This window comes from Procambarus clarkii, chromosome 29 (genome assembly GCF_040958095.1).
Source record: "Procambarus clarkii isolate CNS0578487 chromosome 29, FALCON_Pclarkii_2.0, whole genome shotgun sequence".
Lineage (NCBI taxonomy): Eukaryota > Metazoa > Arthropoda > Malacostraca > Decapoda > Cambaridae > Procambarus > Procambarus clarkii.
In genome coordinates, this window is record NC_091178.1 from 44,259,820 (window position 1) to 44,403,998 (window position 144,179).

Consider the following 144,179-nt stretch of genomic DNA (forward strand, 5'->3'; position numbering starts at 1 on the left):
GCCAAATCACATATCGTGATACTACATGAAAGAGTATCGAAATATTGGTATAAATGAATATATTAACGTAATATCAAACTACATGAAAAACGTGAAAAAAGTCACTATTATACCAATTTGAGGATTTTAACGATTTTAACGTTTTAACGATTTTAACGATTTACGATTTTAAATCATAAAGCGAGGTTTCGTATTATTTAGATCCAAGAAAAGACATATGACAATGTTGTTTCCAATACAAATGATAAAAATCAATGTGTTTTCATTAGAATTAACTAAAATGTTCCTGATTTTCCGTTATATTACCGATGGAAGATGTATACGTAAAAGCGCTCTATTCCGGCTGAAACGTCGATATATGCAATAAAACCGAACTTCTCCCCTTTTCAATATCTTACTCAGTATTTAACGAGAAGCAAATAGTTGATTGAAAATGAGGTATTTATCGTTAATTTCTAATCAATTACGTGTTTGCATCATTTTATCGTATATTTAATTAATTAACAACAATAACTGAAAATTCACAAAAAACGTTGAAAAACGGCAAAATATTGCATAATTCGATGATATTTTGTTTAAATCACATAAAGGAAAAGGGGATGATAAACGTCAAAATATTGCTAAATTCGATGATGTTTAGTACGAAACAAAATGCAAGAAAACTTGCTTAAAATGCAATATTATGCAAAATCTGAGATATGGAGGCCAAATCACATATCGTGATACTACATGAAATAGTATCGAAATATCGAAATAAAAGGGTATAAATGAATATATTTACGTAATATCAAACTACATGAAAAACGTGAAAAAAGTCACTATTATACCAATTTGAGGATTTTAACTTCGAATCATAAAGCGACGTGTCGTATTATTTAGATCCAAGAAAAGACATATGACAATGTTGTTTCCAATACAAATGATAAAAATCAATGTGTTTTCATTAGAATTAACTAAAATGTTCCTGATTTTCCGTTTATATTACCGATGGAAGATGTACACGTAAAAGCTGCTCTATTCCGGCTGAAACGTCGATATATGCAATAAAAACCGAACTTCTCCCCTTTTCAATATCTTACTCAGTATTTTAACGAGAAGCAAATAGTTGATTGAAAATGAGGTATTTATCGTTAATTTCTAATCAATTACGTGTTTGCATCATTTTTATCGTATATTTAATTAATTAACAACAATAAACTGAAAATTCACAAAAACGTTGAAAAACGGCAAAATATTGCATAATTCGATGATATTTGTTTAAATCACATAAAGGAAAAGGGGATGATAAACGTCAAAATATTGCTAAATTCGATGATGTTTAGTACGAAACAAAATGCAAGAAAACTTGCTTAAAATGCAATATTATGCGAAAATCTGAGATATGGAGGCCAAATCACATATCGTGATACTACATGAAATAGTATCGAAATATTGGTATAAATGAATATATTAACGTAATATCAAACTACATGAAAAACGTGAAAAAATCACTATTATACCAAATTTGAGGATTTTAACTTCGAATCATAAAGCGAGGTTTCGTATTATTTAGATCCAAGAAAAGACATATGACAATGTTGTTTCCAATACAAAAGATAAAAATCAATGTGTTTCATTAGAATTACCTAAAATGTTCCTGATTTTCCGTTTATAGTACCGATGGAAGATGTATACCGTAAACCAGCTCTATTCCGATTGAAACGTCGATATATGCAATATAAACCGAACTTCTCCCCTTTTCAATATCTTACTCAGTATTTCAACGAGAAACAAATAGTTGATTGAAAATTAAGTATTTAAGGTTATTATCTAATCAATTACGTGTTTGTATAATTTTTATCGTATATTTAATGAATTAATACAAATAAACTGAAAATTCACAAAAACGTTAAAAACGGCAAAATATTGCATAATTCGATGATATTTTGTTTAAATCACTTACAGGAAAAGGGGATGATAAACGTCAAAATATTGCTAAATTCGATGATGTTTAGTACGAAACACAATGCAAGAAAACTTGCTTAAAATGCAATATTATGCGAAAATCTGAGATTATGAAGGCCAATCACATATCGTGATACTACATGAAAGAGTATCGAAATATTGGTAAAAATGAATATATTAACGTAATATCAAACTACATGAAAAACGTGAAAAAAGTCACTATTATACCAAATTTGAGGATTTTAACTTCGAATCATAAAGCGAGGTTTCGTATTATTTAGATCCAAGAAAAAGACATATGACAATGTTGTTTCCAATACAAAATGATAAAAATCAATGTGTTTTCATTAGAATTAACTAAAATGTTCCTGATTTTCCGTTATATTACCGATGGAAGATGTATACGTAAAAGCGCTCTATTCCGGCTGAAACGTCGATATATGCAATAAAACCGAACTTCTCCCCTTTTCAATATCTTACTCAGTATTTTAACGAGAAGCAAATAGTTGATTGAAAATGAGGTATTTATCGTTAATTTCTAATCAATTACGTGTTTGCATCATTTTTATCGTATATTTAATTAATTAACAACAATAAACTGAAAATTCACAAAAACGTTGAAAAACGGCAAAATATTGCATAATTCGATGATATTTTGTTTAAATCACATAAAGGAAAAGGGGATGATAAACGTCAAAATATTGCTAAATTCGATGATGTTTAGTACGAAACAAAATGCAAGAAAACTTGCTTAAAATGCAATATTATGCGAAAATCTGAGATATGGAGGCCAAATCACATATCGTGATACTACAAGAAATAGTATCGAAATATTGGTATAAATGAATATATTTACGTAATATCAAACTACATGAAAAACGTGAAAAAAAGTCACTATTATACCAAATTTGAGGATTTTAACTTCGAATCATAAAGCGACGTGTCGTATTATTTAGATCCAAGAAAAGACATATGACAATGTTGTTTCCAATACAAATGATAAAAATCAATGTGTTTTCATTAGAATTAACTAAAATGTTCCTGATTTTCCGTTTATATTACCGATGGAAGATGTATACGTAAAACTGCTCTATTCCGGCTGAAACGTCGATATATGCAATAAAAACCGAACTTCTCCCCGTTTCAATATCTTACTCAGTATTTTAACGAGAAACAAATAGTTGATTGAAAATGAGGTATTTATGGTTAATTTCTAATCAATTACGGTTTGCATCATTTTTATCGTATATTTAATTAATTAACAACAATAAACTGAAAATTCACAAAAACGTTGAAAAACGGCAAAATATTGCATAATTCGATGATATTTTGTTTAAATCACTTACAGGAAAAGGGGATGATAAACGTCAAAATATTGCTAAATTCGATGATGTTTAGTACGAAACAAAATGCAAGAAAACTTGCTTAAAATGCAATATTATGCGAAAATCTGAGATATTGAGGCCAAATCACATATCGTGATACTACATGAAATAGTATCGAAATATTGGTATAAATATATATATTTACGTAATATCAAACTACATGAAAAACGTGAAAAAAAGTCACTATTATACCAAATTTGAGGATTTTAACTTCAAATCATAAAGCGACGTTTCGTATTATTTAGATGCAAGAAAAGACATATGACAATGTTGTTTCCAATACAAAAAATAAAAATCAATGTGTTTTCATTAGAATTATCTAAAATGTTCCTGATTTTCCGTTTATATTACCGATGGAAGATGTATACGTTAAACCACTCTATTCCGGTTGAAACGTCGATATATGCAATAAAAACCGAACTTCTCCCCTTTTCAATATCTTACTCAGTATTTCAACGAGAACAAATAGATGATTGAAAATGAAGGTATTTAAGGTTATAATCAATCAATTACGTGTGTGTATCATATTTTATCGTATATTTAATGAATTAATACAAATAACTGGAAATTCACAAAAACATTTAAAAACGGCAAAATATTGCCTAATTCGATGATATTTTGTATAAATCACTTACAGGAAAAGGGGATGATAAACGTCGAAATATTGCTAAATTCGATGATGTTTAGTACGAAACACAATGCAAGAAAACTTGCTTAAAATGCAATATTATGCGAAAATCTGAGATATGAAGGCCAAATCACATATCGTGATACTACATGAAAGAGTATCGAAATATTGGTAAAATGAATATATTAACGTAATATCAAACTACATGAAAAACCTGAAAAAAGTCACTATTATACAAATTTGAGGATTTTAACTTCGAATCATAAAGCGAGGTTTCGTATTATTTAGATCCAAGAAAAGACATATGACAATGTTGTTTCCAATACAAATGATAAAAATCAATGTGTTTTCATTAGAATTAACTAAAATGTTCCTGATTTTCCGATTATATTACCGATGGAAGATGTATACGTAAAAGCGCTCTATTCCGGCTTGAAACGTCGATATATGCAATAAAAACCGAACTTCTCCCCTTTTCAATATCTTACTCAGTATTTTAACGAGAAGCAATAGTTGATTGAAAATGAGGTATTTATCGTTAATTTCTAATCAATTACGTGTTTGCATCATTTTTATCGTATATTTAATTAATTAACAACAATAAACTGAAAATTCACAAAAACGTTGAAAAACGGCAAATATTGCATAATTCGATGATATTTTGTTTAAATCACATAAAGGAAATGGGATGATAACGTCAAAATATTGCTAAATTCGATGATGTTTAGTACGAAACAAAATGCAAGAAAACTTTCTTAAAATGCAATATTATGCGAAAATCTGAGATATGGAGGCCAAATCACATATCGTGATACTACATGAAATAGTATCGAAATATTGGTATAAATGAATATATTAACGTAATATCAAACTACATGAAAAACGTGAAAAAAATCACTATTATACCAAATTTGAGGATTTTATCTTCCAATCATAAAGCGAGGTTTCGTATTATTAGATCCTAGAAAAGACATATGACAATGTTGTTTCCAATACAAAAGATAAAAATCAATGTGTTTACATTAGAATTAACTAAAATGTTCCTGATTTTCCGTTTATATTACCGATGGAAGATGTACACGTAAACCGCTCTATTCCGATTGAAACGTCGATATATGCAATATAAACCGAAACTTCTCCCCTTTTCAATATCTTACTCAGTATTTCAACGAGAAACAAATAGTTGATTGAAAATTAAGTATTTAAGGTTATTATCTAATCAATTACGTGTTTGTATAATTTTTATCGTATATTTAATGAATTAATACAAATAAACTGAAAATTCACAAAAACGTTGAAAAACGGCAAAATATTGCATAATTCGATGATATTTTGTTTAAATCACTTACAGGAAAAGGGGATGATAAACGTCAAAATATTGCTAAATTCGATGATGTTTAGTACGAAACAAAATGCAAGAAAACTTGCTTAAAATGCAATATTATGCGAAAATCTGAGATATTGAGGCCAAATCACATATCGTGATACTACATGAAATAGTATCGAAATATTGGTAAAAATATATATATTTACGTAATATCAAACTACATGAAAAACGTGAAAAAAGTCACTATTATACCAAATTTGAGGATTTTAACTTCAAATCATAAAGCGACGTTTTCGTATTATTTAGATGCAAGAAAAGACATATGACAATGTTGTTTCCAATACAAAAAATAAAATCAATGTGTTTTCATTAGAATTATCTAAAATGTTCCTGATTTTCCGTTTATATTACCGATGGAAGATGTATACGTTAAACCACTCTATTCCGGTTGAAACGTCGATATATGCAATAAAAACCGAACTTCTCCCCTTTTCAATATCTTACTCAGTATTTCAACGAGAAAGAAATAGATGATTGAAAATGAAGTATTTAAGGTTATAATCAAATCAATTACGTGTGTGTATCATATTTATCGTATATTTAATGAATTAATACAAATAAACTGGAAATTCACAAAAACATTTAAAAACGGCAAAATATTGCCTAATTCGATGATATTTTGTTAAATCACTTACAGGAAAAGGGGATGATAAACGTCGAAATATTGCTAAATTCGATGATGTTTAGTACGAAACACAATGCAAGAAAACTTGCTTAAAATGCAATATTATGCGAAAATCTGAGATATGAAGGCCAAATCACATATCGTGATACTACATGAAAGAGTATCGAAATATTGGTAAAATGAATATATTAACGTAATATCAAACTACATGAAAAACCTGAAAAAAGTCACTATTATACAAAATTTGAGGATTTTAACTTCGAATCATAAAGCGAGGTTTCGTATTATTTAGATCCAAGAAAAGACATATGACAATGTTGTTTCCAATACAAATGATAAAAATCAATGTGTTTTCATTAGAATTAACTAAAATGTTCCTGATTTTCCGATTATATTACCGATGGAAGATGTATACGTAAAAGCGCTCTATTCCGGCTGAAACGTCGATATATGCAATAAAACCGAACTTCTCCCCTTTTCAATATCTTACTCAGTATTTTAACGAGAAGCAAATAGTTGATTGAAAATGAGGTATTTATCGTTAATTTCTAATCAATTACGTGTTTGCATCATTTTTATCGTATATTTAATTAATTAACAACAATAAACTGAAAATTCACAAAAACGTTGAAAAACGGCAAAATATTGCATAATTCGATGATATTTTGTTTAAATCACATAAAGGAAATGGGGATGATAAACGTCAAAATATTGCTAAATTCGATGATGTTTAGTACGAAACAAATGCAAGAAAACTTTCTTAAAATGCAATATTATGCGAAAATCTGAGATATGGAGGCCAAATCACATATCGTGATACTACATGAAATAGTATCGAAATATTGGTATAAATGAATATATTAACGTAATATCAAACTACATGAAAAACGTGAAAAAAATCACTATTATACCAAATTTGAGGATTTAATCTTCCAATCATAAAGCGAGGTTTCGTATTATTAAGATCCTAGAAAAGACATATGACAATGTTGTTTCCAATACAAAAGATAAAAATCAATGTGTTTACATTAGAATTAACTAAAATGTTCCTGATTTTCCGTTATATTACCGATGGAAGATGTACACGTAAAACCGCTCTATTCCGATTGAAACGTCGATATATGCAATATAAACCGAACTTCTCCCCTTTTCAATATCTTACTCAGTATTTCAACGAGAAACAAATAGTTGATTGAAAATTAAGTATTTAAGGTTATTATCTAATCAATTACGTGTTTGTATAATTTTTATCGTATATTTAATGAATTAATACAAATAAACTGAAAATTCACAAAAACGTTGAAAAACGGCAAAATATTGCATAATTCGATGATATTTTGTTTAAATCACTTACAGGAAAAGGGGATGATAAACGTCAAAATATTGCTAAATTCGATGATGTTTAGTACGAAACACAATGCAAGAAAAACTTGCTTAAAATGCAATATTATTCGAAAATCTGAGATATGAAGGCCAAATCACATATCGTGATACTACATGAAAGAGTATCGAAATATTGGTAAAAATGAATATATTAACGTAATATCAAACTACATGAAAAACGTGAAAAAAGTCACTATTATACCAAATTTGAGGATTTTAACGATTTTAACGATTTTAACGATTTTAACGACTTTAACGATTTTAAATCATAAAGCGAGGTTTCGTATTATTTAGATCCAAGAAAAGACATATGACAATGTTGTTTCATACAAATGATAAAAATCAATGTGTTTTCATTAGAATTAACTAAAATGTTCCTGATTTTCCGTTTATATTACCGATGGAAGATGTATACGTAAAGCGCTCTATTCCGGCTGAAACGTCGATATATGCAATAAAAACCGAACTTCTCCCCTTTTCAATATCTTACTCAGTATTTTAACGAGAAGCAAATAGTTGATTGAAAATGAGGTATTTATCGTTAATTTCTAATCAATTACGTGTTTGCATCATTTTTATCGTATATTTAATTAATTAACAACAATAAACTGAAAATTCACAAAACGTTGAAAAACGGCAAAATATTGCATAATTCGATGATATTTTGATTAAATCACATAAAGGAAAAGGGGATGATAAACGTCAAAATATTGCTAAATTCGATGATGTTTAGTACGAAACAAAATGCAAGAAAACTTGCTTAAAATGCAATATTATGCAAAAATCTGAGATATGGAGGCCAAATCACATATCGTGATACTACATGAAATAGTATCGAAATATCGAAATAAAAGGGGATGATAAATGAATATATTTACGTAATATCAAACTACATGAAAAACGTGAAAAAAATCACTATTATACCAAATTTGAGGATTTTAACTTCGAATCATAAAGCGACGTGTCGTATTATTTAGATCCAAGAAAAGACATATGACAATGTTGTTTCCAATACAAATATTAAAAATGAATGTGTTTTCATTAGAATTAACTAAAATGTTCCTGATTTTCCGTTTATATTACCGATGGAAGATGTACACGTAAAACTGCTCTATTCCGGCTGAAACGTCGATATATGCAATAAAAACCGAACTTCTCCCCTTTTCAATATCTTACTCAGTATTTTAACGAGAAGCAAATAGTTGATTGAAAATGAGGTATTTATCGTTAATTTCTAATCAATTACGTGTTTGCATCATTTTTATCGTATATTTAATTAATTAACAACAATAAACTGAAAATTCACAAAAACGTTGAAAAACGGCAAAATATTGCATAATTCGATGATATTTTGTTTAAATCACATAAAGGAAAAGGGATGATAAACGTCAAAATATTGCTAAATTCGATGATGTTTAGTACGAAACAAAATGCAAGAAAACTTGCTTAAAATGCAATATTATGCGAAAATCTGAGATATGGAGGCCAAATCACATATCGTGATACTACATGAAATAGTATCGAAATATTGGTATAAATGAATATATTAACGTAATATCAAACTACATGAAAAACGTGAAAAAAATCACTTTTATACCAAATTTGAGGATTTATCTTCCAATCATAAAGCGAGGTTTCGTATTATTTAGATCCTAGAAAAGACATATGACAATGTTGTTTCCAATACAAAAGATAAAAATCAATGTGTTTACATTAGAATTAACTAAAATGTTCCTGATTTTCCGTTTATATTACCGATGGAAGATGTACACGTAAAACCGCTCTATTCCGATTGAAACGTCCATATATGCAATATAAATCGAACTTCTCCCCTTTTCAATATCTTACTCAGTATTTCAACGAGAAACAAATAGTTGATTGAAAATTAAGTATTTAAGGTTATTATCTAATCAATTACGTGTTTGTATAATTTTTATCGTATATTTAATGAATTAATACAAATAAACTGAAAATTCACAAAAACGTTGAAAAACGGCAAAATATTGCATAATTCGATGATATTTTGTTTAAATCACTTACAGGAAAAGGGGATGATAAACGTCAAAATATTGCTCAATTCGATGATGTTTAGTACGAAACACAATGCAAGAAAACTTGCTTAAAATGCAATATTATGCGAAAATCTGAGATATGAAGGCCAAATCACATATCGTGATACTACATGAAAGAGTATCGAAATATTGGTAAAAATGAATATATTAACGTAATATTAAACTACATGAAAAACGTGAAAAAAGTCACTATTATACCAAATTTGAGGATTTTAACGATTTTAACGATTTTAACCATTTTAACGATGTTAACGATTTACGATTTAAATCATAGAGCGAGGTTTCGTATTATTTAGATCCAAGAAAAGACATATGACAATGTTGTTTCCAATGCAAATGATAAAAATCAATGTGTTTTCATTAGAATTAACTAAAATGTTCCTGATTTTCCGTTTATATTACCGATGGAAGATGTATACGTAAAAGCGCTCTATTCCGGCTGAAACGTCGATATATGCAATAAAAACCGAACTTCTCCCCTTTTCAATATCTTACTCAGTATTTTAACGAGAAGCAAATAGTTGATTGAAAATGAGGTATTTATCGTTAATTTCTAATCAATTACGTGTTTGCATCATTTTTATCGTATATTTAATTAATTAACAACAATAAACTGAAAATTCACAAAAACGTTGAAAAACGGCAAAATATTGCATAATTCGATGATATTTTGTTTAAATCACATAAAGGAAAAGGGGATGATAAACGTCAAAATATTGCTAAATTCGATGATGTTTAGTACGAAACAAAATGCAAGAAAACTTGCTTAAAATGCAATATTATGCGAAAATCTGAGATATGGAGGCCAAATCACATATCGTGATACTACAAGAAATAGTATCGAAATATTGGTATAAATGAATATATTTACGTAATATCAAACTACATGAAAAACGTGAAAAAAGTCACTATTATACCAAATTTGAGGATTTTAACTTCGAATCATAAAGCGACGTGTCGTATTATTTAGATCCAAGAAAAGACATATGACAATGTTGTTTCCAATACAAATGATAAAAATCAATGTGTTTTCATTAGAATTAACTAAAATGTTCCTGATTTTCCGTTTATATTACCGATGGAAGATGTATACGTAAAACTGCTCTATTCCGGCTGAAACGTCGATATATGCAATAAAAACCGAACTTCTCCCCTTTTCAATATCTTACTAAGTATTTTAACGAGAAACAAATAGTTGATTGAAAATGAGGTATTTATGGTTAATTTCTAATCAATTACGTGTTTGCATCATTTTTATCGTATATTTAATTAATTAACAACAAAAAACTGAAAATTCACAAAAACGTTGAAAAACGGCAAAATATTGCATAATTCGATGATATTTTGTTTAAATCACATAAAGGAAAAGGGGATGATAAACGTCAAAATATTGCTAAATTCGATGATGTTTAGTACGAAACAAAATGCAAGAAAACTTGCTTAAAATGCAATATTATGCGAAAATCTGAGATATGGAGGCCAAATCACATATCGTGATACTACATGAAATAGTATCGAAATATTGGTATAAATGAATATATTTACGTAATATCAAACTACATGAAAAACGTGAAAAAAAGTCACTATTATACCAAATTTGAGGATTTTAACTTCGAATCATAAAGCGATGTGTCGTATTATTTAGATCCAAGAAAAGACATATGACAATGTTGTTTCCAATACAAATATTAAAAATGAATGTGTTTTCATTAGAATTAACTAAAATGTTCCTGATTTTCCGTTTATATTACCGATGGAAGATGTACACGTAAAACTGCTCTATTCCGGCTGAAACGTCGATATATGCAATAAAAACCGAACTTCTCCCCTTTTCAATATCTTACTAAGTATTTTAACGAGAAACAAATAGTTGATTGAAAATGAGGTATTTATGGTTAATTTCTAATCAATTACGTGTTTGCATCATTTTTATCGTATATTTAATTAATTAACAACAATAAACTGAAAATTCACAAAAGCGTTGAAAACGGCAAAATATTGCATAATTCGATGATATTTTGTTTAAATCACATAAAGGAAAAGGGGATGATAAACGTCAAAATATTGCTAAATTCGATGATGTTTAGTACGAAACAAAATGCAAGAAAACTTGCTTAAAATGCAATATTATGCGAAAATCTGAGATATGAAGGCCAAATCACATATCGTGATACTACATGAAAGAGTATCGAAATATTGGTAAAAATGAATATATTACGTAATATCAAACTACATGAAAAACGTGAAAAAAGTCACTATTATACCAAATTTGACGATTTTAACTTCGAATCATAAAGCGAGGTTTCGTATTATTTAAATCCTAGAAAAGACATATGACAATGTTGTTTCCAATACAAAAGATTAAAATCAATGTGTTTACATTAGAATTAACTAAGATGTTCCTGATTTTCCGTTTATATTACCGATGGAAGATGTACACGTAAAACCGCTCTATTCCGGTTGAAACGTCGATATATGCAATATAAACCAAACTTCTCCCCTTTTCAATATCTTACTCAGTATTTCAACGAGAAACAAATAGTTGATTGAAAATTAAGTATTTAAGGTTATTATCTAATCAATTACGTGTTCGTATAATTTTTATCGTATATTTAATAAATTAATACAAATAAACTGAAAATTCACAAAAACGTTGAAAAACGGCAAAATATTGCCTAATTCGATGATATTTTGTTTAAATCACTTACAGGAAAAGGGGATTATAAACGTCGAAATATTGCTAAATTCGATGATGTTTAGTACGAAACACAATGGAAGAAAACTTGCTTAAAATGCAATATTATGCGAAAATCTGAGATGTGAAGGCCAAATCACATATCGTGATACTACATGAAAGAGTATCGAAATATTGGTAAAATGAATATATTAACGTAATATCAAACTACATGAAAAACGTGAAAAAAGTCACTATTATACCAAATTTGAGGATTTTAACTTCGAATCATAAAGCGAGGTTTCGTATTATTTAGATCAAAGAAAAGACATATGACAATGTTGTTTCCAATACAAATGATAAAAATCAATGTGTTTTCATTAGAATTAACTAAAATGTTCCTGATTTTCCGTTTATATTACCGATGGAAGATGTATACGTAAAACTGCTCTATTCCGGCTGAAACGTCGATATATGCAATAAAAACCGAACTTCTCCCCTTTTCAACATCTTACTCAGTATTTTAACGAGAAGCAAATAGTTGATTGAAAATGAGGTATTTATGGTTAATTTCTAATCAATTACGTGTTTGCATCATTTTTATCGTATATTTAATTAATTAACAACAATAAACTGAAAATTCACAAAAACGTTGAAAAACGGCAAAATATTGCATAATTCGATGATATTTTGTTTAAATCACATAAAGGAAAAGGGGATGATAAACGTCAAAATATTGCTAAATTCGATGATGTTTAGTACGAAACAAAATGCAAGAAAACTTGCTTAAAATGCAATATTATGCGAAAATCTGAGATATTGAGGCCAAATCACATATCGTGATACTACATGAAATAGTATCGAAATATTGGTAAAAATGAATATATTTACGTAATATCAAACTACATGAAAAACGTGAAAAAAGTCACTATTATACCATATTTGAGGATTTTAACTTCAAATCATAAAGCGACGTTTCGTATTATTTAGATGCAAGAAAAGACATATGACAATGTTGTTTCCAATACAAAAAATAAAAATCAATGTGTTTTCATTAGAATTATCTAAAATGTTCCTGATTTTCCGTTTATATTACCTATGGAAGATGTACACGTAAAACCGCTCTATTCCGATTGAAACGTCGATATATGCAATATAAACCGAACTTCTCCCCTTTTCAATATCTTACTCAGTATTTCAACGAGAAACAAATAGTTGATTGAAAATTAAGTATTTAAGGTTATTATCTAATCAATTACGTGTTTGTATAATTTTTATCGTATATTTAATGAATTAATACAAATAAACTGAAAATTCACAAAAACGTTGAAAAACGGCAAAATATTGCATAATTCGATGATATTTTGTTTAAATCACTTACAGGAAAAGGGGATGATAAACGTCAAAATATTGCTAAATTCGATGATGTTTAGTACGAAACACAATGCAAGAAAACTTGCTTAAAATGCAATATTATGCGAAAATCTGAGATATGGAGGCCAAATCACATATCGTGATACTACATGAAATAGTATCGAAATATTGGTATAAATGAATATATTTACGTAATATCAAACTACATGAAAAACGTGAAAAAAGTCACTATTATACCAAATTTGAGGATTTTAACTTCGAATCATAAAGCGACGTTTCGTATTATTTAGATGCAAGAAAAGACATATGACAATGTTGTTTCCAATACAAAAAATAAAAATCAATGTGTTTTCATTAGAATTATCTAAAATGTTCCTGATTTTCCGTTTATATTACCGATGGAAGATGTATACGTTAAACCACTCTATTCCGGTTGAAACGTCGGTATATGCAATGAAAACCGAACTTCTCCCCTTTTCAATATCTTACTCAGTATTTCAACGAGAAACAAATAGATGATTGAAAATGAAGTATTTAAGGTTATTATCAAATCAATTACGTGTGTGTATCATTTTTATCGTATATTTAATGAATTAATACAAATTAACTGGAAATTCACAAAAACATTTAAAAACGGCAAAATATTGCCTAATTCGATGATATTTTGTTTAAATCACTTACAGGAAAAGGGGATTATAAACGTCAAAATATTGCTAAATTCGATGATGTTTAGTACGAAACACAATGCAAGAAAACTTGCTTAAAATGCAATATTATGCGAAAATCTGAGATATGAAGGCCAAATCACATATCGTGATACTACATGAAATAGTATCGAAATATTGGTAAAAATGAATATATTAACGTAATATCAAACTACATGAAAAACGTGAAAAAAGTCACTATTATACCAAATTTGAGGATTTTAACTTCGAATCACAAAGCGACGTGTCGTATTATTTAGATCCAAGAAAAGACATATGACAATGTTGTTTCCAATACAAATGATAAAAATCAATGTGTTTTGATTAGAATTAACTAAAATGTTCCTGATTTTCCGTTTATATTACCGATGGAAGATGTACACGTAAAACTGCTCTATTCCGGATGAAACGTCGATATATGCAATAAAAACCGAACTTCTCCCCTTTTCAATATCTTACTCAGTATTTAAACGAGAAAAAAATAGTTGATTGAAAATGAGGTATTTATAATTAATTTCTAATCAATTACGTGTTTGCATCATTTTTATCGTATATTTAATTAATTAACAACAATAAACTGAAAATTCACAAAAACGTTCAAAAACGGCAAAATATTGCAAAATTCGATGATATTTTGTTTAAATCACATAAAGGAAAAGGGGATGATAAACGTCAAAATATTGCTAAATTCGATGATGTTTAGTACGAAACAAAATGCAAGAAAACTTGCTTAAAATGCAATATTATGCGAAAATCTGAGATATGAAGGCCAAATCACATATCGTGATACTACATGAAATAGTATCGAAATATTGGTAAAAATGAATATATTAACGTAATATCAAACTACATGAAAAACGTGAAAAAAGTCACTATTATACCAAATTTGAGGATTTTAACTTCGAATCATAAAGCGAGGTTTCGTATTATTTAGATCCAAGAAAAGACATATGACAATGTTGTTTCCAATACAAATGATAAAAGTCAATGTGTTATCATTAGAATTAACTAAAATGTTCCTGATTTTCCGTTTATATTACCGATGGAAGATGTATACGTAAAAGTGCTCTATTCCGGCTGAAACGTCGATATATGCAATAAAAACCGAACTTCTCCCCTTTTCAATATCTTACTCAGTATTTTAACGAGAAGCAAATAGTTGATTGAAAATGAGGTATTTATCGTTAATTTCTAATCAATTACGTGTTTGCATCATTTTTATCGTATATTTAATTAATTAACAACAATAAACTGAAAATTCACAAAAACGTTGAAAAACGGCAAAATATTGCATAATTCGATGATATTTTGTTTAAATCATATAAAGGAAAAGGGGATGATAAACGTCAAAATATTGCTAAATTCGATGATGTTTAGTACGAAACAAAATGCAAGAAAACTTGCTTAAAATGCAATATTATGCGAAAATATGAGATATGGAGGCCAAATCACATATCGTGATACTACATGAAATAGTATCGAAATATTGGTATAAATGAATATATTTACGTAATATCAAACTACATGAAAAACGTGAAAAAAGTCACTATTATACCAAATTTGAGGATTTTAACTTCGAATCATAAAGCGACGTTTCGTATTATTTAGATGCAAGAAAAGACATATGACAATGTTGTTTCCAATACAAAAAATAAAAATCAATGTGTTTTCATTAGAATTAACTAAAATGTTCCTGATTTTCCGTTTATATTACCGATGGAAGATGTACACGTAAAACTGCTCTATTCCGGCTGAAACGTCGATATATGCAATAAAAACCGAACTTCTCCCCTTTTTAATATCTTACTCAGTATTTAAACGAGAAACAAATAGTTGATTGAAAGTGAGGTATTTATAATTAATTTCTAATCAATTACGTGTTTGCATCATTTTTATCGTATATTTAATTAATTAACAACAATAAACTGAAAATTCACAAAAACGTTCAGAAACGGAAAAATATTGCATAATTCGATGATATTTTGTTTAAATCACATAAAGGAAAAGGGGATGATAAACGTCAAAATATTGCTAAATTCGATGATGTTTAGTACGAAACAAAATGCAAGAAAACTTGCTTAAAATGCAATATTATGCGAAAATCTGAGATATGAAGGCCAAATCACATATCGTGATACTACATGAAAGAGTATCGAAATATTGGTAAAAATGAATATATTAACGTAATATCAAACTACATGAAAAACGTGAAAAAAGTCACTATTATACCAAATTTGAGGATTTTAACTTCGAATCATAAAGCGAGGTTTCGTATTATTTAGATCCTAGAAAAGACATATGACAATGTTGTTTCCAATACAAATGATAAAAATCAATGTGTTTTCATTAGAATTAACTAAAATGTTCCTGATTTTCCGTTTATATTACCGATGGAAGATGTATACGTAAAAGCGCTCTATTCCGGCTGAAACGTCGATATATGCAATAAAAACCGAACTTCTCCCCTTTTCAATATCTTACTCAGTATTTTAACGAGAAGCAAATAGTTGATTGAAAATGAGGTATTTATCGTTAATTTCTAATCAATTACGTGTTTGCATCATTTTTATCGTATATTTAATTAATTAACAACAATAAACTGAAAATTCACAAAAACGTTGAAAAACGGCAAAATATTGCATAATTCGATGATATTTTGTTTAAATCACGTAAAGGAAAAGGGGATGATAAACGTCAAAATATTGCTAAATTCGATGATGTTTAGTACGAAACAAAATGCAAGAAAACTTGCTTAAAATGCAATATTATGCGAAAATATGAGATATGGAGGCCAAATCACATATCGTGATACTACATGAAATAGTATCGAAATATTGGTATAAATGAATATATTTACGTAATATCAAACTACATGAAAAACGTGAAAAAAGTCACTATTATACCAAATTTGAGGATTTTAACTTCGAATCATAAAGCGACGTGTCGTATTATTTAGATCCAAGAAAAGACATATGACAATGTTGTTTCCAATACAAATGATAAAAATCAATGTGTTTTCATTAGAATTAACTAAAATGTTCCTGATTTTCCGTTTATATTACCGATGGAAGATGTATACGTAAAACTGCTCTATTCCGGCTGAAACGTCGATATATGCAATAAAAACCGAACTTCTCCCCTTTTCAATATCTTACTCAGTATTTTAACGAGAAACAAATAGTTGATTGAAAATGAGGTATATATGGTTAATTTCTAATCAATTACGTGTTTGCATCATTTTTATCGTATATTTAATTAATTAACAACAATAAACTGAAAATTCACAAAAACGTTGAAAACGGCAAAATATTGCATAATTCGATGATATTTTGTTTAAATCACATAAAGGAAAAGGGGATGATAAACGTCAAAATATTGCTAAATTCGATGATGTTTAGTACGAAACAAAATGCAAGAAAACTTGCTTAAAATGCAATATTATGCGAAAATCTGAGATATGAAGGCCAAATCACATATCGTGATACTACATGAAAGAGTATCGAAATATTGGTAAAAATGAATATATTAACGTAATATCAAACTACATGAAAAACGTGAAAAAAATCACTATTATACCAAATTTGAGGATTTTATCTTCGAATCATAAAGCGAGGTTTCGTATTATTTAGATCCTAGAAAAGACATATGACAATGTTGTTTCCAATACAAAAGATAAAAATCAATGTGTTTACATTAGAATTAACTAAAATGTTCCTGATTTTCCGTTTATATTACCGATGGAAGATGTACACGTAAAACCGCTCTATTCCGGTTGAAACGTCGATATATGCAATATAAACCGAACTTCTCCCCTTTTCAATATCTTACTCAGTATTTCAACGAGAAACAAATAGATTGAAAATGAAGTATTTAAGGTTATTATCAAATCAATTACGTGTGTGTATCATTTTTATCGTATATTTAATGAATTAATACAAATAAACTGAAAATTCACAAAAACGTTGAAAAACGGCAAAATATTGCATAATTCGATGATATTTTGTTTAAATCACTTACAGGAAAAGGGGATGATAAACGTCAAAATATTGCTAAATTCGATGATGTTTAGTACGAAACAAAATGCAAGAAAACTTGCTTAAAATGCAATATTATGCGAAAATCTGAGATATGAAGGCCAAATCACATATCGTGATACTACATGAAAGAGTATCGAAATATTGGTAAAAATGAATATATTAACGTAATATCAAACTACATGAAAAACGTGAAAAAAGTCACTATTATACCAAATTTGAGGATTTTAACTTTGAATCATAAAGCGAGGTTTCGTATTATTTAGATCCAAGAAAAGACATATGACAATGTTGTTTCCAATACAAATGATAAAAATCAATGTGTTTTGATTAGAATTAACTAAAATGTTCCTGATTTTCCGTTTATATTACCGATGGAAGATGTATACGTTAAACCACTCTATTCCGGTTGAAACGTCGATATATGCAATGAAAACCGAACTTCTCCCCTTTTCAATATCTTACTCAGTATTTCAACGAGAAACAAATAGATGATTGAAAATGAAGTATTTAAGGTTATTATCAAATCAATTACGTGTGTGTATCATTTTTATCGTATATTTAATGAATTAATACAAATTAACTGGAAATTCACAAAAACATTTAAAAACGGCAAAATATTGCCTAATTCGATGATATTTTGTTTAAATCACTTACAGGAAAAGGGGATTATAAACGTCAAAATATTGCTAAATTCGATGATGTTTAGTACGAAACACAATGCAAGAAAACTTGCTTAAAATGCAATATTATGCGAAAATCTGAGATATGAAGGCCAAATCACATATCGTGATACTACATGAAATAGTATCGAAATATTGGTAAAAATGAATATATTAACGTAATATCAAACTACATGAAAAACGTGAAAAAAGTCACTATTATACCAAATTTGAGGATTTTAACTTCGAATCACAAAGCGACGTGTCGTATTATTTAGATCCAAGAAAAGACATATGACAATGTTGTTTCCAATACAAATGATAAAAATCAATGTGTTTTGATTAGAATTAACTAAAATGTTCCTGATTTTCCGTTTATATTACCGATGGAAGATGTACACGTAAAACTGCTCTATTCCGGATGAAACGTCGATATATGCAATAAAAACCGAACTTCTCCCCTTTTCAATATCTTACTGAGTATTTAAACGAGAAAAAAATAGTTGATTGAAAATGAGGTATTTATAATTAATTTCTAATCAATTACGTGTTTGCATCATTTTTATCGTATATTTAATTAATTAACAACAATAAACTGAAAATTCACAAAAACGTTCAAAAACGGCAAAATATTGCAAAATTCGATGATATTTTGTTTAAATCACATAAAGGAAAAGGGGATGATAAACGTCAAAATATTGCTAAATTCGATGATGTTTAGTACGAAACAAAATGCAAGAAAACTTGCTTAAAATGCAATATTATGCGAAAATCTGAGATATGAAGGCCAAATCACATATCGTGATACTACATGAAATAGTATCGAAATATTGGTAAAAATGAATATATTAACGTAATATCAAACTACATGAAAAACGTGAAAAAAGTCACTATTATACCAAATTTGAGGATTTTAACTTCGAATCATAAAGCGAGGTTTCGTATTATTTAGATCCAAGAAAAGACATATGACAATGTTGTTTCCAATACAAATGATAAAAGTCAATGTGTTATCATTAGAATTAACTAAAATGTTCCTGATTTTCCGTTTATATTACCGATGGAAGATGTATACGTAAAAGTGCTCTATTCCGGCTGAAACGTCGATATATGCAATAAAAACCGAACTTCTCCCCTTTTCAATATCTTACTCAGTATTTTAACGAGAAGCAAATAGTTGATTGAAAATGAGGTATTTATCGTTAATTTCTAATCAATTACGTGTTTGCATCATTTTTATCGTATATTTAATTAATTAACAACAATAAACTGAAAATTCACAAAAACGTTGAAAAACGGCAAAATATTGCATAATTCGATGATATTTTGTTTAAATCATATAAAGGAAAAGGGGATGATAAACGTCAAAATATTGCTAAATTCGATGATGTTTAGTACGAAACAAAATGCAAGAAAACTTGCTTAAAATGCAATATTATGCGAAAATATGAGATATGGAGGCCAAATCACATATCGTGATACTACATGAAATAGTATCGAAATATTGGTATAAATGAATATATTTACGTAATATCAAACTACATGAAAAACGTGAAAAAAGTCACTATTATACCAAATTTGAGGATTTTAACTTCGAATCATAAAGCGACGTTTCGTATTATTTAGATGCAAGAAAAGACATATGACAATGTTGTTTCCAATACAAAAAATAAAAATCAATGTGTTTTCATTAGAATTAACTAAAATGTTCCTGATTTTCCGTTTATATTACCGATGGAAGATGTACACGTAAAACTGCTCTATTCCGGCTGAAACGTCGATATATGCAATAAAAACCGAACTTCTCCCCTTTTCAATATCTTACTCAGTATTTAAACGAGAAACAAATAGTTGATTGAAAGTGAGGTATTTATAATTAATTTCTAATCAATTACGTGTTTGCATCATTTTTATCGTATATTTAATTAATTAACAACAATAAACTGAAAATTCACAAAAACGTTCAGAAACGGCAAAATATTGCATAATTCGATGATATTTTGTTTAAATCACATAAAGGAAAAGGGGATGATAAACGTCAAAATATTGCTAAATTCGATGATGTTTAGTACGAAACAAAATGCAAGAAAACTTGCTTAAAATGCAATATTATGCGAAAATCTGAGATATGAAGGCCAAATCACATATCGTGATACTACATGAAAGAGTATCGAAATATTGGTAAAAATGAATATATTAACGTAATATCAAACTACATGAAAAACGTGAAAAAAGTCACTATTATACCAAATTTGAGGATTTTAACTTCGAATCATAAAGCGAGGTTTCGTATTATTTAGATCCTAGAAAAGACATATGACAATGTTGTTTCCAATACAAATGATAAAAATCAATGTGTTTTCATTAGAATTAACTAAAATGTTCCTGATTTTCCGTTTATATTACCGATGGAAGATGTATACGTAAAAGCGCTCTATTCCGGCTGAAACGTCGATATATGCAATAAAAACCGAACTTCTCCCCTTTTCAATATCTTACTCAGTATTTTAACGAGAAGCAAATAGTTGATTGAAAATGAGGTATTTATCGTTAATTTCTAATCAATTACGTGTTTGCATCATTTTTATCGTATATTTAATTAATTAACAACAATAAACTGAAAATTCACAAAAACGTTGAAAAACGGCAAAATATTGCATAATTCGATGATATTTTGTTTAAATCACGTAAAGGAAAAGGGGATGATAAACGTCAAAATATTGCTAAATTCGATGATGTTTAGTACGAAACAAAATGCAAGAAAACTTGCTTAAAATGCAATATTATGCGAAAATATGAGATATGGAGGCCAAATCACATATCGTGATACTACATGAAATAGTATCGAAATATTGGTATAAATGAATATATTTACGTAATATCAAACTACATGAAAAACGTGAAAAAAGTCACTATTATACCAAATTTGAGGATTTTAACTTCGAATCATAAAGCGACGTGTCGTATTATTTAGATCCAAGAAAAGACATATGACAATGTTGTTTCCAATACAAATGATAAAAATCAATGTGTTTTCATTAGAATTAACTAAAATGTTCCTGATTTTCCGTTTATATTACCGATGGAAGATATATACGTAAAACTGCTCTATTCCGGCTGAAACGTCGATATATGCAATAAAAACCGAACTTCTCCCCTTTTCAATATCTTACTCAGTATTTTAACGAGAAACAAATAGTTGATTGAAAATGAGGTATATATGGTTAATTTCTAATCAATTACGTGTTTGCATCATTTTTATCGTATATTTAATTAATTAACAACAATAAACTGAAAATTCACAAAAACGTTGAAAACGGCAAAATATTGCATAATTCGATGATATTTTGTTTAAATCACATAAAGGAAAAGGGGATGATAAACGTCAAAATATTGCTAAATTCGATGATGTTTAGTACGAAACAAAATGCAAGAAAACTTGCTTAAAATGCAATATTATGCGAAAATCTGAGATATGAAGGCCAAATCACATATCGTGATACTACATGAAAGAGTATCGAAATATTGGTAAAAATGAATATATTAACGTAATATCAAACTACATGAAAAACGTGAAAAAAATCACTATTATACCAAATTTGAGGATTTTATCTTCGAATCATAAAGCGAGGTTTCGTATTATTTAGATCCTAGAAAAGACATATGACAATGTTGTTTCCAATACAAAAGATAAAAATCAATGTGTTTACATTAGAATTAACTAAAATGTTCCTGATTTTCCGTTTATATTACCGATGGAAGATGTACACGTAAAACCGCTCTATTCCGGTTGAAACGTCGATATATGCAATATAAACCGAACTTCTCCCCTTTTCAATATCTTACTCAGTATTTCAACGAGAAACAAATAGATTGAAAATGAAGTATTTAAGGTTATTATCAAATCAATTACGTGTGTGTATCATTTTTATCGTATATTTAATGAATTAATACAAATAAACTGAAAATTCACAAAAACGTTGAAAAACGGCAAAATATTGCATAATTCGATGATATTTTGTTTAAATCACTTACAGGAAAAGGGGATGATAAACGTCAAAATATTGCTAAATTCGATGATGTTTAGTACGAAACAAAATGCAAGAAAACTTGCTTAAAATGCAATATTATGCGAAAATCTGAGATATGAAGGCCAAATCACATATCGTGATACTACATGAAAGAGTATCGAAATATTGGTAAAAATGAATATATTAACGTAATATCAAACTACATGAAAAACGTGAAAAAAGTCACTATTATACCAAATTTGAGGATTTTAACTTTGAATCATAAAGCGAGGTTTCGTATTATTTAGATCCAAGAAAAGACATATGACAATGTTGTTTCCAATACAAATGATAAAAATCAATGTGTTTTGATTAGAATTAACTAAAATGTTCCTGATTTTCCGTTTATATTACCGATGGAAGATGTATACGTTAAACCACTCTATTCCGGTTGAAACGTCGATATATGCAATGAAAACCGAACTTCTCCCCTTTTCAATATCTTACTCAGTATTTCAACGAGAAACAAATAGATGATTGAAAATGAAGTATTTAAGGTTATTATCAAATCAATTACGTGTGTGTATCATTTTTATCGTATATTTAATGAATTAATACAAATTAACTGGAAATTCACAAAAACATTTAAAAACGGCAAAATATTGCCTAATTCGATGATATTTTGTTTAAATCACTTACAGGAAAAGGGGATTATAAACGTCAAAATATTGCTAAATTCGATGATGTTTAGTACGAAACACAATGCAAGAAAACTTGCTTAAAATGCAATATTATGCGAAAATCTGAGATATGAAGGCCAAATCACATATCGTGATACTACATGAAATAGTATCGAAATATTGGTAAAAATGAATATATTAACGTAATATCAAACTACATGAAAAACGTGAAAAAAGTCACTATTATACCAAATTTGAGGATTTTAACTTCGAATCACAAAGCGACGTGTCGTATTATTTAGATCCAAGAAAAGACATATGACAATGTTGTTTCCAATACAAATGATAAAAATCAATGTGTTTTGATTAGAATTAACTAAAATGTTCCTGATTTTCCGTTTATATTACCGATGGAAGATGTACACGTAAAACTGCTCTATTCCGGATGAAACGTCGATATATGCAATAAAAACCGAACTTCTCCCCTTTTCAATATCTTACTCAGTATTTAAACGAGAAAAAAATAGTTGATTGAAAATGAGGTATTTATAATTAATTTCTAATCAATTACGTGTTTGCATCATTTTTATCGTATATTTAATTAATTAACAACAATAAACTGAAAATTCACAAAAACGTTCAAAAACGGCAAAATATTGCAAAATTCGATGATATTTTGTTTAAATCACATAAAGGAAAAGGGGATGATAAACGTCAAAATATTGCTAAATTCGATGATGTTTAGTACGAAACAAAATGCAAGAAAACTTGCTTAAAATGCAATATTATGCGAAAATCTGAGATATGAAGGCCAAATCACATATCGTGATACTACATGAAATAGTATCGAAATATTGGTAAAAATGAATATATTAACGTAATATCAAACTACATGAAAAACGTGAAAAAAGTCACTATTATACCAAATTTGAGGATTTTAACTTCGAATCATAAAGCGAGGTTTCGTATTATTTAGATCCAAGAAAAGACATATGACAATGTTGTTTCCAATACAAATGATAAAAGTCAATGTGTTATCATTAGAATTAACTAAAATGTTCCTGATTTTCCGTTTATATTACCGATGGAAGATGTATACGTAATAGCGCTCTATTCCGGTTGGAACGTCGATATATGCAATAAAAACCGAACTTCTCCCCTTTTCAATATCTTACTCAGTATTTTACCGAGAAGCAAATAGTTGATTGAAAATGAGGTATTTATCGTTAATTTCTAATCAATTACGTTTTTGCATCATTTTTATCGTATATTTAATTAATTAACAACAATAAACTGAAAATTCACAAAAACGTTGAAAAACGGCAAAATATTGCATAATTCGATGATATTTTGTTTAAATCACATAAAGGAAAAGGGGATGATAAACGTCAAAATATTGCTAAATTCGATGATGTTTAGTACGAAACAAAATGCAAGAAAACTTGCTTAAAATGCAATATTATGCGAAAATCTGAGATATGGAGGCCAAATCACATATCGTGATACTACATGAAATAGTATCGAAATATTGGTATAAATGAATATATTTACGTAATATCAAACTACATGAAAAACGTGAAAAAAGTCACTATTATACCAAATTTGAGGATTTTAACTTCGAATCATAAAGCGACGTGTCGTATTATTTAGATCCAAGAAAAGACATATGACAATGTTGTTTCCAATACAAATATTAAAAATGAATGTGTTTTCATTAGAATTAACTAAAATGTTCCTGATTTTCCGTTTATATTACCGATGGAAGATGTACACGTAAAACTGCTCTATTCCGGCTGAAACGTCGATATATGCAATAAAAACCGAACTTCTCCCCTTTTCAATATCTTACTCAGTATTTAAACGAGAAACAAATAGTTGATTGAAAGTGAGGTATTTATAATTAATTTCTAATCAATTACGTGTTTGCATCATTTTTATCGTATATTTAATTAATTAACAACAATAAACTGAAAATTCACAAAAACGTTCAGAAACGGAAAAATATTGCATAATTCGATGATATTTTGTTTAAATCACATAAAGGAAAAGGGGATGATAAACGTCAAAATATTGCTAAATTCGATGATGTTTAGTACGAAACAAAATGCAAGAAAACTTGCTTAAAATGCAATATTATGCGAAAATCTGAGATATGAAGGCCAAATCACATATCGTGATACTACATGAAAGAGTATCGAAATATTGGTAAAAATGAATATATTAACGTAATATCAAACTACATGAAAAACGTGAAAAAAGTCACTATTATACCAAATTTGAGGATTTTAACTTCGAATCATAAAGCGAGGTTTCGTATTATTTAGATCCTAGAAAAGACATATGACAATGTTGTTTCCAATACAAATGATAAAAATCAATGTGTTTTCATTAGAATTAACTAAAATGTTCCTGATTTTCCGTTTATATTACCGATGGAAGATGTATACGTAAAAGCGCTCTATTCCGGCTGAAACGTCGATATATGCAATAAAAACCGAACTTCTCCCCTTTTCAATATCTTACTCAGTATTTTAACGAGAAGCAAATAGTTGATTGAAAATGAGGTATTTATCGTTAATTTCTAATCAATTACGTGTTTGCATCATTTTTATCGTATATTTAATTAATTAACAACAATAAACTGAAAATTCACAAAAACGTTGAAAAACGGCAAAATATTGCATAATTCGATGATATTTTGTTTAAATCACGTAAAGGAAAAGGGGATGATAAACGTCAAAATATTGCTAAATTCGATGATGTTTAGTACGAAACAAAATGCAAGAAAACTTGCTTAAAATGCAATATTATGCGAAAATATGAGATATGGAGGCCAAATCACATATCGTGATACTACATGAAATAGTATCGAAATATTGGTATAAATGAATATATTTACGTAATATCAAACTACATGAAAAACGTGAAAAAAGTCACTATTATACCAAATTTGAGGATTTTAACTTCGAATCATAAAGCGACGTGTCGTATTATTTAGATCCAAGAAAAGACATATGACAATGTTGTTTCCAATACAAATGATAAAAATCAATGTGTTTTCATTAGAATTAACTAAAATGTTCCTGATTTTCCGTTTATATTACCGATGGAAGATGTATACGTAAAACTGCTCTATTCCGGCTGAAACGTCGATATATGCAATAAAAACCGAACTTCTCCCCTTTTCAATATCTTACTCAGTATTTTAACGAGAAACAAATAGTTGATTGAAAATGAGGTATATATGGTTAATTTCTAATCAATTACGTGTTTGCATCATTTTTATCGTATATTTAATTAATTAACAACAATAAACTGAAAATTCACAAAAACGTTGAAAACGGCAAAATATTGCATAATTCGATGATATTTTGTTTAAATCACATAAAGGAAAAGGGGATGATAAACGTCAAAATATTGCTAAATTCGATGATGTTTAGTACGAAACAAAATGCAAGAAAACTTGCTTAAAATGCAATATTATGCGAAAATCTGAGATATGAAGGCCAAATCACATATCGTGATACTACATGAAAGAGTATCGAAATATTGGTAAAAATGAATATATTAACGTAATATCAAACTACATGAAAAACGTGAAAAAAATCACTATTATACCAAATTTGAGGATTTTATCTTCGAATCATAAAGCGAGGTTTCGTATTATTTAGATCCTAGAAAAGACATATGACAATGTTGTTTCCAATACAAAAGATAAAAATCAATGTGTTTACATTAGAATTAACTAAAATGTTCCTGATTTTCCGTTTATATTACCGATGGAAGATGTACACGTAAAACCGCTCTATTCCGGTTGAAACGTCGATATATGCAATATAAACCGAACTTCTCCCCTTTTCATTATCTTACTCAGTATTTCAACGAGAAACAAATAGATTGAAAATGAAGTATTTAAGGTTATTATCAAATCAATTACGTGTGTGTATCATTTTTATCGTATATTTAATGAATTAATACAAATAAACTGAAAATTCACAAAAACGTTGAAAAACGGCAAAATATTGCATAATTCGATGATATTTTGTTTAAATCACTTACAGGAAAAGGGGATTATAAACGTCAAAATATTGCTAAATTCGATGATGTTTAGTACGAAACGCAATGCAAGAAAACTTGCTTAAAATGCAATATTATGCGAAAATCTGAGATATGAAGGCCAAATCACATATCGTGATACTACATGAAAGAGTATCGAAATATTGGTAAAAATGAATATTTTAACGTAATATCAAACTACATGAAAAACGTGAAAAAAGTCACTATTACACCAAATTTGAGGATTTTAACTTCGAATCATAAAGCGAGGTTTCGTATTATTTAGATCCGAGAAAAGACATATGACAATGTTGTTTCCAATACAAATGATAAAAATCAATGTGTTTTCATTAGAATTAACTAAAATGTTCCTGATTTTCCGTTTATATTACCGATGGAAGATGTATACGTAATAGCGCTCTATTCCGGTTGGAACGTCGATATATGCAATAAAAACCGAACTTCTCCCCTTTTCAATATCTTACTCAGTATTTTACCGAGAAGCAAATAGTTGATTGAAAATGAGGTATTTATCGTTAATTTCTAATCAATTACGTTTTTGCATCATTTTTATCGTATATTTAATTAATTAACAACAATAAACTGAAAATTCACAAAAACGTTGAAAAACGGCAAAATATTGCATAATTCGATGATATTTTGTTTAAATCACATAAAGGAAAAGGGGATGATAAACGTCAAAATATTGCTAAATTCGATGATGTTTAGTACGAAACAAAATGCAAGAAAACTTGCTTAAAATGCAATATTATGCGAAAATCTGAGATATGGAGGCCAAATCACATATCGTGATACTACATGAAATAGTATCGAAATATTGGTATAAATGAATATATTTACGTAATATCAAACTACATGAAAAACGTGAAAAAAGTCACTATTATACCAAATTTGAGGATTTTAACTTCGAATCATAAAGCGACGTGTCGTATTATTTAGATCCAAGAAAAGACATATGACAATGTTGTTTCCAATACAAATATTAAAAATGAATGTGTTTTCATTAGAATTAACTAAAATGTTCCTGATTTTCCGTTTATATTACCGATGGAAGATGTACACGTAAAACTGCTCTATTCCGGCTGAAACGTCGATATATGCAATAAAAACCGAACTTCTCCCCTTTTCAATATCTTACTCAGTATTTAAACGAGAAACAAATAGTTGATTGAAAGTGAGGTATTTATAATTAATTTCTAATCAATTACGTGTTTGCATCATTTTTATCGTATATTTAATTAATTAACAACAATAAACTGAAAATTCACAAAAACGTTCAGAAACGGAAAAATATTGCATAATTCGATGATATTTTGTTTAAATCACATAAAGGAAAAGGGGATGATAAACGTCAAAATATTGCTAAATTCGATGATGTTTAGTACGAAACAAAATGCAAGAAAACTTGCTTAAAATGCAATATTATGCGAAAATCTGAGATATGAAGGCCAAATCACATATCGTGATACTACATGAAAGAGTATCGAAATATTGGTAAAAATGAATATATTAACGTAATATCAAACTACATGAAAAACGTGAAAAAAGTCACTATTATACCAAATTTGAGGATTTTAACTTCGAATCATAAAGCGAGGTTTCGTATTATTTAGATCCTAGAAAAGACATATGACAATGTTGTTTCCAATACAAATGATAAAAATCAATGTGTTTTCATTAGAATTAACTAAAATGTTCCTGATTTTCCGTTTATATTACCGATGGAAGATGTATACGTAAAAGCGCTCTATTCCGGCTGAAACGTCGATATATGCAATAAAAACCGAACTTCTCCCCTTTTCAATATCTTACTCAGTATTTTAACGAGAAGCAAATAGTTGATTGAAAATGAGGTATTTATCGTTAATTTCTAATCAATTACGTGTTTGCATCATTTTTATCGTATATTTAATTAATTAACAACAATAAACTGAAAATTCACAAAAACGTTGAAAAACGGCAAAATATTGCATAATTCGATGATATTTTGTTTAAATCACGTAAAGGAAAAGGGGATGATAAACGTCAAAATATTGCTAAATTCGATGATGTTTAGTACGAAACAAAATGCAAGAAAACTTGCTTAAAATGCAATATTATGCGAAAATATGAGATATGGAGGCCAAATCACATATCGTGATACTACATGAAATAGTATCGAAATATTGGTATAAATGAATATATTTACGTAATATCAAACTACATGAAAAACGTGAAAAAAGTCACTATTATACCAAATTTGAGGATTTTAACTTCGAATCATAAAGCGACGTGTCGTATTATTTAGATCCAAGAAAAGACATATGACAATGTTGTTTCCAATACAAATATTAAAAATGAATGTGTTTTCATTAGAATTAACTAAAATGTTCCTGATTTTCCGTTTATATTACCGATGGAAGATGTACACGTAAAACTGCTCTATTCCGGCTGAAACGTCGATATATGCAATAAAAACCGAACTTCTCCCCTTTTCAATATCTTACTCAGTATTTAAACGAGAAACAAATAGTTGATTGAAAGTGAGGTATTTATAATTAATTTCTAATCAATTACGTGTTTGCATCATTTTTATCGTATATTTAATTAATTAACAACAATAAACTGAAAATTCACAAAAACGTTCAGAAACGGAAAAATATTGCATAATTCGATGATATTTTGTTTAAATCACATAAAGGAAAAGGGGATGATAAACGTCAAAATATTGCTAAATTCGATGATGTTTAGTACGAAACAAAATGCAAGAAAACTTGCTTAAAATGCAATATTATGCGAAAATCTGAGATATGAAGGCCAAATCACATATCGTGATACTACATGAAAGAGTATCGAAATATTGGTAAAAATGAATATATTAACGTAATATCAAACTACATGAAAAACGTGAAAAAAGTCACTATTATACCAAATTTGAGGATTTTAACTTCGAATCATAAAGCGAGGTTTCGTATTATTTAGATCCTAGAAAAGACATATGACAATGTTGTTTCCAATACAAATGATAAAAATCAATGTGTTTTCATTAGAATTAACTAAAATGTTCCTGATTTTCCGTTTATATTACCGATGGAAGATGTATACGTAAAAGCGCTCTATTCCGGCTGAAACGTCGATATATGCAATAAAAACCGAACTTCTCCCCTTTTCAATATCTTACTCAGTATTTTAACGAGAAGCAAATAGTTGATTGAAAATGAGGTATTTATCGTTAATTTCTAATCAATTACGTGTTTGCATCATTTTTATCGTATATTTAATTAATTAACAACAATAAACTGAAAATTCACAAAAACGTTGAAAAACGGCAAAATATTGCATAATTCGATGATATTTTGTTTAAATCACGTAAAGGAAAAGGGGATGATAAACGTCAAAATATTGCTAAATTCGATGATGTTTAGTACGAAACAAAATGCAAGAAAACTTGCTTAAAATGCAATATTATGCGAAAATATGAGATATGGAGGCCAAATCACATATCGTGATACTACATGAAATAGTATCGAAATATTGGTATAAATGAATATATTTACGTAATATCAAACTACATGAAAAACGTGAAAAAAGTCACTATTATACCAAATTTGAGGATTTTAACTTCGAATCATAAAGCGACGTGTCGTATTATTTAGATCCAAGAAAAGACATATGACAATGTTGTTTCCAATACAAATGATAAAAATCAATGTGTTTTCATTAGAATTAACTAAAATGTTCCTGATTTTCCGTTTATATTACCGATGGAAGATGTATACGTAAAACTGCTCTATTCCGGCTGAAACGTCGATATATGCAATAAAAACCGAACTTCTCCCCTTTTCAATATCTTACTCAGTATTTTAACGAGAAACAAATAGTTGATTGAAAATGAGGTATATATGGTTAATTTCTAATCAATTACGTGTTTGCATCATTTTTATCGTATATTTAATTAATTAACAACAATAAACTGAAAATTCACAAAAACGTTGAAAACGGCAAAATATTGCATAATTCGATGATATTTTGTTTAAATCACATAAAGGAAAAGGGGATGATAAACGTCAAAATATTGCTAAATTCGATGATGTTTAGTACGAAACAAAATGCAAGAAAACTTGCTTAAAATGCAATATTATGCGAAAATCTGAGATATGAAGGCCAAATCACATATCGTGATACTACATGAAAGAGTATCGAAATATTGGTAAAAATGAATATATTAACGTAATATCAAACTACATGAAAAACGTGAAAAAAATCACTATTATACCAAATTTGAGGATTTTATCTTCGAATCATAAAGCGAGGTTTCGTATTATTTAGATCCTAGAAAAGACATATGACAATGTTGTTTCCAATACAAAAGATAAAAATCAATGTGTTTACATTAGAATTAACTAAAATGTTCCTGATTTTCCGTTTATATTACCGATGGAAGATGTACACGTAAAACCGCTCTATTCCGGTTGAAACGTCGATATATGCAATATAAACCGAACTTCTCCCCTTTTCAATATCTTACTCAGTATTTCAACGAGAAACAAATAGATTGAAAATGAAGTATTTAAGGTTATTATCAAATCAATTACGTGTGTGTATCATTTTTATCGTATATTTAATGAATTAATACAAATAAACTGAAAATTCACAAAAACGTTGAAAAACGGCAAAATATTGCATAATTCGATGATATTTTGTTTAAATCACTTACAGGAAAAGGGGATGATAAACGTCAAAATATTGCTAAATTCGATGATGTTTAGTACGAAACAAAATGCAAGAAAACTTGCTTAAAATGCAATATTATGCGAAAATCTGAGATATGAAGGCCAAATCACATATCGTGATACTACATGAAAGAGTATCGAAATATTGGTAAAAATGAATATATTAACGTAATATCAAACTACATGAAAAACGTGAAAAAAGTCACTATTATACCAAATTTGAGGATTTTAACTTTGAATCATAAAGCGAGGTTTCGTATTATTTAGATCCAAGAAAAGACATATGACAATGTTGTTTCCAATACAAATATTAAAAATCAATGTGTTTTCATTAGAATTAAATAAAATGTTCCTGATTTTCCGTTTATATTACCGATGGAAGATGTATACGTAAAAGCGCTCTATTCCAGCTGAAACGTCGATATATGCAATAAAAACCGAACTTCTCCCCTTTTCAATATCTTACTCAGTATTTTAACGAGAAACAAATAGTTGATTGAAAATGAGGTATTTATGGATAGTTTCTAATCAATTACGTGTTTGCATCATTTTTATCGTATATTTAATTAAATAACAACAATAAACTGAAAATTCACAAAAACGTTGAAAAACGGCAAAATATTGCATAATTCCATGATATTTTGTTTAAACCACATAAAGGAAAAGGGGATGACAAACGTCAAAATATTGCTAAATTCGATGATGTTTAGTACGAAACAAAATGCAAGAAAACTTGCTTAAAATGCAATATTATGCGAAAATCTGAGATATGAAGGCCAAATCACATATCGTGATACTACATGAAAGAGTATCGAAATATTGGTAAAAATGAATATATTAACGTAATATCAAACTACATGAAAAACGTGAAAAAAGTCACTATTATACCAAATTTGAGGATTTTAACTTCGAATCATAAAGCGAGGTTTCGTATTATTTAGATCCTAGAAATGACATATGACAATGTTGTTTCCAATACAAAAGATAAAAATCAATGTGTTTACATTAGAATTAACTAAAATGTTCCTGATTTTCCGTTTATATTACCGATGGAAGATGTACACGTAAAACCGCTCTATTCCGGTTGAAACGTCGATATATGCAATATAAACCGAACTTCTCCCCTTTTCAATATCTTACTCAGTATTTCAACGAGAAACAAATAGTTGATTGAAAATTAAGTATTTAAGGTTATTATCTAATCAATTACGTGTTTGTATAATTTTTATCGTATATTTAATGAATTAATACAAATAAACTGAAAATTCAAAAAAACGTTGAAAAACGGCAAAATATTGCATAATTCGATGATATTTTGTTTAAATTACATAAAGGAAAAGGGGATGATAAACGTCAAAATATTGCTAAATTCGATGATGTTTAGTATGAAACAAAATGCAAGAAAACTTGCTTAAAATGCAATATTATGCGAAAATCTGAGATATGGAGGCCAAATCACATATCGTGATACTACATGAAATAGTATCGAAATATTGGTATAAATGAATATATTTACGTAATATCAAACTACATGAAAAACGTGAAAAAAGTCACTATTATACCAAATTTGAGGATTTTAACTTCGAATCATAAAGCGAGGTTTCGTATTATTTAGATCCTAGAAAAGACATATGACAATGTTGTTTCCAATACAAATGATAAAAATCAATGTGTTTTCATTAGAATTAACTAAAATGTTCCTGATTTTCCGTTTATATTACCGATGGAAGATGTATACGTAAAAGCGCTCTATTCCGGCTGAAACGTCGATATATGCAATTAAAACCGAACTTCTCCCCTTTTCAATATCTTACTCAGTATTTTAACGAGAAACAAATAGTTGATTGAAAATGAGGTATTTATGGATAGTTTCTAATCAATTACGTGTTTGCATCATTTTTATCGTATATTTAATTAAAAAACAACAATAAACTGAAAATTCACAAAAACGTTGAAAAACGGCAAAATATTGCATAATTCGATGATATTTTGTTTAAACCACATAAAGGAAAAGGGGATGATAAACGTCAAAATATTGCTAAATTCGATGATGTTTAGTACGAAACAAAATGCAAGAAAACTTGCTTAAAATGCAATATTATGCGAAAATCTGAGATATGGAGGCCAAATCACATATCGTGATACTACATGAAATAGTATCGAAATATTGGTATAAATGAATATATTTACGTAATATCGGACTACATGAAAAACGTGAAAAAAAGTCACTATGATACCAAATTTGAGGATTTTAAATTCGAATCATAAAGCGATGTGTCGTATTATTTAGATCCAAGAAAAGACATATGACAATGTTGTTTCCAATACAAATATTAAAAATGAATGTGTTTTCATTAGAATTAACTAAAATGTTCCTGATTTTCCGTTTATATTACCGATGGAAGATGTACACGTAAAACTGCTCTATTCCGGCTGAAACGTCGATATATGCAATAAAAACCGAACTTCTCCCCTTCTCAATATCTTACTCAGTATTTTAACGAGAAACAAATAGTTGATTGAAAATGAGGTATATATGGTTAATTTCTAATCAATTACGTGTTTGCATCATTTTTATCGTATATTTAATTAATTAACAACAATAAACTGAAAATTCACAAAAGCGTTGAAAACGGCAAAATATTGCATAATTCGATGATATTTTGTTTAAATCACATAAAGGAAAAGGGGATGATAAACGTCAAAATATTGCTAAATTCGATGATGTTTAGTACGAAACAAAATGCAAGAAAACTTGCTTAAAATGCAATATTATGCGAAAATCTGAGATATGAAGGCCAAATCACATATCGTAATAAACTACATGAAAGAGTATCGAAATATTGGTAAAAATGAATATATTAACGTAATATCAAACTACATGAAAAACGTGAAAAAAGTCACTATTATACCAAATTTGAGGATTTTAACTTCGAATCATAAAGCGAGGTTTCGTATTATTTAGATCCTAGAAAAGACATATGACAATGTTGTTTCCAATACAAAAGATAAAAATCAATGTGTTTACATTAGAATTAACTAAAATGTTCCTGATTTTCCGTTTATATTACCGATGGAAGATGTACACGTATAACCGCGCTGTTCCGGTTGAAACGTTGATATATGCAATATAAACCGAACTTCTCCCCTTTTCAATATCTTACTCAGTATTTCAACGAGAAACAAATAGTTGATTGAAAATGAAGTATTTAAGGTTATTATCTAATCAATTACGTGTTTGTATCATTTATATCGTATATTTAATGAATTAATACCAATAAACTGAAAATTCACAAAAACGTTTAAAAACGGCAAAATATTGCCTAATTCGATGATATTTTGTTTAAATCACTTACAGGAAAAGGGGATGATAAACGTCAAAATATTGCTAAAATCGATGATGTTTAGTACGAAACAAAATGCAAGAAAACTTGCTTAAAATGCAATATTATGCGAATATCTGAGATATGAAGGCAAATCACATATCGTGATACAACATGAAATAGTATCGAAATATTGGTAAAAATGAATATATTTACGTAATATCAAACTACATTAAAAACGTGAAAAAAGTCACTATTATACCAAATTTGAGGATTTTAACTTCAAATTATAAAGCGTGGTTTCGTATTATTTAGATCCAAGAAAAGACATATGACAATGTTGTTTCCAATACAAATGATAGAAATCAATGTGTTTTCATTAGAATTAACTAAAATGTTCCTGATTTTCCGTTTATATTACCGATGGAAGATGTACACGTAAAACTGCTCTATTCCGGCTGAAACGTCAATATATGCAATAAAAACCGAACTTCTCCCCTTTTACTTAGATCTTTATTAAGATTTAGATCTTACTCAGTATTTTAACGAGAAACAAGTAGTTGGTTGAAAATGAGGTATTTATGGTTAATTTCTAATCAATTACGTGTTTGCATCATTTTTATCGTATATTTAATAAATTAACAACAATAAACTGAAATCTCACAAAAACGTTAAAAAACGGCAAAATATTGCCTAATTCGATGACATTTTGTTTAAATCACATAAAGGAAAAGGGGATGATAAACGTCAAAATATTGCTAAATTCGATGATGTTTAGTACGAAACAAAATGCAAGAAAACTTGCTTAAAATGCAATATTATGCGAGAATCTGAGATATGGAGGCCAAATCACATATCGTGATACTACATGAAATAGTATCGAAATATTGGTAAAAATGAATATATCAACCTACAACTCACGTAATATCAAACTACAGGAAAAACGTGAAGAAAGACACTATTATACCAAATTTGAGGATTTTAACTTCGAATCATAAAGCGACGTGTCGTATTATTTAGATTCAAGAAAAGACATATGACAATGTTGTTTCCAATACAAAAGATAAAAATCAATGTGTTTACATTAGAATTAACTAAAATGTTCCTGATTTTCCGTTTATATTACCGATGGAAGATGTACACGTAAAACCGCGCTGTTCCGGTTGAAACGTTGATATATGCAATGTAAACCGAACTTATCCCCTTTTCAATATCTTACTCAGTATTTCAACGAGAAACAAATAGTTGATTGAAAATGAAGTATTTAAGGTTATTATCTAATCAATTACGTGTTTGTATCATTTATATCGTATATTTAATGAATTAATACCAATAAACTGAAAATTCACAAAAACGTTTAAAAACGGCAAAATATTGCCTAATTCGATGATATTTTGTTTAAATCACTTACAGGAAAAGGGGATGATAAACGTCAAAATATTGCTAAAATCGATGATGTTTAGTACGAAACAAAATGCAAGAAAACTTGCTTAAAATGCAATATTATGCGAAAATCTGAGATATGAAGGCCAAATCACATATCGTGATACTACATGAAAGAGTATCGAAATATTGGTAAAAATGAATATATTAACGTAATATCAAACTACATGAAAAACGTGAAAAAAGTCACTATTATACCAAATTTGAGGATTTTAACTTCGAATCATAAAGCGAGGTTTCGTATTATTTTGATCCAAGAAAAGACATATGACAATGTTGTTTCCAATACAAATGATAAAAATCAATGTGTTTTCATTAGAATTAACTAAAATGTTCCTGATTTTCCGATTATATTACCGATGGAAGATGTATACGTAAAAGCGCTCTATTCCGGCTGAAACGTCGATATATGCAATAAAAACCGAACTTCTCCCCTTTCCAATATCTTACTCAGTATTTTAACGAGAAGCAAATAGTTGATTGAAAATGAGGTATTTATCGTTAATTTCTAATCAATTACGTGTTTGCATCATTTTTATCGTATATTTAATTAATTAACAACAATAAACTGAAAATTCACAAAAACGTTGAAAAACGGCAAAATATTGCATAATTCGATGATATTTTGTTTAAATCACATAAAGGAAAAGGGGATGATAAACGTCAAAATATTGCTAAATTCGATGATGTTTAGTACGAAACAAAATGCAAGAAAACTTGCTTAAAATGCAATATTATGCGAAAATCTGAGATATTGAGGCCAAATCACATATCGTGACACTACATGAAATAGTATCGAAATATTGGTAAAAATGAATATATTTACGTAATATCAAACTACATGAAAAACGTGAAAAAAGTCACTATTATACCAAATTTGAGGATTTTAACTTCAAATCATAAAGCGACGTTTCGTATTATTTAGATGCAAGAAAAGACATATGACAATGTTGTTTCCAATACAAAAAATAAAAATCAATTTGTTTTCATTAGAATTATCTAAAATGTTCCTGATTTTCCGTTTATATTACCGATGGAAGATGTATACGTTAAACCACTCTATTCCGGTTGAAACGTCGATATATGCAATAAAAACCGAACTTCTCCCCTTTTCAATATCTTACTCAGTATTTCAACGAGAAACAAATAGATGATTGAAAAAAAAGTATTTAAGGTTATTATCAAATCAATTACGTGTGTGTATCATTTTTATCGTATATTTAATGAATTAATACAAATAAACTGGAAATTCACAAAAACGTTGAAAAACGGCAAAATATTGCATAATTCGATGATATTTTGTTTAAACCACATAAAGGAAAAGGGGATGATAAACGTCAAAATATTGCTAAATTCGATGATGTTTAGTACGAAACAAAATGCAAGAAAACTTGCTTAAAATGCAATATTATGCGAAAATCTGAGATATGAAGGCCAAATCACATATCGTGATACTACATGAAAGAGTATCGAAATATTGGTAAAAATGAATATATTAACGTAATATCAAACTACATGAAAAACGTGAAAAAAGTCACTATTATACCAAATTTGAGGATTTTAACTTCGAATCATAAAGCGAGGTTTCGTATTATTTAGATCCTAGAAAAGACATATGACAATGTTGTTTCCAATACAAATGATAAAAATCAATGCGTTTTCATTAGAATTAACTAAAATGTTCCTGATTTTCCGTTTATATTACCGATGGAAGATGTATACGTAAAAGCGCTCTAATCCGGCTGAAACGTCGATATATGCAATAAAAACCGAACTTCTCCCCTTTTCAATATCTTACTCAGTATTTTAACGAGAAGCAAATCGTTGATTGAAAATGAGGTATTTATCGTTAATTTCTAATCAATTACGTGTTTGCATCATTTTTATCGTATATATAATTAATTAACAACAATAAACTGAAAATTCACAAAAACGTTGAAAAAGGGCAAAATATTGCATAATTCGATGATATTTTGTTTAAACCACATAAAGGAAAAGGGGATGATAAACGTCAAAATATTGCTAAATTCGATGATGTTTAGTACGAAACAAAATGCAAGAAAACTTGCTTAAAATGCAATATTATGCGAAAATCTGAGATATGAAGGCCAAATCACATATCGTGATACTACATGAAAGAGTATCGAAATATTGGTAAAAATGAATATATTAACGTAATATCAAACTACATGAAAAACGTGAAAAAAGTTACTATTATACCAAATTTGAGGATTTTAACTTCGAATCATAAAGCGAGGTTTCGTATTATTTAGATCCTAGAAATGACATATGACAATGTTGTTTCCAATACAAAAGATAAAAATCAATGTGTTTACATTGATATTAACTAAAATGTTCCTGATTTTCCGTTTATATTACCGATGGAAGATGTACACGTAAAACTGCTCTATTCCGGCTGAAACGTCAATATATGCAATAAAAACCGAACTTCTCCCCTTTTACTTAGATCTTTATTAAGATTTAGATCTTACTCAGTATTTTAACGAGAAACAAGTAGTTGGTTGAAAATGAGGCATTTATGGTTAATTTCTAATCAATTACGTGTTTGCATCATTTTTATCGTATATTTAATAAATTAACAACAATAAACTGAAATCTCACAAAAACGTTTAAAAACGGCAAAATATTGCCTAATTCGATGACATTTTGTTTAAATCACATAAAGGAAAAGGGGATGATAAACGTCAAAATATTGCTAAATTCGATGATGTTTAGTACGAAACAAAATGCAAGAAAACTTGCTTAAAATGCAATATTATGCGAGAATCTGAGATATGGAGGCCAAATCACATATCGTGATACTCTATGAAATAGTATCGAAATATTGGTAAAAATGAATATATCAACCTACAACTCACGTAATATCAAACTACAGGAAAAACGTGAAGAAAGACACTATTATACCAAATTTGAGGATTTTAACTTCGAATCATAAAGCGACGTGTCGTATTATTTAGATTCAAGAAAAGACATATGACAATGTTGTTTCCAATACAAAAGATAAAAATCAATGTGTTTACATTAGAATTAACTAAAATGTTCCTGATTTTCCGTTTATATTACCGATGGAAGATGTACACGTAAAACCGCGCTGTTCCGGTTGAAACGTTGATATATGCAATATAAACCGAACTTATCCCCTTTTCAATATCTTACTCAGTATTTCAACGAGAAACAAATAGTTGATTGAAAATGAAGTATTTAAGGTTATTATCTAATCAATTACGTGTTTGTATCATTTATATCGTATATTTAATGAATTAATACAAATAAACTGGAAATTCACAAAAACGTTGAAAAACGGCAAAATATTGCATAATTCGATGATATTTTGTTTAAACCACATAAAGGAAAAGGGGATGATAAACGTCAAAATATTGCTAAATTCGATGATGTTTAGTACGAAACAAAATGCAAGAAAACTTGCTTAAAATGCAATATTATGCGAAAATCTGAGATATGAAGGCCAAATCACATATCGTGATACTACATGAAAGAGTATCGAAATATTGGTAAAAATGAATATATTAACGTAATATCAAACTACATGAAAAACGTGAAAAAAGTCACTATTATACCAAATTTGAGGATTTTAACTTCGAATCATAAAGCGAGGTTTCGTATTATTTAGATCCTAGAAAAGACATATGACAATGTTGTTTCCAATACAAATGATAAAAATCAATGCGTTTTCATTAGAATTAACTAAAATGTTCCAGATTTTCCGTTTATATTACCGATGGAAGATGTATACGTAAAAGCGCTCTATTCCGGCTGAAACGTCGATATATGCAATAAAAACCGAACTTCTCCCCTTTTCAATATCTTACTCAGTATTTTAACGAGAAGCAAATAGTTGATTGAAAATGAGGTATTTATCGTTAATTTCTAATCAATTACGTGTTTGCATCATTTTTATCGTATATATAATTAATTAACAACAATAAACTGAAAATTCACAAAAACGTTGAAAAACGGCAAAATATTGCATAATTCGATGATATTTTGTTTAAACCACATAAAGGAAAAGGGGATGATAAACGTCAAAATATTGCTAAATTCGATGATGTTTAGTACGAAACAAAATGCAAGAAAACTTGCTTAAAATGCAATATTATGCGAAAATCTGAGATATGAAGGCCAAATCACATATCGTGATACTACATGAAAGAGTATCGAAATATTGGTAAAAATGAATATATTAACGTAATATCAAACTACATGAAAAACGTGAAAAAAGTTACTATTATACCAAATTTGAGGATTTTAACTTCGAATCATAAAGCGAGGTTTCGTATTATTTAGATCCTAGAAATGACATATGACAATGTTGTTTCCAATACAAAAGATAAAAATCAATGTGTTTACATTAGAATTAACTAAAATGTTCCTGATTTTCCGTTTATATTACCGATGAAAGATGTACACGTAAAACGGCTCTATTCCGGTTGAAACGTCGATATATGCAATATAAACCGAACTTCTCCCCTTTTCAATATCTTACTCAGTATTTCAACGAGAAACAAATAGATTGAAAATAAAGTATTTAAGGTTATTATCTAATCAATTACGTGTTTGTATAATTTTTATTAATTTTTATTAATATAATTTTTTTTAAGGTTATTATCTAATCAATTACGTGTTTGTATAATTTTTATCGTATATTTAATGAATTAATACAAATAAACTGAAAATTCACAAAAACGTTGAAAAACGGCAAAATATTGCATAATTCGATGATATTTTGTTTAAATCACTTACAGGAAAAGGGGATGATAAACGTCAAAATATTGCTAAATTCGATGATGTTTAGTACGAAACAAAATGCAAGAAAACTTGCTTAAAATGCAATATTATGCGAAAATCTGAGATATGAAGGCCAAATCACATATCGTGATACTACATGAAAGAGTATCGAAATATTGGTAAAAATGAATATATTAACGTAATATCAAACTACATGAAAAACGTGAAAAAAGTCACTATTATACCAAATTTGAGGATTTTAACTTTGAATCATAAAGCGAGGTTTCGTATTATTTAGATCCAAGAAAAGACATATGACAATGTTGTTTCCAATACAAATGATAAAAATCAATGTGTTTTGATTAGAATTAACTAAAATGTTCCTGATTTTCCGTTTATATTACCGATGGAAGATGTATACGTAAAAGCGCTCTATTCCAGCTGAAACGTCGATATATGCAATAAAAACCGAACTTCTCCCCTTTTCAATATCTTACTCAGTATTTTAACGAGAAACAAATAGTTGATTGAAAATGAGGTATTTATGGATAGTTTCTAATCAATTACGTGTTTGCATCATTTTTATCGTATATTTAATTAAATAACAACAATAAACTGAAAATTCACAAAAACGTTGAAAAACGGCAAAATATTGCATAATTCGATGATATTTTGTTTAAACCACATAAAGGAAAAGGGGATGATAAACGTCAAAATATTGCTAAATTCGATGATGTTTAGTACGAAACAAAATGCAAGAAAACTTGCTTAAAATGCAATATTATGCGAAAATCTGAGATATGAAGGCCAAATCACATATCGTGATACTACATGAAAGAGTATCGAAATATTGGTAAAAATGAATATATTAACGTAATATCAAACTACATGAAAAACGTGAAAAAAGTTACTATTATACCAAATTTGAGGATTTTAACTTCGAATCATAAAGCGAGGTTTCGTATTATTTAGATCCTAGAAATGACATATGACAATGTTGTTTCCAATACAAAAGATAAAAATCAATGTGTTTACATTAGAATTAACTAAAATGTTCCTGATTTTCCGTTTATATTACCGATGGAAGATGTACACGTAAAACGGCTCTATTCCGGTTGAAACGTCGATATATGCAATATAAACCGAACTTCTCCCCTTTTCAATATCTTACTCAGTATTTCAACGAGAAACAAATTGTTGATTGAAAATTAAGTATTTAAGGTTATTATCTAATCAATTACGTGTTTGTATAATTTTTATCGTATATTTAATGAATTAATACAAATAAACTGAAAATTCAAAAAAACGTTGAAAAACGGCAAAATATTGCATAATTCGATGATATTTTGTTTAAATTACATAAAGGAAAAGGGGATGATAAACGTCAAAATATTGCTAAATTCGATGATGTTTAGTATGAAACAAAATGCAAGAAAACTTCCTTAAAATGCAATATTATGCGAAAATCTGAGATATGGAGGCCAAATCACATATCGTGATACTACATGAAATAGTATCGAAATATTGGTATAAATGAATATATTTACGTAATATCAAACTACATGAAAAACGTGAAAAAAGTCACTATTATACCAAATTTGAGGATTTTAACTTCGAATCATAAAGCGAGGTTTCGTATTATTTAGATCCTAGAAAAGACATATGACAATGTTGTTTCCAATACAAATGATAAAAATCAATGTGTTTTCATTAGAATTAACTAAAATGTTCCTGATTTTCCGTTTATATTACCGATGGAAGATATATACGTAAAAGCGCTCTATTCCGGCTGAAACGTCGATATATGCAATTAAAACCGAACTTCTCCCCTTTTCAATATCTTACTCAGTATTTTAACGAGAAACAAATAGTTGATTGAAAATGAGGTATTTATGGATAGTTTCTAATCAATTACGTGTTTGCATCATTTTTATCGTATATTTAATTAAATAACAACAATAAACTGAAAATTCACAAAAACGTTGAAAAACGGCAAAATATTGCATAATTCGATGATATTTTGTTTAAACCACATAAAGGAAAAGGGGATGATAAACGTCAAAATATTGCTAAATTCGATGATGTTTAGTACGAAACAAAATGCAAGAAAACTTGCTTAAAATGCAATATTATGCGAAAATCTGAGATATGGAGGCCAAATCACATATCGTGATACTACATGAAATAGTATCGAAATATTGGTATAAATGAATATATTTACGTAATATCAAACTACATGAAAAACGTGAAAAAAAGTCACTATGATACCAAATTTGAGGATTTTAAATTCGAATCATAAAGCGATGTGTCGTATTATTTAGATCCAAGAAAAGACATATGACAATGTTGTTTCCAATACAAATATTAAAAATGAATGTGTTTTCATTAGAATTAACTAAAATGTTCCTGATTTTCCGTTTATATTACCGATGGAAGATGTACACGTAAAACTGCTCTATTCCGGCTGAAACGTCGATATATGCAATAAAAACCGAACTTCTCCCCTTCTCAATATCTTACTCAGTATTTTAACGAGAAACAAATAGTTGATTGAAAATGAGGTATATATGGTTAATTTCTAATCAATTACGTGTTTGCATCATTTTTATCGTATATTTAATTAATTAACAACAATAAACTGAAAATTCACAAAAGCGTTGAAAACGGCAAAATATTGCATAATTCGATGATATTTTGTTTAAATCACATAAAGGAAAAGGGGATGATAAACGTCAAAATATTGCTAAATTCGATGATGTTTAGTACGAAACAAAATGCAAGAAAACTTGCTTAAAATGCAATATTATGCGAAAATCTGAGATATGAAGGCCAAATCACATATCGTGATACTACATGAAAGAGTATCGAAATATTGGTAAAAATGAATATATTAACGTAATATCAAACTACATGAAAAACGTGAAAAAAGTCACTATTATACCAAATTTGAGGATTTTAACTTCGAATCATAAAGCGAGGTTTCGTATTATTTAGATCCTAGAAAAGACATATGACAATGTTGTTTCCAATACAAAAGATAAAAATCAATGTGTTTACATTAGAATTAACTAAAATGTTCCTGATTTTCCGTTTATATTACCGATGGAAGATGTACACGTAAAACCGCGCTGTTCCGGTTGAAACGTTGATATATGCAATATAAACCGAACTTCTCCCCTTTTCAATATCTTACTCAGTATTTCAACGAGAAACAAATAGTTGATTGAAAATGAAGTATTTAAGGTTATTATCTAATCAATTACGTGTTTGTATCATTTATATCGTATATTTAATGAATTAATACCAATAAACTGAAAATTCACAAAAACGTTTAAAAACGGCAAAATATTGCCTAATTCGATGATATTTTGTTTAAATCACTTACAGGAAAAGGGGATGATAAACGTCAAAATATTGCTAAAATCGATGATGTTTAGTACGAAACAAAATGCAAGAAAACTTGCTTAAAATGCAATATTATGCGAATATCTGAGATATGAAGGCAAATCACATATCGTGATACAACATGAAATAGTATCGAAATATTGGTAAAAATGAATATATTTACGTAATATCAAACTACATTAAAAACGTGAAAAAAGTCACTATTATACCAAATTTGAGGATTTTAACTTCAAATTATAAAGCGTGGTTTCGTATTATTTAGATCCAAGAAAAGACATATGACAATGTTGTTTCCAATACAAATGATAAAAATCAATGTGTTTTCATTAGAATTAACTAAAATGTTCCTGATTTTCCGTTTATATTACCGATGGAAGATGTACACGTAAAACTGCTCTTTTCCGGCTGAAACGTCAATATATGCAATAAAAACCGAACTTCTCCCCTTTTACTTAGATCTTTATTAAGATTTAGATCTTACTCAGTATTTTAACGAGAAACAAGTAGTTGGTTGAAAATGAGGTATTTATGGTTAATTTCTAATCAATTACGTGTTTGCATCATTTTTATCGTATATTTAATAAATTAACAACAATAAACTGAAATCTCACAAAAACGTTTAAAAACGGCAAAATATTGCCTAATTCGATGACATGTTGTTTAAATCACATAAAGGAAAAGGGGATGATAAACGTCAAAATATTGCTAAATTCGATGATGTTTAGTACGAAACAAAATGCAAGAAAACTTGCTTAAAATGCAATATTATGCGAGAATCTGAGATATGGAGGCCAAATCACATATCGTGATACTACATGAAATAGTATCGAAATATTGGTAAAAATGAATATATCAACCTACAACTCACGTAATATCAAACTACAGGAAAAACGTGAAGAAAGTCACTATTATACCAAATTTGAGGATTTTAACTTCGAATCATAAAGCGACGTGTCGTATTATTTAGATTCAAGAAAAGACATATGACAATGTTGTTTCCAATACAAAAGATAAAAATCAATGTGTTTACATTAGAATTAACTAAAATGTTCCTGATTTTCCGTTTGTATTACCGATGGAAGATGTACACGTAAAACCGCGCTGTTCCGGTTGAAACGTTGATATATGCAATATAAACCGAACTTATCCCCTTCTCAATATCTTACTCAGTATTTCAACGAGAAACAAATAGTTGATTGAAAATGAAGTATTTAAGGTTATTATCTAATCAATTACGTGTTTGTATCATTTATATCGTATATTTAATGAATTAATACCAATAAACTGAAAATTCACAAAAACGTTTAAAAACGGCAAAATATTGCCTAATTCGATGATATTTTGTTTAAATCACTTACAGGAAAAGGGGATGATAAACGTCAAAATATTGCTAAAATCGATGATGTTTAGTACGAAACAAAATGCAAGAAAACTTGCTTAAAATGCAATATTATGCGAAAATCTGAGATATGAAGGCCAAATCACATATCGTGATACTACATGAAAGAGTATCGAAATATTGGTAAAAATGAATATATTAACGTAATATCAAACTACATGAAAAACGTGAGAAAAGTCACTATTATAACAAATTTGAGGATTTTAACTTCGAATCATAAAGCGAGGTTTCGTATTATTTAGATCCAAGAAAAGACATATGACAATGTTGTTTCCAATACAAATGATAAAAATCAATGTGTTTTCATTAGAATTAACTAAAATGTTCCTGATTTTCCGATTATATTACCGATGGAAGATGTATACGTAAAAGCGCTCTATTCCGGCTGAAACGTCGATATATGCAATAAAAACCGAACTTCTCCCCTTTTCAATATCTTACTCAGTATTTTAACGAGAAGCAAATAGTTGATTGAAAATGAGGTATTTATCGTTAATTTCTAATCAATTACGTGTTTGCATCATTTTTATCGTATATTTAATTAATTAACAACAATAAACTGAAAATTCACAAAAACGTTGAAAAACGGCAAAATATTGCATAATTCGATGATATTTTGTTTAAATCACTTACAGGAAAAGGGGATTATAAACGTCGAAATATTGCTAAATTCGATGATGTTTAGTACGAAACACAATGCAAGAAAACTTCCTTAAAATGCAATATTATGCGAAAATTTGAGATGTGAAGGCCAAATCACATATCGTGATACTACATGAAAGAGTATCGAAATATTGGTAAAAATGAATATATTAACGTAATATCAAACTACATGAAAAACGTGAAAAAAGTCACTATTATACCAAATTTGAGGATTTTAACTTCGAATCATAAAGCGAGGTTTCGTATTATTTAGATCCAAGAAAAGACATATGACAATGTTGTTTCCAATACAAATGATAAAAATCAATGTGTTTTCATTAGAATTAACTAAAATGTTCCTGATTTTCCGTTTATATTACCGATGGAAGATGTATACGTAAAACTGCTCTATTCCGGCTGAAACGTCGATATATGCAATAAAAACCGAACTTCTCCCCTTTTCAATATCTTACTCAGTATTTTAACGAGAAACAAATAGTTGATTGAAAATGAGGTATTTATGGTTAATTTCTAATCAATTACGTGTTTGCATCATTTTTATCGTATATTTAATTAATTAACAACAATAAACTGAAAATTCACAAAAACGTTGAAAAACGGGAAAATATTGCATAATTCGATGATATTTTGTTTAAACCACATAAAGGAAAAGGGGATGATAAACGTCAAAATATTGCTAAATTCGATGATGTTTAGTACGAAACAAAATGCAAGAAAACTTGCTTAAAATGCAATATTATGCGAAAATCTGAGATATGGAGGCCAAATCACATATCGTGATACTACATGAAATAGTATCGAAATATTGGTATAAATGAATATATTTACGTAATATCAAACTACATGAAAAACGTGAAAAAAGTCACTATTATACCAAATTTGAGGATTTTAACTTCGAATCATAAAGCGACGTGTCGTATTATTTAGATCCAAGAAAAGACATATGACAAAGTTGTTTCCAATACAAATGATAAAAATTAATGTGTTTTCATTAGAATTAACTAAAATGTTCCTGATTTTCCGTTTATATTACCGATGGAAGATGTATACGTAAAACTGCTCTATTCCGGCTGAAACGTCGATATATGCAATAAAAACCGAACTTCTCCCCTTTTCAATATCTTACTCAGTATTTTAACGAGAAACAAATAGTTGATTGAAAATGAGGTATATATGGTTAATTTCTAATCAATTACGTGTTTGCATCATTTTTATCGTATATTTAATTAATTAACAACAATAAACTGAAAATTCACAAAAACGTTGAAAACGGCAAAATATTGCATAATTCGATGATATTTTGTTTAAATCACATAAAGGAAAAGGGGATGATAAACGTCAAAATGTTGCTAAATTCGATGATGTTTAGTACGAAACAAAATGCAAGAAAACTTGCTTAAAATGCAATATTATGCGAAAATCTGAGATATGAAGGCCAAATCACATATCGTGATACTACATGAAAGAGTATCGAAATATTGGTAAAAATGAATATATTAACGTAATATCAAACTACATGAAAAACGTGAAAAAAATCACTATTATACCAAATTTGAGGATTTTATCTTCGAATCATAAAGCGAGGTTTCGTATTATTTAGATCCTAGAAAAGACATATGACAATGTTGTTTCCAATACAAAAGATAAAAATCAATGTGTTTACATTAGAATTAACTAAAATGTTCCTGATTTTCCGTTTATATTACCGATGGAAGATGTACACGTAAAACCGCTCTATTCCGGTTGAAACGTCGATATATGCAATATAAACCGAACTTCTCCCCTTTTCAATATCTTACTCAGTATTTCAACGAGAAACAAATAGATTGAAAATAAAGTATTTAAGGTTATTATCTAATCAATTACGTGTTTGTATAATTTTTATCGTATATTTAATGAATTAATACAAATAAACTGAAAATTCACAAAAACGTTGAAAAACGGCAAAATATTGCATAATTCGATGATATTTTGTTTAAATCACTTACAGGAAAAGGGGATGATAAACGTCAAAATATTGCTAAATTCGATGATGTTTAGTACGAAACAAAATGCAAGAAAACTTGCTTAAAATGCAATATTATGCGAAAATCTGAGATATGAAGGCCAAATCACATATCGTGATACTACATGAAAGAGTATCGAAATATTGGTAAAAATGAATATATTAACGTAATATCAAACTACATGAAAAACGTGAAAAAAGTCACTATTATACCAAATTTGAGGATTTTAACTTTGAATCATAAAGCGAGGTTTCGTATTATTTAGATCCAAGAAAAGACATATGACAATGTTGTTTCCAATACAAATGATAAAAATCAATGTGTTTTGATTAGAATTAACTAAAATGTTCCTGATTTTCCGTTTATATTACCGATGGAAGATGTATACGTAAAAGCGCTCTATTCCAGCTGAAACGTCGATATATGCAATAAAAACCGAACTTCTCCCCTTTTCAATATCTTACTCAGTATTTTAACGAAAAACAAATAGTTGATTGAAAATGAGGTATTTATGGATAGTTTCTAATCAATTACGTGTTTGCATCATTTTTATCGTATATTTAATTAAATAACAACAATAAACTGAAAATTCACAAAAACGTTGAAAAACGGCAAAATATTGCATAATTCGATGATATTTTGTTTAAACCACATAAAGGAAAAGGGGATGATAAACGTCAAAATATTGCTAAATTCGATGATGTTTAGTACGAAACAAAATGCAAGAAAACTTGCTTAAAATGCAATATTATGCGAAAATCTGAGATATGGAGGCCAAATCACATATCGTGATACTACATGAAATAGTATCGAAATATTGGTATAAATGAATATATTTACGTAATATCAAACTACATGAAAAACGTTAAAAAAAGTCACTATGATACCAAATTTGAGGATTTTAAATTCGAATCATAAAGCGATGTGTCGTATTATTTAGATCCAAGAAAAGACATATGACAATGTTGTTTCCAATACAAATATTAAAAATGAATGTGTTTTCATTAGAATTAACTAAAATGTTCCTGATTTTCCGTTTATATTACCGATGGAAGATGTACACGTAAAACTGCTCTATTCCGGCTGAAACGTCGATATATGCAATAAAAACCGAACTTCTCCCCTTCTCAATATCTTACTCAGTATTTTAACGAGAAACAAATAGTTGATTGAAAATGAGGTATATATGGTTAATTTCTAATCAATTACGTGTTTGCATCATTTTTATCGTATATTTAATTAATTAACAACAATAAACTGAAAATTCACAAAAGCGTTGAAAACGGCAAAATATTGCATAATTCGATGATATTTTGTTTAAATCACATAAAGGAAAAGGGGATGATAAACGTCAAAATATTGCTAAATTCGATGATGTTTAGTACGAAACAAAATGCAAGAAAACTTGCTTAAAATGCAATATTATGCGAAAATCTGAGATATGAAGGCCAAATCACATATCGTGATACTACATGAAAGAGTATCGAAATATTGGTAAAAATGAATATATTAACGTAATATCAAACTACATGAAAAACGTGAAAAAAGTCACTATTATACCAAATTTGAGGATTTTAACTTCGAATCATAAAGCGAGGTTTCGTATTATTTAGATCCTAGAAAAGACATATGACAATGTTGTTTCCAATACAAAAGATAAAAATCAATGTGTTTACATTAGAATTAACTAAAATGTTCCTGATTTTCCGTTTATATTACCGATGGAAGATGTACACGTAAAACCGCGCTGTTCCGGTTGAAACGTTGATATATGCAATATAAACCGAACTTCTCCCCTTTTCAATATCTTACTCAGTATTTCAACGAGAAACAAATAGTTGATTGAAAAAGAAGTATTTAAGGTTATTATCTAATCAATTACGTGTTTGTATCATTTATATCGTATATTTAATGAATTAATACCAATAAACTGAAAATTCACAAAAACGTTTAAAAACGGCAAAATATTGCCTAATTCGATGATATTTTGTTTAAATCACTTACAGGAAAAGGGGATGATAAACGTCAAAATATTGCTAAAATCGATGATGTTTAGTACGAAACAAAATGCAAGAAAACTTGCTTAAAATGCAATATTATGCGAATATCTGAGATATGAAGGCAAATCACATATCGTGATACAACATGAAATAGTATCGAAATATTGGTAAAAATGAATATATTTACGTAATATCAAACTACATTAAAAACGTGAAAAAAGTCACTATTATACCAAATTTGAGGATTTTAACTTCAAATTATAAAGCGTGGTTTCGTATTATTTAGATCCAAGAAAAGACATATGACAATGTTGTTTCCAATACAAATGATAAAAATCAATGTGTTTTCATTAGAATTAACTAAAATGTTCCTGATTTTCCGTTTATATTACCGATGGAAGATGTACACGTAAAACTGCTCTATTCCGGCTGAAACGTCAATATATGCAATTTAAACCGAACTTCTCCCCTTTTACTTAGATCTTTATTAAGATTTAGATCTTACTCAGTATTTTAACGAGAAACAAGTAGTTGGTTGAAAATGAGGTATTTATGGTTATTTTTCAAATCAATTACGTGTTTGCATCATTTTTATCGTATATTTAATAAATTAACAACAATAAACTGAAATCTCACAAAAACGTTTAAAAACGGCAAAATATTGCCTAATTCGATGACATTTTGTTTAAATCACATAAAGGAAAAGGGGATGATAAACGTCAAAATATTGCTAAATTCGATGATGTTTAGTACGAAACAAAATGCAAGAAAACTTGCTTAAAATGCAATATTATGCGAGAATCTGAGATATGGAGGCCAAATCACATATCGTGATACTACATGAAATAGTATCGAAATATTGGTAAAAATGAATATATCAACCTACAACTCACGTAATATCAAACTACAGGAAAAACGTGAAGAAAGTCACTATTATACCAAATTTGAGGATTTTAACTTCGAATCATAAAGCGACGTGTCGTATTATTTAGATTCAAGAAAAGACATATGACAATGTTGTTTCCAATACAAAAGATAAAAATCAATGTGTTTACATTAGAATTAACTAAAATGTTCCTGATTTTCCGTTTATATTACCGATGGAAGATGTACACGTAAAACCGCGCTGTTCCGGTTGAAACGTTGATATATGCAATATAAACCGAACTTATCCCCTTTTCAATATCTTACTCAGTATTTCAACGAGAAACAAATAGTTGATTGAAAATGAAGTATTTAAGGTTATTATCTAATCAATTACGTGTTTGTATCATTTATATCGTATATTTAATGAATTAATACCAATAAACTGAAAATTCACAAAAACGTTTAAAAACGGCAAAATATTGCCTAATTCGATGATATTTTGTTTAAATCACTTACAGGAAAAGGGGATGATGAACGTCAAAATATTGCTAAAATCGATGATGTTTAGTACGAAACAAAATGCAAGAAAACTTGCTTAAAATGCAATATTATGCGAAAATCTGAGATATGAAGGCCAAATCACATATCGTGATACTACATGAAAGAGTATCGAAATATTGGTAAAAATGAATATATTAACGTAATATCAAACTACATGAAAAACGTGAAAAAAATCACTATTATACCAAATTTGAGGATTTTAACTTCGAATCATTAAGCGACGTGTCGTATTATTTAGATCCAAGAAAAGACATGACAATGTTGTTTCCAATATAAATGATAAAAATCAATGTGTTTTCATTAGAATTAACTAAAATGTTCCTGATTTTCCGTTTATATTACCGATGGAAGATGTATACGTAAAACTGCTCTATTCCGGCTGAAACGTCGATATATGCAATAAAAACCGAACTTCTCCCCTTTTCAATATCTTACTCAGTATTTTAACGAGAAACAAATAGTTGATTGAAAATGAGGTATTTATGGTTAATTTCTAATCAATTACGTGTTTGCATCATTTTTATCGTATATTTAATTAATTAACAACAATAAACTGAAAATTCACAAAAACGTTGAATAACGGCAAAATATTGCATAATTCAATGATATTTTGTTTAAACCACATAAAGGAAAAGGGGATGATAAACGTCAAAATATTGCTAAATTCGATGATGTTTAGTACGAAACAAAATGCAAGAAAACTTGCTTAAAATGCAATATTATGCGAAAATCTGAGATATGGAGGCCAAATCACATATCGTGATACTACATGAAATAGTATCGAAATATTGGTATAAATGAATATATTTACGTAATATCAAAGTACATGAAAAACGTGAAAAAAAGTCACTATTATACCAAATTTGAGGATTTTAACTTCGAATCATAAAGCGATGTGTCGTATTATTTAGATCCAAGAAAAGACATATGACAATGTTGTTTCCAATACAAATATAAAAATCAATGTGTTTTCATTAGAATTAAATAAAATGTTCCTGATTTTTCGTATATATTACCGATGGAAGATGTACACGTAAAACTGCTCTATTCCGGCTGAAACGTCGATATATGCAATAAAAACCGAACTTCTCCCCTTTTCAATATCTTACTCAGTATTTTAACGAGAAGCAAATAGTTGATTGAAAATGAGGTATTTATCGTTAATTTCTAATCAATTACGTGTTTGCATCATTTTTATCGTATATTTAATTAATTAACAACAATAAACTGAAAATTCACAAAAACGTTGAAAAACGGCAAAATATTGCATAATTCGATGATATTTTGTTTAAATCACATAAAGGAAAAGGGGATGATAAACGTCGAAATATTGCTAAATTCGATGATGTTTAGTACGAAACACAATGCAAGAAAACTTGCTTAAAATGCAATATTATGCGAAAATCTGAGATATGAAGGCCAAATCACATATCGTGATACTACATGAAAGAGTATCGAAATATTGGTAAAAATGAATATATTAACGTAATATCAAACTACATGAAAAACCTGAAAAAAGTCACTATTATACCAAATTTGAGGATTTTAACTTCGAATCATTAAGCGACGTGTCGTATTATTTAGATCCAAGAAAAGACATATGACAATGTTGTTTCCAATACAAATGATAAAAATCAATGTGTTTTCATTAGAATTAACTAAAATGTTCCTGATTTTCCGTTTATATTACCGATGGAAGATGTATACGTAAAACTGCTCTATTCCGGCTGAAACGTCGATATATGCAATAAAAACCGAACTTCTCCCCTTTTCAATATCTTACTCAGTATTTTAACGAGAAACAAATAGTTGATTGAAAATGAGGTATTTATGGTTAATTTCTAATCAATTACGTGTTTGCATCATTTTTATCGTATATTTATTTAATTAACAACAATAAACTGAAAATTCACAAAAACGTTGAAAAACGGCAAAATATTGCATAATTCGATGATATTTTGTTTAAATCACATAAAGGAAAAGGGGATGATAAACGTCAAAATATTGCTAAATTCGATGATGTTTAGTACGAAACAAAATGCAAGAAAACTTGCTTAAAATGCAATATTATGCGAAAATCTGAGATATTGAGGCCAAATCACATATCGTGATACTACATGAAATAGTATCGAAATATTGGTAAAAATGAATATATTTACGTAATATCAAACTACATGAAAAACGTGAAAAAAGTCACTATTATACCAAATTTGAGGATTTTAACTTCGAATCATAAAGCGAGGTTTCGTATTATTTAGATCCTAGAAAAGACATATGACAATGTTGTTTCCAATACAAAAGATAAAAATCAATGTGTTTACATTAGAATTAACTAAAATGTTCCTGATTTTCCGTTTATATTACCGATGGAAGATGTACACGTAAAACCGCGCTGTTCCGGTTGAAACGTTGATATATGCAATATAAACCGAACTTCTCCCCTTTTCAATATCTTACTCAGTATTTCAACGAGAAACAAATAGTTGATTGAAAATGAAGTATTTAAGGTTATTATCTAATCAATTACGTGTTTGTATCATTTATATCGTATATTTAATGAATTAATACCAATAAACTGAAAATTCACAAAAACGTTTAAAAACGGCAAAATATTGCCTAATTCGATGATATTTTGTTTAAATCACTTACAGGAAAAGGGGATGATAAACGTCAAAATATTGCTAAAATCGATGATGTTTAGTACGAAACAAAATGCAAGAAAACTTGCTTAAAATGCAATATTATGCGAATATCTGAGATATGAAGGCAAATCACATATCGTGATACAACATGAAATAGTATCGAAATATTGGTAAAATGAATATATTTACGTAATATCAAACTACATTAAAAACGTGAAAAAAATCACTATTATACCAAATTTGAGGATTTTAACTTCAAATTATAAAGGGTGGTTTCGTATTATTTAGATCCAAGAAAAGACATATGACAATGTTGTTTCCAATACAAATGATAAAAATCAATGTGTTTTCATTAGAATTAACTAAAATGTTCCTGATTTTCCGTTGATATTACCGATGGAAGATGTACACGTAAAACTGCTCTATTCCGGCTGAAACGTCAATATATACAATAAAAACCGAACTTCTCCCCTTTTACTTAGATCTTTATTAAGATTTAGATCTTACTCAGTATTTTAACGAGAAACAAGTAGTTGGTTGAAAATGAGGTATTTATGGTTAATTTCTAATCAATTACGTGTTTGCATCATTTTTATCGTATATTTAATAAATTAACAACAATAAACTGAAAACTCACAAAAACGTTTAAAAACGGCAAAATATTGCCTAATTCGATGACATTTTGTTTAAATCACATAAAGGAAAAGGGGATGATAAACGTCAAAATATTGCTAAATTCGATGATGTTTAGTACGAAACAAAATGCAAGAAAACTTGCTTAAAATGCAATATTATGCGAGAATCTGAGATATGGAGGCCAAATCACATATCGTGATACTACATGAAATAGTATCGAAATATTGGTAAAAGTGAATATATCAAACTACAACTCACGTAATATCAAACTAAAGGAAAAACGTGAAGAAAGTCACTATTATACCAAATTTGAGGATTTATCTTCGAATCATAAAGCGACGTGACGTATTATTTAGATTCAAGAAAAGACATATGACAATGTTGTTTCCAATACAAAAGATAAAAATCAATGTGTTTACATTAGAATTAACTAAAATGTTCCTGATTTTCCGTTTATATTACCGATGGAAGATGTACACGTAAAACAGCGCTGTTCCGGTTGAAACGTTGATATATGCAATATAAACCGAACTTATTCCCTTTTCAATATCTTACTCAGTATTTCAACGAGAAACAAATAGTTGATTGAAAATGAAGTATTTAAGGTTATTATCTAATCAATTACGTGTTTGTATCATTTATATCGTATATTTAATGAATTAATACCAATAAACTGAAAATTCACAAAAACGTTTAAAAACGGCAAAATATTGCCTAATTCGATGATATTTTGTTTAAATCACTTACAGGAAAAGGGGATGATAAACGTCAAAATATTGCTAAATTCGATGATGTTTAGTACGAAACAAAATGCAAGAAAACTTGCTTAAAATGCAATATTATGCGAAAATCTGAGATATGGAGGCCAAATCACATATCGTGATACTACATGAAATAGTATCGAAATATTGGTATAAATGAATATATTTACGTAATATCAAACTACATGAAAAACGTGAAAAAAAGTCACTATTATACCAAATTTGAGGAATTTAACTTCGAATCATAAAGCGATGTGTCGTATTATTTAGATCCAAGAAAAGACATATGACAATGTTGTTTCCAATACAAATATTAAAAATCAATGTGTTTTCATTAGAATTAAATAAAATGTTCCTGATTTTTCGTATATATTACCGATGGAAGATGTACACGTAAAACTGCTCTATTCCGGCTGAAACGTCGATATATGCAATAAAAACCGAACTTCTCCCCTTTTCAATATCTTACTCAGTATTTTAACGAGAAGCAAATAGTTGATTGAAAATGAGGTATTTATCGTTAATTTCTAATCAATTACGTGTTTGCATCATTTTTATCGTATATTTAATTAATTAACAACAATAAACTGAAAATTCACAAAAACGTTGAAAAACGGCAAAATATTGCATAATTCGATGATATTTTGTTTAAATCACATAAAGGAAAAGGGGATGATAAACGTCGAAATATTGCTAAATTCGATGATGTTTAGTACGAAACACAATGCAAGAAAACTTGCTTAAAATGCAATATTATGCGAAAATCTGAGATATGAAGGCCAAATCACATATCGTGATACTACATGAAAGAGTATCGAAATATTGGTAAAAATGAATATATTAACGTAATATCAAACTACATGAAAAACCTGAAAAAAGTCACTATTATACCAAATTTGAGGATTTTAACTTCGAATCATTAAGCGACGTGTCGTATTATTTAGATCCAAGAAAAGACATATGACAATGTTGTTTCCAATACAAATGATAAAAATCAATGTGTTTTCATTAGAATTAACTAAAATGTTCCTGATTTTCCGTTTATATTACCGATGGAAGATGTATACGTAAAACTGCTCTATTCCGGCTGAAACGTCGATATATGCAATAAAAACCGAACTTCTCCCCTTTTCAATATCTTACTCAGTATTTTAACGAGAAACAAATAGTTGATTGAAAATGAGGTATTTATGGTTAATTTCTAATCAATTACGTGTTTGCATCATTTTTATCGTATATTTATTTAATTAACAACAATAAACTGAAAATTCACAAAAACGTTGAAAAACGGCAAAATATTGCATAATTCGATGATATTTTGTTTAAATCACATAAAGGAAAAGGGGATGATAAACGTCAAAATATTGCTAAATTCGATGATGTTTAGTACGAAACAAAATGCAAGAAAACTTGCTTAAAATGCAATATTATGCGAAAATCTGAGATATTGAGGCCAAATCACATATCGTGATACTACATGAAATAGTATCGAAATATTGGTAAAAATGAATATATTTACGTAATATCAAACTACATGAAAAACGTGAAAAAAGTCACTATTATACCAAATTTGAGGATTTTAACTTCGAATCATAAAGCGAGGTTTCGTATTATTTAGATCCTAGAAAAGACATATGACAATGTTGTTTCCAATACAAAAGATAAAAATCAATGTGTTTACATTAGAATTAACTAAAATGTTCCTGATTTTCCGTTTATATTACCGATGGAAGATGTACACGTAAAACCGCGCTGTTCCGGTTGAAACGTTGATATATGCAATATAAACCGAACTTCTCCCCTTTTCAATATCTTACTCAGTATTTCAACGAGAAACAAATAGTTGATTGAAAATGAAGTATTTAAGGTTATTATCTAATCAATTACGTGTTTGTATCATTTATATCGTATATTTAATGAATTAATACCAATAAACTGAAAATTCACAAAAACGTTTAAAAACGGCAAAATATTGCCTAATTCGATGATATTTTGTTTAAATCACTTACAGGAAAAGGGGATGATAAACGTCAAAATATTGCTAAAATCGATGATGTTTAGTACGAAACAAAATGCAAGAAAACTTGCTTAAAATGCAATATTATGCGAATATCTGAGATATGAAGGCAAATCACATATCGTGATACAACATGAAATAGTATCGAAATATTGGTAAAAATGAATATATTTACGTAATATCAAACTACATTAAAAACGTGAAAAAAATCACTATTATACCAAATTTGAGGATTTTAACTTCAAATTATAAAGGGTGGTTTCGTATTATTTAGATCCAAGAAAAGACATATGACAATGTTGTTTCCAATACAAATGATAAAAATCAATGTGTTTTCATTAGAATTAACTAAAATGTTCCTGATTTTCCGTTGATATTACCGATGGAAGATGTACACGTAAAACTGCTCTATTCCGGCTGAAACGTCAATATATACAATAAAAACCGAACTTCTCCCCTTTTACTTAGATCTTTATTAAGATTTAGATCTTACTCAGTATTTTAACGAGAAACAAGTAGTTGGTTGAAAATGAGGTATTTATGGTTAATTTCTAATCAATTACGTGTTTGCATCATTTTTATCGTATATTTAATAAATTAACAACAATAAACTGAAAACTCACAAAAACGTTTAAAAACGGCAAAATATTGCCTAATTCGATGACATTTTGTTTAAATCACATAAAGGAAAAGGGGATGATAAACGTCAAAATATTGCTAAATTCGATGATGTTTAGTACGAAACAAAATGCAAGAAAACTTGCTTAAAATGCAATATTATGCGAGAATCTGAGATATGGAGGCCAAATCACATATCGTGATACTACATGAAATAGTATCGAAATATTGGTAAAAGTGAATATATCAAACTACAACTCACGTAATATCAAACTAAAGGAAAAACGTGAAGAAAGTCACTATTATACCAAATTTGAGGATTTATCTTCGAATCATAAAGCGACGTGACGTATTATTTAGATTCAAGAAAAGACATATGACAATGTTGTTTCCAATACAAAAGATAAAAATCAATGTGTTTACATTAGAATTAACTAAAATGTTCCTGATTTTCCGTTTATATTACCGATGGAAGATGTACACGTAAAACAGCGCTGTTCCGGTTGAAACGTTGATATATGCAATATAAACCGAACTTATTCCCTTTTCAATATCTTACTCAGTATTTCAACGAGAAACAAATAGTTGATTGAAAATGAAGTATTTAAGGTTATTATCTAATCAATTACGTGTTTGTATCATTTATATCGTATATTTAATGAATTAATACCAATAAACTGAAAATTCACAAAAACGTTTAAAAACGGCAAAATATTGCCTAATTCGATGATATTTTGTTTAAATCACTTACAGGAAAAGGGGATGATAAACGTCAAAATATTGCTAAATTCGATGATGTTTAGTACGAAACAAAATGCAAGAAAACTTGCTTAAAATGCAATATTATGCGAAAATCTGAGATATGGAGGCCAAATCACATATCGTGATACTACATGAAATAGTATCGAAATATTGGTATAAATGAATATATTTACGTAATATCAAACTACATGAAAAACGTGAAAAAAAGTCACTATTATACCAAATTTGAGGAATTTAACTTCGAATCATAAAGCGATGTGTCGTATTATTTAGATCCAAGAAAAGACATATGACAATGTTGTTTCCAATACAAATATTAAAAATCAATGTGTTTTCATTAGAATTAAATAAAATGTTCCTGATTTTTCGTATATATTACCGATGGAAGATGTACACGTAAAACTGCTCTATTCCGGCTGAAACGTCGATATATGCAATAAAAACCGAACTTCTCCCCTTTTCAATATCTTACTCAGTATTTTAACGAGAAGCAAATAGTTGATTGAAAATGAGGTATTTATCGTTAATTTCTAATCAATTACGTGTTTGCATCATTTTTATCGTATATTTAATTAATTAACAACAATAAACTGAAAATTCACAAAAACGTTGAAAAACGGCAAAATATTGCATAATTCGATGATATTTTGTTTAAATCATATAAAGGAAAAGGGGATGATAAACGTCAAAATATTGCTAAATTCGATGATGTTTAGTACGAAACAAAATGCAAGAAAACTTGCTTAAAATGCAATATTATGCGAAAATCTGAGATATGGAGGCCAAATCACATATCGTGATACTACATGAAATAGTATCGAAATATTGTATAAATGAATATATTTACGTAATATCAAACTACATGAAAAACGTGAAAAAAGTCACTATTATACCAAATTTGAGGATTTTAACTTCGAATCATAAAGCGACGTGTCGTATTATTTATATCCAAGAAAAGACATATGACAATGTTGTTTCCAATACAAATGATAAAAATCAATGTGTTTTCATTAGAATTAACTAAAATGTTCCTGATTTTCCGTTTATATTACCGATGGAAGATGTATACGTAAAACTGCTCTATTCCGGCTGAAACGTCGATATATGCAATAAAAACCGAACTTCTCCCCTTTTCAATATCTTACTCAGTATTTTAACGAGAAACAAATAGTTGATTGAAAATGAGGTATTTATGGTTAATTTCTAATCAATTACGTGTTTGCATCATTTTTATCGTATATTTAATTAATTAACAACAATAAACTGAAAATTCACAAAAACGTTGAAAAACGGCAAAATATTGCATAATTCGATGATATTTTGTTTAAATCACATAAAGGAAAAGGGGATGATAAACGTCAAAATATTGCTAAATTCGATGATGTTTAGTACGAAACAAAATGCAAGAAAACTTGCTTAAAATGCAATATTATTCGAAAATCTGAGATATTGAGGCCAAATCACATATCGTGATACTACATGAAATAGTATCGAAATATTGGTAAAAATGAATATATTTACGTAATATCAAACTACATGAAAAACGTGAAAAAAGTCACTATTATACCAAATTTGAGGATTTTAACTTCAAATCATAAAGCGACGTTTCGTATTATTTAGATGTAAGAAAAGACATATGACAATGTTGTTTCCAATACAAAAAATAAAAATCAATGTGTTTTCATTAGAATTATCTAAAATGTTCCTGATTTTCCGTTTATATTACCGATGGAAGATGTATACGTTAAACCACTCTATTCCGGTTGAAACGTCGATATATGCAATAAAAACCGAACTTCTCCCCTTTTCAATATCTTACTCAGTATTTCAACGAGAAACAAATAGATGATTGAAAATGAAGTATTTAAGGTTATTATCAAATCAATTACGTGTTTGTATCATTTATATCGTATATTTAATGAATTAATACCAATAAACTGAAAATTCACAAAAACGTTTAAAAACGGCAAAATATTGCCTAATTCGATGATATTTTGTTTAAATCACTTACAGGAAAAGGGGATGATAAACGTCAAAATATTACTAAATTCGATGATGTTTAGTACGAAACAAAATGCAAGAAAACTTGCTTAAAATGCAATATTATGCGAAAATCTGAGATATGGAGGCCAAATCACATATCGTGATACTACATGAAATAGTATCGAAATATTGGTATAAATGAATATATTTACGTAATATCAAACTACATGAAAAACGTGAAAAAAAGTCACTATTATACCAAATTTGAGGATTTTAACTTCGAATCATAAAGCGATGTGTCGTATTATTTAGATCCAAGAAAAGACATATGACAATGTTGTTTCCAATACAAATATTAAAAATCAATGTGTTTTCATTAGAATTAAATAAAATGTTCCTGATTTTTCGTATATATTACCGATGGAAGATGTACACGTAAAACTGCTCTATTCCGGCTGAAACGTCGATATATGCAATTAAAACCGAACTTCTCCCCTTTTCAATATCTTACTCAGTATTTTAACGAGAAGCAAATAGTTGATTGAAAATGAGGTATTTATCGTTAATTTCTAATCAATTACGTGTTTGCATCATTTTTATCGTATATTTAATTAATTAACAACAATAAACTAAAAATTCACAAAAACGTTGAAAAACGGCAAAATATTGCATAATTCGATGATATTTTGTTTAAATCACATAAAGGAAAAGGGGATGATAAACGTCAAAATATTGCTAAATTCGATGATGTTTAGTACGAAACAAAATGCAAGAAAACTTGCTTAAAATGCAATATTATGCGAAAATCTGAGATATGGAGGCCAAATCACATATCGTGATACTACATGAAATAGTATCGAAATATTGTATAAATGAATATATTTACGTAATATCAAACTACATGAAAAACGTGAAAAAAGTCACTATTATACCAAATTTGAGGATTTTAACTTCGAATCATAAAGCGACGTGTCGTATTATTTATATCCAAGAAAAGACATATGCCAATGTTGTTTCCAATACAAATGATAAAAATCAATGTGTTTTCATTAGAATTAACTAAAATGTTCCTGATTTTCCGTTTATATTACCGATGGAAGATGTATACGTAAAACTGCTCTATTCCGGCTGAAACGTCGATATATGCAATAAAAACCGAACTTCTCCCCTTTTCAATATCTTACTCAGTATTTTAACGAGAAACAAATAGTTGATTGAAAATGAGGTATTTATGGTTAATTTCTAATCAATTACGTGTTTGCATCATTTTTATCGTATATTTAATTAATTAACAACAATAAACTGAAAATTCACAAAAACGTTGAAAAACGGCAAAATATTGCATAATTCGATGATATTTTGTTTAAATCACATAAAGGAAAAGGGGATGATAAACGTCAAAATATTGCTAAATTCGATGATGTTTAGTACGAAACAAAATGCAAGAAAACTTGTTTAAAATGCAATATTATTCGAAAATCTGAGATATTGAGGCCAAATCACATATCGTGATACTACATGAAATAGTATCGAAATATTGGTAAAAATGAATATATTTACGTAATATCAAACTACATGAAAAACGTGAAAAAAGTCACTATTATACCAAATTTGAGGATTTTAACTTCAAATCATAAAGCGACGTTTCGTATTATTTATATGTAAGAAAAGACATATGACAATGTTGTTTCCAATACAAAAAATAAAAATCAATGTGTTTTCATTAGAATTATCTAAAATGTTCCTGATTTTCCGTTTATATTACCGATGGAAGATGTATACGTTAAACCACTCTATTCCGGTTGAAACGTCGATATATGCAATAAAAACCGAACTTCTCCCCTTTTCAATATCTTACTCAGTATTTCAACGAGAAACAAATAGATGATTGAAAATGAAGTATTTAAGGTTATTATCAAATCAATTACGTGTGTGTATCATTTTTATCGTATATTTAATGAATTAATACAAATAAACTGGAAATTCACAAAAACATTTAAAAACGGCAAAATATTGCCTAATTCGATGATATTTTGTTTAAATCACTTACAGGAAAAGGGGATTATAAACGTCAAAATATTGCTAAATTCGATGATGTTTAGTACGAAACAAAATGCAAGAAAACTTGCTTAAAATGCTTAAAATGCAATATTATGCGAAAATCTGAGATATTGAGGCCAAATCACATATCGTGATACTACATGAAATAGTATCGAAATATTGGTAAAAATGAATATATTTACGTAATATCAAACTACATGAAAAACGTGAAAAAAGTCACTATTATACCAAATTTGAGGATTTTAACTTCGAATCATAAAGCGAGGTTTCGTATTATTTAGATCCTAGAAAAGACATATGACAATGTTGTTTCCAATACAAAAGATAAAAATCAATGTGTTTACATTAGAATTAACTAAAATGTTCCTGATTTTCCGTTTATATTACCGATGGAAGATGTACACGTAAAACCGCGCTGTTCCGGTTGAAACGTTGATATATGCAATATAAACCGAACTTCTCCCCTTTTCAATATCTTACTCAGTATTTCAACGAGAAACAAATAGTTGATTGAAAATGAAGTATTTAAGGTTATTATCTAATCAATTACGTGTTTGTATCATTTATATCGTATATTTAATGAATTAATACCAATAAACTGAAAATTCACAAAAACGTTTAAAAACGGCAAAATATTGCCTAATTCGATGATATTTTGTTTAAATCACTTACAGGAAAAGGGGATGATAAACGTCAAAATATTGCTAAAATCGATGATGTTTAGTACGAAACAAAATGCAAGAAAACTTGCTTAAAATGCAATATTATGCGAATATCTGAGATATGAAGGCAAATCACATATCGTGATACAACATGAAATAGTATCGAAATATTGGTAAAAATGAATATATTTACGTAATATCAAACTACATTAAAAACGTGAAAAAAGTCACTATTATACCAAATTTGAGGATTTTAACTTCAAATTATAAAGGGTGGTTTCGTATTATTTAGATCCAAGAAAAGACATATGACAATGTTGTTTCCAATACAAATGATAAAAATCAATGTGTTTTCATTAGAATTAACTAAAATGTTCCTGATTTTCCGTTTATATTACCGATGGAAGATGTACACGTAAAACTGCTCTATTCCGGCTGAAACGTCGATATATGCAATAAAAACCGAACTTCTCCCCTTTTCAATATCTTACTCAGTATTTTAACGAGAAGCAAATAGTTGATTGAAAATGAGGTATTTATCGTTAATTTCTAATCAATTACGTGTTTGCATCATTTTTATCGTATATTTAATTAATTAACAACAATAAACTGAAAATTCACAAAAACGTTGAAAAACGGCAAAATATTGCATAATTCGATGATATTTTGTTTAAATCACATAAAGGAAAAGGGGATGATAAACGTCGAAATATTGCTAAATTCGATGATGTTTAGTACGAAACACAATGCAAGAAAACTTGCTTAAAATGCAATATTATGCGAAAATCTGAGATATGAAGGCCAAATCACATATGGTGATACTACATGAAAGAGTATCGAAATATTGGTAAAAATGAATATATTAACGTAATATCAAACTACATGAAAAACCTGAAAAAAGTCACTATTATACCAAATTTGAGGATTTTAACTTCGAATCATTAAGCGACGTGTCGTATTATTTAGATCCTAGAAAAGACATATGACAATGTTGTTTCCAATACAAAAGATAAAAATCAATGTGTTTACATTAGAATTAACTAAAATGTTCCTGATTTTCCGTTTATATTACCGATGGAAGATGTACACGTAAAACCGCGCTGTTCCGGTTGAAACGTTGATATATGCAATATAAACCGAACTTCTCCCCTTTTCAATATCTTACTCAGTATTTCAACGAGAAACAAATAGTTGATTGAAAATGAAGTGTTTAAGGTTATTATCTAATCAATTACGTATTTGTATCATTTATATCGTATATTTAATGAATTAATACCAATAAACTGAAAATTCACAAAAACGTTTAAAAACGGCAAAATATTGCCTAATTCGATGATATTTTGTTTAAATCACTTACAGGAAAAGGGGATGATAAACGTCAAAATATTGCTAAAATCGATGATGTTTAGTACGAAACAAAATGCAAGAAAACTTGCTTAAAATGCAATATTATGCGAATATCTGAGATATGAAGGCAAATCACATATCGTGATACAACATGAAATAGTATCGAAATATTGGTAAAAATGAATATATTTACGTAATATCAAACTACATTAAAAACGTGAAAAAAATCACTATTATACCAAATTTGAGGATTTTAACTTCAAATTATAAAGGGTGGTTTCGTATTATTTAGATCCAAGAAAAGACATATGACAATGTTGTTTCCAATACAAATGATAAAAATCAATGTGTTTTCATTAGAATTAACTAAAATGTTCCTGATTTTCCGTTGATATTACCGATGGAAGATGTACACGTAAAACTGCTCTATTCCGGCTGAAACGTCAATATATACAATAAAAACCGAACTTCTCCCCTTTTACTTAGATCTTTATTAAGATTTAGATCTTACTCAGTATTTTAACGAGAAACAAGTAGTTGGTTGAAAATGAGGTATTTATGGTTAATTTCTAATCAATTACGTGTTTGCATCATTTTTATCGTATATTTAATAAATTAACAACAATAAACTGAAAACTCACAAAAACGTTTAAAAACGGCAAAATATTGCCTAATTCGATGACATTTTGTTTAAATCACATAAAGGAAAAGGGGATGATAAACGTCAAAATATTGCTAAATTCGATGATGTTTAGTACGAAACAAAATGCAAGAAAACTTGCTTAAAATGCAATATTATGCGAGAATCTGAGATATGGAGGCCAAATCACATATCGTGATACTACATGAAATAGTATCGAAATATTGGTAAAAGTGAATATATCAAACTACAACTCACGTAATATCAAACTACAGGAAAAACGTGAAGAAAGTCACTATTATACCAAATTTGAGGATTTATCTTCGAATCATAAAGCGACGTGACGTATTATTTAGATTCAAGAAAAGACATATGACAATGTTGTTTCCAATACAAAAGATAAAAATCAATGTGTTTACATTAGAATTAACTAAAATGTTCCTGATTTTCCGTTTATATTACCGATGGAAGATGTACACGTAAAACAGCGCTGTTCCGGTTGAAACGTTGATATATGCAATATAAACAGAACTTATTCCCTTTTCAATATCTTACTCAGTATTTCAACGAGAAACAAATAGTTGATTGAAAATGAAGTATTTAAGGTTATTATCTAATCAATTACGTGTTTGTATCATTTATATCGTATATTTAATGAATTAATACCAATAAACTGAAAATTCACAAAAACGTTTAAAAACGGCAAAATATTGCCTAATTCGATAATATTTTGTTTAAATCACTTACAGGAAAAGGGGATGATAAACGTCAAAATATTGCTAAATTCGATGATGTTTAGTACGAAACAAAATGCAAGAAAACTTGCTTAAAATGCAATATTATGCGAAAATCTGAGATATGGAGGCCAAATCACATATCGTGATACTACATGAAATAGTATCGAAATATTGGTATAAATGAATATATTTACGTAATATCAAACTACATGAAAAACGTGAAAAAAAGTCACTATTATACCAAATTTGAGGAATTTAACTTCGAATCATAAAGCGATGTGTCGTATTATTTAGATCCAAGAAAAGACATATGACAATGTTGTTTCCAATACAAATATTAAAAATCAATGTGTTTTCATTAGAATTAAATAAAATGTTCCTGATTTTTCGTATATATTACCGATGGAAGATGTACACGTAAAACTGCTCTATTCCGGCTGAAACGTCGATATATGCAATAAAAACCGAACTTCTCCCCTTTTCAATATCTTACTCAGTATTTTAACGAGAAACAAATAGTTGATTGAAAATGAGGTATTTATGGTTAATTTCTAATCAATTACGTGTTTGCATCATTTTTATCGTATATTTAATTAATTAACAACAATAAACTGAAAATTCACAAAAACGTTGAAAAACGGCAAAATATTGCATAATTCGATGATATTTTGTTTAAATCACATAAAGGAAAAGGGGATGATAAACGTCAAAATATTGCTAAATTCGATGATGTTTAGTACGAAACAAAATGCAAGAAAACTTGCTTAAAATGCAATATTATTCGAAAATCTGAGATATTGAGGCCAAATCACATATCGTGATACTACATGAAATAGTATCGAAATATTGGTAAAAATGAATATATTTACGTAATATCAAACTACATGAAAAACGTGAAAAAAGTCACTATTATACCAAATTTGAGGATTTTAACTTCAAATCATAAAGCGACGTTTCGTATTATTTAGATGTAAGAAAAGACATATGACAATGTTGTTTCCAATACAAAAAATAAAAATCAATGTGTTTTCATTAGAATTATCTAAAATGTTCCTGATTTTCCGTTTATATTACCGATGGAAGATGTATACGTTAAACCACTCTATTCCGGTTGAAACGTCGATATATGCAATAAAAACCGAACTTCTCCCCTTTTCAATATCTTACTCAGTATTTCAACGAGAAACAAATAGATGATTGAAAATGAAGTATTTAAGGTTATTATCAAATCAATTACGTGTTTGTATCATTTATATCGTATATTTAATGAATTAATACCAATAAACTGAAAATTCACAAAAACGTTTAAAAACGGCAAAATATTGCCTAATTCGATGATATTTTGTTTAAATCACTTACAGGAAAAGGGGATGATAAACGTCAAAATATTGCTAAATTCGATGATGTTTAGTACGAAACAAAATGCAAGAAAACTTGCTTAAAATGCAATATTATGCGAAAATCTGAGATATGGAGGCCAAATCACATATCGTGATACTACATGAAATAGTATCGAAATATTGGTATAAATGAATATATTTACGTAATATCAAACTACATGAAAAACGTGAAAAAAAGTCACTATTATACCAAATTTGAGGATTTTAACTTCGAATCATAAAGCGATGTGTCGTATTATTTAGATCCAAGAAAAGACATATGACAATGTTGTTTCCAATACAAATATTAAAAATCAATGTGTTTTCATTAGAATTAAATAAAATGTTCCTGATTTTTCGTATATATTACCGATGGAAGATGTACACGTAAAACTGCTCTATTCCGGCTGAAACGTCGATATATGCAATAAAAACCGAACTTCTCCCCTTTTCAATATCTTACTCAGTATTTTAACGAGAAGCAAATAGTTGATTGAAAATGAGGTATTTATCGTTAATTTCTAATCAATTACGTGTTTGCATCATTTTTATCGTATATTTAATTAATTAACAACAATAAACTAAAAATTCACAAAAACGTTGAAAAACGGCAAAATATTGCATAATTCGATGATATTTTGTTTAAATCACATAAAGGAAAAGGGGATGATAAACGTCAAAATATTGCTAAATTCGATGATGTTTAGTACGAAACAAAATGCAAGAAAACTTGCTTAAAATGCAATATTATGCGAAAATCTGAGATATGGAGGCCAAATCACATATCGTGATACTACATGAAATAGTATCGAAATATTGTATAAATGAATATATTTACGTAATATCAAACTACATGAAAAACGTGAAAAAAGTCACTATTATACCAAATTTGAGGATTTTAACTTCGAATCATAAAGCGACGTGTCGTATTATTTATATCCAAGAAAAGACATATGACAATGTTGTTTCCAATACAAATGATAAAAATCAATGTGTTTTCATTAGAATTAACTAAAATGTTCCTGATTTTCCGTTTATATTACCGATGGAAGATGTATACGTAAAACTGCTCTATTCCGGCTGAAACGTCGATATATGCAATAAAAACCGAACTTCTCCCCTTTTCAATATCTTACTCAGTATTTTAACGAGAAACAAATAGTTAATTGAAAATGAGGTATTTATGGTTAATTTCTAATCAATTACGTGTTTGCATCATTTTTATCGTATATTTAATTAATTAACAACAATAAACTGAAAATTCACAAAAACGTTGAAAAACGGCAAAATATTGCATAATTCGATGATATTTTGTTTAAATCACATAAAGGAAAAGGGGATGATAAACGTCAAAATATTGCTAAATTCGATGATGTTTAGTACGAAACAAAATGCAAGAAAACTTGCTTAAAATGCAATATTATTCGAAAATCTGAGATATTGAGGCCAAATCACATATCGTGATACTACATGAAATAGTATCGAAATATTGGTAAAAATGAATATATTTACGTAATATCAAACTACATGAAAAACGTGAAAAAAGTCACTATTATACCAAATTTGAGGATTTTAACTTCAAATCATAAAGCGACGTTTCGTATAATTTAGATGTAAGAAAAGACATATGACAATGTTGTTTCCAATACAAAAAATAAAAATCAATGTGTTTTCATTAGAATTATCTAAAATGTTCCTGATTTTCCGTTTATATTACCGATGGAAGATGTATACGTTAAACCACTCTATTCCGGTTGAAACGTCGATATATGCAATAAAAACCGAACTTCTCCCCTTTTCAATATCTTACTCAGTATTTCAACGAGAAACAAATAGATGATTGAAAATGAAGTATTTAAGGTTATTATCAAATCAATTACGTGTGTGTATCATTTTTATCGTATATTTAATGAATTAATACAAATAAACTGGAAATTCACAAAAACATTTAAAAACGGCAAAATATTGCCTAATTCGATGATATTTTGTTTAAATCACTTACAGGAAAAGGGGATTATAAACGTCAAAATATTGCTAAATTCGATGATGTTTAGTACGAAACAAAATGCAAGAAAACTTGCTTAAAATGCTTAAAATGCAATATTATGCGAAAATCTGAGATATTGAGGCCAAATCACATATCGTGATACTACATGAAATAGTATCGAAATATTGGTAAAAATGAATATATTTACGTAATATCAAACTACATGAAAAACGTGAAAAAAGTCACTATTATACCAAATTTGAGGATTTTAACTTCGAATCATAAAGCGAGGTTTCGTATTATTTAGATCCTAGAAAAGACATATGACAATGTTGTTTCCAATACAAAAGATAAAAATCAATGTGTTTACATTAGAATTAACTAAAATGTTCCTGATTTTCCGTTTATATTACCGATGGAAGATGTACACGTAAAACCGCGCTGTTCCGGTTGAAACGTTGATATATGCAATATAAACCGAACTTCTCCCCTTTTCAATATCTTACTCAGTATTTCAACGAGAAACAAATAGTTGATTGAAAATGAAGTATTTAAGGTTATTATCTAATCAATTACGTGTTTGTATCATTTATATCGTATATTTAATGAATTAATACCAATAAACTGAAAATTCACAAAAACGTTTAAAAACGGCAAAATATTGCCTAATTCGATGATATTTTGTTTAAATCACTTACAGGAAAAGGGGATGATAAACGTCAAAATATTGCTAAAATCGATGATGTTTAGTACGAAACAAAATGCAAGAAAACTTGCTTAAAATGCAATATTATGCGAATATCTGAGATATGAAGGCAAATCACATATCGTGATACAACATGAAATAGTATCGAAATATTGGTAAAAATGAATATATTTACGTAATATCAAACTACATTAAAAACGTGAAAAAAGTCACTATTATACCAAATTTGAGGATTTTAACTTCAAATTATAAAGGGTGGTTTCGTATTATTTAGATCCAAGAAAAGACATATGACAATGTTGTTTCCAATACAAATGATAAAAATCAATGTGTTTTCATTAGAATTAACTAAAATGTTCCTGATTTTCCGTTTATATTACCGATGGAAGATGTACACGTAAAACTGCTCTATTCCGGCTGAAACGTCAATATATACAATAAAAACCGAACTTCTCCCCTTTTACTTAGATCTTTATTAAGATTTAGATCTTACTCAGTATTTTAACGAGAAACAAGTAGTTGGTTGAAAATGAGGTATTTATGGTTAATTTCTAATCAATTACGTGTTTGCATCATTTTTATCGTATATTTAATAAATTAACAACAATAAACTGAAAACTCACAAAAACGTTTAAAAACGGCAAAATATTGCTTATTTCGATGACATTTTGTTTAAATCACATAAAGGAAAAGGGGATGATAAACGTCAAAATATTGCTAAATTCGATGATGTTTAGTACGAAACAAAATGCAAGAAAACTTGCTTAAAATGCAATATTATGCGAGAATCTGAGATATGGAGGCCAAATCACATATCGTGATACTACATGAAATAGTATCGAAATATTGGTAAAAATGAATATATCAAACTACAACTCACGTAATATCAAACTACAGGAAAAACGTGAAGAAAGTCACTATTATACCAAATTTGAGGATTTTAACTTCGAATCATAAAGCGACGTGACGTATTATTTAGATTCAAGAAAAGACATATGACAATGTTGTTTCCAATACAAAAGATAAAAATCAATGTGTTTACATTAGAATTAACTAAAATGTTCCTGATTTTCCGTTTATATTACCGATGGAAGATGTACACTTAAAACCGCGCTGTCCCGTTTGAAACGTTGATATATGCAATATAAACCGAACTTATTCCCTTTTCAATATCTTACTCAGTATTTCAACGAGAAACAAATAGTTGATTGAAAATGAAGTATTTAAGGTTATTATCTAATCAATTACGTGTTTGTATCATTTATATCGTATATTTAATGAATTAATACCAATAAACTGAAAATTCACAAAAACGTTTAAAAACGGCAAAATATTGCCTAATTCGATGATATTTTGTTTAAATCACTTACAGGAAAAGGGGATGATAAACGTCAAAATATTGCTAAATTCGATGATGTTTAGTACGAAACAAAATGCAAGAAAACTTGTTTAAAATGCAATATTATGCGAAAATCTGAGATATGGAGGCCAAATCACATATCGTGATACTACATGAAATAGTATCGAAATATTGGTATAAATGAATATATTTACGTAATATCAAACTACATGAAAAACGTGAAAAAAAGTCACTATTATACCAAATTTGAGGATTTTAACTTCGAATCATAAAGCGATGTGTCGTATTATTTAGATCCAAGAAAAGACATATGACAATGTTGTTTCCAATACAAATATTAAAAATCAATGTGTTTTCATTAGAATTAAATAAAATGTTCCTGATTTTTCGTATTTATTACCGATGGAAGATGTACACGTAAAACTGCTCTATTCCGGCTGAAACGTCGATATATGCAATAAAAACCGAACTTCTCCCCTTTTCAATATCTTACTCAGTATTTTAACGAGAAGCAAATAGTTGATTGAAAATGAGGTATTTATCGTTAATTTCTAATCAATTACGTGTTTGCATCATTTTTATCGTATATTTAATTAATTAACAACAATAAACTGAAAATTCACAAAAACGTTGAAAAACGGCAAAATATTGCATAATTCGATGATATTTTGTATAAATCACATAAAGGGAAAGGGGATGATAAACGTCGAAATATTGCTAAATTCGATGATGTTTAGTACGAAACACAATGCAAGAAAACTTGCTTAAAATGCAATATTATGCGAAAATCTGAGATATGAAGGCCAAATCACATATCGTGATACTACATGAAAGAGTATCGAAATATTGGTAAAAATGAATATATTAACGTAATATCAAACTACATGAAAAACGTTAAAAAAATCACTATTATACCAAATTTGAGGATTTTAACTTCGAATCATAAAGCGAGGTTTCGTATTATTTAGATCCAAGAAAAGACATATGACAATGTTGTTTCCAATACAAATGATAAATATCAATGTGTTTTCATTAGAATTAACTAAAATGTTCCTGATTTTCCGATTATATTACCGATGGAAGATGTATACGTAAAAGCGCTCTATTCCGGCTGAAACGTCGATATATGCAATAAAATCCGAACTTCTCCCCTTTTCAATAGCTTACTCAGTATTTTAACGAGAAGCAAATAGTTGATTGAAAATGAGGTATTTATCGTTAATTTCTAATCAATTACGTGTTTGCATCATTTTTATCGTATATTTAATTAATTAACAACAATAAACTGAAAATTCACAAAAACGTTGAAAAACGGCAAAATATTGCATAATTCGATGATATTTTGTTTAAATCACATAAAGGAAAAGGGGATGATAAACGTCAAAATATTGCTAAATTCGATGATGTTTAGTACGAAACAAAATGCAAGAAAACTTGCTTAAAATGCAATATTATGCGAAAATCTGAGATATGGAGGCCAAATCACATATCGTGATACTACATGAAATAGTATCGAAATATTGTATAAATGAATATATTTACGTAATATCAAACTACATGAAAAACGTGAAAAAAGTCACTATTATACCAAATTTGAGGATTTTAACTTCAAATCATAAAGCGACGTTTCGTATTATTTAGATGTAAGAAAAGACATATGACAATGTTGTTTCCAATACAAAAAATAAAAATCAATGTGTTTTCATTAGAATTATCTAAAATGTTCCTGATTTTCCGTTTATATTACCGATGGAAGATGTATACGTTAAACCACTCTATTCCGGTTGAAACGTCGATATATGCAATAAAAACCGAACTTCTCCCCTTTTCAATATCTTACTCAGTATTTTAACGAGAAACAAATAGATGATTGAAAATGAAGTATTTAAGGTTATTATCAAATCAATTACGTGTGTGTATCATTTTTATCGTATATTTAATGAATTAATACAAATAAACTGGAAATTCACAAAAACATTTAAAAACGGCAAAATATTGCCTAATTCGATGATATTTTGTTTAAATCACTTACAGGAAAAGGGGATTATAAACGTCAAAATATTGCTAAATTCGATGATGTTTAGTACGAAACACAATGCAAGAAAACTTGCTTAAAATGCAATATTATGCGAAAATTTGAGATGTGAAGGCCAAATCACATATCGTGATACTACATGAAAGAGTATCGAAATATTGGTAAAAATGAATATATTAACGTAATATCAAACTACATGAAAAACGTGAAAAAAGTCACTATTATACCAAATTTGAGGATTTTAACTTCGAATCATAAAGCGAGGTTTCGTATTATTTAGATCCAAGAAAAGACATATGACAATGTTGTTTCCAATACAAATGATAAAAATCAATGTGTTTTCATTAGAATTAACTAAAATGTTCCTGATTTTCCTATTATATTACCGATGGAAGATGTATACGTAAAAGCGCTCTATTCCGGCTGAAACGTCGATATATGCAATAAAAACCGAACTTCTCCCCTTTTCAATATCTTACTCAGTATTTTAACGAGAAGCAAATAGTTGAAAATGAGGTATTTATCGTTAATTTCTAATCAATTACGTGTTTGCATCATTTTTATCGTATATTTAATTAATTAACAACAATAAACTGAAAATTCACAAAAACGTTGAAAAACGGCAAAATATTGCATAATTCGATGATATTTTGTTTAAACCACATAAAGGAAAAGGGGATGATAAACGTCAAAATATTGCTAAATTCGATGATGTTTAGTACGAAACAAAATGCAAGAAAACTTGCTTAAAATGCAATATTATGCGAAAATCTGAGATATGGAGGCCAAATCACATATCGTGATACTACATGAAATAGTATCGAAATATTGGTATAAATGAATATATTTACGTAATATCAAACTACATGAAAAACGTGAAAAAAGTCACTATTATACCAAATTTGAGGATTTTAACTTCGAATCATAAAGCGACGTGTCGTATTATTTAGATCCAAGAAAAGACATATGACAATGTTGTTTCCAATACAAATGATAAAAATCAATGTGTTTTCATTAGAATTAACTAAAATGTTCCTGATTTTCCGTTTATATTACCGATGGAAGATGTATACGTAAAACTGCTCTATTCCGGCTGAAACGTCGATATATGCAATAAAAACCGAACTTCTCCCCTTTTCAATATCTTACTCAGTATTTTAACGAGAAACAAATAGTTGATTGAAAATGAGGTATATATGGTTAATTTCTAATCAATTACGTGTTTGCATCATTTTTATCGTATATTTAATTAATTAACAACAATAAACTGAAAATTCACAAAAACGTTGAAAACGGCAAAATATTGCATAATTCGATGATATTTTGTTTAAATCACATAAAGGAAAAGGGGATGATAAACGTCAAAATATTGCTAAATTCGATGATGTTTAGTACGAAACAAAATGCAAGAAAACTTGCTTAAAATGCAATATTATGCGAAAATCTGAGATATGAAGGCCAAATCACATATCGTGATACTACATGAAAGAGTATCGAAATATTGGTAAAAATGAATATATTAACGTAATATCAAACTACATGAAAAACGTGAAAAAAATCACTATTATACCAAATTTGAGGATTTTATCTTCGAATCATAAAGCGAGGTTTCGTATTATTTAGATCCTAGAAAAGACATATGACAATGTTGTTTCCAATACAAAAGATAAAAATCAATGTGTTTACATTAGAATTAACTAAAATGTTCCTGATTTTCCGTTTATATTACCGATGGAAGATGTACACGTAAAACCGCTCTATTCCGGTTGAAACGTCGATATATGCAATATAAACCGAACTTCTCCCCTTTTCAATATCTTACTCAGTATTTCAACGAGAAACAAATAGATTGAAAATAAAGTATTTAAGGTTATTATCTAATCAATTACGTGTTTGTATAATTTTTATCGTATATTTAATGAATTAATACAAATAAACTGAAAATTCACAAAAACGTTGAAAAACGGCAAAATATTGCATAATTCGATGATATTTTGTTTAAATCACTTACAGGAAAAGGGGATGATAAACGTCAAAATATTGCTAAATTCGATGATGTTTAGTACGAAACAAAATGCAAGAAAACTTGCTTAAAATGCAATATTATGCGAAAATCTGAGATATGAAGGCCAAATCACATATCGTGATACTACATGAAAGAGTATCGAAATATTGGTAAAAATGAATATATTAACGTAATATCAAACTACATGAAAAACGTGAAAAAAGTCACTATTATACCAAATTTGAGGATTTTAACTTTGAATCATAAAGCGAGGTTTCGTATTATTTAGATCCAAGAAAAGACATATGACAATGTTGTTTCCAATACAAATGATAAAAATCAATGTGTTTTGATTAGAATTAACTAAAATGTTCCTGATTTTCCGTTTATATTACCGATGGAAGATGTATACGTAAAAGCGCTCTATTCCAGCTGAAACGTCGATATATGCAATAAAAACCGAACTTCTCCCCTTTTCAATATCTTACTCAGTATTTTAACGAAAAACAAATAGTTGATTGAAAATGAGGTATTTATGGATAGTTTCTAATCAATTACGTGTTTGCATCATTTTTATCGTATATTTAATTAAATAACAACAATAAACTGAAAATTCACAAAAACGTTGAAAAACGGCAAAATATTGCATAATTCGATGATATTTTGTTTAAACCACATAAAGGAAAAGGGGATGATAAACGTCAAAATATTGCTAAATTCGATGATGTTTAGTACGAAACAAAATGCAAGAAAACTTGCTTAAAATGCAATATTATGCGAAAATCTGAGATATGGAGGCCAAATCACATATCGTGATACTACATGAAATAGTATCGAAATATTGGTATAAATGAATATATTTACGTAATATCAAACTACATGAAAAACGTGAAAAAAAGTCACTATGATACCAAATTTGAGGATTTTAAATTCGAATCATAAAGTGATGTGTCGTATTATTTAGATCCAAGAAAAGACATATGACAATGTTGTTTCCAATACAAATATTAAAAATGAATGTGTTTTCATTAGAATTAACTAAAATGTTCCTGATTTTCCGTTTATATTACCGATGGAAAATGTACACGTAAAACTGCTCTATACCGGCTGAAACGTCGATATATGCAATAAAAACCGAACTTCTCCCCTTTTCAATATCTTACTCAGTATTTTAACGAGAAGCAAATAGTTGATTGAAAATGAGGTATTTATCGTTAATTTCTAATCAATTACGTGTTTGCATCATTTTTATCGTATATTTAATTAATTAACAACAATAAACTGAAAATTCACAAAAACGTTGAAAAACGGCAAAATATTGCATAATTCGATGATATTTTGTTTAAATCACATAAAGGGAAAGGGGATGATAAACGTCGAAATATTGCTAAATTCGATGATGTTTAGTACGAAACACAATGCAAGAAAACTTGCTTAAAATGCAATATTATGCGAAAATCTGAGATATGAAGGCCAAATCACATATCGTGATACTACATGAAAGAGTATCGAAATATTGGTAAAAATGAATATATTAACGTAATATCAAACTACATGAAAAACGTTAAAAAAATCACTATTATACCAAATTTGAGGATTTTAACTTCGAATCATAAAGCGAGGTTTCGTATTATTTAGATCCAAGAAAAGACATATGACAATGTTGTTTCCAATACAAATGATAAATATCAATGTGTTTTCATTAGAATTAACTAAAATGTTCCTGATTTTCCGATTATATTACCGATGGAAGATGTATACGTAAAAGCGCTCTATTCCGGCTGAAACGTCGATATATGCAATAAAAACCGAACTTCTCCCCTTTTCAATATCTTACTCAGTATTTTAACGAAAAGCAAATAGTTGAAAATGAGGTATTTATCGTTAATTTCTAATCAATTACGTGTTTGCATCATTTTTATCGTATATTTAATTAATTAACAACAATAAACTGAAAATTCACAAAAACGTTGAAAAACGGCAAAATATTGCATAATTCGATGATATTTTGTTTAAACCACATAAAGGAAAAGGGGATGATAAACGTCAAAATATTGCTAAATTCGATGATATTTAGTACGAAACAAAATGCAAGAAAACTTGCTTAAAATGCAATATTATGCGAAAATCTGAGATATGGAGGCAAAATCACATATCGTGATACTACATGAAATAGTATCGAAATATTGGTATAAATGAATATATTTACGTAATATCAAACTACATGAAAAACGTGAAAAAAGTCACTATTATACCAAATTTGAGGATTTTAACTTCGAATCATAAAGCGACGTGTCGTATTATTTAGATCCAAGAAAAGACATATGACAATGTTGTTTCCAATACAAATGATAAAAATCAATGTGTTTTCATTAGAATTAACTAAAATGTTCCTGATTTTCCGTTTATATTACCGATGGAAGATGTACACGTAAAACTGCTCTATTCCGGTTGAAACGTCGATATATGCAATATAAACCGAACTTCTCCCCTTTTCAATATCTTACTCAGTATTTCAACGAGAAACAAATAGATTGAAAATAAAGTATTTAAGGTTATTATCTAATCAATTACGTGTTTGTATAATTTTTATCGTATATTTAATGAATTAATACAAATAAACTGAAAATTCACAAAAACGTTGAAAAACGGCAAAATATTGCATAATTCGATGATATTTTGTTTAAATCACTTACAGGAAAAGGGGATGATAAACGTCAAAATATTGCTAAATTCGATGATGTTTAGTACGAAACAAAATGCAAGAAAACTTGCTTAAAATGCAATATTATGCGAAAATCTGAGATATGAAGGCCAAATCACATATCGTGATACTACATGAAAGAGTATCGAAATATTGGTAAAAATGAATATATTAACGTAATATCAAACTACATGAAAAACGTGAAAAAAGTCACTATTATACCAAATTTGAGGATTTTAACTTTGAATCATAAAGCGAGGTTTCGTATTATTTAGATCCAAGAAAAGACATATGACAATGTTGTTTCCAATACAAATGATAAAAATCAATGTGTTTTGATTAGAATTAACTAAAATGTTCCTGATTTTCCGTTTATATTACCGATGGAAGATGTATACGTAAAAGCGCTCTATTCCAGCTGAAACGTCGATATATGCAATAAAAACCGAACTTCTCCCCTTTTCAATATCTTACTCAGTATTTTAACGAAAAACAAATAGTTGATTGAAAATGAGGTATTTATGGATAGTTTCTAATCAATTACGTGTTTGCATCATTTTTATCGTATATTTAATTAAATAACAACAATAAACTGAAAATTCACAAAAACGTTGAAAAACGGCAAAATATTGCATAATTCGATGATATTTTGTTTAAACCACATAAAGGAAAAGGGGATGATAAACGTCAAAATATTGCTAAATTCGATGATGTTTAGTACGAAACAAAATGCAAGAAAACTTGCTTAAAATGCAATATTATGCGAAAATCTGAGATATGGAGGCCAAATCACATATCGTGATACTACATGAAATAGTATCGAAATATTGGTATAAATGAATATATTTACGTAATATCAAACTACATGAAAAACGTGAAAAAAAGTCACTATGATACCAAATTTGAGGATTTTAAATTCGAATCATAAAGCGATGTGTCGTATTATTTAGATCCAAGAAAAGACATATGACAATGTTGTTTCCAATACAAATATTAAAAATGAATGTGTTTTCATTAGAATTAACTAAAATGTTCCTGATTTTCCGTTTATATTACCGATGGAAGATGTACACGTAAAACTGCTCTATTCCGGCTGAAACGTCGATATATGCAATAAAAACCGAACTTCTCCCCTTCTCAATATCTTACTCAGTATTTTAACGAGAAACAAATAGTTGATTGAAAATGAGGTATATATGGTTAATTTCTAATCAATTACGTGTTTGCATCATTTTTATCGTATATTTAATTAATTAACAACAATAAACTGAAAATTCACAAAAGCGTTGAAAACGGCAAAATATTGCATAATTCGATGATATTTTGTTTAAATCACATAAAGGAAAAGGGGATGATAAACGTCAAAATATTGCTAAATTCGATGATGTTTAGTACGAAACAAAATGCAAGAAAACTTGCTTAAAATGCAATATTATGCGAAAATCTGAGATATGAAGGCCAAATCACATATCGTGATACTACATGAAAGAGTATCGAAATATTGGTAAAAATGAATATATTAACGTAATATCAAACTACATGAAAAACGTGAAAAAAGTCACTATTATACCAAATTTGAGGATTTTAACTTCGAATCATAAAGCGAGGTTTCGTATTATTTAGATCCTAGAAAAGACATATGACAATGTTGTTTCCAATACAAAAGATAAAAATCAATGTGTTTACATTAGAATTAACTAAAATGTTCCTGACTTTCCGTTTATATTACCGATGGAAGATGTACACGTAAAACCGCGCTGTTCCGGTTGAAACGTTGATATATGCAATATAAACCGAACTTCTCCCCTTTTCAATATCTTACTCAGTATTTCAACGAGAAACAAATAGTTGATTGAAAATGAAGTATTTAAGGTTATTATCTAATCAATTACGTGTTTGTATCATTTATATCGTATATTTAATGAATTAATACCAATAAACTGAAAATTCACAAAAACGTTTAAAAACTGCAAAATATTGCCTAATTCGATGATATTTTGTTTAAATCACTTACAGGAAAAGGGGATGATAAACGTCAAAATATTGCTAAAATCGATGATGTTTAGTACGAAACAAAATGCAAGAAAACTTGCTTAAAATGCAATATTATGCGAATATCTGAGATATGAAGGCAAATCACATATCGTGATACAACATGAAATAGTATCGAAATATTGGTAAAAATGAATATATTTACGTAATATCAAACTACATTAAAAACGTGAAAAAAGTCACTATTATACCAAATTTGAGGATTTTAACTTCAAATTATAAAGCGTGGTTTCGTATTATTTAGATCCAAGAAAAGACATATGACAATGTTGTTTCCAATACAAATGATAAAAATCAATGTGTTTTCATTAGAATTAACTAAAATGTTCCTGATTTTCCGTTTATATTACCGATGGAAGATGTACACGTAAAACTGCTCTATTCCGGCTGAAACGTCAATATATGCAATAAAAACCGAACTTCTCCCCTTTTACTTAGATCTTTATTAAGATTTAGATCTTACTCAGTATTTTAACGAGAAACAAGTAGTTGGTTGAAAATGAGGTATTTATGGTTAATTTCTAATCAATTACGTGTTTGCATCATTTTTATCGTATATTTAATAAATTAACAACAATAAACTGAAATCTCACAAAAACGTTTAAAAACGGCAAAATATTGCCTAATTCGATGACATTTTGTTTAAATCACATAAAGGAAAAGGGGATGATAAACGTCAAAATATTGCTAAATTCGATGATGTTTAGTACGAAACAAAATGCAAGAAAACTTGCTTAAAATGCAATATTATGCGAGAATCTGAGATATGGAGGCCAAATCACATATCGTGATACTACATGAAATAGTATCGAAATATTGGTAAAAATGAATATATCAACCTACAACTCACGTAATATCAAACTACAGGAAAAACGTGAAGAAAGTCACTATTATACCAAATTTGAGGATTTTAACTTCAAATCATAAAGCGACGTTTCGTATTATTTAGATGTAAGAAAAGACATATGACAATGTTGTTTCCAATACAAAAAATAAAAATCAATGTGTTTTCATTAGAATTATCTAAAATGTTCCTGATTTTCCGTTTATATTACCGATGGAAGATGTATACGTTAAACCACTCTATTCCGGTTGAAACGTCGATATGTGCAATAAAAACCGAACTTCTCCCCTTTTCAATATCTTACTCAGTATTTCAACGAGAAACAAATAGATGATTGAAAATGAAGTATTTAAGGTTATTATCAAATCAATTACGTGTGTGTATCATTTTTATCGTATATTTAATGAATTAATACAAATAAACTGGAAATTCACAAAAACATTTAAAAACGGCAAAATATTGCCTAATTCGATGATATTTTGTTTAAATCACTTACAGGAAAAGGGGATTATAAACGTCAAAATATTGCTAAATTCGATGATGTTTAGTACGAAACAAAATGCAAGAAAACTTGCTTAAAATGCTTAAAATGCAATATTATGCGAAAATCTGAGATATTGAGGCCAAATCACATATCGTGATACTACATGAAATAGTATCGAAATTTTGGTAAAAATGAATATATTTACGTAATATCAAACTACATGAAAAACGTGAAAAAAGTCACTATTATACCAAATTTGAGGATTTTAACTTCGAATCATAAAGCGAGGTTTCGTATTATTTAGATCCTAGAAAAGACATATGACAATGTTGTTTCCAATACAAAAGATAAAAATCAATGTGTTTACATTAGAATTAACTAAAATGTTCCTGATTTTCCGTTTATATTACCGCTGGAAGATGTACACGTAAAACCGCGCTGTTCCGGTTGAAACGTTGATATATGCAATATAAACCGAACTTCTCCCCTTTTCAATATCTTACTCAGTATTTCAACGAGAAACAAATAGTTGATTGAAAATTAAGTATTTAAGGTTATTATCTAATCAATTACGTGTTTGTATCATTTATATCGTATATTTAATGAATTAATACCAATAAACTGAAAATTCACAAAAACTTTTAAAACGGCAAAATATTGCCTAATTCGATGATATTTTGTTTAAATCACTTACAGGAAAAGGGGATGATAAACGTCAAAATATTGCTAAAATCGATGATGTTTAGTACGAAACAAAATGCAAGAAAACTTGCTTAAAATGCAATATTATGCGAATATCTGAGATATGAAGGCAAATCACATATCGTGATACAACATGAAATAGTATCGAAATATTGGTAAAAATGAATATATTTACGTAATATCAAACTACATTAAAAACGTGAAAAAAGTCACTATTATACCAAATTTGAGGATTTTAACTTCAAATTATAAAGGGTGGTTTCGTATTATTTAGATCTAAGAAAAGACATATGACAATGTTGTTTCCAATACAAATGATAAAAATCAATGTGTTTTCATTAGAATTAACTAAAATGTTCCTGATTTTCCGTTTATATTACCGATGGAAGATGTATACGTAAAACTGCTCTATTCCGGCTGAAACGTCAATATATACAATAAAAACCGAACTTCTCCCCTTTTACTTAGATCTTTATTAAGATTTAGATCTTACTCAGTATTTTAACGAGAAACAAGTAGTTGGTTGAAAATGAGGTATTTATGGTTAATTTCTAATCAATTACGTGTTTGCATCATTTTTATCGTATATTTAATAAATTAACAACAATAAACTGAAAACTCACAAAAACGTTTAAAAACGGCAAAATATTGCTTAATTCGACAACATTTTGTTTAAATCACATAAAGGAAAAGGGGATGATAAACGTCAAAATATTGCTAAATTCGATGATGTTTAGTACGAAACAAAATGCAAGAAAACTTGCTTAAAATGCAATATTATGCGAGAATCTGAGATATGGAGGCCAAATCACATATCGTGATACTACATGAAATAGTATCGGAATATTGGTAAAAATGAATATATCAAACTACAACTCACGTAATATCAAACTACAGGAAAAACGTGAAGAAAGTCACTATTATACCAAATTTGAGGATTTTAACTTCGAATCATAAAGCGACGTGACGTATTATTTAGATTCAAGAAAAGACATATGACAATGTTGTTTCCAATACAAAAGATAAAAATCAATGTGTTTACATTAGAATTAACTAAAATGTTCCTGATTTTCCGTTTATATTACCGATGGAAGATGTACACGTAAAACAGCGCTGTTCCGGTTGAAACGTTGATATATGCAATATAAACCTAACTTATTCCCTTTTCAATATCTTACTCAGTATTTCAACGAGAAACAAATAGTTGATTGAAAATGAAGTATTTAAGGTTATTATCTAATCAATTACGTGTTTGTATCATTTATATCGTATATTTAATGAATTAATACCAATAAACTGAAAATTCACAAAAACGTTTAAAAACGGCAAAATATTGCCTAATTCGATGATATTTTGTTTAAATCACTTACAGGAAAAGGGGATGATAAACGTCAAAATATTGCTAAATTCGATGATGTTTAGTACGAAACAAAATGCAAGAAAACTTGCTTAAAATGCAATATTATGCGAAAATCTGAGATATGGAGGCCAAATCACATATCGTGATACTACATGAAATAGTATCGAAATATTGGTATAAATGAATATATTTACGTAATATCAAACTACATGAAAAACGTGAAAAAAAGTCACTATTATACCAAATTTGAGGATTTTAACTTCGAATCATAAAGCGATGTGTCGTATTATTTAGATCCAAGAAAAGACATATGACAATGTTGTTTCCAATACAAATATTAAAAATCAATGTGTTTTCATTAGAATTAAATAAAATGTTCCTGATTTTTCGTATATATTACCGATGGAAGATGTACACGTAAAACTGCTCTATTCCGGCTGAAACGTCGATATATGCAATAAAAACCGAACTTCTCCCCTTTTCAATATCTTACTCAGTATTTTAACGAGAAGCAAATAGTTGATTGAAAATGAGGTATTTATCGTTAATTTCTAATCAATTACGTGTTTGCATCATTTTTATCGTATATTTAATTAATTAACAACAATAAACTGAAAATTCACAAAAACGTTGAAAAACGGCAAAATATTGCATAATTCGATGATATTTTGTTTAAATCACATAAAGGAAAAGGGGATGATAAACGTCAAAATATTGCTAAATTCGATGATGTTTAGTACGAAACAAAATGCAAGAAAACTTGCTTAAAATGCAATATTATGCGAAAATCTGAGATATGGAGGCCAAATCACATATCGTGATACTACATGAAATAGTATCGAAATATTGTATAAATGAATATATTTACGTAATATCAAACTACATGAAAAACGTGAAAAAAGTCACTATTATACCAAATTTGAGGATTTTAACTTCGAATCATAAAGCGACGTGTCGTATTATTTATATCCAAGAAAAGACATATGACAATGTTGTTTCCAATACAAATGATAAAAATCAATGTGTTTTCATTAGAATTAACTAAAATGTTCCTGATTTTCCGTTTATATTACCGATGGAAGATGTATACGTAAAACTGCTCTATTCCGGCTGAAACGTCGATATATGCAATAAAAACCGAACTTCTCCCCTTTTCAATATCTTACTCAGTATTTTAACGAGAAACAAATAGTTGATTGAAAATGAGGTATTTATGGTTAATTTCTAATCAATTACGTGTTTGCATCATTTTTATCGTATATTTAATTAATTAACAACAATAAACTGAAAATTCACAAAAACGTTGAAAAACGGCAAAATATTGCATAATTCGATGATATTTTGTTTAAATCACATAAAGGAAAAGGGGATGATAAACGTCAAAATATTGCTAAATTCGATGATGTTTAGTACGAAACAAAATGCAAGAAAACTTGCTTAAAATGCAATATTATTCGAAAATCTGAGATATTGAGGCCAAATCACATATCGTGATACTACATGAAATAGTATCGAAATATTGGTAAAAATGAATATATTTACGTAATATCAAACTACATGAAAAACGTGAAAAAAGTCACTATTATACCAAATTTGAGAATTTTAACTTCAAATCATAAAGCGACGTTTCGTATTATTTAGATGTAAGAAAAGACATATGACAATGTTGTTTCCAATACAAAAAATAAAAATCAATGTGTTTTCATTAGAATTATCTAAAATGTTCCTGATTTTCCGTTTATATTACCGATGGAAGATGTATACGTTAAACCACTCTATTCCGGTTGAAACGTCGATATATGCAATAAAAACCGAACTTCTCCCCTTTTCAATATCTTACTCAGTATTTCAACGAGAAACAAATAGATGATTGAAAATGAAGTATTTAAGGTTATTATCAAATCAATTACGTGTTTGTGTCATTTATATCGTACATTTAATGAATTAATACCAATAAACTGAAAATTCACAAAAACGTTTAAAAACGGCAAAATATTGCCTAATTCGATGATATTTTGTTTAAATCACTTACAGGAAAAGGGGATGATAAACGTCAAAATATTGCTAAATTCGATGATGTTTAGTACGAAACAAAATGCAAGAAAACTTGCTTAAAATGCAATATTATGCGAAAATCTGAGATATGGAGGCCAAATCACATATCGTGATACTACATGAAATAGTATCGAAATATTGGTATAAATGAATATATTTACATAATATCAAACTACATGAAAAACGTGAAAAAAAGTCACTATTATACCAAATTTGAGGATTTTAACTTCGAATCATAAAGCGATGTGTCGTATTATTTAGATCCAAGAAAAGACATATGACAATGTTGTTTCCAATACAAATATTAAAAATCAATGTGTTTTCATTAGAATTAAATAAAATGTTCCTGATTTTTCGTATATATTACCGATGGAAGATGTACACGTAAAACTGCTCTATTCCGGCTGAAACGTCGATATATGCAATAAAAACCGAACTTCTCCCCTTTTCAATATCTTACTCAGTATTTTAACGAGAAGCAAATAGTTGATTGAAAATGAGGTATTTATCGTTAATTTCTAATCAATTACGTGTTTGCATCATTTTTATCGTATATTTAATTAATTAACAACAATAAACTGAAAATTCACAAAAACGTTGAAAAACGGCAAAATATTGCATAATTCGATGATATTTTGTTTAAATCACATAAAGGAAAAGGGGATGATAAACGTCAAAATATTGCTAAATTCGATGATGTTTAGTACGAAACAAAATGCAAGAAAACTTGCTTAAAATGCAATATTATGCGAAAATCTGAGATATGGAGGCCAAATCACATATCGTGATACTACATGAAATAGTATCGAAATATTGTATAAATGAATATATTTACGTAATATCAAACTACATGAAAAACGTGAAAAAAGTCACTATTATACCAAATTTGAGGATTTTAACTTCGAATCATAAAGCGACGTGTCGTATTATTTATATCCAAGAAAAGACATATGACAATGTTGTTTCCAATACAAATGATAAAAATCAATGTGTTTTCATTAGAATTAACTAAAATGTTCCTGATTTTCCGTTTATATTACCGATGGAAGATGTATACGTAAAACTGCTCTATTCCGGCTGAAACGTCGATATATGCAATAAAAACCGAACTTCTCCCCTTTTCAATATCTTACTCAGTATTTTAACGAGAAACAAATAGTTGATTGAAAATGAGGTATTTATGGTTAATTTCTAATCAATTACGTGTTTGCATCATTTTTATCGTATATTTAATTAATTAACAACAATAAACTGAAAATTCACAAAAACGTTGAAAAACGGCAAAATATTGCATAATTCGATGATATTTTGTTTAAATCACATAAAGGAAAAGGGGATGATAAACGTCAAAATATTGCTAAATTCGATGATGTTTAGTACGAAACAAAATGCAAGAAAACTTGCTTAAAATGCAATATTATTCGAAAATCTGAGATATTGAGGCCAAATCACATATCGTGATACTACATGAAATAGTATCGAAATATTGGTAAAAATGAATATATTTACGTAATATCAAACTACATGAAAAACGTGAAAAAAGTCACTATTATACCAAATTTGAGAATTTTAACTTCAAATCATAAAGCGACGTTTCGTATTATTTAGATGTAAGAAAAGACATATGACAATGTTGTTTCCAATACAAAAAATAAAAATCAATGTGTTTTCATTAGAATTATCTAAAATGTTCCTGATTTTCCGTTTATATTACCGATGGAAGATGTATACGTTAAACCACTCTATTCCGGTTGAAACGTCGATATATGCAATAAAAACCGAACTTCTCCCCTTTTCAATATCTTACTCAGTATTTCAACGAGAAACAAATAGATGATTGAAAATGAAGTATTTAAGGTTATTATCAAATCAATTACGTGTTTGTGTCATTTATATCGTACATTTAATGAATTAATACCAATAAACTGAAAATTCACAAAAACGTTTAAAAACGGCAAAATATTGCCTAATTCGATGATATTTTGTTTAAATCACTTACAGGAAAAGGGGATGATAAACGTCAAAATATTGCTAAATTCGATGATGTTTAGTACGAAACAAAATGCAAGAAAACTTGCTTAAAATGCAATATTATGCGAAAATCTGAGATATGGAGGCCAAATCACATATCGTGATACTACATGAAATAGTATCGAAATATTGGTATAAATGAATATATTTACATAATATCAAACTACATGAAAAACGTGAAAAAAAGTCACTATTATACCAAATTTGAGGATTTTAACTTCGAATCATAAAGCGATGTGTCGTATTATTTAGATCCAAGAAAAGACATATGACAATGTTGTTTCCAATACAAATATTAAAAATCAATGTGTTTTCATTAGAATTAAATAAAATGTTCCTGATTTTTCGTATATATATTACCGATGGAAGATGTACACGTAAAACTGCTCTATTCCGGCTGAAACGTCGATATATGCAATAAAAACCGAACTTCTCCCCTTTTCAATATCTTACTCAGTATTTTAACGAGAAGCAAATAGTTGATTGAAAATGAGGTATTTATCGTTAATTTCTAATCAATTACATGTTTTCATCATTTTTATCGTATATTTAATTAATTAACAACAATAAACTGAAAATTCACAAAAACGTTGAAAAACGGCAAAATATTGCATAATTCGATGATATTTTGTTTAAATCACATAAAGGAAAAGGGGATGATAAACGTCAAAATATTGCTAAATTCGATGATGTTTAGTACGAAACAAAATGCAAGAAAACTTGCTTAAAATGCAATATTATGCGAAAATCTGAGATATGGAGGCCAAATCACATATCGTGATACTACATGAAATAGTATCGAAATATTGTATAAATGAATATATTTACGTAATATCAAACTACATGAAAAACGTGAAAAAAGTCACTATTATACCAAATTTGAGGATTTTAACTTCGAATCATAAAGCGACGTGTCGTATTATTTATATCCAAGAAAAGACATATGACAATGTTGTTTCCAATACAAATGATAAAAATCAATGTGTTTTCATTAGAATTAACTAAAATGTTCCTGATTTTCCGTTTATATTACCGATGGAAGATGTATACGTAAAACTGCTCTATTCCGGCTGAAACGTCGATATATGCAATAAAAACCGAACTTCTCCCCTTTTCAATATCTTACTCAGTATTTTAACGAGAAACAAATAGTTGATTGAAAATGAGGTATTTATGGTTAATTTCTAATCAATTACGTGTTTGCATCATTTTTATCGTATATTTAATTAATTAACAACAATAAACTGAAAATTCACAAAAACGTTGAAAAACGGCAAAATATTGCATAATTCGATGATATTTTGTTTAAATCACATAAAGGAAAAGGGGATGATAAACGTCAAAATATTGCTAAATTCGATGATGTTTAGTACGAAACAAAATGCAAGAAAACTTGCTTAAAATGCAATATTATTCGAAAATCTGAGATATTGAGGCCAAATCACATATCGTGATACTACATGAAATAGTATCGAAATATTGGTAAAAATGAATATATTTACGTAATATCAAACTACATGAAAAACGTGAAAAAAGTCACTATTATACCAAATTTGAGGATTTTAACTTCAAATCATAAAGCGACGTTTCGTATTATTTAGATGTAAGAAAAGACATATGACAATGTTGTTTCCAATACAAAAAATAAAAATCAATGTGTTTTCATTAGAATTATCTAAAATGTTCCTGATTTTCCGTTTATATTACCGATGGAAGATGTATACGTTAAACCACTCTATTCCGGTTGAAACGTCGATATATGCAATAAAAACCGAACTTCTCCCCTTTTCAATATCTTACTCAGTATTTCAACGAGAAACAAATAGATGATTGAAAATGAAGTATTTAAGGTTATTATCAAATCAATTACGTGTGTGTATCATTTTTATCGTATATTTAATGAATTAATACAAATAAACTGGAAATTCACAAAAACATTTAAAAACGGCAAAATATTGCCTAATTCGATGATATTTTGTTTAAATCACTTACAGGAAAAGGGGATTATAAACGTCAAAATATTGCTAAATTCGATGATGTTTAGTACGAAACACAATGCAAGAAAACTTGCTTAAAATGCAATATTATGCGAAAATCTGAGATATGAAGGCCAAATCACATATCGTGATACTACATGAAAGAGTATCGAAATATTGGTAAAAATGAATATATTAACGTAATATCAAACTACATGAAAAACGTGAAAAAAGTCACTATTATACCAAATTTGAGGATTTTAACTTCGAATCATAAAGCGAGGTTTCGTATTATTTAGATCCAAGAAAAGACATATGACAATGTTGTTTCCAATACAAATGATAAAAATCAATGTGTTTTCATTAGAATTAATTAAAATGTTCCTGATTTTCCGATTATATTACCGATGGAAGATGTATACGTAAAAGCGCTCTATTCCGGCTGAAACGTCGATATATGCAATAAAAACCGAACTTCTCCCCTTTTCAATATCTTACTCAGTATTTTAACGAGAAACAAATAGTTGATTGAAAATGAGGTATTTATGGTTAATTTCTAATCAATTATGTGTTTGCATCATTTTTATCGTATATATAATCAATTAACAACAATAAACTGAAAATTCACAAAAACGTTGAAAAACGGCAAAATATTGCATAATTCTATGATATTTTGTTTAAATCACATAAAGGAAAAGGGGATAATAAACGTCAAAATATTGCTAAATTCGATGATGTTTAGTACGAAACAAAATGCAAGAAAACTTGCTTAAAATACAATATTATGCGAAAATCTGAGATATTGAGGCCAAATCACATATCGTGATACTACATGAAATAGTATCGAAATATTGGTAAAAATGAATATATTTACGTAATATCAAACTACATGAAAAACGTGAAAAAAGTCACTATTATACCAAATTTGAGGATTTTAACTTCAAATCATAAAGCGACATTTCGTATTATTTAGATGCAAGAAAAGACATATGACAATGTTGTTTCCAATACAAAAAATAAAAATCAATGTGTTTTCATTAGAATTATCTAAAATGTTCCTGATTTTCCGTTTATATTACCGATGGAAGATGTATACGTTAAACCACTCTATTCCGGTTGAAACGTCGATATATGCAATAAAAACCGAACTTCTCCCCTTTTCAATATCTTACTCAGTATTTCAACGAGAAACAAATAGATGATTGAAAATGAAGTATTTAAGGTTATTATCAAATCAATTACGTGTGTGTATCATTTTTATCGTATATTTAATGAATTAATACAAATAAACTGGAAATTCACAAAAACATTTAAAAACGGCAAAATATTGCCTAATTCGATGATATTTTGTTTAAATCACTAACAGGAAAAGGGGATTATAAACGTCAAAATATTGCTAAATTCGATGATGTTTAGTACGAAACACAATGCAAAAAAACTTGCTTAAAATGCAATATTATGCGAAAATCTGAGATATGAAGGCCAAATCACATATCGTGATACTACATGAAAGAGTATCGAAATATTGGTAAAAATGAATATATTAACGTAATATCAAACTACATGAAAAACGTGAAAAAAGTCACTATTATACCAAATTTGAGGATTTTAACTTCGAATCATAAAGCGAGGTTTCGTATTATTTAGATCCAAGAAAATACATATGACAATGTTGTTTCCAATACAAATGATAAAAATCAATGTGTTTTCATTAGAATTAACTAAAATGTTCCTGATTTTCCGATTATATTTCCGATGGAAGATGTATACGTAAAAGCGCTCTATTCCGGCTGAAACGTCGATATATGCAATAAAAACCGAATTTCTCCCCTTTTCAATATCTTACTCAGTATTTTAACGAGAAGCAAATAGTTGATTGAAAATGAGGTATTTATGGTTAATTTCTAATCAATTACGTGTTTGCATCATTTTTATCGTATATTTAATTAATTAACAACAATAAACTGAAAATTCACAAAAACGTTGAAAAACGGCAAAATATTGCATAATTCGATGATATTTTGTTTAAATCACATAAAGGAAAAGGGGATGATAAACGTCAAAATATTGCTAAATTCGATGATGTTTAGTACGAAACAAAATGCAAGAAAACTTGCTTAAAATGCAATATTATTCGAAAATCTGAGATATTGAGGCCAAATCACATATCGTGATACTACATGAAATAGTATCGAAATATTGGTAAAAATGAATATATTTACGTAATATCAAACTACATGAAAAACGTGAAAAAAGTCACTATTATACCAAATTTGAGGATTTTAACTTCAAATCATAAAGCGACGTTTCGTATTATTTAGATGTAAGAAAAGACATATGACAATGTTGTTTCCAATACAAAAAATAAAAATCAATGTGTTTTCATTAGAATTATCTAAAATGTTCCTGATTTTCCGTTTATATTACCGATGGAAGATGTATACGTTAAACCACTCTATTCCGGTTGAAACGTCGATATATGCAATAAAAACCGAACTTCTCCCCTTTTCAATATCTTACTCAGTATTTCAACGAGAAACAAATAGATGATTGAAAATGAAGTATTTAAGGTTATTATCAAATCAATTACGTGTGTGTATCATTTTTATCGTATATTTAATGAATTAATACAAATAAACTGGAAATTCACAAAAACATTTAAAAACGGCAAAATATTGCCTAATTCGATGATATTTTGTTTAAATCACTTACAGGAAAAGGGGATGATAAACGTCAAAATATTGCTAAATTCGATGATGTTTAGTACGAAACACAATGCAAGAAAACTTGCTTAAAATGCAATATTATGCGAAAATCTGAGATATGAAGGCCAAATCACATATCGTGATACTACATGAAAGAGTATCGAAATATTGGTAAAAATGAATATATTAACGTAATATCAAACTACATGAAAAACGTGAAAAAAGTCACTATTATACCAAATTTGAGGATTTTAACTTCGAATCATAAAGCGAGGTTTCGTATTATTTAGATCCAAGAAAAGACATATGACAATGTTGTTTCCAATACAAATGATAAAAATCAATGTGTTTTCATTAGAATTAACTAAAATGTTCCTGATTTTCCGATTATATTACCGATGGAAGATGTATACGTAAAAGCGCTCTATTCCGGCTGAAACGTCGATATATGCAATAAAAACCGAACTTCTCCCCTTTTCAATATCTTACTCAGTATTTTAACGAGAAACAAATAGTTGATTGAAAATGAGGTATTTATGGTTAATTTCTAATCAATTACGTGTTTGCATCATTTTTATCGTATATATAATCAATTAACAACAATAAACTGAAAATTCACAAAAACGTTGAAAAACGGCAAAATATTGCATAATTCGATGATATTTTGTTTAAATCACATAAAGGAAAAGGGGATAATAAACGTCAAAATATTGCTAAATTCGATGATGTTTAGTACGAAACAAAATGCAAGAAAACTTGCTTAAAATACAATATTATGCGAAAATCTGAGATATTGAGGCCAAATCACATATGGTGATACTACATGAAATAGTATCGAAATATTGGTAAAAATGAATATATTTACGTAATATCAAACTACATGAAAAACGTGAAAAAAGTCACTATTATACCAAATTTGAGGATTTTAACTTCAAATCATAAAGCGACGTTTCGTATTATTTAGATGCAAGAAAAGACATATGACAATGTTGTTTCCAATACAAAAAATAAAAATCAATGTGTTTTCATTAGAATTATCTAAAATGTTCCTGATTTTCCGTTTATATTACCGATGGAAGATGTATACGTTAAACCACTCTATTCCGGTTGAAACGTCGATATATGCAATAAAAACCGAACTTCTCCCCTTTTCAATATCTTACTCAGTATTTCAACGAGAAACAAATAGATGATTGAAAATGAAGTATTTAAGGTTATTATCAAATCAATTACGTGTGTGTATCATTTTTATCGTATATTTAATGAATTAATACAAATAAACTGGAAATTCACAAAAACATTTAAAAACGGCAAAATATTGCCTAATTCGATGATATTTTGTTTAAATCACTTACAGGAAAAGGGGATTATAAACGTCAAAATATTGCTAAATTCGATGATGTTTAGTACGAAACACAATGCAAGAAAACTTGCTTAAAATGCAATATTATGCGAAAATCTGAGATATGAAGGCCAAATCACATATCGTGATACTACATGAAAGAGTATCGAAATATTGGTAAAAATGAATATATTAACGTAATATCAAACTACATGAAAAACGTGAAAAAAGTCACTATTATACCAAATTTGAGGATTTTAACTTCGAATCATAAAGCGAGGTTTCGTATTATTTAGATCCAAGAAAATACATATGACAATGTTGTTTCCAATACAAATGATAAAAATCAATGTGTTTTCATTAGAATTAACTAAAATGTTCCTGATTTTCCGATTATATTACCGATGGAAGATGTATACGTAAAAGCGCTCTATTCCGGCTGAAACGTCGATATATGCAATAAAAACCGAATTTCTCCCCTTTTCAATATCTTACTCAGTATTTTAACGAGAAGCAAATAGTTGATTGAAAATGAGGTATTTATCGTTAATTTCTAATCAATTACGTGTTTGCATCATTTTTATCGTATATTTAATTAATTAACAACAATAAACTGAAAATTCACAAAAACGTTGAAAAACGGCAAAATATTGCATAATTCGATGATATTTTGTTTAAATCACATAAAGGAAAAGGGGATGATAAACGTCAAAATATTGCTAAATTCGATGATGTTTAGTACGAAACAAAATGCAAGAAAACTTGCTTAAAATGCAATATTATGCGAAAATCTGAGATATGGAGGCCAAATCACATATCGTGATACTACATGAAATAGTATCGAAATATTGGTAAAAATGAATATATTTACGTAATATCAAGCTACATGAAAAACGTGAAAAAAGTCACTATTATACCAAATTTGAGGATTTTAACTTCAAATCATAAAGCGACATTTCGTATTATTTAGATGCAAGAAAAGACATATGACAATGTTGTTTCCAATACAAAAAATAAAAATCAATGTGTTTTCATTAGAATTATCTAAAATGTTCCTGATTTTCCGTTTATATTACCGATTGAAGATGTATACGTTAAACCACTCTATTCCGGTTGAAACGTCGATATATGCAATAAAAACCGAACTTCTCCCCTTTTCAATATCTTACTCAGTATTTCAACGAGAAACAAATAGATGATTGAAAATGAAGTATTTAAGGTTATTATCAAATCAATTACGTGTGTGTATCATTTTTATCGTATATTTAATGAATTAATACAAATAAACTGGAAATTCACAAAAACATTTAAAAACGGCAAAATATTGCCTAATTCGATGATATTTTGTTTAAATCACTTACAGGAAAAGGGGATTATAAACGTCAAAATATTGCTAAATTCGATGATGTTTAGTACGAAACACAATGCAAGAAAACTTGCTTAAAATGCAATATTATGCGAAAATCTGAGATATGAAGGCCAAATCACATATCGTGATACTACATGAAAGAGTATCGAAATATTGGTAAAAATGAATATATTAACGTAATATCAAACTACATGAAAAACGTGAAAAAAGTCACTATTATACCAAATTTGAGGATTTTAACTTCGAATCATAAAGCGAGGTTTCGTATTATTTAGATCCAAGAAAATACATATGACAATGTTGTTTCCAATACAAATGATAAAAATCAATGTGTTTTCATTAGAATTAACTAAAATGTTCCTGATTTTCCGATTATATTACCGATGGAAGATGTATACGTAAAAGCGCTCTATTCCGGCTGAAACGTCGATATATGCAATAAAAACCGAATTTTTCCCCTTTTCAATATCTTACTCAGTATTTTAACGAGAAGCAAATAGTTGATTGAAAATGAGGTATTTATCGTTAATTTCTAATCAATTACGTGTTTGCATCATTTTTATCGTATATATAATCAATTAACAACAATAAACTGAAAATTCACAAAAACGTTGAAAAACGGCAAAATATTGCATAATTCGATGATATTTTGTTTAAATCACATAAAGGAAAAGGGGATAATAAACGTCAAAATATTGCTAAATTCGATGATGTTTAGTACGAAACAAAATGCAAGAAAACTTGCTTAAAATACAATATTATGCGAAAATCTGAGATATTGAGGCCAAATCACATATGGTGATACTACATGAAATAGTATCGAAATATTGGTAAAAATGAATATATTTACGTAATATCAAACTACATGAAAAACGTGAAAAAAGTCACTATTATACCAAATTTGAGGATTTTAACTTCAAATCATAAAGCGACGTTTCGTATTATTTAGATGCAAGAAAAGACATATGACAATGTTGTTTCCAATACAAAAAATAAAAATCAATGTGTTTTCGTTAGAATTATCTAAAATGTTCCTGATTTTCCGTTTATATTACCGATGGAAGATGTATACGTTAAACCACTCTATTCCGGTTGAAACGTCGATATATGCAATAAAAACCGAACTTCTCCCCTTTTCAATATCTTACTCAGTATTTCAACGAGAAACAAATAGATGATTGAAAATGAAGTATTTAAGGTTATTATCAAATCAATTACGTGTGTGTATCATTTTTATCGTATATTTAATGAATTAATACAAATAAACTGGAAATTCACAAAAACATTTAAAAACGGCAAAATATTGCCTAATTCGATGATATTTTGTTTAAATCACTTACAGGAAAAGGGGATTATAAACGTCAAAATATTGCTAAATTCGATGATGTTTAGTACGAAACACAATGCAAGAAAACTTGCTTAAAATGCAATATTATGCGAAAATCTGAGATATGAAGGCCAAATCACATATCGTGATACTACATGAAAGAGTATCGAAATATTGGTAAAAATGAATATATTAACGTAATATCAAACTACATGAAAAACGTGAAAAAAGTCACTATTATACCAAATTTGAGGATTTTAACTTCGAATCATAAAGCGAGGTTTCGTATTATTTAGATCCAAGAAAATACATATGACAATGTTGTTTCCAATACAAATGATAAAAATCAATGTGTTTTCATTAGAATTAACTAAAATGTTCCTGATTTTCCGATTATATTACCGATGGAAGATGTATACGTAAAAGCGCTCTATTCCGGCTGAAACGTCGATATATGCAATAAAAACCGAATTTCTCCCCTTTTCAATATCTTACTCAGTATTTTAACGAGAAGCAAATAGTTGATTGAAAATGAGGTATTTATCGTTAATTTCTAATCAATTACGTGTTTGCATCATTTTTATCGTATATTTAATTAATTAACAACAATAAACTGAAAATTCACAAAAACGTTGAAAAACGGCAAAATATTGCATAATTCGATGATATTTTGTTTAAATCACATAAAGGAAAAGGGGATGATAAACGTCAAAATATTGCTAAATTCGATGATGTTTAGTACGAAACAAAATGCAAGAAAACTTGCTTAAAATGCAATATTATGCGAAAATCTGAGATATGGAGGCCAAATCACATATCGTGATACTACATGAAATAGTATCGAAATATTGGTAAAAATGAATATATTTACGTAATATCAAGCTACATGAAAAACGTGAAAAAAGTCACTATTATACCAAATTTGAGGATTTTAACTTCAAATCATAAAGCGACATTTCGTATTATTTAGATGCAAGAAAAGACATATGACAATGTTGTTTCCAATACAAAAAATAAAAATCAATGTGTTTTCATTAGAATTATCTAAAATGTTCCTGATTTTCCGTTTATATTACCGATTGAAGATGTATACGTTAAACCACTCTATTCCGGTTGAAACGTCGATATATGCAATAAAAACCGAACTTCTCCCCTTTTCAATATCTTACTCAGTATTTCAACGAGAAACAAATAGACGATTGAAAATGAAGTATTTAAGGTTATTATCAAATCAATTACGTGTGTGTATCATTTTTATCGTATATTTAATGAATTAATACAAATAAACTGGAAATTCACAAAAACATTTAAAAACGGCAAAATATTGCCTAATTCGATGATATTTTGTTTAAATCACTTACAGGAAAAGGGGATTATAAACGTCAAAATATTGCTAAATTCGATGATGTTTAGTACGAAACACAATGCAAGAAAACTTGCTTAAAATGCAATATTATGCGAAAATCTGAGATATGAAGGCCAAATCACATATCGTGATACTACATGAAAGAGTATCGAAATATTGGTAAAAATGAATATATTAACGTAATATCAAACTACATGAAAAACGTGAAAAAAGTCACTATTATACCAAATTTGAGGATTTTAACTTCGAATCATAAAGCGAGGTTTCGTATTATTTAGATCCAAGAAAATACATATGACAATGTTGTTTCCAATACAAATGATAAAAATCAATGTGTTTTCATTAGAATTAACTAAAATGTTCCTGATTTTCCGATTATATTACCGATGGAAGATGTATACGTAAAAGCGCTCTATTCCGGCTGAAACGTCGATATATGCAATAAAAACCGAATTTCTCCCCTTTTCAATATCTTACTCAGTATTTTAACGAGAAGCAAATAGTTGATTGAAAATGAGGTATTTATCGTTAATTTCTAATCAATTACGTGTTTGCATCATTTTTATCGTATATTTAATTAATTAACAACAATAAACTGAAAATTCACAAAAACGTTGAAAAACGGCAAAATATTGCATAATTCGATGATATTTTGTTTAAATCACATAAAGGAAAAGGGGATGATAAACGTCAAAATATTGCTAAATTCGATGATGTTTAGTACGAAACAAAATGCAAGAAAACTTGCTTAAAATGCAATATTATGCGAAAATCTGAGATATGGAGGCCAAATCACATATCGTGATACTACATGAAATAGTATCGAAATATTGGTAAAAATGAATATATTTACGTAATATCAAACTACATGAAAAACGTGAAAAAAGTCACTATTATACCAAATTTGAGGATTTTAACTTCAAATCATAAAGCGACGTTTCGTATTATTTAGATGCAAGAAAAGACATATGACAATGTTGTTTCCAATACAAAAAATAAAAATCAATGTGTTTTCATTAGAATTATCTAAAATGTTCCTGATTTTCCGTTTATATTACCGATGGAAGATGTATACGTTAAACCACTCTATTCCGGTTGAAACGTCGATATATGCAATAAAAACCGAACTTCTCCCCTTTTCAATATCTTACTCAGTATTTCAACGAGAAACAAATAGATGATTGAAAATGAAGTATTTAAGGTTATTATCAAATCAATTACGTGTGTGTATCATTTTTATCGTATATTTAATGAATTAATACAAATAAACTGGAAATTCACAAAAACATTTAAAAACGGCAAAATATTAAGAGTATCGAAATATTGGTAAAAATGAATATATTAACGTAATATCAAACTACATGAAAAACGTGAAAAAAGTCACTATTATACCAAATTTGAGGATTTTAACTTCGAATCATAAAGCGAGGTTTCGTATTATTTAGATCCAAGAAAATACATATGACAATGTTGTTTCCAATACAAATGATAAAAATCAATGTGTTTTCATTAGAATTAACTAAAATGTTCCTGATTTTCCGATTATATTACCGATGGAAGATGTATACGTAAAAGCGCTCTATTCCGGCTGAAACGTCGATATATGCAATAAAAACCGAATTTCTCCCCTTTTCAATATCTTACTCAGTATTTTAACGAGAAGCAAATAGTTGATTGAAAATGAGGTATTTATCGTTAATTTCTAATCAATTACGTGTTTGCATCATTTTTATCGTATATTTAATTAATTAACAACAATAAACTGAAAATTCACAAAAACGTCGAAAAACGGCAAAATATTGCATAATTCGATGATATTTTGTTTAAATCACATAAAGGAAAAGGGGATGATAAACGTCAAAATATTGCTAAATTCGATGATGTTTAGTACGAAACAAAATGCAAGAAAACTTGCTTAAAATGCAATATTATGCGAAAATCTGAGATATGGAGGCCAAATCACATATCGTGATACTACATGAAATAGTATCGAAATATTGGTAAAAATGAATATATTTACGTAATATCAAACTACATGAAAAACGTGAAAAAAGTCACTATTATACCAAATTTGAGGATTTTAACTTCAAATCATAAAGCGACGTGTCGTATTATTTAGATGCAAGAAAAGACATATGACAATGTTGTTTCCAATACAAAAAATAAAAATCAATGTGTTTTCATTAGAATTATCTAAAATGTTCCTGATTTTCCGTTTATATTACCGATGGAAGATGTATACGTTAAACCACTCTATTCCGGTTGAAACGTCGATATATGCAATAAAAACCGAACTTCTCCCCTTTTCAATATCTTACTCAGTATTTCAACGAGAAACAAATAGATGATTGAAAATGAAGTATTTAAGGTTATTATCAAATCAATTACGTGTGTGTATCATTTTTATCGTATATATAATGAATTAATACAAATAAACTGGAAATTCACAAAAACATTTAAAAACGGCAAAATATTGCCTAATTCGATGATATTTTGTTTAAATCACTTACAGGAAAAGGGGATTATAAACGTCAAAATATTGCTAAATTCGATGATGTTTAGTACGAAACACAATGCAAGAAAACTTGCTTAAAATGCAATATTATGCGAAAATCTGAGATATGAAGGCCAAATCACATATCGTGATACTACATGAAAGAGTATCGAAATATTGGTAAAAATGAATATATTAACGTAATATCAAACTACATGAAAAACGTGAAAAAAGTCACTATTATACCAAATTTGAGGATTTTAACTTCGAATCATAAAGCGAGGTTTCGTATTATTTAGATCCAAGAAAATACATATGACAATGTTGTTTCCAATACAAATGATAAAAATCAATGTGTTTTCATTAGAATTAACTAAAATGTTCCTGATTTTCCGATTATATTACCGATGGAAGATGTATACGTAAAAGCGCTCTATTCCGGCTGAAACGTCGATATATGCAATAAAAACCGAATTTCTCCCCTTTTCAATATCTTACTCAGTATTTTAACGAGAAGCAAATAGTTGATTGAAAATGAGGTATTTATCGTTAATTTCTAATCAATTACGTGTTTGCATCATTTTTATCGTATATTTAATTAATTAACAACAATAAACTGAAAATTCACAAAAACGTTGAAAAACGGCAAAATATTGCATAATTCGATGATATTTTGTTTAAATCACATAAAGGAAAAGGGGATGATAAACGTCAAAATATTGCTAAATTCGATGATGTTTAGTACGAAACAAAATGCAATATTATGCGAAAATCTGAGATATGGAGGCCAAATCACATATCGTGATACTACATGAAATAGTATCGAAATATTGGTAAAAATGAATATATTTACGTAATATCAAGCTACATGAAAAACGTGAAAAAAGTCACTATTATACCAAATTTGAGGATTTTAACTTCAAATCATAAAGCGACATTTCGTATTATTTAGATGCAAGAAAAGACATATGACAATGTTGTTTCCAATACAAAAAATAAAAATCAATGTGTTTTCATTAGAATTATCTAAAATGTTCCTGATTTTCCGTTTATATTACCGATTGAAGATGTATACGTTAAACCACTCTATTCCGGTTGAAACGTCGATATATGCAATAAAAACCGAACTTCTCCCCTTTTCAATATCTTACTCAGTATTTCAACGAGAAACAAATAGATGATTGAAAATGAAGTATTTAAGGTTATTATCAAATCAATTACGTGTGTGTATCATTTTTATCGTATATTTAATGAATTAATACAAATAAACTGGAAATTCACAAAAACATTTAAAAACGGCAAAATATTGCCTAATTCGATGATATTTTGTTTAAATCACTTACAGGAAAAGGGGATTATAAACGTCAAAATATTGCTAAATTCGATGATGTTTAGTACGAAACACAATGCAAGAAAACTTGCTTAAAATGCAATATTATGCGAAAATCTGAGATATGAAGGCCAAATCACATATCGTGATACTACATGAAAGAGTATCGAAATATTGGTAAAAATGAATATATTAACGTAATATCAAACTACATGAAAAACGTGAAAAAAGTCACTATTATACCAAATTTGAGGATTTTAACTTCGAATCATAAAGCGAGGTTTCGTATTATTTAGATCCAAGAAAATACATATGACAATGTTGTTTCCAATACAAATGATAAAAATCAATGTGTTTTCATTAGAATTAACTAAAATGTTCCTGATTTTCCGATTATATTACCGATGGAAGATGTATACGTAAAAGCGCTCTATTCCGGCTGAAACGTCGATATATGCAATAAAAACCGAATTTCTCCCCTTTTCAATATCTTACTCAGTATTTTAACGAGAAGCAAATAGTTGATTGAAAATGAGGTATTTATCGTTAATTTCTAATCAATTACGTGTTTGCATCATTTTTATCGTATATTTAATTAATTAACAACAATAAACTGAAAATTCACAAAAACGTTGAAAAACGGCAAAATATTGCATAATTCGATGATATTTTGTTTAAATCACATAAAGGAAAAGGGGATGATAAACGTCAAAATATTGCTAAATTCGATGATGTTTAGTACGAAACAAAATGCAAGAAAACTTGCTTAAAAATGCAATATTATGCGAAAATCTGAGATATGGAGGCCAAATCACATATCGTGATACTACATGAAATAGTATCGAAATATTGGTAAAAATGAATATATTTACGTAATATCAAACTACATGAAAAACGTGAAAAAAGTCACTATTATACCAAATTTGAGGATTTTAACTTCAAATCATAAAGCGACGTTTCGTATTATTTAGATGCAAGAAAAGACATATGACAATGTTGTTTCCAATACAAAAAATAAAAATCAATGTGTTTTCATTAGAATTATCTAAAATGTTCCTGATTTTCCGTTTATATTACCGATGGAAGATGTATACGTTAAACCACTCTATTCCGGTTGAAACGTCGATATATGCAATAAAAACCGAACTTCTCCCCTTTTCAATATCTTACTCAGTATTTCAACGAGAAACAAATAGATGATTGAAAATGAAGTATTTAAGGTTATTATCAAATCAATTACGTGTGTGTATCATTTTTATCGTATATTTAATGAATTAATACAAATAAACTGGAAATTCACAAAAACATTTAAAAACGGCAAAATATTGCCTAATTCGATGATATTTTGTTTAAATCACTTACAGGAAAAGGGGATTATAAACGTCAAAATATTGCTAAATTCGATGATGTTTAGTACGAAACACAATGCAAGAAAACTTGCTTAAAATGCAATATTATGCGAAAATCTGAGATATGAAGGCCAAATCACATATCGTGATACTACATGAAAGAGTATCGAAATATTGGTAAAAATGAATATATTAACGTAATATCAAACTACATGAAAAACGTGAAAAAAGTCACTATTATACCAAATTTGAGGATTTTAACTTCGAATCATAAAGCGAGGTTTCGTATTATTTAGATCCAAGAAAATACATATGACAATGTTGTTTCCAATACAAATGATAAAAATCAATGTGTTTTCATTAGAATTAACTAAAATGTTCCTGATTTTCCGATTATATTACCGATGGAAGATGTATACGTAAAAGCGCTCTATTCCGGCTGAATCGTCGATATATGCAATAAAAACCGAATTTCTCCCCTTTTCAATATCTTACTCAGTATTTTAACGAGAAGCAAATAGTTGATTGAAAATGAGGTATTTATCGTTAATTTCTAATCAATTACGTGTTTGCATCATTTTTATCGTATATTTAATAAATTAACAACAATAAACTGAAAATTCACAAAAACGTTGAAAAACGGCAAAATATTGCATAATTCGATGATATTTTGTTTAAATCACATAAAGGAAAAGGGGATGATAAACGTCAAAATATTGCTAAATTCGATGATGTTTAGTACGAAACAAAATGCAAGAAAACTTGCTTAAAATGCAATATTATGCGAAAATCTGAGATATGGAGGCCAAATCACATATCGTGATACTACATGAAATAGTATCGAAATATTGGTAAAAATGAATATATTTACGTAATATCAAACTACATGAAAAACGTGAAAAAAGTCACTATTATACCAAATTTGAGGATTTTAACTTCAAATCATAAAGCGACGTTTCGTATTATTTAGATGCAAGAAAAGACATATGACAATGTTGTTTCCAATACAAAAAATAAAAATCAATGTGTTTTCATTAGAATTATCTAAAATGTTCCTGATTTTCCGTTTATATTACCGATGGAAGATGTATACGTTAAACCACTCTATTCCGGTTGAAACGTCGATATATGCAATAAAAACCGAACTTCTCCCCTTTTCAATATCTTACTCAGTATTTCAACGAGAAACAAATAGATGATTGAAAATGAAGTATTTAAGGTTATTATCAAATCAATTACGTGTGTGTATCATTTTTATCGTATATTTAATGAATTAATACAAATAAACTGGAAATTCACAAAAACATTTAAAAACGGCAAAATATTGCCTAATTCGATGATATTTTGTTTAAATCACTTACAGGAAAAGGGGATTATAAACGTCAAAATATTGCTAAATTCGATGATGTTTAGTACGAAACACAATGCAAGAAAACTTGCTTAAAATGCAATATTATGCGAAAATCTGAGATATGAAGGCCAAATCACATATCGTGATACTACATGAAAGAGTATCGAAATATTGGTAAAAATGAATATATTAACGTAATATCAAACTACATGAAAAACGTGAAAAAAGTCACTATTATACCAAATTTGAGGATTTTAACTTCGAATCATAAAGCGAGGTTTCGTATTATTTAGATCCAAGAAAATACATATGACAATGTTGTTTCCAATACAAATGATAAAAATCAATGTGTTTTCATTAGAATTAACTAAAATGTTCCTGATTTTCCGATTATATTACCGATGGAAGATGTATACGTAAAAGCGCTCTATTCCGGCTGAAACGTCGATATATGCAATAAAAACCGAATTTCTCCCCTTTTCAATATCTTACTCAGTATTTTAACGAGAAGCAAATAGTTGATTGAAAATGAGGTATTTATCGTTAATTTCTAATCAATTACGTGTTTGCATCATTTTTATCGTATATTTAATTAATTAACAACAATAAACTGAAAATTCACAAAAACGTTGAAAAACGGCAAAATATTGCATAATTCGATGATATTTTGTTTAAATCACATAAAGGAAAAGGGGATGATAAACGTCAAAATATTGCTAAATTCGATGATGTTTAGTACGAAACAAAATGCAAGAAAACTTGCTTAAAATGCAATATTATGCGAAAATCTGAGATATGGAGGCCAAATCACATATCGTGATACTACATGAAATAGTATCGAAATATTGGTAAAAATGAATATATTTACGTAATATCAAGCTACATGAAAAACGTGAAAAAAGTCACTATTATACCAAATTTGAGGATTTTAACTTCAAATCATAAAGCGACATTTCGTATTATTTAGATGCAAGAAAAGACATATGACAATGTTGTTTCCAATACAAAAAATAAAAATCAATGTGTTTTCATTAGAATTATCTAAAATGTTCCTGATTTTCCGTTTATATTACCGATTGAAGATGTATACGTTAAACCACTCTATTCCGGTTGAAACGTCGATATATGCAATAAAAACCGAACTTCTCCCCTTTTCAATATCTTACTCAGTATTTCAACGAGAAACAAATAGATGATTGAAAATGAAGTATTTAAGGTTATTATCAAATCAATTACGTGTGTGTATCATTTTTATCGTATATTTAATGAATTAATACAAATAAACTGGAAATTCACAAAAACATTTAAAAACGGCAAAATATTGCCTAATTCGATGATATTTTGTTTAAATCACTTACAGGAAAAGGGGATTATAAACGTCAAAATATTGCTAAATTCGATGATGTTTAGTACGAAACACAATGCAAGAAAACTTGCTTAAAATGCAATATTATGCGAAAATCTGAGATATGAAGGCCAAATCACATATCGTGATACTACATGAAAGAGTATCGAAATATTGGTAAAAATGAATATATTAACGTAATATCAAACTACATGAAAAACGTGAAAAAAGTCACTATTATACCAAATTTGAGGATTTTAACTTCGAATCATAAAGCGAGGTTTCGTATTATTTAGATCCAAGAAAATACATATGACAATGTTGTTTCCAATACAAATGATAAAAATCAATGTGTTTTCATTAGAATTAACTAAAATGTTCCTGATTTTCCGATTATATTACCGATGGAAGATGTATACGTAAAAGCGCTCTATTCCGGCTGAAACGTCGATATATGCAATAAAAACCGAATTTCTCCCCTTTTCAATATCTTACTCAGTATTTTAACGAGAAGCAAATAGTTGATTGAAAATGAGGTATTTATCGTTAATTTCTAATCAATTACGTGTTTGCATCATTTTTATCGTATATTTAATTAATTAACAACAATAAACTGAAAATTCACAAAAACGTTGAAAAACGGCAAAATATTGCATAATTCGATGATATTTTGTTTAAATCACATAAAGGAAAAGGGGATGATAAACGTCAAAATATTGCTAAATTCGATGATGTTTAGTACGAAACAAAATGCAAGAAAACTTGCTTAAAATGCAATATTATGCGAAAATCTGAGATATGGAGGCCAAATCACATATCGTGATACTACATGAAATAGTATCGAAATATTGGTAAAAATGAATATATTTACGTAATATCAAACTACATGAAAAACGTGAAAAAAAGTCACTATTATACCAAATTTGAGGATTTTAACTTCAAATCATAAAGCGACGTTTCGTATTATTTAGATGCAAGAAAAGACATATGACAATGTTGTTTCCAATACAAAAAATAAAAATCAATGTGTTTTCATTAGAATTATCTAAAATGTTCCTGATTTTCCGTTTATATTACCGATGGAAGATGTATACGTTAAACCACTCTATTCCGGTTGAAACGTCGATATATGCAATAAAAACCGAACTTCTCCCCTTTTCAATATCTTACTCAGTATTTCAACGAGAAACAAATAGATGATTGAAAATGAAGTATTTAAGGTTATTATCAAATCAATTACGTGTGTGTATCATTTTTATCGTATATTTAATGAATTAATACAAATAAACTGGAAATTCACAAAAACATTTAAAAACGGCAAAATATTAAGAGTATCGAAATATTGGTAAAAATGAATATATTAACGTAATATCAAACTACATGAAAAACGTGAAAAAAGTCACTATTATACCAAATTTGAGGATTTTAACTTCGAATCATAAAGCGAGGTTTCGTATTATTTAGATCCAAGAAAATACATATGACAATGTTGTTTCCAATACAAATGATAAAAATCAATGTGTTTTCATTAGAATTAACTAAAATGTTCCTGATTTTCCGATTATATTACCGATGGAAGATGTATACGTAAAAGCGCTCTATTCCGGCTGAAACGTCGATATATGCAATAAAAACCGAATTTCTCCCCTTTTCAATATCTTACTCAGTATTTTAACGAGAAGCAAATAGTTGATTGAAAATGAGGTATTTATCGTTAATTTCTAATCAATTACGTGTTTGCATCATTTTTATCGTATATTTAATTAATTAACAACAATAAACTGAAAATTCACAAAAACGTCGAAAAACGGCAAAATATTGCATAATTCGATGATATTTTGTTTAAATCACATAAAGGAAAAGGGGATGATAAACGTCAAAATATTGCTAAATTCGATGATGTTTAGTACGAAACAAAATGCAAGAAAACTTGCTTAAAATGCAATATTATGCGAAAATCTGAGATATGGAGGCCAAATCACATATCGTGATACTACATGAAATAGTATCGAAATATTGGTAAAAATGAATATATTTACGTAATATCAAACTACATGAAAAACGTGAAAAAAGTCACTATTATACCAAATTTGAGGATTTTAACTTCAAATCATAAAGCGACGTGTCGTATTATTTAGATGCAAGAAAAGACATATGACAATGTTGTTTCCAATACAAAAAATAAAAATCAATGTGTTTTCATTAGAATTATCTAAAATGTTCCTGATTTTCCGTTTATATTACCGATGGAAGATGTATACGTTAAACCACTCTATTCCGGTTGAAACGTCGATATATGCAATAAAAACCGAACTTCTCCCCTTTTCAATATCTTACTCAGTATTTCAACGAGAAACAAATAGATGATTGAAAATGAAGTATTTAAGGTTATTATCAAATCAATTACGTGTGTGTATCATTTTTATCGTATATTTAATGAATTAATACAAATAAACTGGAAATTCACAAAAACATTTAAAAACGGCAAAATATTGCCTAATTCGATGATATTTTGTTTAAATCACTTACAGGAAAAGGGGATTATAAACGTCAAAATATTGCTAAATTCGATGATGTTTAGTACGAAACACAATGCAAGAAAACTTGCTTAAAATGCAATATTATGCGAAAATCTGAGATATGAAGGCCAAATCACATATCGTGATACTACATGAAAGAGTATCGAAATATTGGTAAAAATGAATATATTAACGTAATATCAAACTACATGAAAAACGTGAAAAAAGTCACTATTATACCAAATTTGAGGATTTTAACTTCGAATCATAAAGCGAGGTTTCGTATTATTTAGATCCAAGAAAATACATATGACAATGTTGTTTCCAATACAAATGATAAAAATCAATGTGTTTTCATTAGAATTAACTAAAATGTTCCTGATTTTCCGATTATATTACCGATGGAAGATGTATACGTAAAAGCGCTCTATTCCGGCTGAAACGTCGATATATGCAATAAAAACCGAATTTCTCCCCTTTTCAATATCTTACTCAGTATTTTAACGAGAAGCAAATAGTTGATTGAAAATGAGGTATTTATCGTTAATTTGTAATCAATTACGTGTTTGCATCATTTTTATCGTATATTTAATTAATTAACAACAATAAACTGAAAATTCACAAAAACGTTGAAAAACGGCAAAATATTGCATAATTCGATGATATTTTGTTTAAATCACATAAAGGAAAAGGGGATGATAAACGTCAAAATATTGCTAAATTCGATGATGTTTAGTACGAAACAAAATGCAAGAAAACTTGCTTAAAATGCAATATTATGCGAAAATCTGAGATATGGAGGCCAAATCACATATCGTGATACTACATGAAATAGTATCGAAATATTGGTAAAAATGAATATATTTACGTAATATCAAGCTACATGAAAAACGTGAAAAAAGTCACTATTATACCAAATTTGAGGATTTTAACTTCAAATCATAAAGCGACATTTCGTATTATTTAGATGCAAGAAAAGACATATGACAATGTTGTTTCCAATACAAAAAATAAAAATCAATGTGTTTTCATTAGAATTATCTAAAATGTTCCTGATTTTCCGTTTATATTACCGATTGAAGATGTATACGTTAAACCACTCTATTCCGGTTGAAACGTCGATATATGCAATAAAAACCGAACTTCTCCCCTTTTCAATATCTTACTCAGTATTTCAACGAGAAACAAATAGATGATTGAAAATGAAGTATTTAAGGTTATTATCAAATCAATTACGTGTGTGTATCATTTTTATCGTATATTTAATGAATTAATACAAATAAACTGGAAATTCACAAAAACATTTAAAAACGGCAAAATATTGCCTAATTCGATGATATTTTGTTTAAATCACTTACAGGAAAAGGGGATTATAAACGTCAAAATATTGCTAAATTCGATGATGTTTAGTACGAAACACAATGCAAGAAAACTTGCTTAAAATGCAATATTATGCGAAAATCTGAGATATGAAGGCCAAATCACATATCGTGATACTACATGAAAGAGTATCGAAATATTGGTAAAAATGAATATATTAACGTAATATCAAACTACATGAAAAACGTGAAAAAAGTCACTATTATACCAAATTTGAGGATTTTAACTTCGAATCATAAAGCGAGGTTTCGTATTATTTAGATCCAAGAAAAGACATATGACAATGTTGTTTCCAATACAAATGATAAAAATCAATGTGTTTTCATTAGAATTAACTAAAATGTTCCTGATTTTCCGATTATATTACCGATGGAAGATGTATACGTAAAAGCGCTCTATTCCGGCTGAAACGTCGATATATGCAATAAAAACCGTACTTCTCCCCTTTTCAATATCTTACTCAGTATTTTAACGAGAAACAAATAGTTGATTGAAAATGAGGTATTTATGGTTAATTTCTAATCAATTACGTGTTTGCATCATTTTTATCGTATATATAATCAATTAACAACAATAAACTGAAAATTCACAAAAACGTTGAAAAACGGCAAAATATTGCATAATTCGATGATATTTTGTTTAAATCACATAAAGGAAAAGGGGATAATAAACGTCAAAATATTGCTAAATTCGATGATGTTTAGTACGAAACAAAATGCAAGAAAACTTGCTTAAAATACAATATTATGCGAAAATCTGAGATATTGAGGCCAAATCACATATCGTGATAGTACATGAAATAGTATCGAAATATTGGTAAAAATGAATATATTTACGTAATATCAAACTACATGAAAAACGTGAAAAAAGTCACTATTATACCAAATTTGAGGATTTTAACTTCAAATCATAAAGCGACGTTTCGTATTATTTAGATGCAAGAAAAGACATATGACAATGTTGTTTCCAATACAAAAAATAAAAATCAATGTGTTTTCATTAGAATTATCTAAAATGTTCCTGATTTTCCGTTTATATTACCGATGGAAGATGTATACGTTAAACCACTCTATTCCGGTTGAAACGTCGATATATGCAATAAAAACCGAACTTCTCCCCTTTTCAATATCTTACTCAGTATTTCAACGAGAAACAAATAGATGATTGAAAATGAAGTATTTAAGGTTATTATCAAATCAATTACGTGTGTGTATCATTTTTATCGTATATTTAATGAATTAATACAAATAAACTGGAAATTCACAAAAACATTTAAAAACGGCAAAATATTGCCTAATTCGATGATATTTTGTTTAAATCACTTACAGGAAAAGGGGATTATAAACGTCAAAATATTGCTAAATTCGATGATGTTTAGTACGAAACACAATGCAAGAAAACTTGCTTAAAATGCAATATTATGCGAAAATCTGAGATATGAAGGCCAAATCACATATCGTGATACTACATGAAAGAGTATCGAAATATTGGTAAAAATGAATATATTAACGTAATATCAAACTACATGAAAAACGTGAAAAAAGTCACTATTATACCAAATTTGAGGATTTTAACTTCGAATCATAAAGCGAGGTTTCGTATTATTTAGATCCAAGAAAATACATATGACAATGTTGTTTCCAATACAAATGATAAAAATCAATGTGTTTTCATTAGAATTAACTAAAATGTTCCTGATTTTCCGATTATATTACCGATGGAAGATGTATACGTAAAAGCGCTCTATTCCGGCTGAATCGTCGATATATGCAATAAAAACCGAATTTCTCCCCTTTTCAATATCTTACTCAGTATTTTAACGAGAAGCAAACAGTTGATTGAAAATGAGGTATTTATCGTTAATTTCTAATCAATTACGTGTTTGCATCATTTTTATCGTATATTTAATAAATTAACAACAATAAACTGAAAATTCACAAAAACGTTGAAAAACGGCAAAATATTGCATAATTCGATGATATTTTGTTTAAATCACATAAAGGAAAAGGGGATGATAAACGTCAAAATATTGCTAAATTCGATGATGTTTAGTACGAAACAAAATGCAAGAAAACTTGCTTAAAATGCAATATTATGCGAAAATCTGAGATATGGAGGCCAAATCACATATCGTGATACTACATGAAATAGTATCGAAATATTGGTAAAAATGAATATATTTACGTAATATCAAACTACATGAAAAACGTGAAAAAAGTCACTATTATACCAAATTTGAGGATTTTAACTTCAAATCATAAAGCGACGTTTCGTATTATTTAGATGCAAGAAAAGACATATGACAATGTTGTTTCCAATACAAAAAATAAAAATCAATGTGTTTTCATTAGAATTATCTAAAATGTTCCTGATTTTCCGTTTATATTACCGATGGAAGATGTATACGTTAAACCACTCTATTCCGGTTGAAACGTCGATATATGCAATAAAAACCGAACTTCTCCCCTTTTCAATATCTTACTCAGTATTTCAACGAGAAACAAATAGATGATTGAAAATGAAGTATTTAAGGTTATTATCAAATCAATTACGTGTGTGTATCATTTTTATCGTATATTTAATGAATTAATACAAATAAACTGGAAATTCACAAAAACATTTAAAAACGGCAAAATATTGCCTAATTCGATGATATTTTGTTTAAATCACTTACAGGAAAAGGGGATTATAAACGTCAAAATATTGCTAAATTCGATGATGTTTAGTACGAAACACAATGCAAGAAAACTTGCTTAAAATGCAATATTATGCGAAAATCTGAGATATGAAGGCCAAATCACATATCGTGATACTACATGAAAGAGTATCGAAATATTGGTAAAAATGAATATATTAACGTAATATCAAACTACATGAAAAACGTTAAAAAAATCACTATTATACCAAATTTGAGGATTTTAACTTCGAATCATAAAGCGAGGTTTCGTATTATTTAGATCCAAGAAAAGACATATGACAATGTTGTTTCCAATACAAATGATAAATATCAATGTGTTTTCATTAGAATTAACTAAAATGTTCCTGATTTTCCGATTATATTACCGATGGAAGATGTATACGTAAAAGCGCTCTATTCCGGCTGAAACGTCGATATATGCAATAAAAACCGAACTTCTCCCCTTTTCAATATCTTTCTCAGTATTTTAACGAGAAGCAAATAGTTGATTGAAAATGAGGTATTTATCGTTAATTTCTAATCAATTACGTGTTTGCATCATTTTTATCGTATATTTAATTAATTAACAACAATAAACTGAAAATTCACAAAAACGTTGAAAAACGGCAAAATATTGCATAATTCGATGATATTTTGTTTAAATCACATAAAGGAAAAGGGGATGATAAACGTCAAAATATTGCTAAATTCGATGATGTTTAGTACGAAACAAAATGCAAGAAAACTTGCTTAAAATGCAATATTATGCGAAAATCTGAGATATGGAGGCCAAATCACATATCGTGATACTTCATGAAATAGTATCGAAATATTGTATAAATGAATATATTTACGTAATATCAAACTACATGAAAAACGTGAAAAAAATCACTATTATACCAAATTTGAGGATTTTAACTTCGAATCATAAAGCGACGTGTCGTATTATTTATATCCAAGAAAAGACATATGACAATGTTGTTTCCAATACAAATGATAAAAATCAATGTGTTTTCATTAGAATTAACTAAAATGTTCCTGATTTTCCGTTTATATTACCGATGGACGATGTATACGTAAAACTGCTCTATTCCGGCTGAAACGTCGATATATGCAATAAAAACCGAACTTCTCCCCTTTTCAATATCTTACTCAGTATTTTAACGAGAAACAAATAGTTGATTGAAAATGAGGTATTTATGGTTAATTTCTAATCAATTACGTGTTTGCATCATTTTTATCGTATATTTAATTAATTAACAACAATAAACTGAAAATTCACAAAAACGTTGAAAAACGGCAAAATATTGCATAATTCGATGATATTTTGTTTAAATCACATAAAGGAAAAGGGGATGATAAACGTCAAAATATTGCTAAATTCGATGATGTTTAGTACGAAACAAAATGCAAGAAAACTTGCTTAAAATGCAATATTATTCGAAAATCTGAGATATTGAGGCCAAATCACATATCGTGATACTACATGAAATAGTATCGAAATATTGGTAAAAATGAATTTATTTACGTAATATCAAACTACATGAAAAACGTGAAAAAAGTCACTATTATACCAAATTTGAGGATTTTAACTTCAAATCATAAAGCGACGTTTCGTATTATTTAGATGTAAGAAAAGACATATGACAATGTTGTTTCCAATACAAAAAATAAAAATCAATGTGTTTTCATTAGAATTATCTAAAATGTTCCTGATTTTCCGTTTATATTACCGATGGAAGATGTATACGTTAAACCACTCTATTCCGGTTGAAACGTCGATATATGCAATAAAAACCGAACTTCTCCCCTTTTCAATATCTTACTCAGTATTTCAACGAGAAACAAATAGATGATTGAAAATGAAGTATTTAAGGTTATTATCAAATCAATTACGTGTGTGTATCATTTTTATCGTATATTTAATGAATTAATACAAATAAACTGGAAATTCACAAAAACATTTAAAAACGGCAAAATATTGCCTAATTCGATGATATTTTGTTTAAATCACTTACAGGAAAAGGGGATTATAAACGTCAAAATATTGCTAAATTCGATGATGTTTAGTACGAAACACAATGCAAGAAAACTTGCTTAAAATGCAATATTATGCGAAAATCTGAGATATGAAGGCCAAATCATATATCGTGATACTACATGAAAGAGTATCGAAATATTGGTAAAAATGAATATATTAACGTAATATCAAACTACATGAAAAACGTGAAAAAAGTCACTATTATACCAAATTTGAGGATTTTAACTTCGAATCATAAAGCGAGGTTTCGTATTATTTAGATCCAAGAAAAGACATATGACAATGTTGTTTCCAATACAAATGATAAAAATCAATGTGTTTTCATTAGAATTAACTAAAATGTTCCTGATTTTCCGATTATATTACCGATGGAAGATGTATACGTAAAAGCGCTCTATTCCGGCTGAAACGTCGATATATGCAATAAAAACCGTACTTCTCCCCTTTTCAATATCTTACTCAGTATTTTAACGAGAAACAAATAGTTGATTGAAAATGAGGTATTTATGGTTAATTTCTAATCAATTACGTGTTTGCATCATTTTTATCGTATATATAATCAATTAACAACAATAAACTGAAAATTCACAAAAACGTTGAAAAACGGCAAAATATTGCATAATTCGATGATATTTTGTTTAAATCACATAAAGGGAAAGGGGATAATAAACGTCAAAATATTGCTAAATTCGATGATGTTTAGTACGAAACAAAATGCAAGAAAACTTGCTTAAAATACAATATTATGCGAAAATCTGAGATATTGAGGCCAAATCACATATCGTGATAGTACATGAAATAGTATCGAAATATTGGTAAAAATGAATATATTTACGTAATATCAAACTACATGAAAAACGTGAAAAAAGTCACTATTATACCAAATTTGAGGATTTTAACTTCAAATCATAAAGCGACGTTTCGTATTATTTAGATGCAAGAAAAGACATATGACAATGTTGTTTCCAATACAAAAAATAAAAATCAATGTGTTTTCATTAGAATTATCTAAAATGTTCCTGATTTTCCGTTTATATTACCGATGGAAGATGTATACGTTAAACCACTCTATTCCGGTTGAAACGTCGATATATGCAATAAAAACCGAACTTCTCCCCTTTTCAATATCTTACTCAGTATTTCAACGAGAAACAAATAGATGATTGAAAATGAAGTATTTAAGGTTATTATCAAATCAATTACGTGTGTGTATCATTTTTATCGTATATTTAATGAATTAATACAAATAAACTGGAAATTCACAAAAACATTTAAAAACGGCAAAATATTGCCTAATTCGATGATATTTTGTTTAAATCACTTACAGGAAAAGGGGATTATAAACGTCAAAATATTGCTAAATTCGATGATGTTTAGTACGAAACACAATGCAAGAAAACTTGCTTAAAATGCAATATTATGCGAAAATCTGAGATATGAAGGCCAAATCACATATCGTGATACTACATGAAAGAGTATCGAAATATTGGTAAAAATGAATATATTAACGTAATATCAAACTACATGAAAAACGTGAAAAAAGTCACTATTATACCAAATTTGAGGATTTTAACTTCGAATCATAAAGCGAGGTTTCGTATTATTTAGATCCAAGAAAATACATATGACAATGTTGTTTCCAATACAAATGATAAAAATCAATGTGTTTTCATTAGAATTAACTAAAATGTTCCTGATTTTCCGATTATATTACCGATGGAAGATGTATACGTAAAAGCGCTCTATTCCGGCTGAATCGTCGATATATGCAATAAAAACCGAATTTCTCCCCTTTTCAATATCTTACTCAGTATTTTAACGAGAAGCAAATAGTTGATTGAAAATGAGGTATTTATCGTTAATTTCTAATCAATTACGTGTTTGCATCATTTTTATCGTATATTTAATAAATTAACAACAATAAACTGAAAATTCACAAAAACGTTGAAAAACGGCAAAATATTGCATAATTCGATGATATTTTGTTTAAATCACATAAAGGAAAAGGGGATGATAAACGTCAAAATATTGCTAAATTCGATGATGTTTAGTACGAAACAAAATGCAAGAAAACTTGCTTAAAATGCAATATTATGCGAAAATCTGAGATATGGAGGCCAAATCACATATCGTGATACTACATGAAATAGTATCGAAATATTGTATAAATGAATATATTTACGTAATATCAAACTACATGAAAAACGTGAAAAAAGTCACTATTATACCAAATTTGAGGATTTTAACTTCGAATCATAAAGCGACGTGTCGTATTATTTATATCCAAGAAAAGACATATGACAATGTTGTTTCCAATACAAATGATAAAAATCAATGTGTTTTCATTAGAATTAACTAAAATGTTCCTGATTTTCCGTTTATATTACCGATGGACGATGTATACGTAAAACTGCTCTATTCCGGCTGAAACGTCGATATATGCAATAAAAACCGAACTTCTCCCCTTTTCAATATCTTACTCAGTATTTTAACGAGAAACAAATAGTTGATTGAAAATGAGGTATTTATGGTTAATTTCTAATCAATTACGTGTTTGCATCATTTTTATCGTATATTTAATTAATTAACAACAATAAACTGAAAATTCACAAAAACGTTGAAAAACGGCAAAATATTGCATAATTCGATGATATTTTGTTTAAATCACATAAAGGAAAAGGGGATGATAAACGTCAAAATATTGCTAAATTCGATGATGTTTAGTACGAAACAAAATGCAAGAAAACTTGCTTAAAATGCAATATTATTCGAAAATCTGAGATATTGAGGCCAAATCACATATCGTGATACTACATGAAATAGTATCGAAATATTGGTAAAAATGAATTTATTTACGTAATATCAAACTACATGAAAAACGTGAAAAAAGTCACTATTATACCAAATTTGAGGATTTTAACTTCAAATCATAAAGCGACGTTTCGTATTATTTAGATGTAAGAAAAGACATATGACAATGTTGTTTCCAATACAAAAAATAAAAATCAATGTGTTTTCATTAGAATTATCTAAAATGTTCCTGATTTTCCGTTTATATTACCGATGGAAGATGTATACGTTAAACCACTCTATTCCGGTTGAAACGTCGATATATGCAATAAAAACCGAACTTCTCCCCTTTTCAATATCTTACTCAGTATTTCAACGAGAAACAAATAGATGATTGAAAATGAAGTATTTAAGGTTATTATCAAATCAATTACGTGTGTGTATCATTTTTATCGTATATTTAATGAATTAATACAAATAAACTGGAAATTCACAAAAACATTTAAAAACGGCAAAATATTGCCTAATTCGATGATATTTTGTTTAAATCACTTACAGGAAAAGGGGATTATAAACGTCAAAATATTGCTAAATTCGATGATGTTTAGTACGAAACACAATGCAAGAAAACTTGCTTAAAATGCAATATTATGCGAAAATCTGAGATATGAAGGCCAAATCACATATCGTGATACTACATGAAAGAGTATCGAAATATTGGTAAAAATGAATATATTAACGTAATATCAAACTACATGAAAAACGTTAAAAAAATCACTATTATACCAAATTTGAGGATTTTAACTTCGAATCATAAAGCGAGGTTTCGTATTATTTAGATCCAAGAAAAGACATATGACAATGTTGTTTCCAATACAAATGATAAATATCAATGTGTTTTCATTAGAATTAACTAAAATGTTCCTGATTTTCCGATTATATTACCGATGGAAGATGTATACGTAAAAGCGCTCTATTCCGGCTGAAACGTCGATATATGCAATAAAAACCGAACTTCTCCCCTTTTCAATATCTTACTCAGTATTTTAACGAGAAGCAAATAGTTGATTGAAAATGAGGTATTTATCGTTAATTTCTAATCAATTACGTGTTTGCATCATTTTTATCGTATATTTAATTAATTAACAACAATAAACTGAAAATTCACAAAAACGTTGAAAAACGGCAAAATATTGCATAATTCGATGATATTTTGTTTAAATCACATAAAGGAAAAGGGGATGATAAACGTCAAAATATTGCTAAATTCGATGATGTTTAGTACGAAACAAAATGCAAGAAAACTTGCTTAAAATGCAATATTATGCGAAAATCTGAGATATGGAGGCCAAATCACATATCGTGATACTTCATGAAATAGTATCGAAATATTGTATAAATGAATATATTTACGTAATATCAAACTACATGAAAAACGTGAAAAAAGTCACTATTATACCAAATTTGAGGATTTTAACTTCGAATCATAAAGCGACGTGTCGTATTATTTATATCCAAGAAAAGACATATGACAATGTTGTTTCCAATACAAATGATAAAAATCAATGTGTTTTCATTAGAATTAACTAAAATGTTCCTGATTTTCCGTTTATATTACCGATGGACGATGTATACGTAAAACTGCTCTATTCCGGCTGAAACGTCGATATATGCAATAAAAACCGAACTTCTCCCCTTTTCAATATCTTACTCAGTATTTTAACGAGAAACAAATAGTTGATTGAAAATGAGGTATTTATGGTTAATTTCTAATCAATTACGTGTTTGCATCATTTTTATCGTATATTTAATTAATTAACAACAATAAACTGAAAATTCACAAAAACGTTGAAAAACGGCAAAATATTGCATAATTCGATGATATTTTGTTTAAATCACATAAAGGAAAAGGGGATGATAAACGTCAAAATATTGCTAAATTCGATGATGTTTAGTACGAAACAAAATGCAAGAAAACTTGCTTAAAATGCAATATTATTCGAAAATCTGAGATATTGAGGCCAAATCACATATCGTGATACTACATGAAATAGTATCGAAATATTGGTAAAAATGAATTTATTTACGTAATATCAAACTACATGAAAAACGTGAAAAAAGTCACTATTATACCAAATTTGAGGATTTTAACTTCAAATCATAAAGCGACGTTTCGTATTATTTAGATGTAAGAAAAGACATATGACAATGTTGTTTCCAATACAAAAAATAAAAATCAATGTGTTTTCATTAGAATTATCTAAAATGTTCCTGATTTTCCGTTTATATTACCGATGGAAGATGTATACGTTAAACCACTCTATTCCGGTTGAAACGTCGATATATGCAATAAAAACCGAACTTCTCCCCTTTTCAATATCTTACTCAGTATTTCAACGAGAAACAAATAGATGATTGAAAATGAAGTATTTAAGGTTATTATCAAATCAATTACGTGTGTGTATCATTTTTATCGTATATTTAATGAATTAATACAAATAAACTGGAAATTCACAAAAACATTTAAAAACGGCAAAATATTGCCTAATTCGATGATATTTTGTTTAAATCACTTACAGGAAAAGGGGATTATAAACGTCAAAATATTGCTAAATTCGATGATGTTTAGTACGAAACACAATGCAAGAAAACTTGCTTAAAATGCAATATTATGCGAAAATCTGAGATATGAAGGCCAAATCATATATCGTGATACTACATGAAAGAGTATCGAAATATTGGTAAAAATGAATATATTAACGTAATATCAAACTACATGAAAAACGTGAAAAAAGTCACTATTATACCAAATTTGAGGATTTTAACTTCGAATCATAAAGCGAGGTTTCGTATTATTTAGATCCAAGAAAAGACATATGACAATGTTGTTTCCAATACAAATGATAAAAATCAATGTGTTTTCATTAGAATTAACTAAAATGTTCCTGATTTTCCGATTATATTACCGATGGAAGATGTATACGTAAAAGCGCTCTATTCCGGCTGAAACGTCGATATATGCAATAAAAACCGTACTTCTCCCCTTTTCAATATCTTACTCAGTATTTTAACGAGAAACAAATAGTTGATTGAAAATGAGGTATTTATGGTTAATTTCTAATCAATTACGTGTTTGCATCATTTTTATCGTATATATAATCAATTAACAACAATAAACTGAAAATTCACAAAAACGTTGAAAAACGGCAAAATATTGCATAATTCGATGATATTTTGTTTAAATCACATAAAGGAAAAGGGGATAATAAACGTCAAAATATTGCTAAATTCGATGATGTTTAGTACGAAACAAAATGCAAGAAAACTTGCTTAAAATACAATATTATGCGAAAATCTGAGATATTGAGGCCAAATCACATATCGTGATAGTACATGAAATAGTATCGAAATATTGGTAAAAATGAATATATTTACGTAATATCAAACTACATGAAAAACGTGAAAAAAGTCACTATTATACCAAATTTGAGGATTTTAACTTCAAATCATAAAGCGACGTTTCGTATTATTTAGATGCAAGAAAAGACATATGACAATGTTGTTTCCAATACAAAAAATAAAAATCAATGTGTTTTCATTAGAATTATCTAAAATGTTCCTGATTTTCCGTTTATATTACCGATGGAAGATGTATACGTTAAACCACTCTATTCCGGTTGAAACGTCGATATATGCAATAAAAACCGAACTTCTCCCCTTTTCAATATCTTACTCAGTATTTCAACGAGAAACAAATAGATGATTGAAAATGAAGTATTTAAGGTTATTATCAAATCAATTACGTGTGTGTATCATTTTTATCGTATATTTAATGAATTAATACAAATAAACTGGAAATTCACAAAAACATTTAAAAACGGCAAAATATTGCCTAATTCGATGATATTTTGTTTAAATCACTTACAGGAAAAGGGGATTATAAACGTCAAAATATTGCTAAATTCGATGATGTTTAGTACGAAACACAATGCAAGAAAACTTGCTTAAAATGCAATATTATGCGAAAATCTGAGATATGAAGGCCAAATCACATATCGTGATACTACATGAAAGAGTATCGAAATATTGGTAAAAATGAATATATTAACGTAATATCAAACTACATGAAAAACGTGAAAAAAGTCACTATTATACCAAATTTGAGGATTTTAACTTCGAATCATAAAGCGAGGTTTCGTATTATTTAGATCCAAGAAAATACATATGACAATGTTGTTTCCAATACAAATGATAAAAATCAATGTGTTTTCATTAGAATTAACTAAAATGTTCCTGATTTTCCGATTATATTACCGATGGAAGATGTATACGTAAAAGCGCTCTATTCCGGCTGAATCGTCGATATATGCAATAAAAACCGAATTTCTCCCCTTTTCAATATCTTACTCAGTATTTTAACGAGAAGCAAATAGTTGATTGAAAATGAGGTATTTATCGTTAATTTCTAATCAATTACGTGTTTGCATCATTTTTATCGTATATTTAATAAATTAACAACAATAAACTGAAAATTCACAAAAACGTTGAAAAACGGCAAAATATTGCATAATTCGATGATATTTTGTTTAAATCACATAAAGGAAAAGGGGATGATAAACGTCAAAATATTGCTAAATTCGATGATGTTTAGTACGAAACAAAATGCAAGAAAACTTGCTTAAAATGCAATATTATGCGAAAATCTGAGATATGGAGGCCAAATCACATATCGTGATACTACATGAAATAGTATCGAAATATTGTATAAATGAATATATTTACGTAATATCAAACTACATGAAAAACGTGAAAAAAGTCACTATTATACCAAATTTGAGGATTTTAACTTCGAATCATAAAGCGACGTGTCGTATTATTTATATCCAAGAAAAGACATATGACAATGTTGTTTCCAATACAAATGATAAAAATCAATGTGTTTTCATTAGAATTAACTAAAATGTTCCTGATTTTCCGTTTATATTACCGATGGACGATGTATACGTAAAACTGCTCTATTCCGGCTGAAACGTCGATATATGCAATAAAAACCGAACTTCTCCCCTTTTCAATATCTTACTCAGTATTTTAACGAGAAACAAATAGTTGATTGAAAATGAGGTATTTATGGTTAATTTCTAATCAATTACGTGTTTGCATCATTTTTATCGTATATTTAATTAATTAACAACAATAAACTGAAAATTCACAAAAACGTTGAAAAACGGCAAAATATTGCATAATTCGATGATATTTTGTTTAAATCACATAAAGGAAAAGGGGATGATAAACGTCAAAATATTGCTAAATTCGATGATGTTTAGTACGAAACAAAATGCAAGAAAACTTGCTTAAAATGCAATATTATTCGAAAATCTGAGATATTGAGGCCAAATCACATATCGTGATACTACATGAAATAGTATCGAAATATTGGTAAAAATGAATTTATTTACGTAATATCAAACTACATGAAAAACGTGAAAAAAGTCACTATTATACCAAATTTGAGGATTTTAACTTCAAATCATAAAGCGACGTTTCGTATTATTTAGATGTAAGAAAAGACATATGACAATGTTGTTTCCAATACAAAAAATAAAAATCAATGTGTTTTCATTAGAATTATCTAAAATGTTCCTGATTTTCCGTTTATATTACCGATGGAAGATGTATACGTTAAACCACTCTATTCCGGTTGAAACGTCGATATATGCAATAAAAACCGAACTTCTCCCCTTTTCAATATCTTACTCAGTATTTCAACGAGAAACAAATAGATGATTGAAAATGAAGTATTTAAGGTTATTATCAAATCAATTACGTGTGTGTATCATTTTTTTCGTATATTTAATGAATTAATACAAATAAACTGGAAATTCACAAAAACATTTAAAAACGGCAAAATATTGCCTAATTCGATGATATTTTGTTTAAATCACTTACAGGAAAAGGGGATTATAAACGTCAAAATATTGCTAAATTCGATGATGTTTAGTACGAAACACAATGCAAGAAAACTTGCTTAAAATGCAATATTATGCGAAAATCTGAGATATGAAGGCCAAATCACATATCGTGATACTACATGAAAGAGTATCGAAATATTGGTAAAAATGAATATATTAACGTAATATCAAACTACATGAAAAACGTTAAAAAAATCACTATTATACCAAATTTGAGGATTTTAACTTCGAATCATAAAGCGAGGTTTCGTATTATTTAGATCCAAGAAAAGACATATGACAATGTTGTTTCCAATACAAATGATAAATATCAATGTGTTTTCATTAGAATTATCTAAAATGTTCCTGATTTTCCGTTTATATTACCGATGGAAGATGTATACGTTAAACCACTCTATTCCGGTTGAAACGTCGATATATGCAATAAAAACCGAACTTCTCCCCTTTTCAATATCTTACTCAGTATTTCAACGAGAAACAAATAGATGATTGAAAATGAAGTATTTAAGGTTATTATCAAATCAATTACGTGTGTGTATCATTTTTATCGTATATTTAATGAATTAATACAAATAAACTGGAAATTCACAAAAACATTTAAAAACGGCAAAATATTAAGAGTATCGAAATATTGGTAAAAATGAATATATTAACGTAATATCAAACTACATGAAAAACGTGAAAAAAGTCACTATTATACCAAATTTGAGGATTTTAACTTCGAATCATAAAGCGAGGTTTCGTATTATTTAGATCCAAGAAAATACATATGACAATGTTGTTTCCAATACAAATGATAAAAATCAATGTGTTTTCATTAGAATTAACTAAAATGTTCCTGATTTTCCGATTATATTACCGATGGAAGATGTATACGTAAAAGCGCTCTATTCCGGCTGAAACGTCGATATATGCAATAAAAACCGAATTTCTCCCCTTTTCAATATCTTACTCAGTATTTTAACGAGAAGCAAATAGTTGATTGAAAATGAGGTATTTATCGTTAATTTCTAATCAATTACGTGTTTGCATCATTTTTATCGTATATTTAATTAATTAACAACAATAAACTGAAAATTCACAAAAACGTCGAAAAACGGCAAAATATTGCATAATTCGATGATATTTTGTTTAAATCACATAAAGGAAAAGGGGATGATAAACGTCAAAATATTGCTAAATTCGATGATGTTTAGTACGAAACAAAATGCAAGAAAACTTGCTTAAAATGCAATATTATGCGAAAATCTGAGATATGGAGGCCAAATCACATATCGTGATACTACATGAAATAGTATCGAAATATTGGTAAAAATGAATATATTTACGTAATATCAAACTACATGAAAAACGTGAAAAAAGTCACTATTATACCAAATTTGAGGATTTTAACTTCAAATCATAAAGCGACGTGTCGTATTATTTAGATGCAAGAAAAGACATATGACAATGTTGTTTCCAATACAAAAAATAAAAATCAATGTGTTTTCATTAGAATTATCTAAAATGTTCCTGATTTTCCGTTTATATTACCGATGGAAGATGTATACGTTAAACCACTCTATTCCGGTTGAAACGTCGATATATGCAATAAAAACCGAACTTCTCCCCTTTTCAATATCTTACTCAGTATTTCAACGAGAAACAAATAGATGATTGAAAATGAAGTATTTAAGGTTATTATCAAATCAATTACGTGTGTGTATCATTTTTATCGTATATTTAATGAATTAATACAAATAAACTGGAAATTCACAAAAACATTTAAAAACGGCAAAATATTGCCTAATTCGATGATATTTTGTTTAAATCACTTACAGGAAAAGGGGATTATAAACGTCAAAATATTGCTAAATTCGATGATGTTTAGTACGAAACACAATGCAAGAAAACTTGCTTAAAATGCAATATTATGCGAAAATCTGAGATATGAAGGCCAAATCACATATCGTGATACTACATGAAAGAGTATCGAAATATTGGTAAAAATGAATATATTAACGTAATATCAAACTACATGAAAAACGTTAAAAAAATCACTATTATACCAAATTTGAGGATTTTAACTTCGAATCATAAAGCGAGGTTTCGTATTATTTAGATCCAAGAAAAGACATATGACAATGTTGTTTCCAATACAAATGATAAATATCAATGTGTTTTCATTAGAATTAACTAAAATGTTCCTGATTTTCCGATTATATTACCGATGGAAGATGTATACGTAAAAGCGCTCTATTCCGGCTGAAACGTCGATATATGCAATAAAAACCGAACTTCTCCCCTTTTCAATATCTTACTCAGTATTTTAACGAGAAGCAAATAGTTGATTGAAAATGAGGTATTTATCGTTAATTTCTAATCAATTACGTGTTTGCATCATTTTTATCGTATATTTAATTAATTAACAACAATAAACTGAAAATTCACAAAAACGTTGAAAAACGGCAAAATATTGCATAATTCGATGATATTTTGTTTAAATCACATAAAGGAAAAGGGGATGATAAACGTCAAAATATTGCTAAATTCGATGATGTTTAGTACGAAACAAAATGCAAGAAAACTTGCTTAAAATGCAATATTATGCGAAAATCTGAGATATGGAGGCCAAATCACATATCGTGATACTACATGAAATAGTATCGAAATATTGTATAAATGAATATATTTACGTAATATCAAACTACATGAAAAACGTGAAAAAAGTCACTATTATACCAAATTTGAGGATTTTAACTTCGAATCATAAAGCGACGTGTCGTATTATTTATATCCAAGAAAAGACATATGACAATGTTGTTTCCAATACAAATGATAAAAATCAATGTGTTTTCATTAGAATTAACTAAAATGTTCCTGATTTTCCGTTTATATTACCGATGGACGATGTATACGTAAAACTGCTCTATTCCGGCTGAAACGTCGATATATGCAATAAAAACCGAACTTCTCCCCTTTTCAATATCTTACTCAGTATTTTAACGAGAAACAAATAGTTGATTGAAAATGAGGTATTTATGGTTAATTTCTAATCAATTACGTGTTTGCATCATTTTTATCGTATATTTAATTAATTAACAACAATAAACTGAAAATTCACAAAAACGTTGAAAAACGGCAAAATATTGCATAATTCGATGATATTTTGTTTAAATCACATAAAGGAAAAGGGGATGATAAACGTCAAAATATTGCTAAATTCGATGATGTTTAGTACGAAACAAAATGCAAGAAAACTTGCTTAAAATGCAATATTATTCGAAAATCTGAGATATTGAGGCCAAATCACATATCGTGATACTACATGAAATAGTATCGAAATATTGGTAAAAATGAATTTATTTACGTAATATCAAACTACATGAAAAACGTGAAAAAAGTCACTATTATACCAAATTTGAGGATTTTAACTTCAAATCATAAAGCGACGTTTCGTATTATTTAGATGTAAGAAAAGACATATGACAATGTTGTTTCCAATACAAAAAATAAAAATCAATGTGTTTTCATTAGAATTATCTAAAATGTTCCTGATTTTCCGTTTATATTACCGATGGAAGATGTATACGTTAAACCACTCTATTCCGGTTGAAACGTCGATATATGCAATAAAAACCGAACTTCTCCCCTTTTCAATATCTTACTCAGTATTTCAACGAGAAACAAATAGATGATTGAAAATGAAGTATTTAAGGTTATTATCAAATCAATTACGTGTGTGTATCATTTTTATCGTATATTTAATGAATTAATACAAATAAACTGGAAATTCACAAAAACATTTAAAAACGGCAAAATATTGCCTAATTCGATGATATTTTGTTTAAATCACTTACAGGAAAAGGGGATTATAAACGTCAAAATATTGCTAAATTCGATGATGTTTAGTACGAAACACAATGCAAGAAAACTTGCTTAAAATGCAATATTATGCGAAAATCTGAGATATGAAGGCCAAATCACATATCGTGATACTACATGAAAGAGTATCGAAATATTGGTAAAAATTAATATATTAACGTAATATCAAACTACATGAAAAACGTGAAAAAAGTCACTATTATACCAAATTTGAGGATTTTAACTTCGAATCATAAAGCGAGGTTTCGTATTATTTAGATCCAAGAAAAGACATATGACAATGTTGTTTCCAATACAAATGATAAAAATCAATGTGTTTTCATTAGAATTAACTAAAATGTTCCTGATTTTCCGATTATATTACCGATGGAAGATGTATACGTAAAAGCGCTCTATTCCGGCTGAAACGTCGATATATGCAATAAAAACCGTACTACTCCCCTTTTCAATATCTTACTCAGTATTTTAACGAGAAACAAATAGTTGATTGAAAATGAGGTATTTATGGTTAATTTCTAATCAATTACGTGTTTGCATCATTTTTATCGTATATATAATCAATTAACAACAATAAACTGAAAATTCACAAAAACGTTGAAAAACGGCAAAATATTGCATAATTCGATGATATTTTGTTTAAATCACATAAAGGAAAAGGGGATAATAAACGTCAAAATATTGCTAAATTCGATGATGTTTAGTACGAAACAAAATGCAAGAAAACTTGCTTAAAATACAATATTATGCGAAAATCTGAGATATTGAGGCCAAATCACATATCGTGATAGTACATGAAATAGTATCGAAATATTGGTAAAAATGAATATATTTACGTAATATCAAACTACATGAAAAACGTGAAAAAAGTCACTATTATACCAAATTTGAGGATTTTAACTTCAAATCATAAAGCGACGTTTCGTATTATTTAGATGCAAGAAAAGACATATGACAATGTTGTTTCCAATACAAAAAATAAAAATCAATGTGTTTTCATTAGAATTATCTAAAATGTTCCTGATTTTCCGTTTATATTACCGATGGAAGATGTATACGTTAAACCACTCTATTCCGGTTGAAACTTCGATATATGCAATAAAAACCGAACTTCTCCCCTTTTCAATATCTTACTCAGTATTTCAACGAGAAACAAATAGATGATTGAAAATGAAGTATTTAAGGTTATTATCAAATCAATTACGTGTGTGTATCATTTTTATCGTATATTTAATGAATTAATACAAATAAACTGGAAATTCACAAAAACATTTAAAAACGGCAAAATATTGCCTAATTCGATGATATTTTGTTTAAATCACTTACAGGAAAAGGGGATTATAAACGTCAAAATATTGCTAAATTCGATGATGTTTAGTACGAAACACAATGCAAGAAAACTTGCTTAAAATGCAATATTATGCGAAAATCTGAGATATGAAGGCCAAATCACATATCGTGATACTACATGAAAGAGTATCGAAATATTGGTAAAAATGAATATATTAACGTAATATCAAACTACATGAAAAACGTTAAAAAAATCACTATTATACCAAATTTGAGGATTTTAACTTCGAATCATAAAGCGAGGTTTCGTATTATTTAGATCCAAGAAAAGACATATGACAATGTTGTTTCCAATACAAATGATAAATATCAATGTGTTTTCATTAGAATTAACTAAAATGTTCCTGATTTTCCGATTATATTACCGATGGAAGATGTATACGTAAAAGCGCTCTATTCCGGCTGAAACGTCGATATATGCAATAAAAACCGAACTTCTCCCCTTTTCAATATCTTACTCAGTATTTTAACGAGAAGCAAATAGTTGATTGAAAATGAGGTATTTATCGTTAATTTCTAATCAATTACGTGTTTCCATCATTTTTATCGTATATTTAATTAATTAACAACAATAAACTGAAAATTCACAAAAACGTTGAAAAACGGCAAAATATTGCATAATTCGATGATATTTTGTTTAAATCACATAAAGGAAAAGGGGATGATAAACGTCAAAATATTGCTAAATTCGATGATGTTTAGTACGAAACAAAATGCAAGAAAACTTGCTTAAAATGCAATATTATGCGAAAATCTGAGATACGGAGGCCAAATCACATATCGTGATACTACATGAAATAGTATCGAAATATTGTATAAATGAATATATTTACGTAATATCAAACTACATGAAAAACATGAAAAAAGTCACTGTTATACCAAATTTGAGGATTTTAACTTCGAATCATAAAGCGAGGTTTCGTATTATTTAGATCCAAGAAAAGACATATGACAATGTTGTTTCCAATACAAATGATAAATATCAATGTGTTTTCATTAGAATTAACTAAAATGTTCCTGATTTTCCGATTATATTACCGATGGAAGATGTATACGTAAAAGCGCTCTATTCCGGCTGAAACGTCGATATATGCAATAAAAACCGAACTTCTCCCCTTTTCAATATCTTACTCAGTATTTTAACGAGAAGCAAATAGTTGATTGAAAATGAGGTATTTATCGTTAATTTCTAATCAATTACGTGTTTGCATCATTTTTATCGTATATTTAATTAATTAACAACAATAAACTGAAAATTCACAAAAACGTTGAAAAACGGCAAAATATTGCATAATTCGATGATATTTTGTTTAAATCACATAAAGGAAAAGGGGATGATAAACGTCAAAATATTGCTAAATTCGATGATGTTTAGTACGAAACAAAATGCAAGAAAACTTGCTTAAAATGCAATATTATGCGAAAATCTGAGATATGGAGGCCAAATCACATATCGTGATACTACATGAAATAGTATCGAAATATTGTATAAATGAATATATTTACGTAATATCAAACTACATGAAAAACATGAAAAAAGTCACTATTATACCAAATTTGAGGATTTTAACTTCGAATCATAAAGCGACGTGTCGTATTATTTATATCCAAGAAAAGACATATGACAATGTTGTTTCCAATACAAATGATAAAAATCAATGTGTTTTCATTAGAATTAACTAAAATGTTCCTGATTTTCCGTTTATATTACCGATGGACGATGTATACGTAAAACTGCTCTATTCCGGCTGAAACGTCGATATATGCAATAAAAACCGAACTTCTCCCCTTTTCAATATCTTACTCAGTATTTTAACGAGAAACAAATAGTTGATTGAAAATGAGGTATTTATGGTTAATTTCTAATCAATTACGTGTTTGCATCATTTTTATCGTATATTTAATTAATTAACAACAATAAACTGAAAATTCACAAAAACGTTGAAAAACGGCAAAATATTGCATAATTCGATGATATTTTGTTTAAATCACATAAAGGAAAAGGGGATGATAAACGTCAAAATATTGCTAAATTCGATGATGTTTAGTACGAAACAAAATGCAAGAAAACTTGCTTAAAATGCAATATTATTCGAAAATCTGAGATATTGAGGCCAAATCACATATCGTGATACTACATGAAATAGTATCGAAATATTGGTAAAAATGAATTTATTTACGTAATATCAAACTACATGAAAAACGTGAAAAAAGTCACTATTATACCAAATTTGAGGATTTTAACTTCAAATCATAAAGCGACGTTTCGTATTATTTAGATGTAAGAAAAGACATATGACAATGTTGTTTCCAATACAAAAAATAAAAATCAATGTGTTTTCATTAGAATTATCTAAAATGTTCCTGATTTTCCGTTTATATTACCGATGGAAGATGTATACGTTAAACCACTCTATTCCGGTTGAAACGTCGATATATGCAATAAAAACCGAACTTCTCCCCTTTTCAATATCTTACTCAGTATTTCAACGAGAAACAAATAGATGATTGAAAATGAAGTATTTAAGGTTATTATCAAATCAATTACGTGTGTGTATCATTTTTATCGTATATTTAATGAATTAATACAAATAAACTGGAAATTCACAAAAACATTTAAAAACGGCAAAATATTGCCTAATTCGATGATATTTTGTTTAAATCACTTACAGGAAAAGGGGATTATAAACGTCAAAATATTGCTAAATTCGATGATGTTTAGTACGAAACACAATGCAAGAAAACTTGCTTAAAATGCAATATTATGCGAAAATCTGAGATATGAAGGCCAAATCACATATCGTGATACTACATGAAAGAGTATCGAAATATTGGTAAAAATGAATATATTAACGTAATATCAAACTACATGAAAAACGTTAAAAAAATCACTATTATACCAAATTTGAGGATTTTAACTTCGAATCATAAAGCGAGGTTTCGTATTATTTAGATCCAAGAAAAGACATATGACAATGTTGTTTCCAATACAAATGATAAATATCAATGTGTTTTCATTAGAATTAACTAAAATGTTCCTGATTTTCCGATTATATTACCGATGGAAGATGTATACGTAAAAGCGCTCTATTCCGGCTGAAACGTCGATATATGCCATAAAAACCGAACTTCTCCCCTTTTCAATATCTTACTCAGTATTTTAACGAGAAGCAAATAGTTGATTGAAAATGAGGTATTTATCGTTAATTTCTAATCAATTACGTGTTTGCATCATTTTTATCGTATATTTAATTAATTAACAACAATAAACTGAAAATTCACAAAAACGTTGAAAAACGGCAAAATATTGCATAATTTGATGATATTTTGTTTAAATCACATAAAGGAAAAGGGGATGATAAACGTCAAAATATTGCTAAATTCGATGATGTTTAGTACGAAACAAAATGCAAGAAAACTTGCTTAAAATGCAATATTATGCGAAAATCTGAGATATGGAGGCCAAATCACATATCGTGATACTACATGAAATAGTATCGAAATATTGTATAAATGAATATATTTACGTAATATCAAACTACATGAAAAACGTGAAAAAAGTCACTATTATACCAAATTTGAGGATTTTAACTTCGAATCATAAAGCGACGTGTCGTATTATTTATATCCAAGAAAAGACATATGACAATGTTGTTTCCAATACAAATGATAAAAATCAATGTGTTTTCATTAGAATTAACTAAAATGTTCCTGATTTTCCGTTTATATTACCGATGGACGATGTATACGTAAAACTGCTCTATTCCGGCTGAAACGTCGATATATGCAATAAAAACCGAACTTCTCCCCTTTTCAATATCTTACTCAGTATTTTAACGAGAAACAAATAGTTGATTGAAAATGAGGTATTTATGGTTAATTTCTAATCAATTACGTGTTTGCATCATTTTTATCGTATATTTAATTAATTAACAACAATAAACTGAAAATTCACAAAAACGTTGAAAAACGGCAAAATATTGCATAATTCGATGATATTTTGTTTAAATCACATAAAGGAAAAGGGGATGATAAACGTCAAAATATTGCTAAATTCGATGATGTTTAGTACGAAACAAAATGCAAGAAAACTTGCTTAAAATGCAATATTATTCGAAAATCTGAGATATTGAGGCCAAATCACATATCGTGATACTACATGAAATAGTATCGAAATATTGGTAAAAATGAATTTATTTACGTTATATCAAACTACATGAAAAACGTGAAAAAAGTCACTATTATACCAAATTTGAGGATTTTAACTTCAAATCATAAAGCGACGTTTCGTATTATTTAGATGTAAGAAAAGACATATGACAATGTTGTTTCCAATACAAAAAATAAAAATCAATGTGTTTTCATTAGAATTATCTAAAATGTTCCTGATTTTCCGTTTATATTACCGATGGAAGATGTATACGTTAAACCACTCTATTCCGGTTGAAACGTCGATATATGCAATAAAAACCGAACTTCTCCCCTTTTCAATATCTTACTCAGTATTTCAACGAGAAACAAATAGATGATTGAAAATGAAGTATTTAAGGTTATTATCAAATCAATTACGTGTGTGTATCATTTTTATCGTATATTTAATGAATTAATACAAATAAACTGGAAATTCACAAAAACATTTAAAAACGGCAAAATATTGCCTAATTCGATGATATTTTGTTTAAATCACTTACAGGAAAAGGGGATTATAAACGTCAAAATATTGCTAAATTCGATGATGTTTAGTACGAAACACAATGCAAGAAAACTTGCTTAAAATGCAATATTATGCGAAAATCTGGGATATGAAGGCCAAATCACATATCGTGATACTACATGAAAGAGTATCGAAATATTGGTAAAAATGAATATATTAACGTAATATCAAACTACATGAAAAACGTGAAAAAAATCACTATTATACCAAATTTGAGGATTTTAACTTCGAATCATAAAGCGAGGTTTCGTATTATTTAGATCCAAGAAAAGACATATGACAATGTTGTTTCCAATACAAATGATAAAAATCAATGTGTTTTCATTAGAATTAACTAAAATGTTCCTGATTTTCCGATTATATTACCGATGGAAGATGTATACGTAAAAGCGCTCTATTCCGGCTGAAACGTCGATATATGCAATAAAAACCGTACTTCTCCCCTTTTCAATATCTTACTCAGTATTTTAACGAGAAACAAATAGTTGATTGAAAATGAGGTATTTATGGTTAATTTCTAATCAATTACGTGTTTGCATCATTTTTATCGTATATATAATCAATTAACAACAATAAACTGAAAATTCACAAAAACGTTGAAAAACGGCAAAATATTGCATAATTCGATGATATTTTGTTTAAATCACATAAAGGAAAAGGGGATAATAAACGTCAAAATATTGCTAAATTCGATGATGTTTAGTACGAAACAAAATGCAAGAAAACTTGCTTAAAATACAATATTATGCGAAAATCTGAGATATTGAGGCCAAATCACATATCGTGATAATACATGAAATAGTATCGAAATATTGGTAAAAATGAATATATTTACGTAATATCAAACTACATGAAAAACGTGAAAAAAGTCACTATTATACCAAATTTGAGGATTTTAACTTCAAATCATAAAGCGACGTTTCGTATTATTTAGATGCAAGAAAAGACATATGACAATGTTGTTTCCAATACAAAAAATAAAAATCAATGTGTTTTCATTAGAATTATCTAAAATGTTCCTGATTTTCCGTTTATATTACCGATGGAAGATGTATACGTTAAACCACTCTATTCCGGTTGAAACGTCGATATATGCAATAAAAACCGAACTTCTCCCCTTTTCAATATCTTACTCAGTATTTCAACGAGAAACAAATAGATGATTGAAAATGAAGTATTTAAGGTTATTATCAAATCAATTACGTTTGTGTATCATTTTTATCGTATATTAATTGAATTAATACAAATAAACTGGAAATTCACAAAAACATTTAAAAACGGCAAAATATTGCCTAATTCGATGATATTTTGTTTAAATCACTTACAGGAAAAGGGGATTATAAACGTCAAAATATTGCTAAATTCGATGATGTTTAGTACGAAACACAATGCAAGAAAACTTGCTTAAAATGCAATATTATGCGAAAATCTGAGATATGAAGGCCAAATCACATATCGTGATACTACATGAAAGAGTATCGAAATATTGGTAAAAATGAATATATTAACGTAATATCAAACTACATGAAAAACGTGAAAAAAGTCACTATTATACCAAATTTAAGGATTTTAACTTCGAATCATAAAGCGAGGTTTCGTATTATTTAGATCCAAGAAAATACATATGACAATGTTGTTTCCAATACAAATGATAAAAATCAATGTGTTTTCATTAGAATTAACTAAAATGTTCCTGATTTTCCGATTATATTACCGATGGAAGATGTATACGTAAAAGCGCTCTATTCCGGCTGAATCGTCGATATATGCAATAAAAACCGAATTTCTCCCCTTTTCAATATCTTACTCAGTATTTTAACGAGAAGCAAATAGTTGATTGAAAATGAGGTATTTATCGTTAATTTCTAATCAATTACGTGTTTGCATCATTTTTATCGTATATTTAATAAATTAACAACAATAAACTGAAAATTCACAAAAACGTTGAAAAACGGCAAAATATTGCATAATTCGATGATATTTTGTTTAAATCACATAAAGGAAAAGGGGATGATAAACGTCAAAATATTGCTAAATTTGATGATGTTTAGTACGAAACAAAATGCAAGAAAACTTGCTTAAAATGCAATATTATGCGAAAATCTGAGATATGGAGGCCAAATCACATATCGTGATACTACATGAAATAGTATCGAAATATTGGTAAAAATGAATATATTTACGTAATATCAAACTACATGAAAAACGTGAAAAAAGTCACTATTATACCAAATTTGAGGATTTTAACTTCAAATCATAAAGCGACGTTTCGTATTATTTAGATGCAAGAAAAGACATATGACAATGTTGTTTCCAATACAAAAAATAAAAATCAATGTGTTTTCATTAGAATTATCTAAAATGTTCCTGATTTTCCGTTTATATTACCGATGGAAGATGTATACGTTAAACCACTCTATTCCGGTTGAAACGTCGATATATGCAATAAAAACCGAACTTCTCCCCTTTTCAATATCTTACTCAGTATTTCAACGAGAAACAAATAGATGATTGAAAATGAAGTATTTAAGGTTATTATCAAATCAATTACGTGTGTGTATCATTTTTATCGTATATTTAATGAATTAATACAAATAAACTGGAAATTCACAAAAACATTTAAAAACGGCAAAATATTGCCTAATTCGATGATATTTTGTTTAAATCACTTACAGGAAAAGGGGATTATAAACGTCAAAATATTGCTAAATTCGATGATGTTTAGTACGAAACACAATGCAAGAAAACTTGCTTAAAATGCAATATTATGCGAAAATCTGAGATATGAAGGCCAAATCACATATCGTGATACTACATGAAAGAGTATCGAAATATTGGTAAAAATGAATATATTAATGTAATATCAAACTACATGAAAAACGTTAAAAAAATCACTATTATACCAAATTTGAGGATTTTAACTTCGAATCATAAAGCGAGGTTTCGTATTATTTAGATCCAAGAAAAGACATATGACAATGTTGTTTCCAATACAAATGATAAATATCAATGTGTTTTCATTAGAATTAACTAAAATGTTCCTGATTTTCCGATTATATTACCGATGGAAGATGTATACGTAAAAGCGCTCTATTCCGGCTGAAACGTCGATATATGCAATAAAAACCGAACTTCTCCCCTTTTCAATATCTTACTCAGTATTTTAACGAGAAGCAAATAGTTGATTGAAAATGAGGTATTTATCGTTAATTTCTAATCAATTACGTGTTTGCATAATTTTTATCGTATATATAATTAATTAACAACAATAAACTGAAAATTCACAAAAACGTTGAAAAACGGCAAAATATTGCATAATTCGATGATATTTTGTTTAAATCACATAAAGGAAAAGGGGATGATAAACGTCAAAATATTGCTAAATTCGATGATGTTTAGTACGAAACAAAATGCAAGAAAACTTGCTTAAAATGCAATATTATGCGAAAATCTGAGATATGGAGGCCAAATCACATATCGTGATACTACATGAAATAGTATCGAAATATTGTATAAATGAATATATTTACGTAATATCAAACTACATGAAAAACGTGAAAAAAGTCACTATTATACGAAATTTGAGGATTTTAACTTCGAATCATAAAGCGACGTGTCGTATTATTTATATCCAAGAAAAGACATATGACAATGTTGTTTCCAATACAAATGATAAAAATCAATGTGTTTTCATTAGAATTAACTAAAATGTTCCTGATTTTCCGTTTATATTACCGATGGACGATGTATACGTAAAACTGCTCTATTCCGGCTGAAACGTCGATATATGCAATAAAAACCGAACTTCTCCCCTTTTCAATATCTTACTCAGTATTTTAACGAGAAACAAATAGTTGATTGAAAATGAGGTATTTATGGTTAATTTCTAATCAATTACGTGTTTGCATCATTTTTATCGTATATTTAATTAATTAACAACAATAAACTGAAAATTCACAAAAACGTTGAAAAACGGCAAAATATTGCATAATTCGATGATATTTTGTTTAAATCACATAAAGGAAAAGGGGATGATAAACGTCAAAATATTGCTAAATTCGATGATGTTTAGTACGAAACAAAATGCAAGAAAACTTGCTTAAAATGCAATATTATTCGAAAATCTGAGATATTGAGGCCAAATCACATATCGTGATACTACATGAAATAGTATCGAAATATTGGTAAAAATGAATTTATTTACGTAATATCAAACTACATGAAAAACGTGAAAAAAGTCACTATTATACCAAATTTGAGGATTTTAACTTCAAATCATAAAGCGACGTTTCGTATTATTTAGATGTAAGAAAAGACATATGACAATGTTGTTTCCAATACAAAAATAAAAATCAATGTGTTTTCATTAGAATTATCTAAAATGTTCCTGATTTTCCGTTTATATTACCGATGGAAGATGTATACGTTAAACCACTCTATTCCGGTTGAAACGTCGATATATGCAATAAAAACCGAACTTCTCCCCTTTTCAATATCTTACTCAGTATTTCAACGAGAAACAAATAGATGATTGAAAATGAAGTATTTAAGGTTATTATCAAATCAATTACGTGTGTGTATCATTTTTATCGTATATTTAATGAATTAATACAAATAAACTGGAAATTCACAAAAACATTTAAAAACGGCAAAATATTGCCTAATTCGATGATATTTTGTTTAAATCACTTACAGGAAAAGGGGATTATAAACGTCAAAATATTGCTAAATTCGATGATGTTTAGTACGAAACACAATGCAAGAAAACTTGCTTAAAATGCAATATTATGCGAAAATCTGAGATATGAAGGCCAAATCACATATCGTGATACTACATGAAAGAGTATCGAAATATTGGTAAAAATGAATATATTAACGTAATATCAAACTACATGAAAAACGTGAAAAAAGTCACTATTATACCAAATTTGAGGATTTTAACTTCGAATCATAAAGCGAGGTTTCGTATTATTTAGATCCAAGAAAAGACATATGACAATGTTGTTTCCAATAAAAATGATAAAAATCAATGTGTTTTCATTAGAATTAACTAAAATGTTCCTGATTTTCCGATTATATTACCGATGGAAGATGTATACGTAAAAGCGCTCTATTCCGGCTGAAACGTCGATATATGCAATAAAAACCGTACTTCTCCCCTTTTCAATATCTTACTCAGTATTTTAACGAGAAACAAATAGTTGATTGAAAATGAGGTATTTATGGTTAATTTCTAATCAATTACGTGTTTGCATCATTTTTATCGTATATATAATCAATTAACAACAATAAACTGAAAATTCACAAAAACGTTGAAAAACGGCAAAATATTGCATAATTCGATGATATTTTGTTTAAATCACATAAAGGAAAAGGGGATAATAAACGTCAAAATATTGCTAAATTCGATGATGTTTAGTACGAAACAAAATGCAAGAAAACTTGCTTAAAATACAATATTATGCGAAAATCTGAGATATTGAGGCCAAATCACATATCGTGATAGTACATGAAATAGTATCGAAATATTGGTAAAAATGAATATATTTACGTAATATCAAACTACATGAAAAACGTGAAAAAAGTCACTATTATACCAAATTTGAGGATTTTAACTTCAAATCATAAAGCGACGTTTCGTATTATTTAGATGCAAGAAAAGACATATGACAATGTTGTTTCCAATACAAAAAACAAAAATCAATGTGTTTTCATTAGAATTATCTAAAATGTTCCTGATTTTCCGTTTATATTACCGATGGAAGATGTATACGTTAAACCACTCTATTCCGGTTGAAACGTCGATATATGCAATAAAACCGAACTTCTCCCCTTTTCAATATCTTACTCAGTATTTCAACGAGAAACAAATAGATGATTGAAAATGAAGTATTTAAGGTTATTATCAAATCAATTACGTGTGTGTATCATTTTTATCGTATATTTAATGAATTAATACAAATAAACTGGAAATTCACAAAAACATTTAAAAACGGCAAAATATTGCCTAATTCGATGATATTTTGTTTAAATCACTTACAGGAAAAGGGGATTATAAACGTCAAAATATTGCTAAATTCGATGATGTTTAGTACGAAACACAATGCAAGAAAACTTGCTTAAAATGCAATATTATGCGAAAATCTGAGATATGAAGGCCAAATCACATATCGTGATACTACATGAAAGAGTATCGAAATATTGGTAAAAATGAATATATTAACGTAATATCAAACTACATGAAAAACGTGAAAAAAGTCACTATTATACCAAATTTGAGGATTTTAACTTCGAATCATAAAGCGAGGTTTCGTATTATTTAGATCCAAGAAAATACATATGACAATGTTGTTTCCAATACAAATGATAAAAATCAATGTGTTTTCATTAGAATTAACTAAAATGTTCCTGATTTTCCGATTATATTACCGATGGAAGATGTATACGTAAAAGCGCTCTATTCCGGCTGAATCGTCGATATATGCAATAAAAACCGAATTTCTCCCCTTTTCAATATCTTACTCAGTATTTTAACGAGAAGCAAATAGTTGATTGAAAATGAGGTATTTATCGTTAATTTCTAATCAATTACGTGTTTGCATCATTTTTATCGTATATTTAATAAATTAACAACAATAAACTGAAAATTCACAAAAACGTTGAAAAACGGCAAAATATTGCATAATTCGATGATATTTTGTTTAAATCACATAAAGGAAAAGGGGATGATAAACGTCAAAATATTGCTAAATTCGATGATGTTTAGTTCGAAACAAAATGCAAGAAAACTTGCTTAAAATGCAATATTATGCGAAAATCTGAGATATGGAGGCCAAATCACATATCGTGATACTACATGAAATAGTATCGAAATATTGGTAAAAATGAATATATTTACGTAATATCAAACTACATGAAAAACGTGAAAAAAGTCACTATTATACCAAATTTGAGGATTTTAACTTCAAATCATAAAGCGACGTTTCGTATTATTTAGATGCAAGAAAAGACATATGACAATGTTGTTTCCAATACAAAAAATAAAAATCAATGTGTTTTCATTAGAATTATCTAAAATGTTCCTGATTTTCCGTTTATATTACCGATGGAAGATGTATACGTTAAACCACTCTATTCCGGTTGAAACGTCGATATATGCAATAAAAACCGAACTTCTCCCCTTTTCAATATCTTACTCAGTATTTCAACGAGAAACAAATAGATGATTGAAAATGAAGTATTTAAGGTTATTATCAAATCAATTACGTGTGTGTATCATTTTTATCGTATATTTAATGAATTAATACAAATAAACTGGAAATTCACAAAAACATTTAAAAACGGCAAAATATTGCCTAATTCGATGATATTTTGTTTAAATCACTTACAGGAAAAGGGGATTATAAACGTCAAAATATTGCTAAATTCGATGATGTTTAGTACGAAACACAATGCAAGAAAACTTGCTTAAAATGCAATATTATGCGAAAATCTGAGATATGAAGGCCAAATCACATATCGTGATACTACATGAAAGAGTATCGAAATATTGGTAAAAATGAATATATTAACGTAATATCAAACTACATGAAAAACGTTAAAAAAATCACTATTATACCAAATTTGAGGATTTTAACTTCGAATCATAAAGCGAGGTTTCGTATTATTTAGATCCAAGAAAAGACATATGACAATGTTGTTTCCAATACAAATGATAAATATCAATGTGTTTTCATTAGAATTAACTAAAATGTTCCTGATTTTCCGATTATATTACCGATGGAAGATGTATACGTAAAAGCGCTCTATTCCGGCTGAAACGTCGATATATGCAATAAAAACCGAACTTCTCCCCTTTTCAATATCTTACTCAGTATTTTAACGAGAAGCAAATAGTTGATTGAAAATGAGGTATTTATCGTTAATTTCTAATCAATTACGTGTTTGCATCATTTTTATCGTATATTTAATTAATTAACAACAATAAACTGAAAATTCACAAAAACGTTTGAAAAACGGCAAAATATTGCATAATTCGATGATATTTTGTTTAAATCACATAAAGGAAAAGGGGATGATAAACGTCAAAATATTGCTAAATTCGATGATGTTTAGTACGAAACAAAATGCAAGAAAACTTGCTTAAAATGCAATATTATGCGAAAATCTGAGATATGGAGGCCAAATCACATATCGTGATACTACATGAAATAGTATCGAAATATTGTATAAATGAATATATTTACGTAATATCAAACTACATGAAAAACGTGAAAAAAGTCACTATTATACGAAATTTGAGGATTTTAACTTCGAATCATAAAGCGACGTGTCGTATTATTTATATCCAAGAAAAGACATATGACAATGTTGTTTCCAATACAAATGATAAAAATCAATGTGTTTTCATTAGAATTAACTAAAATGTTCCTGATTTTCCGTTTATATTACCGATGGACGATGTATACGTAAAACTGCTCTATTCCGGCTGAAACGTCGATATATGCAATAAAAACCGAACTTCTCCCCTTTTCAATATCTTACTCAGTATTTTAACGAGAAACAAATAGTTGATTGAAAATGAGGTATTTATGGTTAATTTCTAATCAATTACGTGTTTGCATCATTTTTATCGTATATTTAATTAATTAACAACAATAAACTGAAAATTCACAAAAACGTTGAAAAACGGCAAAATATTGCATAATTCGATGATATTTTGTATAAATCACATAAAGGAAAAGGGGATGATAAACGTCAAAATATTGCTAAATTCGATGATGTTTAGTACGAAACAAAATGCAAGAAAACTTGCTTAAAATGCAATATTATTCGAAAATCTGAGATATTGAGGCCAAATCACATATCGTGATACTACATGAAATAGTATCGAAATATTGGTAAAAATGAATATATTTACGTAATATCAAACTACATGAAAAACGTGAAAAAAGTCACTATTATACCAAATTTGAGGATTTTAACTTCAAATCATAAAGCGACGTTTCGTATTATTTAGATGTAAGAAAAGACATATGACAATGTTGTTTCCAATACAAAAAATAAAAATCAATGTGTTTTCATTAGAATTATCTAAAATGTTCCTGATTTTCCGTTTATATTACCGATGGAAGATGTATACGTAAAAGCGCTCTATTCCGGCTGAAACGTCGATATATGCAATAAAAACCGTACTTCTCCCCTTTTCAATATCTTACTCAGTATTTTAACGAGAAACAAATAGTTGATTGAAAATGAGGTATTTATGGTTAATTTCTAATCAATTACGTGTTTGCATCATTTTTATCGTATATATAATCAATTAACAACAATAAACTGAAAATTCACAAAAACGTTGAAAAACGGCAAAATATTGCATAATTCGATGATATTTTGTTTAAATCACATAAAGGAAAAGGGGATAATAAACGTCAAAATATTGCTAAATTCGATGATGTTTAGTACGAAACAAAATGCAAGAAAACTTGCTTAAAATACAATATTATGAGAAAATCTGAGATATTGAGGCCAAATCACATATCGTGATAGTACATGAAATAGTATCGAAA